General features: G+C 37.4%; 2 protein-coding genes across 6 annotated transcripts; one reads left to right on the plus strand and one right to left on the minus strand.

Moving 5' to 3' along the window:
- The first annotated feature begins 508 nt into the window (after positions 1-508).
- Positions 509-33,178, plus strand: MFN1 (mitofusin 1). 3 transcript variants are annotated; one of them, XM_033429477.2, is made up of 19 exons: positions 512-651; positions 1,158-1,291; positions 1,980-2,095; positions 4,953-5,088; positions 6,318-6,480; positions 9,181-9,305; positions 10,632-10,740; positions 12,347-12,454; positions 15,421-15,574; positions 15,688-15,755; positions 21,804-21,925; positions 23,566-23,692; positions 23,865-23,969; positions 24,266-24,368; positions 24,508-24,737; positions 26,657-26,809; positions 27,950-28,146; positions 30,518-30,652; positions 32,517-33,178. In XM_033429477.2, exons 3-19 carry the CDS (start codon positions 1,984-1,986, stop codon positions 32,596-32,598), a joined length of 2,229 nt encoding a protein of 742 aa, XP_033285368.1. In that variant the 5' UTR covers positions 512-651; positions 1,158-1,291; positions 1,980-1,983; the 3' UTR covers positions 32,599-33,178. The 3 variants fall into 3 exon arrangements, with proteins under 3 accessions (XP_004270567.1, XP_033285368.1, XP_033285369.1); XM_004270519.3 differs by lacking the exon at positions 1,158-1,291 and having other exon boundaries at positions 509-651; XM_033429478.2 differs by lacking the exon at positions 1,158-1,291 and having other exon boundaries at positions 591-614.
- A 1,885-nt stretch (positions 33,179-35,063) lies between these two features.
- GNB4 (G protein subunit beta 4) lies at positions 35,064-95,015 on the minus strand. Of its 3 annotated transcripts, none has more exons than XM_004270518.3 (10): positions 94,700-94,840; positions 65,708-65,805; positions 54,568-54,606; positions 53,746-53,852; positions 51,525-51,588; positions 49,712-49,874; positions 48,606-48,672; positions 48,302-48,503; positions 43,250-43,466; positions 35,064-39,477 (listed from the first exon to the last, which is right to left on the minus strand). In XM_004270518.3, the coding sequence occupies exons 2-10, from the start codon at positions 65,762-65,764 to the stop codon at positions 39,371-39,373; spliced, it is 1,023 nt and encodes a 340-aa protein (XP_004270566.1). In that variant the 5' UTR covers positions 65,765-65,805; positions 94,700-94,840; the 3' UTR covers positions 35,064-39,370. The 3 variants fall into 3 exon arrangements, with proteins under 3 accessions (XP_004270566.1, XP_033285371.1, XP_033285372.1); XM_033429480.2 differs by having other exon boundaries at positions 65,708-65,788; positions 94,700-94,831; XM_033429481.2 differs by lacking the exon at positions 65,708-65,805 and having other exon boundaries at positions 94,700-95,015.
- Between the last annotated feature and the right edge of the window lie 16,523 nt (positions 95,016-111,538).

Here is a 111,538-nt window from a genome sequence, read left to right on the forward strand (position 1 = left end):
AATCACAAATACTTTCCCAGTAATACCTAGATTAGTGTTTGGTTAATAACTGGGTAGTAGAGCCTACCCACAAAGTAGGTATTATTAGTACTCTGATTTTGTAGATGAGGCTCAGAAAAATGAAGCGGCCTCACACACCGCTATACTCCAAGCTCAGGAAGTGAATCACACAAGAACAGAGGGTAGTGGAGAGGTCAAAAGGTTTTTCTTTATTGCTGCTGGCGGAGTAAGCAGGAATCCTTGTCTGACACCCTAACTCCATCTCATCTCACCCCTCCTCCTTTTAGCTCTCCCTCACTAAACGAGCTACTGACAGCTAGCTACGCCTAGGCTGGGCAGAGTTTTGGAAACTTTGAAGGGAGAGGGAGGCGATGCACAAGTTGGGGGTGAAAGGAAAAGCATTCTTCTGGATGCATTGCCTGTTCACAACAATTCCTTGCCTTCTGCCCTTAAGAAAAATGGCGCTCGGAGTAGGTCACTTCCGGTTACGGAGCCAAACCAAATCGGGAAGGGCAAGAGACCGGAAGTGACCGCCCTCTCGCTTCTCCTCCCACCGCCTCCCAGTCTCCCAGCCTCTCTTGGAAGAATGAGGCGGCCAGAGGGCTGTGGCTGAGGTGCGGTTGCTGGGTGACAGGTCGGAGCCGGGACGGGGTGAGTGCCCGCAGCCTCGGCTGCGAGCCGGGTCACTTTGCTCGGGTGACCTTCGTTTTGCTGGGGGCAGGGGGCGAGGAGTCGTGCGTGGGGCGCTCTGTGACGAGGCGCCGCCGCGGTCCTGCGGAAAAGGAGGGAGCTGCTGCGGTTGCGAGTAGGGCTGGCGACCGGGTTAGGCCCGCGGAGCCCGCGAGCCCGGAGCCCGGGATACCGTGAGCCGGGGCCGGCGCAAGCGGGCCAGGGGTGGGGTCTGGCCCCGAGCCCTGCGGGCGGGGCTCCAGCGCCTGGTGTGGAGGACTGGGAAGGCCTTTCTTCAAGGTCGGCGTTCACCACCAGCTGAACCGAGTTGTTACCCCCACCGTGTTTTCCCGCTTGTCCCCTTTGGTCAGTCATTTCCTGACGCTTTGGAAGGCTCAGCCTTCTTTATGGCCGCTTTGCACCATTTGACACACATGCATACCAGGATTAGACTGGTGTGTGATCGTTTTTGTTTGGTGTTTTTTCAGGAGAAGCTGCCACCAAAACTTATTTTTCTTAACTTACACTCCTTGAAGTTCTTGGTACTTTGGCTGGAAACGTTAATACTCGCTTTAAGGCTTGCCTCCTTATTTGTTATGATGAGAACTACTTCTTTCTAAACGTTAGTATTGCATTATGATCTTGGAATTTTATTTCCTCATTCTGCATATCCACCTCCACTCACCTAGAGGTCCAGGTTGAAAAACGTAATAACTTAGTTACTGTTCGTGAACTTGGCTTCATGTCACTCGCTGCCGTGTTCCCTGATGTAGTTAAGAGTCACATGCAATCAGAATTTGGCCAGTTTCATCATCAGCAAAGGGAACTAAAGTAGAAATTGCAATCAAGATTTTGGCCAATTGAATTCACTTATTTTAGTGGAATATCACCCAAAAGTAGTCTTTAATTGTCTGACTAAAACACTTCTCCCCCAGGGACTTCCCTGGTGATCCAGTGGTTAGGAATCCATCCTGCAATGCCGGGGGACGTAGGTTCAATCTATCCCTGGTTGGGGAACTAAGATCCCACATGCCACGGGGTAACTAAGCCCACGCTCCACAACTAGAGAGCCTGCATGCCCCAACTACAGAGCACACGCACTCTGGAACCCCCCGCGCCGCACCCGAGGCAGCCAAAAAGTGAATATATAAATAAAACACTTCTTTCCCCCAGAAATAAATCTAAAAGTTTGGAAGTTTGGAAGTTTGGAAGTTTGTTTCATTGGGGAGTTAATGTTGCAGGAAGTGTTGTTAACTCACATGTCTTTATCATCCAGTTTAATTTGTACTTTTCTAACTTTTTATTTTCAGCATAATGGCAGAAACTGCTTCTCCACTGAAGCACTTTGTGCTGGCTAAGAAGACAATTACAGCAATCTTTGACCAGTTACTGGAGTTTGTTACTGAAGGATCACATTTTGTTGAAGGTTAGCTCCTCTAAGTTTTTTAAATAATTACTTTTGAAAATATATAAAGGTGCTTTATTCTTTCAACCTTGGTTACTGAACACATACAGGGGATTGTGCTCTATGAGAGATACCATAACAAATAAAACCCACTTCTGCCCTCCAAAAGAGGAAGATTGAATTATATTAATAGCAACTAAGAACGAAGTGCATATGTGAGGTCCTATTCTAAGCACTTTATTTTATTAATAACTCATTTAATCCTCAAATCAACACTGAGGCAGATTTTAATCACACTCATTTTAAAAATGAAGGCGGGCTTCCCTAGTGGCGCAGTGGTTGAGAGTCCACCTGCCAATGCAGGGGACACGGGTTCGTGCCCCGGTCCGGGAAGATCCCACATGCTGCGGAGCGGCTAGGCCCGTGAGCCATGGCTGCTGAGCCTGCGCGTCCGGAGCCTGTGCTCTGCAAAGGGAGAGGCCACAACAGTGAGAGGCCCGCGTACCGCAAACAAAAAAAAAAAAAAAAAAAAAAAAAATGAAGGAACTAAGGCACAGAAAAGGTAAGCAGCTTACCAAAGATCACGCAGCTAGTAAATGCCCAGACTGAAAGTCAGGCAGCCCACATTTAGCCATTATACTTACCACCCCCATCAACTCAGCAGTTAAGCCAAGATCTGAGACCTTTCTTATCTTCTCAAATGAGGCTGGGATGCAGTGGGGAAAGGGCAAAAGGAGTTTTCTTAAACAGAGTGTAACTGTTCAAACAAAGGTGGTGAGAATGTCATACTGGGAAATACTACTTTAGAGATAATTGTTGACCTTCAAGCATACAGTGAAAAGGGAGGGATTCTGTAAACTCCTGTGACAGTGGGAAAACATTTGGTAGGTTGGTAGAATCAAACTTTTTTCCTTGTCCTTCCTAATTCTCTTTCACCAGATTTTGAGTTTCTTGAGAGTAGGGATCCTGCCTTATTATTTTGTCCGTATTACCAGATCTGACACAAGTTTTGCTGTTGAATGAGGAAAAAAATACTGGTTCAGAATTTTAGTTTTCAATTTGGAAAGAATTTGAGCTGGCATGGTGACTTTTGAATAATATTTTATTCTACAGAAGTTGATGGGAAGTGAAAATGAAGTTAAATGTAACATCTTCTGTGTATTGAGCATGTAATAGATGCTAGGAGCTATTACTCTAGGAGCTAGTGAATTCAGCTTTAGAATCTGAATTCAATGTTACTGTTATTGGTGGGTATCGAGCCAGTAGACACAACCAAACCACAGATCGGGAGAAGGAAGGATTTATTACTTGCGGCAGGTAAGGAGAACACTGGGGATCTTTCCTAAAGCAGTGTGTCCCCAAACAGCAAAATTGGGGAAGTTTTAAGCTAAGGGTACATGTGTATTTATGAAGGGGCTTGAGCAGAGGAGAATTCAGCATAGAATTGGAGCAAAGATCAACAGAGTCCAGGTCTTGGTTGACTGAAGTCAGGAGGGTCAACATCATCATTCAGTTCTCCACCTGGGTGAGGACTTCAGTTCCTGCAGAACGCAAAGATAGATAGATAGATAGATAGATAGATAGATAGATAACACACACACACACACACACACACACATATGTATGTCTCTTAAGGAGGAACTAGGACTCTGCTTTATCACTCACTGTTGTTTGACTGCCCTTTCTCTTTTGCTGCATTCCTTTGTTCCCTTAAGATCATCAATTACTGAGACCTGTTCAAGGACAAGCATTGTGGCCAGGCTTAGATCACAAAATGGCTTAGGCCAGGATGGATTCTCTTAAGTCAAGAAAGCCATTTCTGGTTCTCTTTCTCCAGGGACCCCCTAACCTATCTGCTTACATTACTGGTTCTAAAACCTCAGAAAAAATTGTTGCAAAAAAGAGGCAAAGCGAGTAAATCAGGAAGCACGTAGAAGAGCAAGAATGAAATGAAAAACAAAGATGAATGTAATGGTATTTAAGCCAGTCTCGCCGGTATTCACCAAATTGCACATATTTTATCAATGTACTTGAAAAGTATGGTGAGATGTGAAGCTTAAGTTTAATTAGATGGTCACTCAGTAAGTTGTGTCAGTATTTGTCTCTAATTAGGACCATTCAGATAGCCAAATGAATCTTCATGTTTTCACCTTCAAAATGAGGTGAAAAAAATGTAAAATGTATATTCCTGAAATATAAACAAAACTGAGATACTTTCCTACTTTTCAAATCGTTGCTTTCCCAGCTACCCCCATCTCTGGAGGAAGAGAGATTGGGGCTGGTGTAGGCAGTTACTCCCAAACCTGACAGGAGTGGGTTACAGTCTGCAATTCTCTTTTCATTCATGTTCAAGGAGCTGTCTTGCTCCACCCCTGTGGGAAGCAGACAAGAAGTGGTAAGACAGCAAGGTCTTACCTAGCTTGACCTCCTTGAACCATATCTTTATTTTGGGGGGACTGCCCATTCAAACCTCACTCTTAGCATGTGAATCCCTCTTCTCAGTTCAAGATTTGAAGCTCCTATCAGGATGGAATAATAATAGGTGGATATTAGGTTCTAGTTTTGCTGTTCAGAAATGCTTTTTTGTCTTAGGTGGGTATTTTGTATCTTTGAGACCTAGATGAATAATAAATACCCTTTTGACTGGACCCCTGTAATTTTTAATAATTTTGAAATTCTTTTGGGCAGTATTCTTATGACCCATTACAACAAGGCATTCACCTTTTACCAAATATTCAGATACCATGTTATTTTTATTTTCAAATATCATGTTAATATAGAACAAAACCCAAATATATGTATATCTTAAGTATTCTGTTTTATAATTAACTTAATATTCATCTATATTACTTTCTCTAATACTGTTTCAATTTTACAGCAACATACAAGAATCCAGAACTTGACCAAGTAGCTACTGAGGATGATCTGATAGAAATACAGAGGTATAAAAATAAGCTTTCCATCATTGGTGAGGTGCTATCTCGGAGACATATGAAAGTGGCATTTTTTGGCAGGTAATCCTTTATTATTTCTTCTCAAGGGTAGTTTCCAGATATTAGCTTTTCTTGATCATATCCGCAGCTCTGTTTCTGATGTTGCAGCAAGTGATATTCTTCCCTCTTCTCTTCACAACAGTTTCTGCCTGTATTAAATGTTAAAGCTATTAGCATGTAAAAGAACTTGTTCATTTTAGCTCCTGGTATAAAATATAGCTTTATGAAGCTATATTTTTGCTTTTTAGGAATGCTTATCTCTAAGAATTGGCTTCTTAGCCAGCTGTAAGAATAGAAAAACAGATAAGTATAATTTGTGACTTACTCTTTTTAAGTTTCTATTGATTATCAGGTGTGCCTTCCAAAAGGATTTTCAGCTCCATGATTCCCAGAGGGAGAATAAGAAGTGCCATTCCTTAATGAAACTTCTGGAGTGGTAGAATGATTTCTGCCACAGCTCATACGTTAATTTAAGGACCATTTGTTAACTACCTATGTACCAGTCACTCTGTTAGGTACTAGAGATGCAAAGAGAAATGACGAGGCCCCCACTTGATTGTTCAGATATCATGTGCTGTTCACCAGTAGAAGCATTTATTTACTCACTAACCTCATAGGCCTTCTAAGCTATTTCCCATCTTAGGGCTTTAGCACTTGCAATTTCCTATGCCTAGAATTCTCTTTGCCTTGTTGTATGTCTGACTCCTTCTCACTCTTCAAATCTCATCCTAAATGTTACTACAGCAGAAACCTTTCCGGACCACTCTAAGGTATTCCTTCTCAGTTATTCTCTGCTAAAGCACCCTGTTTGTGTCCTTGAAAACTTTTCTCAAAGTTCTGTTTTTGTTTGTTTTTTGTTTTATGTTGTTATCTGCTTCTTCCACTTGACCATATTCTCAGGGCCTTAAACAGAGTCTAGTGTGAAGTAGGTCCATGAAAGAGGCCTACCCCAGGTTAGGGTGGTATAGGAGTGGGAGGGAAGAGGCCTCCTGGAGAAGTGACGACTCAGTTGTCCTGCTTGAGAAGAAGAAATAGGAATGAGCTTTGCGTGTGAAAAAGGTCCAGCCCAGATTTAAGATGGGATGTTAGACCACATCTTGTGATGGGAAGAGTGGGCTGTGATTTCAGATTGTAATCTGATGAAATTTTTTTACAAAATTTGCATTCTAAAAAAGTTGGCCTTTGACCCAGTGAAAGAACAAAGTTTTTACCATTATGTTTTGTCATGATTTTGTGTATTCATTCTTCAGGACAAGCAGTGGGAAGAGCTCTGTTATCAATGCCATGTTGTGGGATAAAGTCCTCCCTAGTGGAATTGGCCATACAACCAATTGCTTCCTGAGTGTTGAAGGAACGGATGGAGATAAAGCCTATCTCATGACAGAAGGGTCAGATGAAAAAAAGAATGTAAAGGTATACTGTTTGATCTTTAGCAACATAATGTACCTGACATAATGTCCTTAACTTGTTCTTTTAAAAAAATTTTTACAAGAAGATACTTTTAAGATACTTGTAAAAATTTTTTACAAGAAATACTAATGGAAGAACCATTAGTATTTCTATTCATAGCTTTTAAAACCATCACTAATATTTTGAATTTTTTAAAATTCTTTTGCTTCAGAGCTAAGTTACTGGAAGAATAAAACCTGTCCTCAACTAAATGAAAGTAAATTAGAATTAAAAGTTTATAAAATTTTTAAAATAGTGTTCCTGGTGAAAAGAACATTATTGAAGTGTGTTGTTGCTGTTTAATCTCAAATCTTGTCTTTCTAAAGAAAACTTTGTTTAAAAAATTGAGCTCTGGAATCTGTTTTTGACACATCTGTGCCTTTAGAAACTGTTTTTGCCTTTGGAATATTTGGTAAGCATATTCATTAGTAAATGTTATAGCTTTATCAGATAAAGGCCAGTGGTAGTTCCCTGGCTTTCATAAATTTCTTAAGGAATTCAGTGGCACTAGATTTTTTTTCAGCCAAACAAAAATAAAAAGCAATTAGGATGCAAGATATTTACTCTGCAATGAAAGCAATTGGTAAAAGGCACTGCTTCTCACTATACTCACTTTCTCTTAAGTCGTAAGATCTCTCCCACAAATGCAAAAGTTCAGTGTGTGAAGATCCATGCTATTTTAGTTTTGGCTAAACTGTAGGTGGATTCATAGGTCTAGTCCTCCTTCTGTGAGTTTGCTGTTTGATCAGAGAAAGTAACTCAATCTGTCTAATACCCTTCAGATTACTTACAAACAATAAATAAGATGATATTTATGAAAATATTTTTCAAGCTTTTAAGCCATACAAATGAAGGAATTGCTTATTTTCTAATCAAGATAAGTAGAAGACACTATTCTAAATACTTGTAATAACTCAAATCTCACCACAACTCTGTCAGATGGGTGCTTTTATTATTTTAATTTTATAGGTAAGGTATCAGGATTTTTTTTTTAATTAAACTAATTTATTTTTGACTGCATTGGGTCTTCGTTGCTACGCACGGGCTTCCTCTACTTGCGGCGAGTGGGGGTTACTCTTCGTTGCAGCGCGCTGGTTTCTCATTGCGGTAGCTTCTCGTTGTGGAGCACAACCTCTAGGCACACGGGCTTCAGTAGTTGTGGCTCGCGGGCTTCAGTAGTTGTGGCACGCAGACTCTAGAGCACAGGTTCAGTAGTTGTGGCATACAGGCCCAGCTGCTCCGTGGCATGTGGGATCCTCCCGGACCAGCGCTCGAACCCGCATCCCCTGCATTGGCAGGTGGATTCCTAACCACTGCGCCACCAGGGAAGCCCAGGTATCAGGATTTTAATACAAGTTTATAATTCTATCAAAAAGTTTATGAAAGCAAGCAGAAAAACCCCTACCTAACATTGTCACTGTGGAGGTTCACTTCAAGCCTGATCAGGACTATTGTGCCCATTTGAAAATAGATGTTTCCCTTTAAAATTTCATACAGATCACAGAAGAACCATCGAGGTATGTGTACTGATGCCCTTTCCTTGATTATTAATTTTGTCTTAAGCCCTTTGTACTTAATTGTATGTTTAACACATACAAGAAAGGTAATGAACTAATGTGTGTCAGAAGTCATCTTGAGAAATAGAAATATTTTAGGAAATTTAAATGGAAAGAGAAGGCGTAGTCATTGATATAAAGCAGGCTTGTGTGAATAAATAACTGCCTAGTGACGTTCCTTTATTTTTCCCCCTTATTACTAAGCAATAAACTCATTTTAGAAGAGTTAGAAAATACAATTAGGCAAAAGAAAAGAAACTCCAAAACTCTTTAACTTCTAAATTCAGTGGAAATTCTTTGCTATAGAGTTACATTGGTGTTTCTCTGTATTTTTAAAACAAAATGGTTTTATATCATATATGCTATTTTCTTTCTTTTTTTAAATAATTTTGTTTATTATTTATTTGGCTGCACTGGGTCTTCATTGCTACACGTGGCCTTTCTTTAGTTGCAATGAGCAGGGGCTACTCTTCGTTGCAGTGTGCGGGCTTCTCATTGCGATGGCTTCTCTTGTTGTGGAGCACGGGCTCTAGGTGCACAGGCGGGCCAACAGTTGTGGCATGCAGGCTCAGTAGTTGTGGCTCGTGGGCTCTAGAGCGCAGACTCAGTAGTTGTGGTGCACGGGCTTAGTTGCTCCGCAGCATGTGGGATCTTCCCGGACCAGGGATCGAACCCATGTACCCTGCATTGGCAGGTGGATTCTTAACCACTGCACCACCAGGGAAGTCCCATATATGCTATTTTCTGATTTGCTTTTTTTCTCTTAACATATTGTGAATTTCTTTTCATACATACAATATCAATTTCAGGGGTTGCATGGGATTCATTGCCAGAGTTCCATTTGTTGGACATTTAGAATGTTTCCAGCCCAGATTATCGTTGTTGAATGGTATGAGTAAACGGTTTCAAGGCCTTATTTTTTTTCCTACTTGGTAATTTTAAACCTCAGGTTTCTCAAGATTGCTCAGATGGTTTTACTTCAAAAGATTTAAAGTTCTGCTTTTTCTACATGTTTTGCAGAAATAAATGTACCAAATCATAATATTTTAAATTTTTATTGAATTTTGTTACAAGTAGAGTTTTATTTTTTCTTTCCTTCCCACTTTAGACAGTTAATCAGCTGGCCCATGCCCTTCATATGGACAAAGATTTGAAAGCTGGCTGTCTTGTACATGTGTTTTGGCCAAAGGCAAAATGTGCCCTCTTGAGAGATGACCTGGTTTTAGTGGATAGGTAAAATTACATATGAATTGTTTTCTACGTATGTATTTGTATTTTTTTTTTTTTTAGAAATGCTGCTTGCTTCTAGCATGTAGTACGTAAAATTTTTAAATGTTCAGTTGCTTAAAAAAAAATGTTCAATTGCTGCTTTGTTCTCATTTGCTAGATTGTAATGGAATTAGATAAGTTATTATTTTTTTGTTTTTTAATGGTTTCATAAAAGTGCCAATTTATCAGTTTAATTCTATTACAGGAAATTTCAAGAATTGTCACTTTTTCTCTAGACTGACTTTGTAGTTTGGATAATTGCTTGGGCCTTAGAGATTGTCTCATTCTAGATACCTAGATAGATAACTCTAAATAGGTATTATTTTTAATCAGTAATTATTCTTGAGACTTAGTTTCCCAAAATAACCGCTGGACAGTTCATACAGCTTTTCATTATTCAAGAATTAATCGCATGCTTTTGTAATTTATTCAGCCTCTTCTGATTAACCTGCATTTAATATGTTTTTTCAAAAATCATCCTGCTACACTGGTGCTTAATAAAATGGTAATGCATATCTCTTTAGCAGAGTCCTTAACCAAAAAAAGTAGTTAAATGATTTTTTAAAATTGTGGTGTGTTCTTTTGTTTTCTTCAGTTAAAATTTCAGTGTTCTATGGAAATCTTTATTTTTTTGGTTGAGGGTCTTCCCTTTTGATTGAAAGCGAGTTTCAAGTAATCAACAGAAATAGCTCAGATGAGAGAAGGTGCTTGGGAAATTAAAATATTTGGTTTAAATATAATATTAACTAATTAATTTTTCTTTATTTCATGGCCAGACTGTATCCATGACCCCAACCTGTTAACTTGCCAATTTGTCACAGGACATATCAAGTCAATGTATAGACAGTTGGTCTCTACTTTTTATAGTATAGGTTGTATATTAGCCTAGGTTTTATTTTCTTTTTTTCCATTGCTTATTTTCAATCTTCCAAAGCATAAAGATTTAAAAGATTAAAATAGTGAACATGTTACTTGCTTTGTCAAAAATCACGAAGTTTTCTCTCTTTAGTAAATAAACTTTTTTAGCATTTGTTAAGTTGTTGATTGGACAGGCTCTGGGGGTTGTCAGCAGAATAGAAGTATATAAAGCACAGATTCTCAGCTTTCCACAACTGCTGTCTTATAGCTGAGAAAGTAATTTAAATCTCCTAGGCTTCAGACTGATAACTGGTAGAAATCCTATCCTTTAGACTTCAACTAATTCTTAAAAGTTTAAAAAAATTATCTCTCTGTAATCTAAATTTTCTTTTTAAAGAATATATAACACAATTCTTATTTTATTCCCATTAGTCCAGGTACAGATGTCACTACAGAGCTGGATAGCTGGATTGATAAGTTTTGCTTAGATGCTGATGTCTTCGTTTTGGTTGCAAACTCTGAATCAACTCTAATGAATACGGTAGGGTCTAATCATTATTTTGTTTAAATGATAGGAAATGAAATGATGTCTGTTTTAATTCTGAAAAGTGAAGGAAATCCAAGTCATGGATTAGAAAGAAGCTTTAATATCAGAGGTGAACGAAGGGGTTTGTGTTTCTGTGGGATTGGAAGGGCTGATTCTGGTTTGATGGCTCTAGCTTCTAGTGAATATTTGAGTTCACGGTGTGATACATGTGTGTTGTTGACATTCACTGTGGTTATTTACAAGTTTCTGAAGGAATAGGCATCAGAATTGTTAGGCTGTTGGCTTAAGTCTTTTGAATAAAGTATAACACTCCCACCTCATCTCCCTATCTGGCAGGCAAGGCTTTTCATACTTTGAGTTTTGTCAGCCTTTTCCAGCTTTATCTGTGTGCACTGTAGGTTTCAGCTTACATGTGTACACTATAAGCTGCTGTCAAACATAGAAGATTATTTATCCAGAATGTCTAGAGCCAGACTTATTTCAAATAAACTTTCCAGAGTTTCAATATCTAATATCCAAAACTATTGTATAATCTTAAAAAAATTGTTATTCATCAAAAGCATATAAATGGCCAAACACCATTAAAACCTAGGTGTTACCAGCAAGACCTGTTTTGTCACCGTGTTATTAGTGTTTATATGGCCCGATCTATATCACATAAACCGTGTTGCTGTGACAACACTGACAGTTGTTTACAACCTGATGGTATAAAAAATAGGGAAATGTTTAAAACCTGTTTTAGAGTAACTGCATTATTTAGGTGTTGGATAAACAAACTTTGATACACATCCTGACTTTGGTACCTTTGTTTATGTTATTCTTTGTGCACAGTTCTTCCCCCTCCCAATTTTTCATCCTTCAAAAAGCCCTGTTGTCAGTACTTTTCAAGCCCATCTTTATCACCACTTCCTTCTTTATGGAGCATTTCCTAATTTCAATTGGATATTTATACTATTTATGGCATATACCTTTATTGTTTATTATGATGTGTTGTACATGTGTCTTACATTATTATTTACTTAGTCTAAATCTTCAAAAAGATGGGAGGTAGCTTTTTAAAAATATGGACTGTCGTATCTAGCAGTATCTTTTGTGTCATGCATATAGTAGAAACAGATAAATATTGGTTAAATTGAATTTCAAAAAAAGACTGATGGGAGGAGTAGGAAAATCTTAACTTTTGCTTTCTTATATCTTAGTTTTGTCATCTTTTTTTTTTTTTTTTTTTGTGGTACGCGGTCCTCTCACCGCTGCAGCCCCTCCCGTCGTGGAGCACAGGCTCCGGACGCACAGGCTCAGCGGCCATGGCTCACGGCGCCCAGCCGCTCCGCGGCATGTGGTACCCTCCCGGACCGGGGCACGAACCCACGTCCCCTGCATCGGCAGGCGGACTTCTGACCACTGCACCACCAGGGAAGCCCAGTTTTGTCATCTTTGAAAGTTTAATGCTCAGAGTGCTTTGGGATCCTTTATCAGTGGGTGTTATCACTGTTGTTAAATGGTTCAAACTTTGAGATTCAAGTAAAGTTTCAAGTATAAAGGTAAAAATAAAGTAGCTTTAAAAAAATAAACATACTGTTGGATATTTCATGTTTTTCAGGAAAAACAGTTTTTTCACAAGGTAAATGAGCGACTTTCCAAGCCTAATATTTTTATTCTGAATAATCGTTGGGATGCCTCTGCATCAGAGCCAGAATATATGGAAGATGTAAGTTATTTTTTTCTGTAAGTTTTGAAGTACAGTCATGTACATTGCTATCTGAAGAAACAATACATCTCATAGAATAGAACATCATAAGCAGCTATTCTCTTGAGAAGAATATAGTTACAGAAAACCTGAAGTGGATATGTGATAGAGACAGAGTATTAAGCTACTTTGAAGGAAAGTTATGTTATAAAAGTACTATCTAATCATTTTAGATCTTGAAATGTCCTTCTGTTTCTTTGTTGTTGTTTTAATATTTATTTATTTATTTGGTTTTGCTGGGTCTTAGTCGCAGGCAGGCAGGCTCCTTAGTTGCAGCTTGCCAATCTAGTTTCCTGACCAGGGATCGAACCCGGGCCCCCTGCATTGGGAGGGCGAAGTCTTAACCACTGTGCCGCCAGGGAAGTCCCCTGTTTTTTTTAATTCTCTATTTAAGTATAACATGACAGAAAAGTGTACAAATCATAAGTGTCCAGCTCAGTGAATTTACAAATTTGACACCTGTGTAAGGATCCAGATCAAGAAGGATCCAGATCAAGAAGCAGAACATTCCAGCACCCCAGTACCCCCTGTTTTTCTGGTTGTTCAACTTTATGTACTGGAATCACATAGTATCTACTTCTATGTCAGGTTTTTTGCTCAACATTACATTTGTGGTATGTATGCATACTGTTGTGCATAGCTGAAGTGCATTGCTGTGTGGTATTTCATCCTATGAATAACAGTTGATCTGTTCATTCTGATAGTTATGGGCATTTGGATAAATTTCCTGTTTTTAGCTATCATGAATAATGCTGCTGTGCATATTCTTTTTTTTTAATTTGCTTTTTGCCTGTGTCGGGTCTTGTTGCGGTGCGTGGGCTTCTCTCTAGTTGTGGCGTGTGAGGTCTGTAGTTGTGGCACGTGGGCTTAGTTGCCCTGTGGCATGTGGGATCCTAGTTCCCCGACCAGGGATTGAACCAGCATCCCCTGTGTTGCAAGACGGATTCTTAACCACTGGGCCACCAGAGAGGTCCCTGTGCATATTGTTGTATATGTCTCTTTGGTGCACATTGGTGTATATTTCTGCTGAGTATATACCAATGGTTCTCAGTGTAAGTGGCTGCGTGATTTTGTCCCCCAGGGAATATTTTGGTTGCCACAATTAAGGGTGTGTGCTACTGGCATCTAGTCAGTAGAGGCTAGTGATGCTGTTAAGCATCCTATAACACAGAACAGCTCCTGCCCCCAAACCAAAGATTTATCGGACTCAAAATGTCAATAACACAGGTATCAGTAATCCATGGGTATAATCTAGGAGTAGAATTGCTGGATTACAGATTAAGAATATACTGGGGGTTTATTGTTTGTTTTTTGGCCTCACCACATGGCTTACCAGGATCTTAGTTCCCTGACCAGGGATTGAACTCGCCCCCTTGGCAGTGAAAACAAAAGAGTCCTAACCACTGAACTACCAGCGAATTCCCAAGAATATGCTGTTTTAATAAATACAGCCCAAGTGTTTTCTGAAGTGCTCATACCAGTTTATATTCCCACCACCAGATTGAGAGTTCCACGTGATTTATATCCTTGCCAACACTTGGTATTTTTTGTTTTTCATTTTAGTCATGCTGGTGGTTTTAGAAACTTCATTTTAAAAAGAGTAGAGAATCTGGTATTTGGTCTACAAATAATATTTAATTTGCTTGATACTACTTTTTCTGATTTTAATAGTAGTATGTGTTTATTATTAAAAAAAACTTAGAAAATGCATTAAAAAATGAAATTTACACTATCCCATCACTATTCACATGTTAGATTATTTGCTTTCATTCTTCCCCTCACCCCCCAAATAGAAATTTTGCTTAATATGATGATTTATATCCTGTTGTTATTAACTCTTGCTTTATAATCATACTCTTTCAAATTGGGGTCTCATTTAATCATCAGAGAATTAGGAAATATCACCCACAGATTGTTCTTCTCCATTCCTATTTAGCTTAATTTTATTAAGTCTTAACGTGGAGATCTCTTATCATAGCCATAATGCTAAAGGCTGGTACTAAACCCTAACTAACTTCCAATCCTTCTTCCTAATTTAGGTACCCAAGTGCTATTGTTAAACCTAAAGTTAGAGCTCCAATCCCTAGCTAATGCATTCTCCCCAATTTTAATTCCGGGTAGTTTTTTTTTTAATATTTATTTTAATTTATTTATTTAGGCTGCGCTGGGTCTTATTTGCAGCTTGTGGGATCTTCGTTCCAGCATGTGGGACCTTTTAGTTGCAGCATGCAGGCTTCTTAGTTGTGGCCTGCTAACTCTTAGTTGCAGCATGCGTGTGGGATCTAGTTACCCAATCAGGGATTGAACCTGGGCCCTGTGCATAGGGAGCGTGAAGTCTTACCCAGTGGACCACCAGGGAAGTCCCCCCAGTGTTTTTTAGAAGAAAAATATACCATCTATGTTCTGATTTCAAATAAAGATAACTTCATTATAGCAAATTTATTGTAGCACTTAATTTCTGATTTTAAAGGTATTAATAGCTTTACTGTAGAAAATTTGGAAAATAAAAGCTTAAGGAAGAAATTAAAATGCCACCTAGTTTTGTGGGTATTGCCTGCATGCCACCTATTAATTTACATAAATATATGTACACATCATATACCCTTAATACAGAATTAGGAACCTTTCCCCATGCCATTAAACACTAATGTTTGTCTACAGTATGTTTCTTAATGGTTGTGTAGTATTTGATGGTCCATCAGAATTTTAAATTAAATGTTCAAGGAAGAATCATTAAGTTAAGAGGAAGATTTCCTGTCAGCAAGTATCAAACTTCATTTATTAGAACTTTTGGATTTGTTACATATAAGACAACTGTTACCATATCATATAGTAACAATATCACTATAAGTGGAGTTTAGTATAGGCCAGTAACTGTTATATTTGTTTAATTATTAGAATTGTTTTAATACCCTGTTTTTCTCTAGGTACGCAGACAGCACATGGAAAGATGCCTACATTTCTTGGTGGAGGAGCTCAAAGTTGTGGATCCTTTAGAAGCACGGAATCGTATCTTTTTTGTTTCTGCAAAGGAAGTTCTTAGTGCTAGAAAGCACAAAGCCCAGGGGATGCCAGAAGGTGGTATGTATTCATTATTTCATCCTTTTGAAATACAAATAGATTATAAAAATAGCATGCTAGAAATCTTATCTTGCTATATACTAGGTTTTAAAATCTTCACCTAAATATTACAGGTGGGGCACTTGCAGAAGGATTTCAGGCGAGATTGCAGGAGTTTCAGAATTTTGAACAAATCTTTGAGGTAGGAATTTTGTGAATGTACTGACTAATGTAAAACCGTAGCATTGGTTGGAGAGTGAGCATAATCTTCTGTTTTCACTACTTACCTTTGTCAGTAACCTTTGCTGTTATTTAGTGTAGTTTCTGACACAGCAAGTAAAACGAGGAAAGTTGGAAGAAAGAAAGTCCCCGCAAAGTGGATGATCTATAAGAATGGAAAATTAAAGATTGTAATTTCTTCCTATTCTTTTTCTTTAATGTATTTGTGTTTAAATGAGACACTAGTTTCTAATATTTTGTTGTTCAGTGGGTAAAATATTCTATATTCAATAGTCAGGCACAAGATTAAAGAAATGTAATTGCTGTTGGAATGGATAATAGAGCAAAATGAAGATTTTTTTTTTGATAGAACATAGTTAATGTCATTGGACAAAAGTTAATTACATTTCTAAACTGTATTGTCACCTGTTAATTCTCCATGTTTTATGCCAAATGTCCTGAATAAATGAATACAAAAATAATTAAGATATAGGTCCTGTATTTTAGGAATCTAAACTGCTGAGGTGCATGAATAGATAATGTGTGTGCAGCACTGGGGAGGGAAGATACTCTTATGTTTTGGTGTAGGTGTTTCATTCAGAGACATTAAAACTTTCTACATTGACTGAAAAATTCTCTAGCTGTTAATCTTCTTGACTCTAATTTAGCTCTTAGTTGTGCTTATTAGATTGCATATCTCCTTCTCATCCGCAGATGAACACAAATACTTCAGAAATGAAAAAAAACTTCCATCAGTAATTATTCTTCCTTATAAGTAGTAACTGTCCTAATAGTAAGGACATAAATGTTGAATGTACTTGGCAGAATTTTTAAAATTAACCATTTGCTCACCATCCCCTATTTTTAATTTGGTGAGAGGGAGAAAGACCATTAGGTAGATAAAGACAAGGTGTTTAAGAAAACCCATTCTCAGGCCCCTGGGATATCAGAGGTCCCTGGGATATCAGTAGGTGTCTTGTCAAACTAAGCTATAGGATATATGATATCCCAGTTACTCAAAGACCATTGTTTATCTTCTTTCCCTTTTGCTTTCACAAGAGATTCAGTGCTCTCCTCACTCTTACCAGTTATAGTCCTTTCATCCATGGAGAAAATAATTGGGGAGCATATCATTGTTTCCCTTGTCTTTTCTTATTTATTGAGCTTTTCTTTCTTCCTGTGTGTTTGTGTGCATGTGTGTTTGTCATTGATTTCTCCTACCAAATCATATATTGTTCAGTTATACATTTATACCTCTTTCATATTGGTTCCTGGTACAGCATTTGATTTCCCAGAATATCTCCTTGAAGAGGTGGGAATGAGAAGAATAAAAGATGTGCTGTAGAGCACTGGTTTTCAAACCCGGCTGATGATGAGAAACACATGAGGTACTTTAGAGACCTGCAGACTCCTGACTCATCTCAGAGACTAATCCAGTAGGGCTAGGATGGACCTAGGAATCTGTTATATATTTAAAGTTCCCTGAGTGATTGCAATAATCAGGCAGACTTAGGAACTATTCTTTTTAATGTTTTTAGAAGAAACTTGGCATTTCACTTTTTTATTGTAAAAGTTCATTTGAGCATCTAAAAATTATATACGGAAAAAACTGTTTATGAGCAAGAGCTTTTACATGAAGTTGTGGAGAATGTTAGGCTTTAGAGTTTGAAATTTTTGTTTAAAACTATGATATAAAATGAGAATAAGCTAGAAATTATTTGAATTTACCTAAAGAAATAATCAGGTGGCAAAAAATTTTGTCTGGATGGCCAGACCTTTTTTTGGTAACTGCACTGACAACTCTTTTCAACTTTTGTCAAAGCTGAAATTTGTTACTTTTAAAACTAATTTTGGTAATTTATGATTTCCTATAAATTGGTGCATTTCTGAGAATTTATGATTTAGTATAAAATTGTTCATTTAAAAAAATTTTGTATTCCTTTTCTATATCTATACTTATATGTATATATAGATAGAGAAAGGATACAAGAAATATCTGTGTATTTTAAACCTTAATTGGATTTACCAATGATCTGATTGCTTTGCTTTTCCTCCAAAGACTTTGGTTAATTTATCAGTTGATACATAGTATTTTTGGGGTTTTATTCATTAAATTCTATGTTAATCTTTACACAAAGTTTCTTTCTGCTTTCATTATATAAGTGGGATTGTTTTTTGCTTTTTGGTCTTTAAGAAAGAATTTAGGGCCATGAATTTGTCTGTGAGTGTAGCTTTGGATGTATTCTATAGGTTTCAGTATCCAGTTTCATTGTTGATTAATTTTTAATGATAGCTTTTGGCATTTCCTATTCAATACAGGAGTTACTAAAATTCAGATGTTTTGATTATTATCATCTAACTTTTCTTGATTTTTTTTGCATTGTGATCACAAATGTGGCCTTTATACACATTTTCTCTGTTTTTAGAATTCAATATTGTGTGTGTAGTCTTATAAGATGATTTTTGTATAAAGAAAAACTGTACCAAGTTAATCATTTTATCAAACAGTCTAATCTTTGCCATGGACCTCTTGAGATTCATTTGGTTTAAAAGAAGCTGAATATTATGAACTTTCAGGGTACCAAGTTAAATAAGGCTTGGAAATTAAATAAAATCAATCAAGAAAATCAATGTTAATTCTATTCATATGTTTTCTTGTTTTCAACCTATATTTGGACAGGTGTATATTCTGAACACAGTTTAGAAATCTAAAATTTTTTTGCCCAAATATTTGGCCATTAACTATTCTTAATAGTTTTGTGTCAGTGAATTTGTTGTGAAGGACATTCCTGGGACAACTGGTGAAATTTGGAAATGGACTGTATGTTAGGTTAATAGTATTGTCCTGGTGATAAAAGTTCTGAATACAGTAATTGTTTTGTGGTTGTATAGGAAAATGTCCCCATTCTTAGGAGACACATGTTAATATATTTAGTAGTAAGGCTGTGGTGGTTACAATGAACTGTCAGATTGTTCAGGAAGAAATATATACAGGTATGTATAAAGATGAATATCTATATAGACTTACCTATATAGATCTGCATGGAGAGAGAGAAGGAAAGGTAAACAAAGCTGAATGTTAACATTTGGTATATTTACTTGAAAGGTATATTGTATCTTGGTGGTCTTTCTTGCAATTTTCCTGTCAGTTTAAGATATTTCAAAATAATACATTGGGAGTGGTAAATAGCATGTTATTGGGTATTTAGGGTCTTTTATCAAGGGGACTTGACAAGCTGGTTTATGTTTTTGTTTTTGTTTTTGTTCTTTGCGGTACGCGGGCCTCTCACTGTTGTGGCCTCTCCCGTTGCGGAGCACAGGTTCTGGACGCGCAGGCTCAGCGGCCATGGCTCACGGGCCCAGCCGCTCCGCGGCATGTGGGATCCTCCCGGACCGGGGCACAAACCCCTGTCCCCTGCATCGGCAGGCGGACTCTCAACCACTGTGCCACCAGGGAAGCCCTGTGTGTCTTAATTACACATAAATATTAATATTTACAAATTTGTAACTACATATGACTAAATCATCAGCTGTTTTCTGTAGATGTTATTAGAAAATCAGAAGATGATCATAATTGAGATGTGATTATTGTTTTGGTTCTAAATCTTTAATAAGTTTTAAAACAGCCTACAGGATACTCTGACAAGATGGAATTTAAATTGTCTGGTGTAGTATTTTAAATTTCTCCTTGGAAAATTAGAGTTCCTGATAAAATAAGTCTGGGAACTGCTGCATGCTATATATGTCTCCCATGGAGATTCATAAGTATATTAGTATATAAAGGGCTCTGAGAAATTGTTCAGTAAAGAACCTTTATTTAAATTAGCATTCCCTGGGACTTCCCCAGTGGTCCAGTGGCTAAGACTCAGTGCGCCCAATGCAGGGGGCCCGGGGTCAATCCCTGGTCAGGGAACTAGATCCCACATGCTGCAACTAAGACCTGGTGCAGCCAAATAAATAAATATTTTAAAAAATAAATTAGCATTCCCTATACTTAGTTTGGAATAGAGTATTCCTTTTGCAGTTGACTTCTGATATTTTTCTGATCAGCGGGAACGTCAGTGTGGGATACTTTTTAATCAGAAAAAGATTGCCTGTTTTCTTCTTTATACTTATTCACCAATGTATATTTTTGAATTAAGGAATAACTTGTATATTGCCTAATAACTTTTGGAGGTCTTTTCTTTTTCTCTAGTCTAGCTCTAATACTGTGCTGTTATCTACAAATTTGGGGTCTTCATTGCTGATATCTAGATCTGCTTCATCGAGGAACAGAATTTCTTTTAACTTTTTTTTCTTTTAAAAATATTTTTATTCTTTTATTATAGTTTTTGTGATGGTTAATTTGGCAATTTATGAGATAGTTATTTAAAGTAAAATCATAACTTTGTTTTGGTCATTAAAAAATAAGCAGTTTGAAAAAAATAAGCAGTTTGTACTTTAAATGTTTAATATTTTGTAGTTATTGGTGGCTTCTGCTTTGGCATATACAGAACAGGAATACTGTAACTTCTTATTAGTAATCTCTTCAGGATTAGTGATAATTGAGTGACGTATAAATGAGCTTGACAATGAGCAAAAGTAAGACTATGCACTGAAAAAAAGTAATGGGCTCTGAGTTAAGACATAAACTGTTAACTAAATGAATTACCCTCATGTGCCCTATAGCTAAAGAAATGAATCTGCTTTGTTTTCTATACCTCAAAAAAATACCAAAGAGAGAATTTAAAAGTCTCTTCTGTCTTAGTGAAGTAATCATTTTAGAGATGTGACGGCTCAGCATAGATTATAAATAGAACACTGAATGAATATATAATATACTAATGATTTCACCATAACAAATATAGTGCTAGTGTATTAAGTGACTACCTTTTAAAGCTTAAAAGCTATTTATTTTGATAAAGGATAGTAATTACTTTCAGAAGTAATTACCACAATTTGTACTGGTTTTATATTAAGTTCAAGAAGATGAGTTCATGGAAATATTGGAGAGTTGGGGAGTATATCCCTAATTTGATGTCGTGACCCAGATGAGTGTTCTTGGTTGTTCAAAGACCAGATAGTATTTCTCTACACTTGCGGTTGTTTTCAAATGTTATGTCAGTACAGAATTTGACTTTTCTATGATGTAAAAGTGAAAGGCCAATTTTAATTTAATAATTTTGCTAGCACTTAAATGATGAATCACAGTAAATGTTTTAAATAACAAGTAATATGCACATATATTGAAACTGAAACAAAATTTCACAAAAGAAATATCCATCATCATACGTGGTGCATTCTGATGTATTCTCTGTGTAAAAAACACAGGTCATGAAACACTAATTGATTTGTACAACTGTTAGTAAGTTGTGAGCTACAGTTAGTGAAAGTGAAACATGAGATAAGGCATCATTCTGACCTATATGCACACACTATATAGTCCAATGACAATAATGGGATTATCTTAGAAATAGCTTTAGATATTTTTCTATAAACAATTTAAAATATTACTTAGGTTGTTTGCTGTTAAATAGTATTTTTCAATTTGTTCAAGCTTTAATCTGTAGAAGTCCTTTTTACTAACTTTATGTGAATCGTATCGTTCATTTGTTTCAATGTAGAATTCTATTTCATGGCTTAAGAACTTCATGAGGTTTTCATTGCAAATATGAGAAAAATCAAGATAGATGGACTAGAAGTAGATTAAAGGTGATCCAAATAAAATTAGTAATCCTAATAGGAAACCTTTTTTAACATTCAAAATCGCACCCTTTTTTATTTATTTAAAAAAATAATATAGTCAAAGAGCCATTGCACATTACTGTGTAAAATTACACAAAGCTATGAACTTGCTGTTAAAGCCTTTTAACTTTTAAGTTTTTGACATTTTTTTTTACCTTTATAATTTTAAGTTGTGTTTGTCATCCATTTATTTTCTATCCTTATGTCTGTTTTGGTTAACATTACAAACAGCAAGTTTTTGTGTTTAAATTCCTGAAAACGTTGGGATGGAATTACAGTAATGTGTTATGGCTTGGGCCCCTCGCAGGAGTGTATCTCGCAGTCAGCAGTGAAAACAAAGTTTGAACAGCACACTATCAGAGCTAAACAGATACTAGAAACGGTGAAAAACATAATGGATTCAATAAACGTGGCAGCAGCAGAGAAAAGGTATGAATTCATTTTATTGCAAAATTATTTTTGTGTCAATATGAATTCTTTAGACTAAGGTTTAAAATTTTTATATTATTAAATACCTTTCACACTAACATCAACCTTGCAGGTTTAGCTGATGCCTACTTGCATGTTTTTTAATGAATATTTGAAACTATAAATTTTTTTTTTACAACCTTGAACAAATACATCATTTACATCCCCTGGATCTCAGTATTCTCGTGTGTGAGCTGTGATTTTAAAATGTTCAGTGGCTTTAAATGTCTTTAAAGCAGTGAAAGAACCATTTCTTCCAGCAGAATTTCTCGAAGTCTCTTTTTACATTCAACCTATCACTCATCTTTCATGTATTCATACATTGAAACCTTGAAATCACTCCTTTATGCCAGTTGTGGTTTTATATCAGCTGGTAAACAAACAAGGTGATACTACCTGCCAGCCAGAAAGTGAATTTGGTAAGCATTACTCTATATGTCATACTATATTGCAGTATTTTTTTCCATTTATTACCTTGTAATGATGAAAATGAATACACGAAAGTGCCAACACTAGTCGAAGAAGAGGGTAGTTCTCACAAACTTGGTATACTTGAAACAGAGATTAAGATGTTATTAGATGTTATAAGCATAATGATGTTAAGCCTCAATTGGACCTTTAAGTGGGCTTAAGCCAGTCAATGGGAAGATATAAAGAATCTAAGATTAAATCCAAGATATAAAATTGGGGATTTTAAATGTATTTGATCTTGCTGAGAACAAAACTCCACTCATATCTAGGTCTGTTGCCTAATTTTGACACTTTAGCAGGAATGCATTATGTACAACATTAGAGAATTTGCAGCATATAAAACTCAAGGATCAGAACCCAGATTCTGATCTCTGGCCCTATGCACACTGTTTCTGTATAGTGAGCTCAGTTGCTTTATTATGGTAGCCAAAGTAAGTATTCGTCCACTGGATTGACCTTAATTTTTATAAAAATATAGGACATTGAAATAAACGTAGCACAAAAAAGATGTGATTTGAGGGTGGTTCGTATAATCATGCCTTGGGAACAGATGTCTTGGGAAAGATGATCTTAAAAGGATCTCAGGCTTTTATTTTCCTATATCATCCAGGGGTTGACAAATTTTAGCAGATAGTAAATATTCTAGGCTTTGTAGGCTATACTGTCTCTTTGGCAACTACTCAGTTCTGCGGTTTTAGAGCAAAAGCAGCCATATACACAATAGGTTCATGAGTGCTTGTGGCTGTGTTCCAAGAAAACTTTAACAGAAACTAGCGGATGGCTGGATTGGGCTTGCAGAGTGCTGTTTACTGGCCCCTGTTTATTAAGTAGACTTAATATTGAGTTAGTTCTGACTGTTCATATCTATGAAATGGGTGGAGATTTAGCATCCTTATTAATCCTTTGTGGGATTCAGGTACCACATGAGCAGAGAGACAGTTTATATCCAATCATCTGTAAAACATTTTATAAGTGAAATATTATTTGAATCCTTTTAGATGTTGAAATACAAGATTTTTTTTTCTTCTATCATGCTAACAGATGGTTCAATATATAAGTGAGTGTTTGTACTTAATTTCTTTGGGACTTTAATATACCCTGAATATTAATTACTTTTCATACTATAATAGGGTTTATTCAATAGAAGAGAGGGAAGACCAAATTGATAGACTGGACTTTATCCGAAACCAGATGAACCTTTTAACACTGGATGTTAAGAAAAAAATCAGGGAGGTTACAGAGGAGGTTGCAAATAAGGTGGGTAACATTAGCTTTGTGATTATAATATCTGGGAATGGAAATACTTTTGATAATGCTAGAAATGGTATCTGTTACCTTAAAGGAATATTTAAGTTTTTTCAATTTAATTTTTTTGAGTAGTTGGTAATCTTGTTTAAATATTATAATTCTGATTTTTTAATATTTTTAGGTTTCATGTGCAATGACAGATGAAATTTGTCGACTCTCTGTTTTGGTTGATGAATTTTGTTCTGAGTTTCATCCTACTCCAAGTGTATTGAAAGTATATAAAAATGTAAGTTAAATTGTAGTTAAATGTTATTCAGATACAGTTTCCTTATCTTATTCTGACTCTTATTCCACTCTTTAGTGGTTTGGCCATTTTAGTGTCTTCATGGCAATCAGTACATGATTAAACTATTACATCTCCTGTGCACTCTTGTAATAAATCTAAACTATAAAGTACACAGAAGAATTATCATCTTAGAAAAGAATAAGGTCATTTTAGTGTTTACTACTTTTTTGACATTTTAATAAAATCTGCATATATTCTAGAGAAAAAATAACGTGGACATTTACCATTGTTAACAGGAGTTAAATAAGCACATAGAAGATGGAATGGGAAGAAATTTGGCTGATCGGTGCACCAATGAAGTCAATGCTTCAATGCTTCAATCCCAGCAAGAAATTATTGGTAATATTTATGTCTGCAAGTTCATGTGTAGTTTTTTCTTTATGTCGTTGTTAAAAGATTTATTATAAAATCCTTTAGATATTTTATAAAATATTATTTACTGTTGTTAACTAAAATATCATAATTCGGTTCTTTCTAGAAAATTTGAAGCCATTACTTCCATCTGGTATACAGAATAAACTACATACACTGATTCCTTGCAAGAAATTTGATCTCAGCTATGACCTAAATTGCCACAAGTTATGTTCAGATTTTCAAGAGGATATTGTATTTCATTTTTCCTTGGGCTGGTCCTCCCTTGTCCATCGTTTCTTGGGTCCTACAAATGCTCAGCGGGTGCTTCTAGGATTATCAGAGCCTATCTTTCAGGTATATATATCTCTATATTTTTTTTTTGAGTAGGCTTTTTATTAGGTGGTTATTGCTGTACTATACAGGTATGTATCTGATTCTACCAGTTTAGAGTCTCTTTTTAAAAACTTTTTTGAATTTATCAATTCAATAATTTTTTTAATTTTTTTTTTCTTTTTGGCTGCGTTGGGTCTTCATTGCTGTGCGTGGGCTTTCTCTAGTTGCAGCGAGCGGGGGCTACTCTTCGTTGCGGTGCTTGGGCTTCTCATTGTGGTGGCTTCTCTTGCTGCGGAGCACAGGCCCTAGGCACATGGGCTCAGTAGTTGTGGCTCATGGGCTTTAGGGCACAGGCTCAGTAGTTGTGGCACATGAGCTTAGCTGCTCCGCGGCATGTGGGATCTTCCTGGACCAGGGCTCGAACCTGTGTACCCTGCATTGGCAGGCGGATTCTTAACCACTACGCCACCAGGGAAGTCCCTCAATTCAATAAGTTTTCAGAAAACTTACAGAGTTGTAAAACCATCGCCACAATCCAGTTTTAGAACATGTCTGTCACCCCAAAGGCTACCCTTGTGCCCATTTGCAGTCAGTTGTCATTTCCACTTCCAGCCCTACTGCTAGTCAGGTTTCTCTAGCTATCATTTTTACCCTTCAGGACATTTCATATCAATGGAATCACACAAAATGTGGCCTTTTGTGACTGGCTACTTTCACTTAGCGTGATGTTCTCAAGGTTTGTCATCATGGTATATGAATGTTGTAGCATGTATCAATACTCCATTTCTTTTTTTGGATGAATAATATCCCATTATGGATATCACACATTTTATTTATCCATTCACCAATTGATGGACATTTGAGTTGTTTGTACTTTTTGGCTATTATGAATAATGATGTTTTAAATACTCATAGACTGTTTTTATATGGACATCTGTTTTCATTCCTCTTGAGTATATATGTCTAGGAGTGAAATTGCTGGACCACATGGTAACTCCATGTTTAACTTTCTGAGGAACTGCTAAACTGTTTTCCAAAGCAGCTGCACCATTTTACATTCCCACCAGCAGTGTATTAAGGTTCTCTTTCTCCACATGCTCATCAAGACTTGTTATCATCTTTTTTATTATGGCAGATGTGAAGTTGTATCTCATTGTAGTTTTGATTTGTATTTCCTTAATGACTGATGATTTTGAACATCTTTTCATGTGCTTATTCGTGTATCTTATTTTGTAACATGTCTATTCAAATCATTTGTCCATTTTTAAATTAGGTTATTTGGCTTCTTATCGACTTGTGGGAGTTCTTTATATATATTCCAGATACATACAAGTCTTTATCAGATACATGATTTACAAATACATGTGTTTTTCTAGTCTGTAGCTTGCCTTTTAATTTTCTTACGGTGTATTTTGAAGTGTAAAAGATTTTAACTTTGCTTTTATTTTTTTTTTTAATTTTAATTTTTTTTTTTTGGCCACATAGCTTGTGGGATCTTAGTTCCCCAACCAGAGATTGAACCCAGGCCCTTGGCAGTGAAAGCGTATAGTCCTAACCACTGGACCGCCAGGGAATTCCCAAGGTTTTAAATTTGAAGTCCAGTTTTTTTTTAAGGATTGTTTTTTTGGTGTAAAAAAAATTTTTTTTATATACAGTTTTAATTTCACTTGAGAGTTGAAGGCTTATTGTTTTAGGTAGACTCATTGTATGTTATGAAAATTCATTCTTCATGATATCATTGGTCCATGTCACAGGAGATAACTTACAGACCATTTTTATTTTCTTCATGTATTTATGGTAAACTCATTAATTGGAGTCATTCTTTTTGTAGATTTACTACTGTAATTTTAAAAGAGAATACAATCGAATTTTGTAAATGTAACTTTTCCATTTGTAGTGGTTTAATTGAATTAATCCTTTCCCCCCCCCAACCTTATTAGCTTCCCAGATCTTTAGCTTCTACTCCCACTGCTCCTACCAATCCAGCAACACCAGATAATGCGTCACAGGAAGAACTCATGGTTACCTTAATAACAGCATTAGCCTCTCTTACGTCTAGAACTTCTATGGGCATCATTGTTGTTGGAGGAGTGGTAAGAAATAGTAACTTTTTTTTTGAAACAGTATTTTTTGGTGTAATTGAAATTGAAATTATTGCAAAGCTACCTGCTAGATCAGGAAAAGAAAGATATATTTACTTCAGTTTCCAGGATCCAAAAGATGACATGAAAAGTTGTAAGTTAAAATTAGTGAATTGGGTTTCACAAGTCTAATCTTAAAAATAAATATTTAAAAAAAATTTTAATTGAAATATAATTGACATATAAAATAGTATTAGTTTTAGGTGTATGACATGATTTAATGTATGTATATATTGTGAAATGATTACCACAACATAAACAATACTTCCTACTTTTACATCACGGCACACGAAGAAACAATATTTGTGCATTGGAGTAACAGGAATGATCCAGGTCCCTTATCTAGCCTTCTCCAAATACCAAAGGGATCTGCCTTAAAGTATTAAATATTATTTTTTGTAGTAGTTCTTATATGCTAAAAGTTTTTTTCATATCATTAACAGCATAGGTTTATTTTGGTTTGTTTTTATTGACGTATAGTTGATTTACAATGTTGTGTTTCAGGTGTACAGCGAATGATTTAGTTACACAAATATATATATCTCTATTCTTTTTCAGATTCTTTCCCCTTATAGGTTATTACAAAATATTGAGTATAGTTTTCTGTGCTATACAGTAGGTCCTTGTTGGTTATCTTTTTTTTCTTCTTTTTTCTCTTTTGGCCACACCACGCGGCATGTGGGATCTTAGTTCCCCAACCAGGGATCGAACCTGTGCCCCTTGCAGTGGAAGCATGCAGTCTTAACCACTGGAGTGCCAGGGAACTCCCAGTTAACTATTTTATATACAGTTCATTTTGGTTTTTCAAACCTTTGACCTAAATTAACATCCCTTTTTGAGATACATTTAATCAGCTTACCAAATGCCTGGCGGGTTATAAAAGTTCTTGCCTGGTATTTATGTGCTGCTCCTTTTTTCGGCTTGATTTCTGGTAATTTCATATTTTCTCATAGAGAAGGAATATACATTTTTAAAAAATGGATCTGACTCAAAGACCTGTAGGGAGCCAATGAGTTTTCTAAAATGCCTTTTAGTACAATCTCCCTAGTGGTATTTTTCTTTCTCAAAGTAAGCTGTGAATTTATCTTACAGATTTGGAAAACTGTAGGCTGGAAACTCATATCTGTTTCATTAAGTATGTATGGAGCTTTGTATCTTTATGAAAGGCTGACTTGGACCACCCGTGCCAAAGAGAGAGCCTTTAAACAGCAATTTGTGAATTATGCAACTGAAAAACTGCAGCTGATTGTTAGCTTCACAAGCGCCAACTGCAGCCACCAAGTACAACAGTAAGTTGCAAGATTCATCTATTTTTGTTTTAAAGCTTTACTGAAGTAGGACATACATGCAGAAATGCATAAATAAGAGTACAGCTCAAAGAATTATCACAACATGAACACATTTTATAATTGCCACCAAAGTGGAAAACACAGAATGATACCAAACAAGTGGGCTCAAAATGCATGGTGGTACGTAATTTATTTTTACTATTATAGCCCAGATTTGTAGGTTTAAAGGCATGATTTTCTAAAACTCAAGAGAATTTTATTATAATAATAAATACCTGGGTCCACCAAGTTTATGTATCTTAAATATTTGTTTCATTGATTTAGTAAAAACATAGAGAACTCCAGTCAAATCAATGCATAATATTCTGTATTAGAGTGCCCCTGAGAGCTGAATTAGAAAGTTTTCTGAGCTAAAGATGATTGCAATTTAATAGAAGAAACAACATGTACATAATTATAATAAAAGGTGAAAAGTGAAAAGTAATGAGAGCTTCATAATGTGAGGCTCTAGAATCTTTTTTTTTTAAATGGCATTGAGTATTTATGTATTTATTTATTTATTGGCTGCATTGGGTCTTCGTTGCTGTGTGTGGGCTTTCTCTAGTTGTGGCAAGTGGGGGGCTACCCTTTGTTGCGGTGCGTGGGCTTCTCACTGTGGTGGCTTCTCTTAGGCACGTAGGCTTCAGTAGCTGTGGCTCGCAGGCTCTAGAGCACAGGCTCAGTAGTTGCAACACATGGGCTTAGTTGCTTCACGACATGTGGGATCTTCCCGAACCAGGGCTCGAACCCGTGTCCCCTGCATTGGCAGGCGGATTCTTAACCACTCTGCTACCAGGGAAGTCCCTAGAATCTGAAATCATGAAGGATAGTGGATCAGCAAAGGTTTCCTAGAGGAGAGGTAGCCTGATGAGACTTGAACATCAGAATAGAAGGAGCAAGACAGAGAAAACAGCTCAAACCAAAGGCAAGAACGTTGGGGGAAAAGGAATGTGTTCAGAAACGTGAGATAATTTCAGTGTGGCAGATGTGTACATAAGAAGGGGTCCATTCAAGTATAAACCTAACACTAGGACTGAGGTTTGGATAATTAGGAACCCTGGGAGTGATATCATTAACATTTAGCTCTAGAACAGATAACTCTGCAGTGGTGTGGTGTGTAAAGTGGTTTAGACTCAGGAGACAAGAATTACAGGGAGATTAAACTGTTTCAGACACAAGATCAGAGTCTGTACTAACCTAGTTAAGTTAGAGCTATAGGGAATGGAAGCAATGGGGGCACAGAACTGAGACCACTGAATTAGTTCACTCATTTACCAAATATTTATTGAGCTCCTATTTTATATAACTGTTAATTTTGATTTATTTATATTAAGATCTTTTAATTCAATGAGGATAAACTGGACCTCCAAACAAAATCAGCTGAGGCTCACATTCATAAAAACAGAATTAATGAAGCTTACTATTCATTTCATCATCAAACATTTATTAATTGCCTACCGTGTGACAATAAATACTCTAGAACTTATGGGAAATTAAAAGTTAAAGATAACTTGTATTCTTCCTTAGAGGACTTTACACTCTAATGGAGGCAACCTCAAATAATTACTCCGGTTAAAATAATACTAGCTAAAAATAATAATAATACTAGCTAAAATAATAATAATACTAGCTAAATATTAATGTAATAAAATATTAAAATAAAAAGATGCTTCATTTGTCTGATATTGGTATTTGGTCAGATAGGGAGAGAATGGAGGGGGAAAGGACCCTGGGAAAGATGAAGATGCGCAGGAGAATAGTTGCAGAGAAAAACAAGTCAGTTCATCAAATTCCAGTGGTACACACCTACCAGGCATGCTCCAAGTTGCAAAAATATAAATATATTTTCCAAAGTTAACATATTAACCAGCACACAAATTAAATACAGCCCTTTTGTTCTAGAAATGTGGTTAAATGTTGCTATAGTTTAAAGTATTTTTGACTGTCACAGAAGTTCATGAAATTTTCTTTCCTGTTCTCAGTAATTTATTTCTATAGGCAGGGGACAAGAGTAAGGCTTATTATGCTCTGAAGAAATACACCCATCCTTCGCCTTTTTATAGCTTATTCATATTTACAGCAATATGGCAGAGTAATGTTATTACCCACTGAGCATTTGTCTTGAGGCCAGATGAAATTAAGCCCACAGTCATATTAAGCTTACAAGTGCCATACCCTCCCTCATACCATTCTTAGCCGTGTTCTTTGATACCTTATATTTTTGGGAATTTTTTAAACTTGTGATCTCTTTTTTTAATATAAGCTTTAAATGAAAGCTTATTCATTTTAAAAGACGTTCATGACTGCTGATAAAATTATTTTTTATTTGAAGGGAAATGGCAACCACTTTTGCTCGCCTGTGCCAACAAGTTGATATTACACAAAGACATCTAGAAGAGGAAATTGCCAGATTATCCAAAGAGATAGATCAACTGGAGAAAATACAGAACAATTCAAAGCGCTTAAGGTATTTGAGCCTTTTGTCCTTAATAATATGAACGTTTATTGGTTTCATTACCAAAATATAATTATGTAAAATCACTAGCAAATTTATGTTAAAATTTTTGGCTTTCTGCATTGGCTTAATTGTAATTTTGCAATTTCAATGAAAGCTAATTTGAACAACAAAAAAACAAATCTGAATTTAAAGGAATTTTTTAGATCTAAGCTTATAGCTCTATGTTAAGCTACACTAGTCCTTATTCAGAGCAGAAGTTTTGTAATTAAAAGTATGAGTATGAATTTTCAGTCCTACATATCCAAGACCCATAGCTTTTCTTCTCATTGGGGACTGTTAGGTATTCTTAAATTGGAAGCAACGGAAGTAAACAAGATATCCTAATATAATGTGGAATTCTGGTTTAATATGATTTGCCATGGATTTTTTGGAATCTAAATAAATTGTGCTTTGGGGGTCAAGACCAGAAGTGTCACCAAGAGATCTATACTTCTTGGCAGTTCTTTCAGCTTTATTACCCATTAGCTGGCTCACCTACAAGTCTGGTAGAATCATTAAGCATCATTTACTTCCTGCTGCTACTTACCAGGGCACATGCTACATACAGTTGCCTATATAAAAACAGTTTGCAACGCCTGCAAATTGGAGAGGCTGTCCTTATGACGTGGATTTTGGGACATTATACTTAAAACACCTGTGATAGTGTCCATCCCTGGTATCTTAATCTGAAAAGATTAAGATTTAGCAGTCACATTCTCATTGCATCTCCATTTCAGGGTCTCTGAAAAAGGTGACTGCCTATCACTTAAACCCCAGCATCACTTCTCACATACAAATACACCCAAGTTAATTTCACTTATTCCATTGCTCCTATTTTAAGTTAGGTCATCCCAAATACAGCTTTTCAAATTTGGTGAAACTATATCCAATAGAAATTTTTTTTTAACCTAGGTAGGTTTTTAAATATTTTTCATCTTGCTATAGTAAAAAGCCATAACTGATAAAATAGATTATTGGTACTTATGTAGCTTTCAGATTTTGGCAGGACTGACTTGAATAAGTATCAATATTTTTGATCTGCTAATTCTTCTAATAGGAAAGTTTAGAATAATATTAACATAATAAGTTTAGAATATTATTAACATAATATTTGGAATCTCCCTTGTTACTAAATTAGGCTTTTAGCCATTCAGATATAATTTAACTTAACTAATGCTTCAGGAGCATTACTTGAAGAAATATACAGTGGAGTTCACAAGAACATTTAACTTATGACCTTGACCATATGCACTCAGCAACAAACAAAACAGGACCAAGAAAAGAGAGAAACTCATTTAAGTATGTGTGTGTGCCCTGGCAGAGTATGAGAATGGGAGATACAAACCTGCATTCCCCTGTCAATTTACATTGTTTTCCCTCTTGTTATGGGCATTTGGCTGCATCAAGTACAATTTTAATATTTAAAAAAAATATTTTTGGTAACTATGGTCCTTTGACATCTACCAGCTACTTTGTGTATACATAAAACCACTTATTCTACGCTTTATTCTTAACGGGAATTCAAGAACAATTATGTCTTTATGTGACTTAGGATGTAACTCCCATGTAAGGTGATATGACTCCACTGTCTCTTAGGCTTTTCATTCTTATTAAAGATTTTATCTCAGTATACCTTTCTTCTGGCCATTGGATTCTGTGTTTATTGCAAAGTTACAGTAGCACATATAATAAATGCTTTAAAAAGAGTTGATGATGTGAGTTCAGACAAACGTAGCAACAGCTGGCTAGTGATTTTTTAAGATTTGCATGGGATGCATTTTTTCTCATTGACCTTTATGATTAGATTGGTGTTTTATTCATTTTTTTAAATTAGAAATAAAGCTGTTCAACTTGAAAACGAGCTGGAGAATTTTACTAAGCAGTTTCTACATTCAAGCGATGAAGAAGAATCTTAACAATAGAGATTGCTTTGGTGATCATGATAGAAGATGGAACTTGGAAGATGGGGACAGTTATTTTTATGAAGTGACTTTAAATATGAATTATACTAACTATACCTAAATAGCAAATCCTTGAGTAGATCCTGGTATTGATCTATCTCAGGGTGTGTGCATTTCTGAAAAGTGTTGTCTCTTTAGTTTTAATTTTGGGTAAAGAAAAATCCTTTGATATGTGAAAATGATGAATTAGTTTAAAGAACCAACTCTCTGACCCCTGCGGGGTGGGGCCTTGCTCTTAATTAGGGCTCTCTTTGTTTTTGATTCTGAAAAACTCTGCTTCCTGGCATCCAGGAGTTAGAGAATGCTCCTTTCATCTTCTTTCTCAAAACGAATTTTTGATGCCTATTTCAATGGGAATAGTCACATTTTTGTTTTATAAACTGCATTGCTCTAACCACAAAGGAGTGTGGAATGTTCTTGAGTGTATTATTTATGCAGGTTACAATCACTTTTGCATCCTGGCAGGTATGTAAACCACTAATAATGCTGTTTTTACTCCCTCTTTTATTCCTATTAAAATTGATGTAAAACAGTATATAGGTTTGTTATTATAGAGTCCTTATAAAGGTATTTGCGTCTAAATAGTTTTCTCATGTTTCTCAAGAAACACTTCCAGCCTCAGCTCTGATTCCAGTAAGGAAAGCTTTCTATCTGTTTTAAGAGTTAAGTTTGAAGTGATAAAAATAGCCAGAGATATGGGAGATCTGAATTTTGGGTGGCTACAGTCATGTACAAATGCTGTTCTTTAGAAAGTATTTGCCAAGGATACTGCTGGGTTGTCCCCCGGGGTGGCTTTTAAACATTGTATGAATTTGACAGGTCACGGTTAAAAATTATGTTTTTTACCTTAATGAAATGTCTATGAGTTCAAGTATTGTTTGTTTCTATGTTAAAAACTAATAGAAAAGTTATATGGAAACATTAAAAAAACTGACATTTCTAAGGCTTTGCTACACAAAACGTAGTTTTGAGGACCACCAAATCAGCATCACCTAGATGCTTGTTAGAAAGGCACAATCCCAGAAGACACAGCACATTTGGCAAGTATAGTTTATGCTGCTTTTCCACGGGAGGGATAACATTTCATGCTTTTTTCTTTTAATACTCAGTACTTCTTTTTCTGTGCCTTTAAGGCTCCTGGATGCTATTCAGTCTTTTCACAACAGGTGCAACACTGTTTTCCAGGATATTTTAAGGAGAAAATATTATTTAGGCCATAGAAGGCTTTCAAAAATATTTTTTATGCAAATCGGATATTAGAATGCAATATTCAAATCCAAATAAATACTCATTTATGGCTAATATTGTTGCTTTATAACCAAAAAATGATACAAGCCACCAAGAAGTGGGATTAGGTAACAATTGCAACATGAAAAACATGTCTAAGACTGGGTACTGCTAATTAAGTTTACAATTTCAAGGCCTTAATCTTTTTTGGGGGGGGGGGTCTTAATCTTTATATGCAAGTACTTGAACTTTTGAAATAGCATAGTGGTTTGGTATCACCTCATTAGTACAGTGGTTCTCACAATTTAGTCCCTCCCTCAGTCAACAGCAGCACTACACTAGGGAAGTTGTAAGAAAGAATTGCATTCTTGGGTCTCATCCTAGACCTACTGAATCAAATACTAGGTTTGGGGACCAGGAATCTCTGGTTTAACAAGCCCTCAAGGTGATCTGATGCATGCTGAAGTTTGGGAACTACAGAATAGTGTAGTGTAGTGTGATTCTCGTATAGTAAGTTTATACTAAGTTTTTCATCACTAGTTTGAATCCAGTTCCGCCTGATCAAGCTTGAAAATATGAGTGTTGGAAATGGGACACTAAAGTAATGAAGCCCAGCCTTTATGCTTAGGGATAATAAGTGCACCTATGACCAAGCCCATGAATTATAAAGAATTGTAGCTGTTGGCGTTCAAAGTTATTGCACATTTACTTGACTGTCTACTATGTATGTTTGCAGGATTATTTATAAACTTTGTGTAACCTTCAACTTTTTACAAAACTAGATTTTTTATAAGTATGCAAGGTGAAAATAAAATGTTTGCCTGATAGTTGATAAATGTAGCATTTATACTGGCATTTAGTGAGTTTTAATCTTTTAATGATTTTTATGGCTATCTTGGGGAGACCTGCTCATCTTTTTCCTAAGGGAACTTTAAGGGAAAAAAATGACAATTTTGCTTTTTGATGAAAATCTGTGGCCTTTTAACAGTAGGCTAACATTCACAGTACTACAGAATAGGTCAGTGGCACTCCAGTCTCTTCCTTGCTTCCAGCAGCCCAGTCATTTTTCATGAAGAAAATAATTACCAATGTTTAGATAAAGGAATTAGAACTGAACATGAACTATTGGGCTTGGAGTTTAGTTCTGGGACTTAAAAGTAATTCTACTAAAAATCAAAACATGCTACATGAAATCTGTTAAAAGCACTTTATTGATTACAGTATCAATTCACAGCAACATTATTTCACAGAGCTACTGTACAACTAAAGGAACAAATTACTGCAAGAAAGATTCAAGAATACCGTTAAATCATGATAGAAGTCCATAGTTTGGTTTAAAGCTTTTTTCTAAGAGCTTTAATCTAATACATTCACCTTTCCCACAAACTACTGACATTCAGATTCAGTTGGCCACAGCTGTTGTAGAAACCATTCTAGGTGAAGAAAAACATTTTAATCAACTTAAAAAACCCACTTAGACATGAATGCCTTTGGATAAGAATATGCAAAAGCAAGTGTTCAGATGCTTCTTTGAAAAGAGAAAACAATAGGATAGAGCACCATTGTGTAAGACACAGAAAAGGCTTGAAATATCTACCAAGTATATCACTGAAGTTCTATTAATTAAAAAATACTGTATGATGTAAGATTTTGTCAGGCACATTTAACACCAGTTGAAACATATAACCAGCTTTTTCATATGCTGCATTAATCAACTATTTTGTAGGATCAATTGGATTTAAGAAAAAAGACTTAGGAAATTTTATCAACATGCAAACAAATTTGCTAAACACAAGGTGTACCATCATTCTGATTAATAAATTACTTTTTAAAACAATGCTAGCTTAGACATTCAACTACAGACCACTTTACTGAGTACCTATTATAACCAATACTTTTAAATATATCACTGAATTTAAGGCAACTTACAATGAACAATGGGAGAAAAACTAGTAAATATGAAGGGTACTTCACATTCTACTTAACCTAATTTAAAATACCAATTTTATTCACTGTGATACCATTTCTCACAAGATAGTCTGACTGGTGGGTGTTTTAAAAATTCTAACAGGAGGTAAGAAACACTTTAAAATTTTGCTTTCCACAGTGGCAAAAGGGAAATTAGAAACTGAACATAGTACTTAATTTAAAAATGTTTTTAAGTCTGACTCACACTGTGAAGATTTTAGAAAGAACATGTTTATTACTAAAATCATAGGCCCATTTGGGAGATTGTTTAATCACTTTCCATTAACGTTTAAACACATCAACAGGTAAGCCACAAGTATTCAACTGTTGTACTTTAAACTGTGAGACATTCACCAATGATCAAGCATAAATTTCCATGAATGTCTTCATTTTTAAAAGTCTTAATAATATTACTAAATCTAAGACATCAAAAGTGTTGGAGAAGGTTAGTTATATAATATTGGCACAGTATTTTTTTTTTTTGCAACAATAAAAATTTCACTTTGTCACCTGGAGAAGCCAAGATCCATTTCTCTTTCAATATGTTAACTTTAAAATTACTTAACATATTCCAGAAGCAGCTACCTCCGTTATGTCTAGGAAACTAGTTTACTATCATCATGCAGTATTAATCAGTTCAGCTGAGTCTAAGATAAGGAGATGGTTTACTAGGCTCTCTTGAAGAATTAAGTATCTCTTGATACTTAAGTATCTCATGAAATATTAAGCCTAAATCTTTGCCTCTCTGAAGATGGAATTCAATATGCTGTTGTAACCACAGACTCAACTATAAAAATCCGAGCTAGGGAGGGATCTTGGATATTTAGTCTAAATCTCTGATAGCATAGCTGCCAAAACTGAGGCCTGTCCATCAAAGTGGAGGTGATGTTCTTGCTGAGAGCACAAAGTGCTTTCTTGAGCAGGTTTATGGGATGATTTGCTGAAGCACATGGCAATCACTCCACTTTGTTTTAGAAAAGCGTATGTGCCTTTAAAATATTCTTGCCACATCTTAAAAAAACCTGTTCTTTACGAAGTGATTAAAGACTCTACAAATAAACCTAACTGAGGCGCACGACGTTTAAATGTTTCTTAGGTAAATAGAAAAAAATCAGGCACCAGAACTGCAATATTGATAAAATTCCTTAAAACTACTTTTGGCCATATTTTTTTTAAGTTTTGAAAAACTGAGATTCAAACTGTACTGTGCTTCTACAAATTATACTGACTTTAGGAAGTTCTTATGCACAAAAGAATTAGATGAGCAGATGAACTCAAACTGCAAGGAAACAAATATTTAGCAACTGGAACCCATATCACTAAACAAAGGTTTAAGTAGTAAGTTAACGTGGTAATGAGGTCACCATTCGGTCATATGTATAATACGGTCATAACAGCCGTAGTAGTGGTTAATTTTCAGTTGCCTAATACATATTTAATTATGGGAATTGCTTTTTAACTATCTACAAAAACTTTAATAACATTAAATCACTTTTATTAACATTTTGAAGACCACAGACTTCTCACAAGTCTGTGTGCCTCTGACTAAAGTATCTTGTTACTAGAACCACTTTCAAAGTAGAGGAGATACTCTCTTTTTATATATATAAGGCTATTTTGCACATGGTAGAAGTGCTTTCTTGAAGAGGATTTTGGAATAAATTGCTGAACTACATGGTAAACCCTCACCCCTCTCTATTTTTGGATATGAATATGTCCCTTTGAAGTATTCTTGCCTTATCTCAAAGAGCTGCTCTTTATGAAGTGATATAAATAGTCCACAAACATTAACAGCTAAAGCTCATAGAAACCTTGAATGTGTATATAAATATACATTCATGCCTGCCATCTACAAGTCTGTTTTTTTGGTCCTATAAATCTTCCTTTTCCCATTTTATTCTTTTTAGTATCTTAAAACAGTTACTGATTTCAATATGGTTGATGCACTTATTAGCACATCCACAATACAAAAATGAAAATTTACAAGTAAAATTTGGGAGTATTTAGGTTAGGGTTACAGGTGATCAAAAGTTAACAGACCTATCTCAACAGTTACTGACAGTTTACTGTTACAAAACACAATGCACTTCTACATCAGAAAAACCCCACGACTTTACCATCAAAGAAGACTAACAATCTTCTACTGTCAATCATTTAGATTATTTTTAAGAGAGAAATCCAAGGGTCAAGGATCTCTGTTTAAGTTCAAGGGGGCCTGTTCTAGTAATACACACATTATTATATCACTGACAAGCAGAGGAATTGCTTAGTATTTTCCTCTGACCCCTTCAAGAACTGCTCTTAGAATCTTCTTTTGGCGTTAAAGTGGGGGTCACTTTGATCTTGGTATCCTTTGAAGCAAAACCACTTAGAAACCAATATTTTGTGCTAATGGGAGGAAATATTACAGAAGATCAAAAAGCTTGAATGTCTGCTTTTTAAATTTTTGAAGGCACGGAAAGTTAACATCAATTCAGATTTTATATTATGTGAACAAATTCATAAAGCAACTTTCTTAATGATTATAACTAGTCAGACCTGGTGACTGGTTAGATTTTATACTTCTTTGAAAAACGTAATGCCATCACATTATTTTTCCTACCTAGATACACACTGATGGAGAACACTGGGAAAAATCTTTCAGATGCAAGGACAGTCCAAATGTTCATCAATCTGCTGAAATGAGTGCACCTTACAAACTCAGTTCTAGAATATGAAATCAATAGGAAAGCCCAGCTATTTCGAATGCTACCTAAGTGTCATTTGATCATAACCAGCTTTTTAAAATAACAAGAAACCATTCTCATGTGATTACTGCTATCTACCAATTAATACGAGTTTCTTATGTATGTCTAAAATTTCAGAGTGAGATCTCTATTCCCTGGCCATCAGATTATGTCCCCTTCAAAAGACTAAACATGAGCACTAATTTAAATTGATAAGATGGCAGAGGATATTGCAGAAACTAATGATATTCACAAGGACTCCCCTCAGTGGTACCTAGGCCTGTCAGCATTCTTAAACAGTAAGCAACCAGGATCTCTTTTAGATCAAAATGGTCGGAATACAAGGAGACTTGCTTCAAATATCAGTACACACATCAATGGTATCACTTCCATCTATTACTGTGCCTGGTTCCTCCACTATAAAACTCAAAACTATGACACTTTTTAAGGTATACAAGGTTAAAAATGTAGTTCTTAAAAAATGCAAACACATACTCTCAAACATGATAGGCTGCTATAATGTGTACATTCTGTTCTACACAAAGAAAAAGAATTAGACAGTACAAGCAAAAATTCATCAAGGTTAAATTAGCTCAACTCCTCAAATTAATACACTGGTCCTGATCTCAGCAAGCACCTTTACCTTGTTTTCACCTTTTTTTGTTTTGTAGTTTACTGAAAGCTGCTTTTTGTATATAATAATAGAAAAATCTTCACCTGCAAATATAAGGTAAATTCTTTTGCACAGCTATAGGCTGTAGTACTGATTTCTCCAGGTATCAGTGGAGAACAGAAAATGTGTGCTGTTAATTCCAGATTCTAAGAAAACTGTCCCAAGACCCTGTTGCCACAGCCATGCCATCATCAGTTACACCTAAACAGCTGACACGGTTGTCATGACCAGCAAGAACACCTGAAAAACAAAAGTTCAGTAAAAAGTTAGCAATGGGCAAGTTTTAGAATTAAACAAGTGTATGCATAAAAGATCTGGGAGGGTACTTAAAAGCTAACAGGTTCCCCTGAGTTGAGAGACTGAGTGCCAGGGGTAAGGTGGGCATGTAGGTAAAATAAAATTCTTTGTATTCCGTGAACTTCTGACATGTGCATCAAATTGTGTTTTTCATTTTTGAAAAATTATTTTATAATTATGCTTATGTTCAAAATCATCTATTCAACAACATGTAGTCTTTTATTTTACATCTCTAATAAGTTCATGATACTTCTAAATTTTGCCAATAAGCTATGCTATTTTCAACAAAAACAAAATTTTAAATGTTCAATGAACTTTTACCACCAGAACAACAAAAACATGAGAATGAAGCTGACTTATATACTACCACTTCCAAAAATAACAACATAATTTATTTACTTTATTCTTTTAACCACCAAACCCTGGAACGTTTTGGTCATAACTTTCTGAAACCATCAAACTCATCTAGTCTTAGTTTTCTTTTGTATATTTAACCTATTTGATCTTCTGACCACTACACAGGATAAAATTAAATATTCCCAAATATTTGAGAGGAAAATGAGAAAAGTAAAGATTTAAAAGAAAAATTAGAATATATCAAATTCTCAAAAAGAATTTTTTCTTTAATATACTGTTTGAGTTTTCATTATCTCCATACGTAATTAAGCATATCATTTTCACCCAATCTTAGGAACAGAAGTTCATCTTGTCTAACAATATTTTTTGCAGTACCTTCAGTATGGCAATGTTTGGCAACAGGCAAATTTACCATTATGGGTTGAAATAACAAAAAATGACCATTGTGACTAAATACTCCAAGTCATATTGGAAAGAAGAATGAATTAGCAATTCATGAGTCACATTTCAATTTTAAGGTGAAAGTATCCAGTTGAGTCAACTTGAAACCAAACAGCTGTAAGCAAAGCAAAACTAAAACTCAAGCATATGTTTAAAAAAATACAGAAAACAAACATGTTTTTATTTTGTTATGGATATTAATTCATTCGATCCAAGCAAAACACCTAATACCTCAAAAAAGTAATTGGCTTTGAACAACAGAGTATCTCCAAAAATTTACTTGCAAAATGCTAACCCGTGAACTTTTCTGCAGTCTCAAGAGAGGCTGTAGAAAATTATTCCTGGTAATGTTGACATTGCCTCCACTCCCTCAGAAACCTCAACAACTGTATAGGTGTTTAAAAGGGCAAGGACATACACCCACAAGGACAGCAAGGATGAGAGCAAGCAGTGGCAATAAAATTTTGTGAGCTGTATGGTGGTAAGTGTGTTAGTGGACCCCAAAATGCTAAGTTCAAAGCAAATGGTCTGATAAGCCAAGAAACAAAAGCAAACTGCAGAACCTCCAAAAGGGTCAGATACTAGTGGAACCAGGTATCTGTGGAACCAGACATGGGCAAAGATGGGGTAAACTGAGGCTACATTAGAAAGTGTCCAGGAATCAGTTAGACTCCCCAGGTCTCTTCCTTCACTCTGCAGAGTCAGATGATTTATCATCCTGCACCAGAACATAAGACTAGAGACTTATTTGCTAGAGAGAGTAAAAGAGGGTCTCTTAACTAGAAGAAAATAGGTACAGTTGAGATTGGTGAAACTGCTGAAAATGGGGAATAAGTAAGTTTACTTGCTAATTGTCTTGCACCCCAGCTTCTTCCCGGAAATCAGCCCCCAAACTGTCAGTCAGCTTATATACTTCAGGTAGAAAAGTGGAACAATCCACCTCAGAGAAGACAGCTGTCCCAAGGGAAAAAAGGCCATAAGATATATCAGAGGTTCCCCAATCAAAGCCTGGCCAGATCACCTGTTCAGTGAGGCCTACAGTCAGTACACCCCAACCATGTGCAGAGGGCTTTCAAACAGTTATAGTGCCTGACTCTTAAGGATAAATAAGAGGCTAAGAATCAGAGTTTTAAGGAAATATAATAGATAGGACACTGAAAAAATAAGAAAGAAGGGGGAAAAAAGGCAACTTGGAAAACAAAAGATTATGCTTTCAGAAGAAAACTTCAAAAAAGGCTTTCATTAATGACCCCAGAAAAACAAAAGACTTTTATTCATGAAAAAAAGAATGGGGGCCCTAAAAAAAAAAAACTCTCAAAAAGATGGTAGCAAAAATAGAAAACCAAAGCTTAACAGAAGGTTCATGGAAAGAAAAGGCAAGAATTTCTCCCAGAACATGGAGCAAAAAAGACAGATGGAAAATATGAGAGAAACTAATAAGAAAGTCCAAGAAGTCCAACGTCAGAATAATGGGAATTCTGGGCTTCCCTGGTGGTGCAGTGGTTAAGAATCCGCCTGCCAGTGCAGGGGACAGAGGTTCAAGTCCTGGTCCGGGAAGATCCCACATGCCGCGGAGCAACTAAGCCCTTGCGCCACAACTACTGAGCCTGAACTCTAGAGCCCATGAGCCACAACTACTGAGCCTGCGTGCTGCAACTACTGAAGCCCGCATGCCTAGAGCCTGTGCTCCACAACAAGAGAAGACACCGCAATGAGAAGCCTGCGCACCGCAACGAAGAGTAGCCCCCGCTCACCACAACTAGAGAAAGCCTGTGCGCAGTAATGAAGACCCAGTGCAGCCAAAAAGAATGAATGAATGAATGAATGAATGATGGGAGTTCTACAAACAGAATGATAATGGAGAAAAAAGTGCAACCAATTAAATAAGCCTCCTAAATTTCCCAGTACTCCAGGGTATACGTTTCCAGGTTGAAAAGGTCCACTGAATGCCCAGAATGAGGGATGAAAATGGATCTACTCCCAAACATATCAAAACTTGCAAAAAGTTTGAAGATTAATTAGTGAGAAGTACATCAAAACTAAGAATGTAAGCCAAAAAATTAATTTGACCCTAGAGAATATTCAAAAGCAGCGCAGCAAAAGAAGTCACAGCATATACCTCACTGCTTGGCAGTAAGTACTGTTTAAAAATTCATAATTGTGTAATAAACACTGACTGATGTTCTAAACCAAATTCACTACATGGGAAAAACTGGAAGAGGGAAGCTGTGGTGGGAAGAGGGATGTTGAAACCAAACCCTCAACAGATAATGCCTAAAAGTTAAAAAAAAAAAATCAGGATGTTCTTTAAAGATATAAAAGTAAATACTTAAAAGTAGCTACCATTGGGAGCAGAGAACATGGGCTGGGGTCAGAGGACTGCTGTGTTTTGGTAACAAGCCATGTAGACCTATTTGATTCCTTGAGTATAATTTTGATTCTAAAAAAATTTTAAGTCACTCTGTGTAATTTGTTATTAATGACAGTCCCCAGTACAACTGGATGCTAATATTCTGGAAGCTGCAGGGGAGAACACAGAGTACGGGGTTAAGGGGAGACAGTGGTTCCATGTCCTGCCCCATACAAGATCTGAGCCAGAAAGAAGATCCATGTTTCCTGTCAGGTTATAAGAGAACTGTAATTGGGAAAAGACCATACTAAATTATATTCACTATTCATCTTTATGTCAAAACTTACCAAACAAGAAAATATAGAATCAGATATTACTCTTCAGAAAACAGAAACATAAATATGGTTTATGGACTGTAACTGCACTCAAAAGATCAACAATGACCATGAATGAGAACTGCCATGTTGCCATTCCCCAGGGTGTCCATGGGGGCCCCAGAAACAACCGATGGGAACCTTTTCACATTTCCTGACAAAATCAAAACCTAATGTGTACTTATTTACTAACCTGCACGATCTCCTTTTAGTGTGTCCCATACGTTACAATTGAAGTCATCATACCCAGCTAACAGGAGACGCCCACTTTTTGAGAAGGCTACGGAAGTGATCCCACAGATGATATTGTCATGAGAATACAATAATAACTCTTGGTCTGCACGAAGGTCAAAGAGCCGGCAAGTAGCATCATCAGAGCCAGTGGCAAAGGCATATCCATTTGGGAAAAACTAGAAAGAAAAGCAACAAACATTTATTCCATAGAAGTACACAAAAATTATGTGAGGCAGTGTAATAATAGACTCTGGGGTAAGACAGACCTAGATTCAAATTCCAACTTGGTTTCTTACCACGTGAATGATGTTAGGCACTAAAGATTCTTAAACACTTGAGTCTTAGTTTCAGAATTTAGTGTGTTGGTTAGGGCTGAATGAAATAACACATGCACAGTACCCATAACCCACTGTTCAGCACAAAGCAAGTACTCAAAACATCCTGGCTCTGGTCCTCCATATGTCTTACTAAAATGTTTAAATCAAATATTACTATTTATAGAATTTATATATGTATGTATACTCTTAAATGTTCCAATAATCTCATTATGAGAAATAAATAGGAAACATTTTATAAAAGAGAACAAAAATCATCCAGTTAGGCTAGGTTATAAAGTTAAGCTAGTAGTAAAGAAAACTATGCATTATTAGTTTGTGAATCCCCTTTCTCAGATACTGTGGCACTACTCAACACTTTTTACAAAGAGGAAATCACTTCATGTATCTATTGGTCATCTGTATTACTCTGTTAGTACCTGCTGATGTGTAGGAATAAAATGAATATAAATTTATCTTCTTTGTGGCAAATATTTTATAGTCTGTCATTTGCATTCTAATATTTTTTACTTTTTTAAAAATATAAAGCAATTTTTTGGAGGTATCACTCTCCCTGATTTCAAACTACTACAAAGCTATAGTAATCAAAACAGTATATTACTGACACTAAAACAGACACATAGATCAATGGAACAGAACAGAAAGCCCAGAAATAAACCCATGCACACACAGTCAACAACAAAGGAGGCAAGAATATAAAATGAGGAAAAGACAGCCTCTTCAATAAATGGTGTCAGGAAAACTGGTCAGCTAGATGCAAAAGCATCAAACTGGATGACTTTCTCACACCATATATAAAAATAAACTCAAAATGGATTAAATACTAAGACCTGAAATCATAAAACTCCTAGAAGAAAACACAGGCAGTATGCTTTTTTCTTTTTTTGGCCATGTTGCGCAGCTTGTGGGATCTTAGTTCCCTGACCAGGGATCAAACTCACGCCCCCCTCAGCAGTGAAAGTGCAAAGTCCTAACCACCAGACCACCAGGGAGTTCCCAGGCAGTATGCTCTTTGACAGTGGTCTTAGCAGTATTTTTCTTGGATGTCTCCTCAGGCAAGGAAAAGCAAAAATAAACAAATGGGACTACATCAAACTAGAAAAAGCTTTTGCACAGTGAAGAAAACTACTGACAAAAGGAAAAGGCAGCCTACTGAATAGGAGAAGATATTTGCAAACAATATATCCAAAATATACAAAGAATTCACAAAAGTCAATATCAAAAAAACAAACAACCCAATTAAAATACGAGCAGAGGAACTGAATAGACATTTTTCCAAAGAAGACATACAAATGGCAAATAGACACATGAAAAAATGCTCAACATTACTAATCATCAAGGAAATGCAAATAAAAACCACAATGAGACAGCACCTCACACCTGTCAAAATGGTTATTATCAAAAAGACAACAAATAAGTGTTGGCAAGGATGTGGAGAAAATATCCCTCATGTGGTGTTGGTGGGAATGTAAACTGGTGTAGCCACTATGGAAAACAGTATGTAGATTCCTCAAAAAATTAAAAATAGAACTACCATATGATCCAGCAATTTCACTTCTGTGTATTTACCTCAAGAAAACAAAAACACTAATTGGAGAAGATATACACGCATCCTGTTCAATGCAGCATTGTTTAGAATAGCCAAGATCTGGAGGCAACCTCAGTGTCCATCAATAGAAGAATGGATAAAGAAGATGTGAGATATACACGTACACACACACAGACACACACATATACATACACACAATGGAATATTACTCAGCCATAAAAAAGGAAATCTTATACCATGTTCTTGAATTGGAAGAATCAATATTGTCAAAGTGAGTATACTACCCAAGGCAATCTACAGATTCAATGCAATCTCTATCAAACTACCAATGGCATTTTTTCACAGAACTAGAACAAAAAATTTTTTAATTTGTATGGAAACACAAAAGACCCTGAATAGCCAAAGCAATCTTGAGAAAGAAAAACAAAGCTGGAGGAATCAGGCTCCCTGACTTCAGAGTATACTACAAAGCTACAGTAATCACAACAGTATGTTACTGGCACAAAAACAAACACACACTTGATTCCATTGATCCACAGATCAATGGAACAGGATAGAAAGCCCAGAAATAAACCCACACACTTATGGTCAATTAATCTACAACAAAGGAAGCAAGAATATACAATGGGGAAAAGACAGTCTCTTCAATAAGTGGTGCTGGGAAAACTGGACAGCTACATGGAAAAGAATGAAAGTAGAACATTCTCTAACACCACACACAAAAATAAACTCAAAATGGATTAAAGATCTAAGCATAAGACTGGATACTATAAAACTCTTAGAGGAAAACATAGGCAGAACACCCTTTGACATAAATTGCAGCAATATCTTTTTGGATCCTTTCCTAGAGTAATGGAAATAAAAACAAAAATAAACAAATTAGACCTAATCAAATTTAAAAGGTTTTGCATAGCAAAGGAAACCATAAACAAAACAAAAAGACAAGGACTTCCCTGGTGGTCCAGTGGTAAAGAATCCACCTTCCAATGCAGGGGACGTGGGTTCAATTCCTGGTCAGGGAAGTAAGATTCCACATGCCGCAGGGCAACTAAGCCCGCGCACAACTACTGAGCTTGTGCACCTCGATGAGAGAGCCCACGTACCGCAACTACAGAGCCCATGTGCCCTGGAGCTCACGTGCCACAACCAGAGAGAGAAAATCTGCATGCCACAACTAGATAGAAGCCCATGCACCACAACAAAGAGCCTGCGCCGCAATAAAAGATCCTTCATGCCTCATCTAAGACCCAACGCAGCCAAAAAAATAAAGAAAATAAATAAATCAAATAAATATTAACAAAACAAAAAGACAACCTACAGTATGGCATAAAATATCTACAAATGATGCGAGTGACAAGGGATTAATCTCCAAAACACACAAACAGCTCATGCAGCTCAATATCAAAAAAACAAACAATCCAATCAAAAAATGGGCAGAAGATCTAAATAAACATCTCTCCAAAGAAGACACACAGATGGCTCAACATCACTAATTATCAGCATCACTAAAATCACTAAAATCAAAACTACAATGAGGTATCATCTCACACTGGTCAGAATGGCCATAATCAAAAAATCTACAAACAAATGCTGAAGAGGATGTGGAAAAAAGGGAACCCTTTCAAAAATCTGAAAAAACATTTCAAGAAATGAAAAATCATATAATAACTTATCAATATGGATGCAAATTTTAAAATTTTAACAAATCAAATCCACTAGTAACTAAAAAGGATTATGCATTATAACCAAGTGAGGTTTGTCCTAGAAATGTAGGGTTGGGTTAATATTTGAAAACTAATCCACGTAAATTCACCATTTAACAGACTGAAAAAGAAAAACCACATGATCATCTCAATAGATGAAGAAAAGACATTTGATAAACTTCAACACTCATTCCTGATAAATCTGTAGCAAACTAGGAACAGAAGAGAAGCTCATCAACGTGATAAACGTGGTGGGATGAGAGATGGAGAGGATTGCATTTGCCTATTCCAAAATTCTACTCTTAAACCAGGTTGGCCTAATAGGGGGTGGGGGTAACAAAGCCTTTACTTTCTCTGATATTCTCTAAAGATTATATAAAATTGACTTTCAATATGCACATGATAAATAAAAACGAATTTTTCCCAAAAAATATCTTCTTGCAAAATTAGAGTGTATCTTACACCCATAAACACTTGCAATTACAGTGCTTTAGGAAATTCTAGTCATATCTATACATTTTGGCATCTGATCCACATAGGACAATTTACCTAAGTCAAGCAGTATCCCACCTCCTCTTAATATCCCTCTCCTCAATGCTGACTGTTTGCTAAATCATTTTGATTGTCATTCAAAATGCCATTTTAGTTTTAATTTATAAAGACATATGACTAGTTCATTCTCATTTTTGGAGTTATTTATTTATTTTCTTTCTTTTTCATTGATGTATAGTTGATGTACCATATTAAAAACAATACTTTTTTGAAATAAGAACTAAGTACTTATTGTCTGGCTTAATCTATTTGTGGATACCTTTTTGAGGGTTTTTTTTTTCCAATATGAAGGAGATTATAAATAATTTATACCATTTATTGAGCATCCAGTCTATAGTTTCATTTAGTCTTCACATTATTCTTTAATGTAGGTAGCATTATTCCTACTGAGGAATGTGTAGCTCACAGAGGTTAAGTAGCCCACCTGATCTCACACAGCTGGTTCCCAGCAGAACTGAGATCCAGAGTTTGCTGACTTCAAAAGCTATACTCTCTACACTAAACAGCTGCCTCTGTCTTCCTGACTGTCTCTCTTTGGGTTGTTCCCTTGACCCCAGAGATATGGGACTTTGTTCTCCTCTGAACACACTGTTGATACTCATGATCTGCTTGTTTGCTCAAGATGATCTATCCCTCTAAATCTGGGAGAAAAAAAAAAAACTTATTCCTGTTTACCTGCAAATAAGGACCTAGGCCTATGGATTAAAACCTTTCCATTAAAAAAAATCAAACCCTTGTTATTTGGGGGTTAAATGTTATAAAAGCATACTATTTATAAGAATCCTTGAAGGGAATCTGTTGTTAAAATCATACTGTAGAGTTCGACACTTTATATGCACAATCAATTTTCCTTAGAAATGCTCTTCACTTACACTGACAGCATTAATATCCGACACATGGCCAGTGAAAGACTGTCTACACATTCCATCTCGAATATCCCATAATTTTGAAGAGGCATCACAAGCACCAGAAACAAAAGTCCTCATGTCAGGACTCAGAGAAAGACTCATCACATCTCCAGAATGCCCAGTGAATGTAGTGGTCTGCTGGGCAGTTTCGATGTCCCATAAAGCACTATAATTAAAAACAGAAATAATTAATGACTGCTCTTTTCTTACATTAGTTCCTACTACCATCCTCAACCTCAAAATCAGTAATCTTCTGGAATAAACTTACCAAGTTGTATCTCCTGAACTTGTAACAATTTGGCTGTCATCTAAAAAACGACAGCAGGACAAGTAGCCTACAGCATAGAGAGTAACAAATGTTAGGTTATCACTGATTAATTCAATTACCGTATGAAACAGTAATATATATTTTTAAACATATAATACCTGGGCAAGTGTTTGTTAGTATAATCTATAGTTCTACTTTTAATTACTTCCAACTCTATGCTGCCTGCAACTGAATTTTATCAACAAACTCTCAGGTATTTACTGTGTTGATGACTCAGTTACAAACTTGTGTAAAAGACACAGTCCTTTCCACCTACTACAATTACCTAAGAGAAAGATACTCCTTAATACAAATATCTATTATAATCTATAGCAGACTTGGTTAAGTACCTTGGAGAAATATTTTAAAAACCTCAGGGAAGGAAAGGTGGCACTCAAATGCTCAGAATTCACCTGTGCTTCAAAATATGGAAATTTCAGGAACAATACCATTATTGAGATTGTGTAAAAAGCACAGCCAAATAGTACTTCCAAGAATCCAGAGAGGCTGAAACCTGGTGAGTGGTGATAAATTCCTAATTAACACTGCTAACCAAATACTATATTATTGAACTATGGTGTGCACATTGAATGCACTATCACATAGTGAAAAATACTTCATAAATGTATCTTGATACACACTTTCAATTACATAATTAAGCACCAAAATCCCATAATTGCTATAGGTTTGCAGAGAATACAGAAAATTATATTTGCTTTCTTTTTGTATTTTTCATTATTGTTTGAATTTTTCACGATAAATTTATAATTTTTACAAAAGCAATACTATTTTTTGGAGTTATTTATTTTCTTTCTTTTTCATTGATGTATAGTTGATGTACAATATTAAAAACAATACTTTTTTGAAAGAAAAATAGAAGTATGGTCATCATTTGTATAATTCTAAAAAGTCAGTGTTTCCCAGATTCATGGTAATTTCTACTCTCACTTGATTAATATGCATCCTTTGACCAGCTGATCTCACTTTGTCACTCCTTCTCCTTGATCAGCTCATTCTTCAGGAGGAAGCAGGTTTAGGAGAAAAGGACAATATGTAGTGATGCTCACCCGTGTGACCCGGTAACTCTCGGCTCACTCTCACATTTCCCTCTCTGGTTTTCAAGTTATATATAGAGCAGATGTTGTCCAGTCCTCCACAAGCAACATAATTACCAGAGGGAGCATAAGCACAGGTCATCACCCAGGAGGACCTCAAAGGAATAGCATGCATCTATAGGACAAATACAACACAAAAACTAAGTCAAGAGTACAAAAACAGTCATTAATTTTTCAAACCTACTTACAATGAAGCAAATATTACTACAATTTAAATGTACTTAAAAATAGGCCAAGTAAAATAAAAATGAAATGGTTTGAGAAAGTGAACAATAAAAAATAAAATACTAGGGCTTCCCTGGTGGCACAGTGGTTGAGAGTCCGCCTGCAGATGCAGGGGACACGGGTTCGTGCCCCGGTCCGGGAAGATCCCACATGCCGCGGAGCGACTGGGCCCGTGAGCCATGGCCGCTGAGCCTGCGCATCCGGAGCCTGTGCTCCGCAGCGGGAGAGGCCACAACAGAGAGAGGCCCACGTACCGCAAAAATAAATAAATAAATAAAATAAAATACTAATGCACACTGAAATGCCTGTTATATCTTCTGTATTATTATCAAATCATTTGGATTTAAGTGCTCTTTTCAGAAAGTATTCTTTTAAGAATAACAAGGACGTAGGACATTTCAACACTAACAGAGCCATTTGAAATATTAAGTGTAAATGTTAAAGAACTTAACAAAATTTTTTGTTTTTGCATTAGTGCTCAAAAGATGAATTTCCTCTAACATAACACTGAATAATACAAGTACTGGAGTTGAACAGAGTGGTTCTTCCACAAAGAACTATGACCTTCTAATAACACATATTCTGGGCTCAAATTCAAACAATGGTAATAGTTTGCACTGATCTACTCATACCACTGTATGATGCCTTATTACCCAACACCAAGCATTTGCAGGTCAGGTAGCAAAGTTTAATGTGAATGGGAACATAAAGGCTAAGTGGCCCATACACAGAATCAACATATTGTGGGATTACTATGCTCTCACTTAACCTAAAAGAATATTTTTCTGTTTTAGGAAAATATAGTTGAAAGTCACACTCAATTCTGATTGATACAGAAAAACTATTATATTACAAATGTGTCTTAGCTAGCTTTAAATTCTCAACCAGGCTGAAGTTACTGTTTATTTCACAAAATAGTACTTCTAAATCTTTACTAGAAACAGTGGTATAAGTGCACACAGAATCTAGAAGTATTTGACTTGTGAGCATTTTTCTGGAGGTTCTTCATGACCACTCAACACCTCTATGTCAGGGGTTCCTTCCAGTGGACATATTAAGAGGAACCACTGGCGTAAATACCACCAAGGGATCTAAACAAGTTGTAATTTGCCTCCAATCTACTGTATCTTCTGAGCAGTCCAGAAACACAAATCAATGCCTAGCGTGGACCAAAGAAAACATTCTAGCTTATCCACAACTAAAAATAAAAATTGCAGGGTCGCTGTCACATTAGGAAATGGGACCTTTTAAAAAAATCATTTATATGTAAAACTGATGCACACTGTCTTCTAATATTCAAGTATGAAATATGGGACTCAAATAAGACACACTGAACTATATTCCTGTAGTTGTCCTTGGGAATAAAAAGAAAAGGTTAAATATTAAAAGCAAACACTAGGTCTAAAGAAAGGATCTGAGTTAAAATTAACGGAGTAAATTTATCCTGGAAAGAAATTAAAGCTTGAAGTAATAAAGGAAAGAATTGGTGGACATCAAACCAAATAAAAGGTTATGTAAGAGGATGATTAAGAAACTCTACCTTATTTGTTGTATAGCTATCCCAAATAATTAATTTTCCATCTTGGGAAGCACTGACTAGTAGCCTAGAGGAACAAACACAAAAATAATGTGACATTTAGAGGAAAAAAGTAGTTTAAATTATGCACTGCATTAATGTAGAACAGTTCAGAAAAGACAAAAATAATTTTTCGAATTAAAAACTTGATACCAGAAAATATTCTCACAAGTTAAAAAAAATCTATTCTGCATGCCAAAAAATTTCAACATTAAATATTTTTAGACATTTTACTAGAAATGTCTCTGGTTATAACAACTTTTTCATGGTAACAACATTCTAGTTCTTATTCAAGATTCTGGTAGCTATTAGCTGACTGGTTTAGTATGTACTGACTTAAATATAATGACAGTAGAGTACACATAAGCCTAAGAACCACATTTCATTCAATCTAAAAATATCAGTTGAGAGCCTGTGAATGCAAGGCAGTGTTATGGGTACAAAACAGGCTATACTGCCTACCCTGGGGCCCTCCATCATCTGGTGGGGATAAGACATTTAATAAAATAAATTAGGTAAATGAAAATAGAGGAGTGGTATAAAATAAAGGCCATAGGAAAACAAATGAGGGACAAGTAAGTGCTAACTGGGTTACTCAAGTAGTCTTGCAAAAGAAAACAAGTCTTGAAAAAATGGAATTTCGAAAGCTAAAGATAGAAAAGTCTGTGTTCTATGAGGAGGATATGTTCCATGGCAAGAGGTGGAAAAATACAACAGGTATTTCAGGAATTGTGAATTTCCCAGTTACACAGAGTTTGTAAGAAATGGGAATAACAGTTTAGAAAAGGGGACTGGGCTTAAACTACAGAAAGCTCTGTTTGCCAGGCTAAATATGAACTCTTGACTAAGTTACCTGCCACTGAATTTTTTGTTTTGTTTCGGAATTTTATTTTTCACTATGGTATAAAATTCAAAAACTACAAAAGGACAGATATACAGTGAAAAGAATCACCTTCCTGTCCCCATCACCCTTCACTGTAGGTAAATAACATCAGGTTCTTACGCAGCAATTACTGTAAGTTTTATGAAAGGGAAGATCTAACCACAGGGTATGGGATGGAACCTAAAGTTCTTCAAAAATCAGTTGGCATCATCAGCATTGAGTTGAGAAGGACATTAAGTTACAAGTTGATAATCAGAATGGGTAGAAAGACAATGTGAGATAGGTTCTGTTGACACTTTGGGTTCTCTATTAAGATTAATTGTCTTGAGAAAACTATAAGAAAGTAAGAACCATTAACATTGTTTCAAGTGATTGTATTTTACACATTTGCTATCTCAATGGGCAGATTACTTCTTAAACTTCTTCAAGAAAAAGAATAAAACATTTGGCCTAGCTTTATGTCAGTTGCCAGTTATATAATTTTATTTATTCCCTCCTAAGAGGCACAAGTTCTATATTACTGTATTCAAGTATCTTATTTACATCAAGATGTGCCAGGCATTAGCAACAGGTAGCAACATTTTTAGGTTCTCCTGGAAGAAGAGAAAAAGTATGCAACTTCTATTAAAAAATAATTTTTTAGTTAAGACTTTTTCCCAATTAGATGAACCAAATCAAAGGAACAAGTCAACCACTATGGAAGCAGTGCCAGACACTCTGGAAAAAGCACAGGCCACACTGTGACCCTATGAACAAAGTAAATCATCAAGACCAACCATCCAACTGCACTCCAGATGGTGGCTGTGTGTGTGTGTGTATACACACACTTGTATGATGGGGTTAGGGGAATAAAAGATGTATTCAAAAATGTCATTGTTTTATGTAATTCCATCCTTTGTGAATTTAGGTAATAAATAATTACGGCAAGATCTGGTAACTTGTACATAGCAATATTCAACAAATATTTCCTTATTAACTGAAATTTCAATGTTAATACACAATAAAACTGCCTTGGCATGTTAAAAAAAAAAGTATAATACCCCACTGCAAAGAAAAGAAATCCTGAACACTTTGCCTAAATCATTTGATAAAGGATATTTCTGAGAGGTAAATCTGTTTTCCATATTAAAGGTTTCTAAACTTTTAAAGTATCAATGAATACTTTTATTAAAAGCAAAGCGTTCACATTAGATGCATTTTCTGCAAATACTTCATAGATATAGGTTGTTTCTAAAAAGAAAATGCAAATGATGACTCAACAAAAATAATTCTGCACACAGTCTGAAAATGGCAGGTACAAACCTCGAATCATATCCCCAGTGCATAGCATAGATTTTAGCTAGGTGACCCCTCAGTGTACGTCTTGTTCGCATTTGTATTCGACCCACGGAATCCATATTTGACGTGATCTACAGGAAGTGACGAGAATGTCATTCTTTACCTTAGACGTAGCTCAGAAAATAAAGTAGAAACAATTAATAGGCAAAAAAGCAGACATAAAACAAATTTATAGCTATTGAAGGTATTTTAATAATTCCTAGAGTCATTATAGGATTAATATGTTGTTCAAGAAAAAGTATGATTTATTTGCACACCTTCCAGCGAGAACATCTTCTGTAGACTATTTAGTAAAAAGAACAGACATACCTTCCAACCTTATTAAAAATCAGCTACAAATAAAAATCTAACAGATGATCAAATAGTAAAACATTTCTAATTTTAACTATCTAAAGAAAGACAATTTTATATTTAAACAACACATAAAATATCTCCTTAATAAAAATGATCAATAATAATTAAACTAATGAAACCTTCCTAATAGTTTATATAAGAAAAAAAGATCTTAACCAGGGCATATCAAAAGAATCAGAAGCTACCTAAAAAGAAACATATACTATATGAACGTACATATTTTTATTGTATTTTTTCGGACTTCCATTTTAACAGGTATGCTTTAAAAAGCACTTCTACCAGCATCTGACAAATTACAAAGTGTTTTTAAATAGAGATCTCATATTCCTTTCAATTAAACACTAATAAAGAGAATCTGAACATCATTTGCATCAGTATCAAGCAGTTTCATGTGAATTAATAAAATGAATTGAGGAAAAATAAAAATTTTACCTGAACAAGCGTGGCATCATTACATGCTTTTCTAGCATCCTGAAGTAAAGAAAGATAATTATACATTTAGATATGGAAATCCCTAGATATGATTTAAAATAATACTTTCATTGGAAATATAGATTTGAAATATACTTCTTACTGTACCACACAATCTTTATTTTTAAAAGGTTTAATGAGATGAAATTCACATAACATAAAATTAACCATTTTAATCATTTTTAAGGTGCGTAGTTGGGTTGGTTAGCATATTTACAATGCTGTGCAACCATCCCCATTACCTAATTCCAGAACGTTTCCATCACTCCAAAAAAGAATCCCTATACCTTCCAATTCCCTCTTCCCCCATCCCCAGGTGATCACTAATTTACTTTCCAATGGATCGCTCATTCTGGACATTGCATACAAACGGAATCATACAATATATGACCTTTTTTGTGTCTGGCTTCTTTCACTTAGTGTAATGTTTTCAAGGTTCATTCAGTTGTAGCATGTGTCAGTATTTCATTTCTTTTTATGGCTGAGTAATATTCCACGGTATAAAAATATGACATTTGGTTTACCCGTTAGTTAATATGATGGACATTTATGCTGTTTCTACTTTTTGGTTTTATGATTAATGATGCTTTGAACATACCTTTTCAATTATCCTGGGTATATACCTAAAAGTGGAATTGGTGGGTGATACGGCAACTATGTTTAACATTTTAAGAAACTGTCAAATGGTTTTTCACAGTAGCTGCTCCACTTTACATATCCACAAGGAATGTATGAGGGTTCCAATTTCTTCATGTCCTCACCAACACTGTTCTTGTCTTTTTATTCTTCTTCTTCTTAAAAAAAAATTATTACAGCCATCTTAGTGGATGTCAAATGGCATCTTAGTGTGGTTTTGATTTGCATTTCCCTAATGATTAGTGATGCTAAGCATCTTTTCATGTGGAGTGTCTTCACATGCGCTTATTAGCCATTTGGATATCTTCTTTGGAGAAATGTCTATCAACTTCTTTGCTCATTTTTAAATTGGGTTATGTGTTTATTGTTGAGTTATAGGAGTTCTTTATATATTCTGGATACTAGACCCTTATCAGATTATGATTTGCAAATATTTTCTCCCATTCTGTAGGTTGAGTTCTCACTTTCTTGATAGTTTCCTCTGACACACAAGTTTTTATAGTTTTGATGAAGACCAATTTGTATATTTATCTATTTTTTTCTTTCTTGCTTGTGCTTTAGTGTCATATTAAACTGTTGCCTAATTCAAGGTCACAAAGATTAACAACTAGGTTTACTTCTAAAAATTCTACACTTTCAGCTGTTACATTTAGGTGCCATTTTGAGTTAATTTTTATATATGGTATGAGGTATGAGTCCAAACTCATTCTTTTACATGTGGATATCTAGCTGTCCCAGCAATATTTGTTGAAAAGACTATTCTTTCCCTATTGAATTGTCTTGTTACCCTTGCTAAAAAATCAATTGGCCATAGATATATGGCTTTATATATAGACACACAATTCTATTCTATTGCACAAATATACTTTTGGTTTATGGTTAAAAGATTTTTAATTGCATCCCCCCAATAAACTGAACTAGACTGATTTAATAAGCCCATTGTATTCAGAGTAATATTTGTTAATAAGCATCACCAAAAAGCAAGAGTTCTGAGTTCCCTTCTATTTGTTCTGGCAACTAGAAATTGAGGTGATGGGAAGAGTATTTACAGTATAACCCAAGTCATTTCAGAAATATTTTAAAAAATACATAGTACTTGAAAACTTGACAGCTACATGTAAAAGAATGAAATTAGAACATTCTCTAATACCATATACAAAAATAAACTCAAAATGGATTGCAGACCTAAATGTAAGACCAGAAACCATAAAACTCCTAGATGAAAACATAGGCAGAACACCACCAAACCAGCTTTACAACAAATGTTAAAGGAACATCTCTAGACAGAAAAGAAAAGGCCACAACTAGAAACAAGAGAATTACAAAAAGGAATGCTCACCAGTAAAGGCAAACATAGAGTAAAGGTAGAAAATCATCCCCAAACAAATATGATATCAAAACCAGCAATCATGAGGAGAATGCAAATGCAGGATAATTGAAATATATTTGAAATTAAAAGACCAGCAAGTCAAAACAATCTTGTATATATATAGACTGCTATATCAAAACCTCATGATAACCGCAAAGTGAAAATCTACAATAGATACACACACAAAAAAGAAAAAGCAATCCAAACACAAGACTAAAGATAGTCATCAAATCACAGGAGAACAAAAGGGGAAGAAAAGAGACCTACCAAAACAAATCCTAAACAACTAACAAAACGGCAATAAGAACATATCGATAATTACCTTAAATGTAAATGGATTAAATGCTCCAACCAAAAGACACAGACTGGCTGAATGGATGCAAAAACAAGACCTGTACATATGCTGTCTACAAGAGACCCACTTCAGATCTAGGGACACATACAGCCTGAAAGCGAGGGGATGTAAAAAAGGTATTCCATGCAAACAGAAATCAAAAGAAAGCTGGAGTACCAATATTCATATCAAACAAAGTAGACTTTATTTTTTTAAATCAAAGTAGAGTTGATTTACAATGTTGTGCCAATCTCTGCTGTACAGCCAAGTTGACTCAGTTTTACACATATATACTTTTTTTTAAATATTCTTTTCCATTTTGGTTTATCCCAGGAGATTGGATATAGTTCCCTGTGCTATACAATAGGACCTTGTTGGTTAACCACTCTAAATGTAATAGTTTGCACCTACCAACTCCAAATTCCCAGTCCATCCCTCTCCCTCCCCCCTCCCCCTTGGCAACCACAAGTCTGATCTCTGTGTCACAAGTCTGATCTCTATCTTTGCAAATCTGGTTCTGTTTCACAGATAGGTTCATTTGTGCCATATTTTAGATTCCACATATAAGTGATATCATATGGTATGTCTTTCTCTTTCTGACTTACTTTGCCTGTGTGCCACAACTAGAGAGTCCACGCACTGCAACTACTGAGCCCATGCGCTCTGGAGCCTGTGCGCCACAACTAGAGAGAAGGCTGCACGCTGCAACGAAGAGCCTGTGGACCACAACAAAAGATCCTACATGCCGCAACTAAGACCCTGCAGTGGAAGGGCAGAGTCTTAACCACTGGACAACCAGGGAAGTCCTCCTTATATATTTTTTTCTTCTCTGATTGCCATGGCTAGGACTTCCAAAACCATGTTGAATAAAAGTGGTGAGAGTGGACATTCTTGTTCCTGATGTTAGAGGAAATGCTTTCAGCTCTCCACCATTAAGTATGATGTTTGCTGTGGGTTTATCATATATGGTCTTTATTATGTTGGTAAGTTCCCTCTATGCCCACCTTCTGGAGAGTTTTTTATCATAAATGGGTGTTGAATTGCGTCAAAAGCTTCTTCTTGCATCTACTGAGATGATCATATGGTGTTTATTCTTCAATTTCTTAATGTGGTGTATCACACTGATTGATTTGCAGATATTGAAAAATTCTTGCATCCTTGGAATAAATCCCACTTGATCATGGTGTATGATCCTTTTAATGTATATTGGATCTGGCTTGCTAGTATTTTGTTGAGGATTTTTGCATTTATGTTCATCAGTGATACTGGCCTGTAATTTTCTTTTTTGTGTGGTATCTTTGTCTGGTTTTGGTATCAGGGTGATGGTGGCCACATAGAATGAGATTGGGAGTGTTCCTTCCTCTGAAATTTTTTGGAATAGTTTCAGAAGGATAAGTGTTAACTCTTCTCTAAATGTTTGATAGAATTCGCCTGTGAAGCCATCTGGTCCTGGACTTTTGTTTGTTGGAGGCTTTTTAATCACAGTTTCAATTTCAGCACTTGTGATTCTGCTGTTCATATTTTCTATTTCTTCCTGGTTCAGTCTTGGAAGGTTGTACCTTTCTAAAAATTCGTCCATTTCTTCTAAGTTGTCCAGCTTATTGTCATATAGTTGCTTGTAGTAGTGTCTTAGGATCCTTTGTATTTCTGTGGTGTCCATTGTAACTTCTCCTTTTTCATTTCTAATTTTATTGATTTGAGCCCTCTCCCTTTTTTCTTGATGACTCTGGCTAAAGCTTTATCAATTTTGTTTATGTTTTCAAAGAAGCAGCTTTTAGTTGAGACAAATATTGTATGATATCACTTAGATGTGGAATCTAAAGAATAAAACAAACTAGTGAATACAACAAAAAAGAAAAAGACTTACAGATATAGAGAGCAAACTACTGGTTACCAGTGGGGAGAGGGAAGAGGGAGGGGCAAGATAGGCTTAGGAAATTAAGAGGTATAAACTACTATGTATAAAATAAATAAGCTACAAGGACATATTGCACAACACAGGGAATATAGCCAATATTTTATAATATAACCTTTAAAATAAGGAATATTTTAAAGGAATATAACCTTTAAAAATTATGAATCACTATGTTGTACATCTGAAACTTATATAATATTGCACAACTATACCTCAATTAAAATTTTTTAATTAAAAAATAACACTTCTTTAAAATACTTTGCAAATATACTGTATACAGGTGTTATTAGAAATAAAATACTTTTTTTTTTTTTTTGCGGTACACGGGCCTCTCACTGTTGTGGCCTCTCCCATTGTGGAGCACAGGCTCCGGACGTGCAGGCCCAGCGGCCATGGCTCACGGGCCCAGCCACTCAGCGGCATGTGGGATCTTCCTGGACTGGGGCACGAACCCGTTTCCCCTGCATCAGCAGGCGGACTCTCAACCACTGAGCCACCAGGGAAGCCCAGAAATAAAATACTTTTGATCTAACATGATAAAAAGATACAGTAGGTCAGGAAAATAATTTTTTATATAATGAGTTATATTTTTATATTAAAAGCAAATTCCCTACATGTAAGCAGGTGTTTTTGCCTAAGTATTATAGGATAGTCTTTCAAAAAGACCTTAAATTTTTACACAAACTGAAGAGAATTATTAAACAGAAGATAGTGAAACAAAATAAGTAACGGCAAACAAAGAACATGTTTAATAAGCAACAAAATGTTTTAAATCAAGTTTATCAGTTAATAATAAATTTAGAGGATTCATATACATGGGAAGCACAATTAATTCTTCCTACTAGATTTGTTCCAATTTTTTCCCCCAAAGGTTAGGGTAGTGTTGTCTTCAACTTTGTTCTTCCCCAGTGTGCTGTGCACGCTTCTGTGCAGAGAGGCACACACGATTTGTTGAATTACTGTCCCCAAAGGACAACCTGTTCCATTCAGCCAGGGGATGCCTGCCACCGTCTGCAACAAAGACTGGATAAGTATGCAATCTTTTTGGCGGCCTTTTCAACCTATTTATAAGCACTTAGAATATTTCTATGTAAGGGTGTTCATAAGTAGTTACACAAACATATGATTTGATTCTCTCATTCTCAGATTGTGGGTTTAGAAACCTCATTTGGCAAGGAATAATTTAGCCCACTTTCCTACAATGAAAAGAATTTCCAGAAACAACAGTGACAGCCTGAGCCATGTCCAAAAATGCTGGAGTAGAAGACAATTCTAAAAAGAGCTCTCTGATTTTAAGCTTTATGAAAATGAACTATCACTGTTTAGATCATCTTTCTTAATTCAGTCATTCAATAAAAAAATCTGTTGCACACTGTGTCAGGTACTATGCTAGGCACCATGGATAGAGCAGTAGACAAACCAGAAATCCCTGCCCTCATAGAGCTTACCTTAATATTAACAACACAATTAAAACACTGCAAGTTAAAATTACTGAACTTATGAACACTTTTATCCATTATAAAACGGAATATTAAGAGAATCATTCCCAATTAACAGCTGAATTCCTTAAAAAATAAAGCTCTGATATTAATATCTTTCTGCAAAATAAAAGTGGTGTTTCTCACTCCAAATCAAACAAGTAACAATTACAAAAGACAATCTACATTTTCTATATTTCTGTTTTTTTAACTTAAAATGAATTATAATCAATGCTACTCCAATATAAAATAAAATAAACTTTTTAAATGAATCATGTATTGCACCAAATAGCATACATTTCTATTATGTCATGTGTTTATACCATAGTTAAATATATAGTTAAAATATATTTCTGGAATTAAGGGGGAAAAAAAGGAAAGAAGGAAGAAATGGTCTTTAAATATAGCATGACATGATTAAACTGATAAGAAAAGTACATGGTATTTTACATACACATGGTTACTTGAAATCACGGAAGATGATTCAGTGAGCAACTATGCCCATGACATTCTGCTTGGATGCTGGTGAGATACAAAGATAATTAAAACACAGAATTTCCCAGCCAAGCACAGGTAGTAAAGACAAATGTGCACAAGGAACGATAATATCAGGTGGGCTGTAATCAGCCTTGTAACACAAATCCAAAGGGCTGTACAAGTAAGGAACTGCCACTTACTGGCATTGATCTAAATCCTTTACATGTCATTTTGTTTACTCCTCTCCGCAAACCTATATAGTGGGCAGAGACATTAAGCATCAAAAAAAGCTGTAAACACGTCCTGGCCACAAAATAATTAAAAGATGGAATCCATGTCCTTTCCACCAGGCAACGCTGCCTTCCAACAAAAGAATAAGAAATCCAAGTGCAGGACTCTGGTGAGGTTTTTTAGAGGAAGACTAGGATTCAATGAATACAAGTCCCAGGAACAAAATTAGAGCAGAGGTAGTATAATTCCAGGCAAAGGAAACCATTTGATAAAAGGCAACAAAGTGGAAAAGAGCAATGCATGTTCAGGGAATGACCACCAGATTCATAATGCTATAGCACAGGCTACAGAGCCAGATCTTAGCAGACATGATGGGGAGGCAGGGCCACAGGGGTACCTATGGCACGGGCTCTGGAACCAAAATACACCTGGCTTGAGTCCTGATCTACCACTTCATAGTTATGTTACCTTCGCCAGTTACTTAATCTCACTGAGGCTCAGTCTCCTCAGCTACGAAGTAACACCATCTACCTCATAGGGTTGCTACAAGCATTAAATGAGATCAGCACATGACCAAGTGACTGGCCAGTCACTCCAGACAAGAACACCACAAGAAATGAAAATTGTAGGCCAATATCCCTGACGAACATAGATTCAAAAATCCTCAAGGAAATATTAACAAACAGAATTCAACAACACATCAAAAGGATCATACACCATGATCAAGTGGGATTTATTCAAGGGATGCAAGTATGGTTCAACACCCACAAATCAATCAATGTGATACACCACATTAACAAAATGAAGGATAAATATCATAAAATCACCTCAACAGATGCATAAGAAGCTTTTGACAAAATTCAATATCCAATATCCATTTATGATAAAAATTCTCAACAAAGTGGATATAGAGGGAATGTACCTCAACATGATAAAGGCCATATATGACATATATAAGATACTCAATGGTGAAAAGCTGAAAGTTTTCCCTCTAAGATCAGGAGCAAGGCAAGGATGCCCATGCTTGCCACTTGGATTCAGCATAGCATTGGAAGTCCTAGCCAGAGTGATTAGGCAAAGAAAAGAAATAAAATCAATAAAGGGCATCCAAATTTGATAGGAAGAAGTAAAACTATTGCTACTTGCAGATGACATGATATTATATACAAAAAACATTAAAGACTCCATCAAAACTGAGAATAAATGAATTTGGTAAAGTTGCAGGATACAAAATAAATATACAGAAATCAACTGCATTTCTATACACTAATAAAGAACTATCACAAAGAGAAATTAAGAAAACAATTCCATTTACAATTGCATCAAAAAGGATAAATTACCTAGAAATAAATTTAACCAAGAAGGTGAAAGACCTGTACACTGAAAACTAAGACGCTGATGAAAGAAATTGAAGATGATACAAATAAATGAAAAGATATTCTGTGCTTACAGACTGGAAGTACTGTTAAAATGTCCCGACTACCCAAAACAATCTACAGGTTCGATGCAATCTCTATCAAAATCCCAATAACATTTTCCACAGAAATAGAACAAACAATCCTAAAATTTGTATGAAACCAGAAAAGACCTCAAATAGCCAAATCAAGCTTGAGAAAGAAGAACAAAGTTGGAGGCATCACATGCCCTGATTTCAAGCTATATTACAAAGCTATAGTAATTGAGACAGTATGATATTGGCACAAAAACAGATACAGAGATCAACGGAACAGAACAGACAGCAGAAAAATACATCCACACATATATGATCAATTAATTTACAACAAAGGAGCCAAGAATACAAAACGGGGAAAAGACAGTCTCTTCAGTAAGTGGTGCTGGGAAAACTGGACAGCTACGTGCAAAAGAATGAAACTGGACCACTATCTTACATAATACACAAAAATTAACTCAAAATGGATCAAAGATATGAATGCAAGATCTGAAATCATAAAACTCCTGGAAGAAAACATATGCAGTAAGCTCCCTGACATCAGTCTTCGTGATGATTTTTTGGATTTGACCACAAAAGCAAAGATAACAAAAGCAAAAATAAACAAGTGGGACTACATTAAACTAAAAAGCTTCTGACAGCAAAGAAAACCATCAATAAAATGAAAAGGCAACCTACTGAATGGGAGAAATATTTGCAAATCGTATATCTGATAAGGGATTAATATCCACAACATATAAAGAACTCATAGAGCTCAACAGAAAAATAAAACAAATAATCTGATTTTTAAAATGGGCAGAAGGGGACTTCCCTGGTGGCACAGTGGTTAAGAATCCGCCTGCCAATGCAGGGGACACGGGTTTGAGCCCTGGTCCGGGAAGATCCCACATGCCACGGAGCAACTAAGCCCGTGTGCCACAACTACTGAGCCTGTGCCCTAGAGTCCATGAGCCACAACTACTGCAGCCCACATGCCTAGAGCCTGTGCTCCGCAACAAAGAGAAGCCACTGCAGTGAGAGGCCCACACACCACAACAGAGCAGCCCCCACTTGCCACAACTAGAGAAAGCCTGCACACAGCAATGAAGACCCAACGTAGCCAAAAAATAAAATAATAAAAATAAATAAAATGGGCAGAGGGTCTGACTGGCATTTTTCCAAAGGAGACATACAGATGGCCAACAGGTACATGAAAATGTGTTCAACATCACTAATCATCAAGGAAATGCAAATAAAAACCACAATGAGATAGCAACTCACATCTGTCAGAATGGCCATCATCAAAACGAGAAGAAATAGCAAGTGTTGACGAGGGTGTGGAGAAAAGGGAACACTGAGCACTGATGGTGGGACTGCAAATTGGCGCAGCCATTATGGAAAACAGTATGTAGGTTCCTCAAAAATTAAAAAAAGAACCACCATATGATCCAACAGTTCCACTTCTGGGTATTTATCTAAAGAAAACAAAAACCCTAACTCAAAAAGATATATGCACCCCCATGTTCACTGCAGCATTATTTACAATAATCAAGATATGGAAACAACCTAAGTATCTGTTGACAGATGAAAGGATAAGAAAATGTGAGATACATACACACACACACACACATACATACACACAATGGAATATTATTCAGCCATAAAAAAAGACTACCTTGCCATTTGTGGTGATAACATGGATGGACCTTGAGGGCATTACACTAAGAGAAATATGTCAGACAGAGAAAGACAAATACCACATAATCTCACTTATATGTGCAAGTTAAAAAAAGACAAAAAACAAAAATCCAAGTTTACAGATACAGAGAAAAGATTTTAAAAAATGAGACGGCCATGTGACCAATGTGCTTGGCCAATCAGTCATTCCTGCTCAGCATCTGGAGCAAGTGACACAAAGTAGAGATGGTGGAGAATCCATTCTGGTGGTGGTAGCAACATCTTAACTCAGAGATTAGCCTATGAAGCCTTCTCTAATCATCCCAGAAAAAATAAATCCCTCCTTTGTTTTGACAGGTTTGTTCAGACACCTAAGGTATCCACTCAGAGTTCTCATTCACATCTAAATCATTAACTTCCTTGAATTCCTGGTGATTAGAATGATTATGATTTTAATCCGCTCAGAACCAACATTTTTCTGCTGAGTGTTCTTCCCCCATCCCTTGTTTTTCCTGCTCCTTTCATCTCTTTCCTGTAATATCTTTGCATAGATCCTATGATTGTTCCTTTTTTCTTATTCTTCACTTTTAAATTAGATAAGTAATTCTGAAATCGCTATTGCCAAAGATTCATACTGGACAGATCACAGCAGTGTTCCAAGTTACTAATAACTTGGATTCTCCATGCTTCGTTATGAAGTTTTTCATTTATATTTGTAAGTTGTGTAGCTCTTACTTTTTCCCTGTGAAAAGAAGTAGGCAGCAGCAGGCTACACACAATTCGGTCTCTCCTCTACCTTCTCACCAAGAGGGTTCCTAAAAGACAGCATGTCTATATCCTTTCATGTTTATCTCTGCCCTCCTTGATATTTCTCAGTCCAGGGAAGCATCTGTTTTCACTGTTCCAAAAGAAAGGAATGATGTTGTCCCTGAGGGAATATGAGATTTACAGCCGCAGAAACCCTCTCTCAGAGCCTTTCCACACCCTAACATTTGACAACTTTTCCCCACTCTATTAGGTTTTGAAGTTCTAAGTGTCTTTAATTTTGTTAAAGATGAAGCTTGTATTTGTTCATTATGCTCTTTACTGTTTTGAGTTGATTTCCAAGAGTAAAGATGACAGACATCTTCATTACGCCACTAATCATTTTTAATGTTTTTCTGCAATCTAATGGTTTAGAGATTAATTTTCTAATAGATTACATTATGTGATATTATGATATTGTGTAACATTATGATATTACATTATGCCTCAACATACCAAAAATCAAACTATGATTCCAGGTGTGTGAGTAGAAGAGAAATATTATCATGTCAGCAGAGATTACATGTGCACTATTAACTTCTTAGGGACACAGGGGCCGTTGGTCCACATAGGTATTTGTTAGGAATGATTTTTGGAGAGTTCTTTAGAGGCATGATAAAAATAAATTGACCATTTCTCACCTTATAAATTATTTAATATACGTAGACTGATAAACTACTACACAAATTTTGTTCATTGCTGGTATTACATAAAAATGTTAAAATTTCAAAATGAAAAAGTTTGCTCTTACCTGGATCTGATTCCGCAGCTGCTCGGCTTCCTGCCTCAACTGTTCCAGCTCACTCATCCTTGAATTTGTTTACCTCAGAAACTAACAAATGAAAGTCACTATTCAAAAAGAAAGAGAGACAAACTGACTCAGTTCTCCATTTACATATTAATCTGCTTTTTAAATATTGACATGTAACTTCCTTTTGGTCCCTCTGAAACTCAAGTGAGATAATTATTACTGGAACTTAAAACTGCTCAGTAAATATAGATCTAGATTATTTGCTAAAGGATTTTATGGAGGAATGGGATCAGAGGAAGGAAGAGACAGCTTGAGTTGCAGTATTCAAGACTTAATTATAGAGAATCAGTACTAGAATGGAGTCCAGGGAGAAATACTTTACAACAGTTTCAAGGGCACCAGTAGACATCCACACTTGGATGCCTAACAGACACCTCAACTTATTTCAAAATTGAACCCCACACCACCCTTAAGTCTTCCCCATCTCTGCAAATGGCAATTCCATCCTTCCAATTGTTTAAGCCAAAAACCTGGGAGTCATCCTTAACGGCTCTGTTCTGTTTCTTTCACACCCTACATCTAATCCATCAGCAAATTATGTCAGGCATTCCTTCAAAAAATATCCAGGATTTGACCAACTCTGATTACCTCCACTTTGACTACCTTGGTCCAAGACACCATCATCCACCTGGCCTCCTTTCTACTGCCCTTGCCCACTCTCCAGTCTATTCTAAATATAATAACCAAAGATGCTTTGAAAACAGGAGTCACTCTTCTGCTTTAAATCCTACAATGGCTTTTCACTCCACTCAGAGCAAAATCTAACTCTTTATCTTGACCCACAGAGTCCCCTACACAGTCTCTTACACACACACCCTCTGACCTCATATCTCTCCTCCCCCTCTCCCTCTCTGCTCCAGCCACTCGAAAGCTTTCTTGATGTTCCTTGAACACACTAAGCAGGCTCCAGCTTCAGTCTTTGCACTTGCTCTTACCTCTGCCTGGAACCCTCTTGCTTGCCCCGATATCTTCACTGCTTCCACCCTTACCTCGGTTCAGATGTTACCTTCTCAGAGCAACCTTCACTGATAGCACATAGGTACCCAACTAGGCCCCTTACCCTGTCTTGTTTTTCACTGTAATACTCAATGCCATCGAACATGTGTTCGCTTATTTGTTGTCTGCTTCCTCCTAGTAGAGTATAAGCTCCGTAAGGCAGGGACTTTGCTCGCTTTACTCTTTGCTACATCTCTAGCACCTGAGACACTTCATGCTCCAGTACATTAACCAACCTGAAAATAATCTAAGAACTAAAGGAAAATTCATTCTAAGCATTTAGCATGAATCCCAGAAGTAAAAGGCAAGGATGTTATGACCTCAGGAAGAAAACAGAGACTGGAAACTGGCAGTATTCTTTCTCTACCTGTCCTGCTTTTCTCTTCACACCTGCTTTGTTTTTCTCTTTCTACAGAATGACTTTCTGTAGGTATATCAAGGGGCTCAGAGAGGTCTCATATAACTTTTAAGGGCATTCAAAACCACCTCTTACCCAATTCTACTGCCCTTCTACCCCCCAAAGCCACACACACACAAGGGACCCTCTAAAGAGGAGCTATCTGCAGCTAACAAGAGTTATTCAGGAAAGACTATGAGTTGTTCCAAATAAATGAAATTTTCCAGCTTGGGTGCCAAAAGGATGGAGGTACTGCGAATAGAAATGACAAAGAGGAAGCAGTTCCCTCATCACCACCACTACTCTATGGAGGGGGAATACTAGGAGAGGCCATGGGGCCCCGAGCATCCCTGCACATTCTTGCTGTGTATGCCAAAATAACAAGGCCCTAGTCACTTTTACCTAAGCCATTTCTCAAGGCTGCATTTGGAGTGAGCAACCTTGAGGGATGAGACGACGTCTGCCCCAAGACAAAGAGAGACCTTGCTGCTTCTTACTGTAAAAGTGGTAAATTCCCTAAGCTCAGTGTTTCTAGACTGCGATGCAAACCCAATGCATATGTGGCATCCATCTAGGCACACCTGGGTCACCTCCATGGGACTGAGGAGCATGGGGAATGGGCAAAAACCAACAGCACACCATGCTACTTGGGGTGCTGCGAGTAATAAAGTCCTTGGTCTCTGACCCAACAGTCTTATGTCTTCTGCCAGCATCCACAAAACACTAACAGGCTAATTTATTAGCTTATAAGTAGGTAAAATCCCAGACCCTTTAGAGTCCATGACAGGGAGGAGGTTCATATGAAAGATGAGGGGTCCAATGTGAAATATAGTGAGTTTGTGGCAATTCCCCCTTTTTTAAAATTGAGGTATGTGTAATTGGCATATAATATTGTGTAAGTTTAAGACATACATGTTGATTTGATATTTATATATCTATATGATTACCACCAAAGCGTTAACTAACCCCTCTATCACATCACATAATTACAATTTCTTTTTTGTGGACAGAACATTTAAGATCTAGTCTCTTAGCAGCTTTGAAGTATAAAACACAGCGCGGCTGACTACACTCGCTATGCTGTGCATTAGATCTCCAGAACTTATTCATCTTCTAGTTGCAAGCTGCACTCCCTTCTCACACAGGCTGAATTTCAGGTCCAGCACTTCATCAACAACTCTGCCAGTACCCTAGTTTCCCCTGCCCTTCTATTTGGTCACATTCAACTGACAAAAATCACAACTCCGATGAATCCAACTCCGTACTTTCTTTCAGCCAGCACTCAATCTATCAAACACTGATTGAAAAGTCAAACAGTGGGGCAAGTTAGTTCTACTACAAGTTCATATAAGCAATCTAGCTGGGCCCTCAAAGCCACCTGGCTACCATATGCAGCTTTTTACCCGTCACGTCCACTCAATATCAATGATTTCAGCTCCTTTGCATCCTTCGCCAGCTTCTGATCTTCTCACAACCCCTCTTGCAGCAAGTGAGCTTACCTTCTATATCACAGAGAAAAGAGAAGCCACCAGACATGAACTCTTTCAATTTCCCACTATTAGTTTTACAAAATGATACATAGAGGACTGACTCATCATATGCTCCTCCTTCCCTTCTGTTATAATAGAGAAGCTGACTTTTCTGTCATTTGGGTCAATTCCTCCTCCTGAGATTTAAATCCTATCTCTCCCTACCTTTTCAGTAATCTTACATTTCTGATTATTCCTTTTCACCTAGTACACTCAACCTCTCGCTCTTTCTCGATTGTTTTAGTCTTTTTTTTTTTTTGCGGTACGCGGGCCTCTCACTGTTGTGGCCTCTCCCGTTGCGGAGCACAGGCTCCGGACGCTCAGGCTCAGCGGCCATGGCTCACGGGCCCAGCCGCTCCGCGGCATGTGGGATCTTCCCGAACCCGTGTCCCCTGCATCGGCAGGCGGACTCTCAACCACTGCGCCACCAGGGAAGCCCTGTTTTAGTCTTTTTATTAAGATAAATTTCAAACACAGAGAAAGGCAGAGAAATTAATATAACAGACATCCATAATGTCCACCGTGAAGGTTTACAAATTGTTAATACTGTTACTGTATTTGCTCCATCTTTTGTTTTTGCTGAAGTATTTTAAAGTCAATCACAGACATCAATGGATAAAGATACACACACACACACACACAATGGAATTATTTCTCAGCCATACAAAATAATTAAATAATGCCATCTGCAGCAACATGGATGGACCTAGAGATTATCATACTAAGTGAAGTCAGACAGAGAAAGACCAATATTATATGATATCGCTTATATGTGGAATCTAAAATATGACACAAATGGACTTATCTACAAAACAGAAACAGAATTACAGACACAGAGAACAGACTTGTGGTTGCCAAGGAGAGAGGGGTGGAGTTGGGATTAGCAGACGCAAACTATTATATATAGAATGGATAAACAACAAGGTCCTACTGTGTGGCATAGGAAACTATATTCAATATCCTGTGACAAACTATAATGGAAAAGAATATGAAAAACAATGTGTATATATATATGTGTATAACAATCATTGTGCTGTACAGAAATTAACACATTATAAATCAACTATATTTCAATAAAACAAATTTTTTAAAAATCACAGACATCAAGATACTTTACCCCTACGGCTTCCCTGGTGGCACAGGGGTTAAGAATCCGCCTGCCAATGCAGGGGACACGGGTTCGAGCCCTAGTCTGGGAAGATCCCACATGCCGCGGAGCAACTACTGAGCCTGTGCTCTAGAGCCTGCAAGCCACAACTACTGAGCCCGTGCACCGCAACTACTGAAGTCCGCACGCCTAGAGCCTGTGCTCCACAACAAGAGAAGCCACCGCAATGAGAAGCCCACGCACCGCAACCAACAGTAGCCCCCGCTCACCGCAACTAGAGAAAGCCCGCGAGCAGCAACGAAGACTCCAACACAGCCAATAAATGAATAAATTTATAAAAGAAAAAAGATACTTTACCCCTAAACACTTCAGGTACACATCTCCAAAAATATCAAGACATTTTCCTACTAAACCATAATACCATTAACAAACCTCCCAAATTAACACCAACTATTTAGTAGCGAATACCCAGTCCATTTTCAAATTTCCCCAATTATTCCACCAATGTCTTCTACATCAGATTTGTTCAAATTAGGATCCAATTAAAGGACTATATATTTGGTTTTATCTCTTAAATCTCTCCATCCAGAAGAATCCATGTCCTGCTTTCTTTTTTTCTCTATGCTAATTGACTTATTGGAGACAGCTGTCCTGTAAAATGTCCCACATTCTGTTTACTTCCCATGGTATTGTTTAACTTGTTTCTCTATACTCTATACTGCCTATGAACTGGAAGGAAGTTAGATCTACAGGCTACATGATATTCAAGTTCAATGTATTTGGCAAGAATACTTCTAGGTGAGACTAGACTTCATATTACAATACATCAGAATGAACTTAATGTTTATGCCGCTATTAGTGAAGCTAAGATTGATCAGTGTATTCACGTCTACTGTAAAGTTATAATTCCTCATTTTCATTCAGCAAACAGCTTCTGGGGAGCATTTCACTTTCGACTGCATCCTTTCCATTAGGGGTTACACACTCAAGTCTCTCCCTTTAAGAAAAAAAAAAACTCCTTGATTCTATATTTCACCATCACTTACAGTCCTTTTTCTATGTTTAAGAACTTTCAAAGACAGTTGCCTTTACATGACCCTATTTCCTCATATGGAATTCTGAATTCTCAAGTCTCATGCCCAATGACTTCAGCTAAGTTTAAGCAGGCATAATGGAAAAGAAGGGGGTAATTATAAGGCAACGGATTGTCTGAGAAACGTTTCCAAGCAGCAAAATCAGAACCCTTGTGATGCCTGTGCCCAATGAAGGGTAGGAAAATATGCCTACCCAAAATATGCCTCTTAGGCAGGAGGATTATCTTGAGAAACAACAGACACAAGAGAAACTCTGAAAACAAGAGTAGAAATTACCCCTTTGCAATGGAGAGTGACATTTACAAAGCAAATCTCCATTTGTAAGGGTGTCTCCCTCTGGGTACCAGAAGTGAGGGATGACTATAAATGACTAGAGTCTTGGGATTTAAATCTGCATATCAAACCCTACCCTTGCTTTTCTTAGGATTCTCCCAAGCCTAGTCTCCACCCCTAACCTCCCAACCTTTCTTTTGTCTTTAGCTGAAGATGGTATTGGGTTGGCCAAAAAGTTCATTCGGACTTTTCCTTAAGCTGTTACGGGAAAACCTGAACAAAGTTATTGGCCAACCCAATATTTAAGCTGGTGGCTTGGGCTACCCTCAGGGAGTTACTCATTTTTCCCTGGGTATTTCACATGTATACTGGAGGTATACATATTAATAAACTTCTGTGTGTTTTTCTCTTGTTAATCTTTTATTACATGGGGTCTCACCCAAGAACTCAGAAGGGTAGAGTGAAAATTACTTTTCTTCCGCTACTGAACACGGCAAACTCTCTCTGGATGCCTGAAAAATGTCATAGCAGCCTTCCCCGCCTATCATATCTGTTGCTAAAAACAGGAACTAACTTTTCACTCTTTATTTGAAAACTTATTAGTGTTACCCGAAAACTGGGTTCACCTCTTGGTGGGTGTCAAGCCAAAAAACACAACCAAGCTAAAGGTTGGGAGAAGCAAGGATTTATTACTTGCACCAAGTAAGGAGAACACTGGGGATCTTTCCCAAAGCAGTGTCTCCCAGCAGCAAAACTTAGGAATTTTTAAGCTAAAGATACATGCAGCCTCAAGAAGGGGCTTGGCCGGTCTACAGAGGCTAAACTGCAGTTGACTGAAGTCACCAGGGTCAGAAAAGGTCAACAAACATCATCATCCCTTAGGTTCCAGTTGATCTGGTGGTTGAGCCCTTCAGGCTAATGTTTTACCACAGAAATAAAACTGGGAGTCTTTATGACTGATATATTATCTTTGCTGTTGTTACTTCTCTTGCCTGTCGTTCTTTCGTTCCCTTAAGATCATTCATTACTAAGACCCGTTCAAGGGCAAGCGTTGCCGCCAGGTTTAGAGCACAAAATGGCTTAGGCCAAAATGGATTCTCTTTTGTCAAGAAAGCCATTCTTGGGCTTCCCTGGTGGCGCAGTGGTTGAGAGTCTGCCTGCCGATGCAGGGGACACGGGTTCGTGCCCCGGTCCGGGAAGATCCCACATGCCGCGGAGCGGCTGGACCCGCGAGCCATGGCCGCTGAGCCTGCGCATCCAGAGCCTGTGCTCCGCAACGGGAGAGGCCACAACAGTGAGAGGCCCGCGTACCGAAGGAAAAAAAAAAAAGAAAGCCATTCTTGATGCTCTTTCTTGGGGACCAGCTACCTGATCTGCGTACATTAGTCCTGTCACTATGGAGGAGGAACATTTTGATTGCACAGACTTTCTGTTGATGTTTTCTTCTCACCTGACAATTGCTGTATTCCCAAGAATACCAAAAAAATTTTAAAAAGTGCATCCAGCACAGACTAGTAGATTATAAACTACTTCCAGACAAACCCAGAGGCTGATTAGGGTCAAGAGAAGCAACAGGATACCCCCAGATGAAACCTAATACGATAAATCCTAATAAAGTATGCTTTGAAGGGGAGGATTTAAAGAAGTAGCCAATCTGTGTATTTGACATGGTCTGTGTGTATATATAATACAGCTAGAAAAGTTTTGAATTCCTGAGAAAAATATTGTTGCACGAGGTATAGTTTATTAAAGTAGCTCCCTCAAACGATACACCTAAGAGCATGCTCCGAATCAGAGGAGTGAAGTTTCTCTGCGCATTTCTTTCGACTTGTAGAAAACAAAGTCATCTGACTACTTGCTCTCCTGCAGTTCCTTTGCATCCACAGTTAATAAAGGACAGAAATCAGGGAAGTGGCAAAATATTTTATAAAGCATTGTAAATTCTATGTGGGGAAAAGAAAAATATGGAAAATAATGACAGGAGAAAACCAGTAAGACAGTCATCAACGAATGAAAAAACCCTCAGTGGGTGTAGCCAGGCAGACTAAGTGCAGTATAAATTCTTAGATAAGGAAGAGTCTTATCTAAATTTTAAAATAATCAAGATCCCAACCTAAGAAGGGAGTAAACCAAAAAACAGTCTCTGATCAGACTTTCCCTGAGTTATTGACCAAAAAAGGAAGTGATTATAGACAGAAATAAACGTACACCATGTACACTGGTTATATGCGTGACAGAAAATTGAGTACAACTTCTCCTAAGGACTCAGACCTGGTAACTGGCCCAAAACTGAGAACAAAGAGGCATCAAACACACTACTTTTTTAAAAAGCTTCCAACATATGGGAGCAGAATCACTCTCCAGGCTTACTAAACAGCCCAATAGTCTGCTGCACACCACCACACACACACACACACACACACACACACACAGTTGATGATGATTTTCACAATTATCCCTATACACAAGAAGATGGAGAGGAGGAAAGGTCAGCTATAAGAGCTAGCTATCTTCAGCTGTGGAAGTACAGTATATGCATGATGAGAAGAGAGTTTCTCCTCTACCCCAAAGAGAAAGAAAGAAAAAACCAAAAAACCGAAGACACAGATCGGAAAAAGACAGCTGCAAGCTAAAATTCAAAGCAAGGATTAGCCTTATAAAAAATTAATAAACAGAAAATTAAATAGAGTTGAGAGGTCAGAAGAGGGAGCTCTCACACCCTGTGACATAACACGGCCCAAAAGAAAGACGCCTCTTCTTTCCTGGCAAGGACTCAGCCAATGAAAAGCCATGGACTCTGCTTACTACAGCCCTCCCAACTTCATTTTCACCTCTATAAAAGAGTTCTCATTCCCTTGCCCTGCGAGACTTGCAGCTGGTTTGCCATGGCTGCAGACCTTGAATTGCACTTCTCTGCAATAAACCCAAATAAACCCATCTTTGCTGGAGAAATATCTGGCAGTCTATCTGTTTTAGTCTACAGAATCTAGAATTTAAAATTCCTACAAGCTAATAATAAAAAAGGCTGATGACCCCAAAGAAAAACGTGCAAATTGTAGCACGAATAGCAGGTCACAGCAGGAAAACCAGTAGAGGACAATACACAAATGAGAAGATACTCAACCTCAGTAATCAGGGAAATGCAAATAAACGATTTCATACCTATCAGATTCACAGAATTTTTTTTCTCATCCAGGAGCTGGCAAAGCTCTGAGGAAATGGTAACATATTCTGGTAGGACAGCTCTTTGGGAAGCAATTTGGCAATATCTAACAAGGGTGATGATATGTGTATCTTCAATCTGACAATTTAATTCCACTTCTGGGTAGATGAGCCCTAAAAGAAACTTAAGTACCTGTGGCTCAAGGGCCGGATTCATACAGCACCACCTGTAATAGCAATAAAATAACACCCGCTAATAGGAAAATGGATAATTACAGTGTTTTCACAGCAAATTATTACATCGCAGTGAAAATGAATGAGCTACAGAGGTATACAACATAGATGAATCTGAAAAATACTGCTAAGAGGAAAAAGGCAAGTTCCAGAAGACACATACCAGCATAATACTCTTTACAAAACTCAAAACCAACTAAAACTAAATAATATATTGTTTAGGAATGCATACATATGCAATAAGACTTTTTTGAAGCAAGAGAATGATAAAAGAGAAGGAAGGAACACACAAGGAGTTGCAAGTAATTGTTAATTTCCAAATTCCTGAGTTGGATATTTGCTTTACAGGTGTTTATACATTCTCAATAAGCAAGCAAATATAAATATATAACGACAAGTCATACATGGATCCATGAATACTATATTTACAATTAATCCAACTCTTGCACATGTTCAGTTAAACAAGGAGGCCATTAGACTGAGGTGATTCTAATACCTTAGCAGCCTGTGTCAGCAAATCAAAATCTAAGCCTGTAAATGCCTCAAGGTTAAGAAATCAAAACCTAAGGACAACCAATGGGGACTTCCCTGGCGGTCCAGTGGTTATGACTCTGCGCTTCCACTGCAGGGGGCTAGGGATGGGGGAACTAAGATCCCACATGCCTCACAGCATGGCCAAAACAAAACCAACAAAACCAGTAAGGCGATCACATAAACTACAGCCAATCAAATAATTCCCTTGCTTCACTTCCTCCTCTTCTCTATAAAAGTCCTACCCCTACCTCCAGAGGTGGCTGGTGGAACACTCCTAACCACTCTGGTTTGGCAGTGCCCAATCCAAAGCGATTTTTGCTCAGAAAACTTAAGCTTTTTAATATTGGGTTGGCCAAAAGGTTCATTCGTTTTTTTCCATAAGATGGCTCTAGTAGCGCTTAGTTGTCTTTAACTTCATTCAAAATAATTTTGTTACACTGTATTGTGACAGCTGTCATATTAGCATGCATTTAAAAAAAAACTTATCAAAACTGGTGAATTTTTGTGTAGCCATTTAATACTGAGGATGTGAGAAAAAAGCAACATTTTCTGCATATTATGCTTTATTATTTCAAGAAAGGTAAAAACCAAGTGAAACGCAAAAAAAAGATTCGTGCAGTGTATGGAGAAGGTGCTGTGACTGATCGAACGTGAAAAGTGGTTTGTGAAGTTTCGTGCTGGAGATTTCTTGCTGGAAATCGATGTTGCACGGTCGGGTAGACCAGCTGAAGTTGACAGCGATCAAATCGAGACACTAATTGAGAACGATCAATGTTATACCACGTGGCATATAGCTGACATACTCAACATATCCAAATCAAGAGCTGAAAATCACTTGCACCAGCTTGGTTATGTTTATCACTTTGATGTTTAGGTTCCACATAAGTTAAGGGAAAAAAACCGTCTTGACCGTATTTCTGCGTGAGATTCTCTACTGAAATGTAACAAAAACGTTCTGTTTTTAAAACAAATTGTGACAGGAGATGAAAAGTGGATACTCTACAATAACAGGCAACAGAAGAGATTGTGGGGCAAGAGAAATGAACCACCAACAACCACACCAAAGGCCGGTCTTCATCCAAAGAAGGTGATGTTGTGTATATGGTGGGATTGGAAGGAAGTCCTCTACTATGAGTTCCTTCAGGAAAACCAAATGATTAATTCCAACAAGTTCTGCTCCCAATTAGACAACTGAAAGCAGCACTCGACGAAAAGCATCCAGAATTAGTCAAAAGAAAACTCATACTCTTCCATCAGGATAACTCAAAACCGCATGTTTCTTTGATGACCAGGCAAAAACTGTTACAGCTTGTCTGGGAAGTTCTGATTCATCCACATTACCAGACACTGAACCTTCAGATTTCCATTTATTTTGGTCTTTACAAAATTCTCTTAATGGAAAAAATTTCAATTCCCTGGAAGACTGTAAAAGGCACCTGGAACAGTTCTTTGCTCAAAAAGTTTTGGGAAGATGGAATTATGAAGTTGCCTAAAAAATGATAGAAGGTAGTGGAACTGTGAATACGTTGTTCAATGAAGTTCTTGGTGAAAATGAAAAATGTGTCTTTTATGTTTACTTTAAAACCGAAGGAACTTTTTGGCTAACCCAATACGTCTCAGTTTACCTTTGTTTTTATTTTATTTTTGGCTGCGTTGGGTCTTTGTTGCTGTGCTCGGGCTCTCTCTAGTTGTGGCGAGCAGGGGCTACTCTTTGTTGTGGTGTGTGGGCTTCTCATTGCGGTGGCTTCTCTTGCTGTGGAGCACAGGCTCTAGGCACGTGGGCTTCAGTAGTTGCAGCACACGGGCTCAGTAGTTGCGACATGCAGGCCCTAGAGAGCACGGGCTTCAGTAGTTGTGGCACGTGGGCTTAGTAGTTGCAGCATGTGGGCTCTAGGGCATGCAGGCTTCAGTGGTTGTGGTGTGTGGGCTCAGTAGTTGTGGCTCGCAGCCTCAGTAGTTGTGGTGCAAGGCTTAGTTGGTCCGTGGCATGTGAGATCGAACACTGGCAGGCAGATTCTCAACCACTGCGCCACCAGGTAAGTCCCTCAGCTTACCTTTTAACATACCTTAAGTCCACTGGGAACCATAAAATAAATGTAATGGAATGAAATTTAAAAATAAACTGAGGTTAGGTTAAACAACTTGCCTAAGATTAGAAGCAGAGTTCGGAATTGAAGCAAAGCATGTATGACTCTGGAACCCAGTCTCTCAACCACTCCACTTCGCCTCCTTGGAAGGGCATTTCGTTAGATCTCTCCGCTGAATCTAATGATCCTCCCTCTTATTCAAGCTTTACTCCAATAGCTTTCCAGACCCCTTACTTCCTCCTTGTACTTCACTGACTATTCCTTATCCGTACCATTGTGGGCTCCTCCCCCCGCCCCTTCCCACCCCCAATTCATTTCTTAAATATTTATGTTTTTCCAGATCTATCTTCAGTCAGCTAGTTAAGAAACTTCCCTCCTGGGAGGAAGGAAGGATACAGACGTGTATGAGATATGAGCCATCTCTACCTTCCTTTACAAAAAACACAAAAAAATCATCAGAAGGATACAGTCAAGAAATTTCACCAACAGTGATTTTTACTCAAGATCCAATTGGAGCTGTTTCTCACAATCTCTGCAGTTGTACTGAAATTACTAACTAAGGCAATTTTAAACTAATAATTTAACAGAAATTAGTCTGGTATAAGAGTAGTGCTCTCTTAATTACTATAACTTCTTGACTAGGTTCTTTCTCAACATGAATATTTGATTCATTTAACACATTTTAAATAACTTGATCATATAGTGAAAGCACTGTTAGTTGAGCAGAAGGCAGCATATCAATTATCCTTTAAAAAGTTCAGCTGTACCAGTTACAAATATCAAAAAATATCAATGGGTCATTGTATCCAAGCCAACTTATTAAATAAAATGGAAAAAAAATACAATTGCATAATTCAAATAGACTTCTCTCTACACTTCTTAAAATGTCCACAGAATTTTTACTAAAACAAGACATTATGTAGCCTGTACAATTATATTGCTGTGTTAATGAACAGTTATTTTAATCCATGTAAGACAAAGACATACAAGTATTTCTTAACTATTAATAATTTTCATATGGATCATGAAAGCTCACGTAAGGCATGAAAAAATATTTTAAACTGTACTTTAAAAATTTAAATGTAAACTACTTTTACCTACTAGTAGTCTATCAGAAAAGTTTGCTATTATTATAATTAAATTCTCTAATGTTCTGCTTTCCTCTTTGCAATCCTGATTCATAATTCCTATACTTTATTTATAAAAAAAACCCTAAATCCTTAATGAATTAGTTAAGGTATTTAAAGCTTTTATGATCATTCTCAGAAGAATGTAAAAACACACTTGCTTACCCACCCCAAGTAGTCTTCCAATTACAGATGTTCCCATGTGGCTTTCTTTCTCAAGAAGTTGGCCCAAAATCTAAAGCTGTATGGAGTGAGTGGATAAGAGAGGAAAATAGAAGAGATGCCGACATTGTAGTACAGGCACTAAGTTTTGCTTTTTTATTTTGCTAGCAAATTTCTCATTACACGGAACATTTTTAAGTGCCCCAAAACTAACATGATTCAGCCTCTTGTAAACTGAAGGCAGTCTGTTTTGTCTGTGTTCCAGGAAAAAATAAGGTGCTGCTCTCAAGTCTGTTTCCCTTCACCTAACTGGTTTGTTCTGGCACAGTTCATTCTCTCACCAAACATTTACCGAACGCCTATTATGTGCCAAGAACCGGGGCTACACATGAATTAGATACAGGCCCAGCTCTCCAGGAGTTTACAGTCTAAGAAGGAAAACAGAGGTTTAAGGGCATATTCACAGAAGTCCATAATCCATTACCCTAAGCCCTAAGGGCCAAATGCATTTCAGAATTTGGGAGTCTACAGATTTTAAGAAGATTTTTTTAAAGCTTTTCAGATTTTTTTTTTTGGTCGCACCGCATGGTTTGTGGGATCTTAGTTCCCCAACCAGGCATCAAACCCGCGCCCTTGGCAATGAAAGCGTAGAGTCTTAACCACTGGACCACTGGGGAATTCCCAGGTTTTCAGATTTTAAAAGGTGTATTCATCACATATTTCATTCCACACCAACTGGACTCCTGGGCAGCAGCCACATAATCCAGAAGGAGTATTTCTGCAGCAAAATGTAAGTGTCGTCACAACTAGGTGGGGAAAAAGTAGACTAGCAACAGTTTCACGTTAGTTCAAGTTAGGTTGTGCCACCAAACGAGTTCAAATCACGTAAGGTTTTGCCACTAAATGATATATGAAAAAAACTGCAGTTTCAAAGCATTCTGGATCTCCAAATTATGGATAAGAGATTCTTTTTTTTTTTTAAAGCAAATAACAGTTTATCTAAAAGATGTTTGAGGCATTCCCAAGAAATGAATACTTTTCCAGTAAACACAATCTATTACGTAGTGATTAATCACTGTCTCATTATACAGTTAAAGCAAATCTCGGTATAACAAATGATTTCCTACAAAATTGATGGCTACAAGAGATGTGGCTGGCAACACAAATCAACTTCTCAAGTATAAGCGGCCAGTCCTGATTCTGAGCCTCCACCTTCTCATTGCAAAAGCCAAACAAACTTAGCTTGATCCGTGATTCTCAACCCTTGTGGCACACGGAACCACGTAAGCTGGTAAGAGATTCTTGACCTATAATATATAAGAGGAGGATTACCTGGATGACCCCTGATGTTAAAAGATACTTAGTATTTAGCCAATCAAGAGATGACATTTATTAAGCACTTACTATGTGTCATGCACTGTTCACAACTCTTCACAGTAACTCATTTAACGACCTCAAATTAACCTCAAAAGGTAAGTACTAATATCATCCTCATTTTACAGATGAGGAAACTACATGTTTTGGAGGTTATGAACCTCACCCAAGTTCACACAACCTAATGAGAGTCTGAGTTATGACTATACTTACTGTGTGATCCCAGAAACTGTTTAACTTCTGAGTCTCAATTCCCTCATCTGTACAGTGGAGACACTAATGTCTACACCCAAGTGATTGTTTTAGGGATTAAATAACACACATTAACAAAACGTCCTTGGAACTTTAAGTCAGAGCTAATTTGGCCTAACAAGGGAAATATATGAAGAGGGTATAATCATAAACATGACTCAGGCCAATATTCGTATCTGTTGATGGATCAATAGATATAACACAATAATACGTTAAACAAAAAAGGAAAATAGAATTATTACCAGAAAGAATTCTGTTCATGGCCTCAGCATCCCAATTCTCCTGCAGTGTAACCTCTTCTTTCTCTCCTCAGCTCCTTGAGAAGCACTGAAGCTTCCTCACTGACTCTAGAAGGTATAAGTTTGCTAGGAGAGGACCTAAACTACCTATACCCCGTTTGCACCCTTACTTATAGACCAGGACTCTCTAACGAGCGTGGAGGAGGAAGATTCAGAGGGGGAGAGAAGAGAAAACATCCAATCATTTAAAGGGCTATCTCAGGGACTTCCTGGGTGGCTCAGTGGTTAAGAATCTGCCCGCCAATGCAGGGGACATGGGTTCGAGCCCTGGTCCAGGAAGAGCCCACATGCCACGGGGCAACTAGCCCATGCACCACAACTACTTAGCCTGTGCTCTAGAGCCCAGGAGCCACAACTACTGAGCCCACACTCCACAACTACTGAAGCCCATATGCTATAGGGCCCACGTGCCGCAACTACTGAGCCCACGTGCTGCAACTACTGAAGCCCGTGCACCTAGAGCCCATGCTCCGCAACAAGAGAAGCCACCACAATGAGAAGCCCGTGCACCGCAAAGAAGAGTAGCTCCTGCTCGCCGCAACTAGAGAAAGCCTGTGTGCAGCTATGAAGACCCAACGCGGCCAAAAATAAATAAATTAATAAATTAATTTTTAGAAAAGGGGGCTATCTCAAACTACACCCACCTCCTGAAGATCTCAATACCTGACTCTCTAACAGCACCTTGCCCATCCCATTCCAATGCCGTGACTCCTGGATTGGGGCATTATTAATGTTATATCAATCAGATGTGTAAGGGAAGAAACATGGTTGATGACCACTAATTTAACCAAATAGCCTAATCATTAGTTCTCAGAAGGTGGGGACCAGTAGCATCAGCATCACTGTGGACCTTGCTGGAAATGCAAACTTTTAGGCCCTTTGCCAGGCCTAAAGAACCAGAGACTCTGAGATGGAGCCCAGCAATCTGTGGTTAACAAGCACTCCAGGTGATTCTGATGCCTCCTGGAGTTTGAGAACCACAGGCCTAAACTCTTGTCTAAAACCACTGGATTGGAGGAAACCTCAAGGGTGTGTGTTCATTTATTAAGAAGTTCCTAAAAAACTAAATGGCATTTATATTATCTTCCTGGTCAAACACAACACCTAGATACTTAAAAAAAAATAAAGATAATAGATGGAATACATAATTACAGAAAGAAATCATTCCCATTCCAATTGGTTTTAATTTAGAGCAAAACTGGGACTTCTCTGGTGGCGCAGTGGTTAAGAATCCACCTGCCAATGTAGTGGACATGGGTCGGAGCCTTGGTCCGGGAAGATCCCACATGCCGCGGAGCAACTAAGCCCGTGCGCCACAGCTGCTTAGCCTGCGAGCCACGGCTGCTGAGCCTGCGAGCCACGGCTGCTGAGCCCACGTGCCACAGCCCCTGAGCCTGTATGCCTAGAGCCTGTGCTCCGCAACGGGAGAAGCCACCACAATGAGAAGCCCACGCACCACAACGAAGACCCAACAGAGCCAAACATAAATAAATAAATAATAGAGCAAAACTATTTCCCAGATCTGAATTATGAAATTTTTTAGTTTTATTTTTCTGAAGGATAGCTTGGGAATGAGAAAAGAAGCAACAGGAAAAAAGAAGTTTCCATATACATTCCCCATTTCAACACTCACACCTTAACGTATTTTTTTTTACAAAGAAATCATTAACAATTCCTTGACGTATTTCAGGTGTTATCTTCCCTTTCCTCAAGGGAAACAATGCATCTGGTAAAATCTTTATTTTCTTTCTTTTTTTTTTTTGGCAGCCATTGCCTTCTTTAAAATAATCTACTTGTATTTGGTCTTGCTTTACTCTTTAAGAAATATAAGAATGAAATAAACACCAGGATTGAAAAGGACAACTTAAGAACCAAGCTATCTTCTATGTTGAAATACCCATGTCACCTGAAAAGACAGATACTTGAAAACAATGTTTTAAATTCAAGTCTTAAATGTATTAATCTTTGTTAAAGTAGCAAAGTATATGAGAAAATACCCCGAAGAAAACAGTGTTTCGTGTATCCTTGGAATTAACTAAAAAAGGAACTTGGATTATGAAATGCCAAAACTGACTTTTATATATTTTTCTTTAAAACAAAAAAACCCACTTGTGATTAAGTTTTCTTAACAAGGCACAACAGGATCAGGCTACACATAGTCATAAATCAATCAACAAGGAACCAAGTTCTTTATCTAAGTGTCATAAACAGATCCACTTAGGGTGAACACTTTGACTCTTTTTTTTTTTTCTGGTGGTACGTGGGCCTCTCACTGTTGTGGCCTCTCCCGTTGCGGAGCACAGGCTCCGGACGCGCAGGCTCAGCGGCCATGGCTCATGTGCCTAGCTGCTTCGCGGCATGTGGGATCTTCCCGTACTGGGGCGCGAACCCGTGTCCCCTGCATCGACAGGCAGACTCTCAACCACTGCGCCACCAGGGAAGCACGGGGTGAACACTTTGGATAATAATTTGAGGCTCTATCGTTGAACAGGCTATGTCATCGTTGCAGAAATCTAAACTAAGATGGTAAATTCCATGACCCCAAAAAATATCATGCATAAAATGTTTTTTAAAGAATAGGGCTTCCCTGGTAGCGCAGTGGTTGAGAGTCTGCCTGCTGATGCAGGGGACATGGGTTTGTGCCCCGGTCCGGGAGGATCCCACATGCTGTGGAGCGGCTGGGCCCGTGGGCCATGGCCGCTGAGCCTGCGCGTCCGGAGCCTGTGCTCCGCAACGGGAGAGGCCACAGCAGTGAGAGGCCCGCGTACTGCAAAAAAAAAAAAAAAAAAAAAAAAAAAAGAATAGGAATTCATGAAATTAAAAGCAAATGGATTTTGTTGTTTCATTCCTACACATTTTTTACATTTGTGTTATAAATTAAATGTGAGTCATCTGCAATGTCTTAAGACTATTTGCCATTTATAAAAGCTGTGTTTAACCCTAAGTTCTTTGAGTTTGATTTTTAAATTAAAATTAAATTAAATTTTTAATGAAAAAATTATCCTTAATCAAGGAAAGGGAAAAGAAGGGGAAGAAGTCTTGAGGTAAAGCTAACAAAAACTAAAACTACTGTAATATCAAGTACTACATGAAAACCTGATGCAGAGTACATGTTTTAAATATAAAGTGGATATGCTTCTGTTCTTTTTAGTGTATCCCTTTTAAATTCCCACGTACATATATAGAGAGAGATACAATGGAAAATTTAAGTGATTAGGTTTAGCTTTTTTCCATTTAACATTTTGGGAAGGCTTTCAAAAAAAGAGTTTTCTTCCTGCATTTCCTATTATTTTTATCTCTAGTCCCAAGTGCATAATAAATGAGCACTATTCCAACTGCTGTCAATTCATATCATCATGTGATTTATTCTTCCACTCAACAAACATGTATTTAACACCTACCCTGCACCAGGCACAAGAACTGACCCATCCCAATCAGAAAAATTCATCTTCTCACAAGAAAGATAATAATTACATTAAGCTGTAAGTGCCACAATACTGAACATATTTAGAGTGTTATGTCACCAAAACCAAATGTTTCATGAGAATGTGACTGAACTCAACATACTAAGGATTTCCCTTAAACTAAATGCAATACATTCCAAAAACACTGTCTGTGAATCCACTGAAACCACTTTCAGTATGCTTGTATTTTTAGCTGTACAACCTCTTAAAGTAACCAGTTCTATAAATTCGCTGTCAGAGATGTAAAATAGGAGGGTATTTCCTTTTACTTAGTCCTCAAACTACTTTCTCTAAGTTGCAACGCCTCTAGTTTTAGTATTTCCAAGGCTTCGTGAACCAAACATTAGGAAAATGAATTACGATTATGTACATTACAGATCATAACCTTGTCAGCCTGTCTTTTCTCACATGACTTCACTCAAATATTATCACCTCTTGGATTTTTTTGATAGGACCATGCATGGTTCATCTTTGTACCACTAAGTCACAAAGTCTTATACCCTTTAAAGTCACATAATTTGCTTTTGTTTTACCAGAAACAACACAAACTCACCAGACCTGATTACATATTACTCTTGGTTATATCTAAAATTTTTTTTAAATTAATCCCACTGCTAAAGGATGAAAATATGACAGCTGGATACATCAGAATTTCATCCAACAAATTTTTATGAGTGCCTAGCAGGCATCAATCATGATCTAACTCATTTGCTGAGTTGGCTTGATAGCACAAAATGTGACTTTTGTAATTAACATATTCATAGAAAGGTAGCTACAATTCCGTATGTTCAGTTTTAATAAAAGTAAAATATCTTAAAATTACCAATAATAAGTCGAAATAGAGTATAGCACTCAGTGCCTTTCTCCCAGGGCAGATTTCATTCTTTCTAACATAAAGCTATAATGCCTATGCACGAGGTAAAACTTTGGAAGTTTTACTAATTAAGAAGCAAGTGTACTTATATGATGTTGGTCTGAGATGAACAGATATCCACCACCGCTACTTCAGTATCACACTTTCTTTACCAAAATGTCATCTGATTGCTCTCTTGGGTTTAGACTAACAGCTAATTAATAACCCACACCAGCTATTTGCAACTCCACTCCATCCCCAGCTCCCTACTCCTACAATTAATATCCTCAAAATCCATCAATCAACAGAGAGTTTATCTCCACCAGGTGGCTTGAACAGTGTACTCACTTTTAGTTACATTTACATTGTAGTCGCATACAGTTTTAGTCTACTGCTCAGACTGTCCTATTGATGTTTTCATCCTGCCACACTCACTATCACATACACCAATACTGCCCTTCAGCAGCCTTAAGGAAACACACATTGCTCCTGATGCTTCACAATCCCTTCATAACCTGTCTCTCTATCATCTCTAGAAACTATACACAGATGTTCCCTCATGGAAAGATTAGTTATAACCATGGGGGAAATTTACATACAAACAGTTCCCTCCTTTTTTATATCTTAAGGCATGGAGGAGTCTTTGTGTGTGTTTTTAAATTCATTTTCCCCCAAAATCTTCCTTAGTGGCGCATTAATAATTAATAAACATAATAAAATTCCTTGTTGATAAAGTTTAATTCCCAAAAGTAAAGGTTAACATAACCATGAAAACTAGTATCTATTAAAACTTTTAAAATACCAACTGCTTTTGCTTTTTTACACCAAATGACAAGGAGACCACATTTTTCAAAAAGTTTATTCTCTCCCAACAACTTCCCTAGGGGCACATTTAGTAAGCAATGCACATAATGACATCCCTTGTTGACGAATTTCAATTTCCTTAAGTAATTAGCTGTCTACCATTTTTCCATTTAAATACATAATTTAATTTACAGAAGCCTAGAAAGTAAAAACTGTTTCAAATTATTTCCTTACAAAACTAGTCATTATAAGCCTTGTTAATTATCCTAAATACCATGTATCAATATAATCTATGTCCCATGCCAGTTGTACAACAGAGCCTCATTCAGCTTAAGTTGCATTACTGGGGTTTTAATTTCACAAACCAAAGAGTTAACGTCCAATTTTCGTATTTTAAACAATTCCTGAGTAAAGGTGTTTAGGTGGGGAACTCATAAAAATTGAAGGGGAAAAAAACAGAGTCAAGCCATTGGTAAATGTCATCATAACAAAAATACCAAAACTTCCTACGTAAGAGCCCAGAGGTTATTAGCACTTTGAGCACAGGAGCCACTGTCCTCATCTTTGTCCCTACCAAAGTAGTGTTCTCACTTTATGATACAGATTCTATCAATTTCTCTATAGCTAAAAATGTATTACAAATTACATGATGAAGAAGAAAAAGTAAGGCTTCTAAAAACATGGTAGGACTCCCCTGGTGACACAGTGGTTAAGAATCCACCTGCCAATGCAGGGGACACGGGTTCGAGCCCTGGTCCGGGAAGATCTCACATGCCACGGAGCAACTAAGCCCATACGCCACAACTACTGAGCCTGAGCTCTAGAGCCCGCAAACCACAACTACTGAGCCCACCTGCCACAACTACTGAAGCCCGCGTGCCTAGAGCCTGTGCTCCACAACAAGAGAAGCCACCACAATGAGAAGCACGCGCACCACAACGAAGAGTAGCCCCCGCTTGATGCAGCTAGAGAAAGCCCGCGTGCAGCAACGAAGACCCAACACAGCCAAAAATAAATTTCAAAATAAATAAATAAAAAATAAAAACATGGTATTTTTGAAGAGGTAAGAATGAATGTTTAAAGACAGTCATTACCCAATTGTTTATATAACCAAAAATTATAAAAATAAATCAATTGGAGAGCTAACGGCGAAACTGGGGAAAAAAATTTTAAGCTGTATATTGCCTTAAATGTTAAATATGGACATTAAGAGAAACTTTATATTATTTTAGCAAGTCAATAGTACACAAGTGTTGAAATCATTTAATGTGATTTCTACTTCAAAACAGATTAAATAAGATATAGTTCTCAAATTCTGTAAGAAAAAGCTCTCCATAATACATACTAGGAAAGTGGTATTGAGGAACACAGGCTGTAAACTTATCAAGCTTTTTTTTTTTTTGGCTGTGCTGCCCGACCAGGGATTGAACCCGTGCCCCTTACAGTGGAAGCACAGGAGTCCTAACCACTGGACTGCCAGAGAATTCCCCTTATCAAGCATTTTTGTTGTTGTTATTCATAACTATTACACCAAAGGAAATTCTTTGGTGCCCGTACCATTCATAGGACATTAGTAGGAAGGCTGTAGTGAAGCACAGTAGTTAAGAGTGCTGCCTCTAGTACCCAACTGTTGGGGTTTGAATACTGGCTTTTCCCCTGGCATATGTTAACTGACAACTGGAAAAGTCAACAAAGGTTAGCTGACATTATTAGTACAGTTGAGAAAAAGATGTCTTTGAACTAAAGATGGAAAAATGTTAAAAATATTTTGAGAAGAAATATATTTAAGCAGAAATTATTTTAAGTAATCAAAACATTTTGGAGCTAGTTTTATTTTTCATCCTAAGCCAGATAGTTCTTTAAATCTAACTACTGCCAGTTTTCTTTTCATTCTTTCCAACCTTATTATGGTTAATTTTGAGGCTTACCTAAAATTTAAATTTTCAAATCTTTGTAACTTAAAAGTTAATTATCCAGTTTGTGATCAAGACTCGTCCACTTTTATTTCTTCCTACTGACCTACTCTACTATCTCCTGCTTATTAGTACTCCCTCCACCAGAGGGCAGACAAAAGAAAGATGAAGTCGTGAAACACAAAGCTGATAACTTGTTAGCTTCCAGAAAACCTGGAGCAGTGTCACCAAAAAACAGCACCGATGTTATGGGATTCTCTGAGACAGTCTTCTCCAATTGCAACAGTGTAAAATAAAATACAGCCAGAAAGCTGGCAAATATTGATTCATGCATTTATTCGTTCATTCAACAAATATCTGAATTCCAACCACATTCCTGGCACATTCCAGGCTCCAGGGATTCAGCAGTAAACAAAACAAAGTTTCCCGTGGTCATGGAGCTTTATTCTATATTTGTCTAGGAGAAGATTATAAAGCTCGTGAATAAATAACAATTTCAAATACAGATAAGTACTACGCAGTGGGGGAAAAAACCTGCAAGAAGTTAGAGGGTGACCAGGAAGGCTATTTTTAAATAAATTAATCTAAGTAAAGACCTGAATGAAACGAGGGAATGAGCCATGCCTTAAATGGAGAAGAGCATTCCAGGTACAAGAAATAATATTGATAAATGCAAAGGCCCTGAGGCAGAAACTAACCTGGCAAACTGAATCAACGGGAGAGAGTAGAGTAAGGCTGGAGGGGAGTAAGCAAAGCAGAAGATATAACAGAGGTGGGTAAGAGCCCAACCATGTGATCATGTAGGCCTCCTGACCATAATAAAAACTTCAGTTTTCATCTAACAGTAATGTGTTCTGATGACTGGGAGATATAATCTGATTTGATTGATACCTCTTAAAGTTCATGCTGGCTGCTAGGCGACACAGACGCCGAAAGCTGAAAGACCAGTTAGGCACTACTACAGTAGTCTGGACCAGGAAAGATGGTGGTTTGACACAAGGGTAGTGGCAGTGGAGGTGATGAAAAACAGACAAATTTGGAATAATTCTTAAGTTAGAGGCCATAATACTTGCCAATGGAGGAACAGATATAGGATGAGTCAATCAGGATAACTCTTAGGAGTCTTAGACTGAACAACTGGGTGGACAGCGATACCATTTACTGAGTTGGAAAAGAATAAGAAGCCACAGCCAGTGAGGCAGGATGAAAATCAGAGTTAGTGTCCCATAAGTCAAGGGAAGAAACGCTTCAGTAAGGAAGGAGTTATCTATCACTTGTGTCAAACGTGGCTGAGAGATCTAACTTGGCAAGACTGACATCCCTGGTGACCTTGAATGGTTTTGTGGCATAGGAAGGATAAAGTCTCTGGAGTAGGTTCAGAAGAAGAGGGAGAGGAGGAGTTGAGAAGCAGATACAGCCTACATGGACTCTTTCCAAGATTTTTGGACACTAAGTAGCTTTATTACTTTTTGAAGTTTTAACTTTCCATGTTTTTGGAATTTCAAACTTAAAGTTGAAAATTTTAATATAGTGAATACCCTTATTCCCTTCACCTAGATTCACCGGTTGTTAACATTTGCCACATTTGCTTTATTGCTCTCTCTATATGTAATAATTATTATTGCTTATCCATTTGAGAGTAAACTGAAGATATTTTGACCCTTTACTCCTAAATAATTCACTGTGTATCTTCTAAGAACAAGGGCATTTTCCTACATAACTACAGTACAATTATCAAATTCAGAAAATTTAACATATGTTAAATTTGATACAATATTATTTAATATTCAGTACATATTCAAGTTTAATATTTAATATTCAGTACATATTCAAGTTTTGCCAACATCTCCATAATGTTCTTAGAGTAACCGGATTTCCCAAAACCCAAGATCCAATCCAGGATTATGCATTGCGTTTAACTGACAGGTCTCCTGAACTTCCTTTAATCTGGAACAGTTCCTTTGCCTTTCTTTGTCTTTCATGACATTAACATGTTGGAAGAGTACAAGCCAGTTACTTGGTAGAACAATCCTCAGTTAAGGTCCCTCAACTGTTTCCCTGTGATTAGATTTTGGTTACACATTTCAGAAATACCACAGAAAAGTAATGACATCCCTATTTCAAGCATGTCAAAAGGAACATTTTTTTTCTAACATCTTTATTGGAGTATAATTGCTTTACAATGGTGTGTTAGTTTCTGCTTTATAACAGAGTGAATCAGCTATACATACACATATATCCTCATATCTCCTCCCTCTTGTGTCTCCCTCCCACCCTCCCTATCCCACCCCTCTAGGTGGTCATAAAGCACCGACCTGATCTCCCTGTGCCATGCGACTGCTTCCCACTAGCTATCTATTTTACATTTGGTAGTGTATATATATCCATGCCACTCTCTCACTTCGTCCCAGCTCACCCTTCCCCCTCCCCGTGTCCTCAAGTCCATTCTCTACGTCTGAGTCTTTATTCCTGTCCTGCCCCTAGGTTCTTCAGAACCATTTTTTTTTCTTTTTTAGAATCCATATATATGTGTTAGCATACGGCATTTGTTTTTCTCTTTCTGACTTACTTCACTCTGTATGACAGACTCTAGGTCCACCTACCTCACTACAAATAACTCAGTTTTGTTTCTTTTTATGGCTGAGTAATATTCCATCGTATACATGTGCCACATCTTCTTTATCCATTCATCTGTTGATGGACACTTAGGTTGCTTCCATGTCCTGGCTATTGTAAATAGAGCTGCAGTGAACATTGTGGTACATGACTCTTTTTGAATTATGGTTTTCTCAGGGTATATACCCAGGAGTGGAATTGCTGGGTCGTATGGTAGTTCTATTTTTAGTTTTTTAAGGACCCTCCATACTGTTCTCCATAGTAGCTGTATCAATGTACATTCCCACCAACAGGGCAAGAGGATTAAAAGGAACATGTTTATCCCACTACTGGTGATGTTAATTTTGATCACTTGACTGAAGTGGTATCTGCCAGATTTCTCCACTGTGAAGTTACTGTCTTCCCCTTGGTTGTTAATCTCCAGAGAGATCACTGGAAACGGTAGTAATACCCTTTTCCTCATCGACCTTTCTCTATTAGTAACACTTGCCTGAATCAGTATTATCATGATGGTTGCAAACTAGTGACTTTTCTAACTCTATTGTTCCTTCTACAGTTTTTATTGGTGGTCTACCAGGAACAGTTTTTCCCTTTTTCTTATTTTATTTATTTATTATGGACTTGTGGATTCTGTTTTCATTCAGTGGGTTATATTACTATCCATTTTGATTCTCAAATTTTCCCAGATTTGTCTGTTCAAGCTAGTTCCTACATCCCTTTGACATGCCCCCATTATTTTTTTGAACCCTTCCTTATTTTGTGTTCTAGGCTCATCTTATACTTTCCCTTCCCCAGCTCTCGAACCAGCCATTTAGGTCTGTGCACTGGTTGTGCTCACTGCTACTAGGGTGTCATTACTTCTAGCCCTTTCATCAGACAGAGCTAGGAATTATATGCATGTCTGTATGAATGTAGGTATATATATATTTTTATTATTATTATTTTTTTGCAGTACGCGGACCTCTCACCATTGTGGCCTCTCCCGCTGCGGAGCACAGGCTCCGGACACGCAGGCTCAGCAGCCATGGCTCACGGGCCCAGCCGCTCCGCGGCATGTGGGATCCTCCCGGACCGCGGCACAAACCCGCGTCCCCTGCATCGGCAGGAGGACCCCCAACCACTGTGCCACCAGGGAAGCCCAATGTAGGTATATTTTAATCATGAGTTCATATGTATAACTCTAATTCCAATCCAACACCATAGAGGTCTTCATTGCCTTCTTCTGTTTCGTATTTTTTATTTCCCTTCTCCCACAGTGATAACCCTAGCTCTCAAAATAGCAATGAATTTACTCATTTGCTCAATCCTACAAAACACACAAAATAGTTTCAGAACTGCTATATCTCTACACTATAGATAACAGCCTACTACACATGGTTCAAGGTTTTTTGTTTTTGTTGTTGGCAGTCCTTTCACCTTTAGGTTAAAGGTATATAATCAAAGTCCTGTGTTAAAAACTCACTTGGATTCATTTTCTTTTCTTCTGAGAGTTTACGTTATTCACTAAAATACAGTTGGTTCATCTGTTGCTGTTTGTATTCAATTTTGGAGGCTTTTTTCTCCCAACCCTGTTAATTTCATTCTTGAACATATAAAACATTACCAAGTTTCCAAAGCTCATAACTACACAAAAAGGTATAATCAGAGCAATGCCATTCCCTCCACCATCCCTTTTACTCAGTTCCTACCCACCCCCTACAGGTAGCTAATTAGTTTCTGGTTACCTCTTCTCTATTTTTGTTCTATCAAAAGATTATGCTTTCTCAGTGTGGAACAGAGAGATGGGACAGCATACTGGATCAAGAAAGAATTTTAAGATGGGAGACATAACAGAATGTTTGTATTATAATGTAAATGATTCCACAGAAACTGAAATTGAAGGTGGAGAAGGGATGGGATAACTGCAGAAAGAAATATCTATCAAAATAACTTCTGGTTTAAATTTGAGGGATATCAAAAGGTTCCCATATTCCAAAATAGATGGCATCTTGTTTGTAACCTTCCAAATTAGTTATACCTATGGCTCTAGAGAACCCACATAAAATGGGGTTATTATTTTGGAAGGATAATTAAGCTATCACTACCTATTAATGTCAGCAGGAGAAATTCTGCCCTGGCAAGAGGGAGGTTTTGAACTTTGAGCTAGACATTTAAGCAGGAATAGAGAGGTGAGAAGAGAATGGGTGACATGAGGATCTGTGTAGTAACACAGATGGACAGTAATGATCGTGCTAGAAAATCAAACCCACATCTCTGGCACGTCTTGGAAAATTTACAAATATGCTATTGAGTAACTGAGGGTTATTCCTCATGTCCTGGCACTAAGTCAGTGTGGCACAGAGGGAAGAACATGAACTTTAGAGACAGAGCGGTCTGGCCTTAAATCCCAACTGAGTTACCTAACAGCTACATAACCACTGGCAAGTTACTTAACATCTCAGAGTCACAATTTTCTTACCTGTAGAACTGGATAATATCTCTTTTGCCAAGTTAATGTAGAATATAAACAGAATAATGTATAGAATTGCCCCTGGCCCAGAACATATGCTTAATAAGTAGTTCCTATAATAAATGCAGATTAACAAGGTAAAGAAATTACACAGTGTGTTTCAATAACATGCCTAAAAGAAATCAGTGAAATCACACCATCTCAGGCAGTATTTGGTAAGGGCAAAAAAAATGTCCAACACGTAGTTCCAATTCTCAATTTTCAAAATGTCCCAGAGTCTATTTTTAAAGTGTAAAAATATGTGCTGACATACTAAAGTGCCAATGGTTTAAAAGAAACAATTCTGAGGAGATGTTGATCAAATGTTAAAAACTTCCAGTTAGGGACTCCCCTGGTGGCGCAGTGGTTAAGAATCCTCCTGCCAATGCAGGGGACATGGGTTCAAGCCCTGGTCTGGGAAGATTCCACATGCTGCAGAGCAACTAAGCCTGTGCGTCACAACTACTGAGCCCGCGTGCTACAACTACTGAAGCCCGCACGCCTAGAGCCCATGCTCTGAAACAAGAGAAGCCACCACAACGAAGACCCAAAGCAGCCAAAAATTAATTAATTAATTAATTTTAAAAAACAACTTCCAGTTATAAGATGAATAAGTTCTGGGGGTTTAAGGTACAACATGGTGACTACAGTTAACAATACTGTATTGCATACTTGAAAGTTGCTAAAAGAATAATCTTAAATGTCACACATACACAAACGTGATGGATGTATTAACTAACTTTAACTATGGTAATCATTTTGCAATTTATATATCTATCAAATCATCACTTACACAATGTTATATGCCAATTATATCTCAATAAAACTGGAGAAAATAATAAAAGAAGCAATACCAATGACTCTGAATAATCTAAGTAATGCCTATGGCTCACAAAGAGATGAACATAAATGTATCAAAAGGCATATTAACCAATTTTATTTTATAAATGTGTATACACAAGAGAATTAAGGACATTCAATAAAGCAATGTTTTAAACGTTTCTATTTCACTTTCAAATTGATCTACAAACCAAAATGCAACATGGAAAGTCTTAAAGTGATCTTTAACTAAATACTGAAATATACAATAAACTTTCAGAGCCTAGAATCAGTAATAACCCCAAAGCCCCACACTGAAGAGCCTTAAAATGCGCAATGGCAATGAGACACGAAGCATACAATTTTACCCGTCGTTTTCCTCGCCGACTAGAAATGACTTCTCTTTCATCTTAAATAAGCAGTGTGTGCTCTACCTCTGTTCTAGAAGACGCACTTAGAGGTCACAATCTCAGTATGCAATACCAAGACGATTAGAATTCATCAACAATTCAATGCCGAACGTCTTAAGAAAACTTTCCAGTAGGGTGCTAATCCACAGACCGAGCTACTTTGCTTGTGGAAGGAGAAAGATGCATCCACACCCTTTACTAAAAGAGAAAAGGAAGGAGTGGGAGAAAAGGGAAGAGAGAGAGATGCAAAATAACAAGACACTGCTTCTATAACCAAATGAAAGTCTGTTTTTAAACTTTGGGAAATTCTTCCTCTGCCGAAGAGCAATAAATATCAAAGTACAATACAAGGCAATCATTTGTGTTTTGAAAGCAGAAAAGAATGCGGAGAGAAAAGGAAAACATTTTATCACGTACTGAACTTACAAGTATTCAAAATCCTTAATTCCTTCCCCCCGCCAAATATTGGGCATCATCATATCCTTTACAAAATAAATTTAACACGAAACCACTGGACTCATTTTTAGCACTCGGTGGAGAACTTTTATCTCTCCCAGCGCTCACCACCCAATAACCCTTCTGGGAAGCCCTGAATAACCGCTATTCTCGGAACAAACGCACGCTCGCGTTCCAGTGCCCCGGAGGCGCCTCGGGGCGCGGAGAGAAACCTGGGGGTCTGGAGGCCAAGGACCATAGACCGCCCCTTCGCTGCCCAGGAAGTGCCCGAAGCGGCGGCCGAGCGGCTGGTCCCCGTACCGGAGCGGAGCACCACCGAGGCGCGCCCGCCCCGTCCCTCCCGGGCAGGGTCCGCCTCCTGGAGTCCCCCGTCCCCGAGTCAGGAGGACCCCGCCGGCCGCGCCTCACGCCCCCTGCGGGAAGCCCAGGATGCCCCCGCGGGGCGCACCGACAAGCCGCAGCTAGCGCGGCCGCCGCCTACCTGAAGGGAGCTTGGGCCCGTGTGGACTGGACGTGCGGAGGTCAGCTGGGCGCTCAGCAGCCCCTGGCGCGCGGAGCCGGCTTGCAGAGCGCAGAGTACCGCCGAGACCAGCGCCGCCGAGATCCGCCGACCACACCCAGGCCCGCGCCTCCCAGCAGCCAACTCCGCTGCGCGCGGGGCCGGGGCGGGGACGTGGCTCGAGGCGCGAGGCGCGAGGCGCGAGGCACGAGGCGCGCGAGCCCGCGGGGACGCGCCGTGGACGCGCGCAGACCCTGGAGCGTGCGCGGCCCGGGCGGGGGGCGAAAGCAGCTGGCGCGGCGCGGAGCGTCTGCTTCCTATTTTCTCTCTCGTTTCCTGCTAGAAGAAGAAAAACATTTATTCCCGGGCAGTTTCGTTTTCTTGGTTCGGCGCCTGGACGCTGGAGCACACTTCTGAGTAGCGCCCAAGTGGTGTGGCCGGTTTCCTTCCTGCCACCGCACAGGCCTCAGCTTGCTCGTGGGCAGGATAGAGGGGCTGATTTAGAAGACCTCAAGGTCCCGTTTAGGTTTAACATTCTGGAATTCTAAATGTAAGAGAGTAAACTGAAGCCCAGAGTCTTACAAAATTGCATTGCAATCCCAGCTCTACCGTCCCTAGTTGTATGACCGTGTACCATCTCAGGGCCTCAGTTTCATCATGGGCAAAATAGGGATACTGTACATGCCTCAAAAAGGTGCGAAAATTTTAACTGCGTTAACAGTTGCACAGAACCTGCCTCTAAATAAATGATCAATGCTTGGAAGTTATCGTTACTGTTGTCACTGATGAAACCGGGCCTTCCAGATAACCCTGTCAAGTTGCTCATCTCTGCATGAGTTAAACATCACATGCAACCGACTTTTTCTAGATTTCTAGGGGTGTTTCATGTTTAAAATGTCATAAAATGAATGCATCTACCCAATTTGCTTCCTCTGAAGTCAGTACCGCCCGGGAGCAATTTTCCTCTCCCCACCCCCATCTTTCTTCTGAGTTAATTCCAGTTTGACAGACTGTTGCTATAGCATTCCTGCTCTGACGTCAAACAATTTAAAGAAACAGCCCTGGGTAACGACAACTGCAGAGGAGTTCTTTGTGGAGTTTTTGTGCTGGAGAAACGTTTGAACAATATCTTAAGAGAACTTTAACACCTCCGCAGCCCTTCCATTTCTTCTTCAGCAGCGTCCCACCATCACCTGGAATAAATCTTTTAGTACCTTCATGATGAGCACACCCTGACTGCAGCTGTGGAGAAAATGTGACCGTTTTGTTTAAAAGCCAGACCATGACAAAAATGGAAACAGCTGTGGTGCTAGGGTGATGAAATTATAGGTGGTTTTTTCCCCAAAATTTTCATTTTCCTTAATGTGGGGTGCTTGTTTCCATTAAGAAGAAAGAGGAGAAATGCCAAATCTTCTACATATCAGTGTAGGAAAAGTTGATTGGGACCTGAATAGTTTGCAGCTGTAACTATTTATATGTTTTAATGATTAAATCCTGAGCTTTATCATTGTCATTTTTAGGAGGAAGCAAAGGGGAATTATTATTTAAGGAACTCCTATTACGTACCAGGCTCCCTGCTTTCTTATATTGTACTTAATTCTCATACTAACTTTACAGTGTGCATTCTATCTCCATTTTACAGATAAAGAAACTGAGGCTCAGTGAGATTAAGTAATTTACATAGAATACACAGTAAGTGTCACAGCCTTACATGGAATCTAGATTGGATTGACTCCAAAGCCCACTTTCTTTTAGATTCTTTTCTGTCTTGTTCTTGTGCACTGGCACTTGTACAGGTCTTTGAGAGGTGGTTGGGTTAAGATTATTAGCTGAAAAACAAGTTGCTGGTATTTAGGAAAACCCAGTGGAAAGTACTGTATTATTCTATTCCACAAAGGATTAGGGGAAATATAAATCAACAGCTCCTAAACACAAAAACCTGAAAATAGTTTACAAGAATTTTACTGACCATTATTTGAAGACTTGAGAATAAATTACACAAAATGATCACTTCAACCTTCCTGAAAATTTGATGTGGACTAGAAGAATAAAGTCTAAGTACAAGAAAGGAAAGTTCATTATCCAAACTAGTTCACTTCCAAGAATATTATATTTCTGTTTTACCACATCTGCTGCACATTTTTCTGGAAGGAACACTTACTTGTTAAAGGACAAGCCTGTGTTGTAAATCTGAAAGTAGAGCTAATGAAAAGAATTTCATTAGCAGGAATAATTTCCTAAAAGCACATTGATGCATCTAAGTGACCCAGCAATTAGTAATTTTTCAAATGATAGCATAATCCATGTAGAAAGAAAAAGAAAGAGAGGAAGGAAGGAAGGAAGGAGGGAGGGAAGGAAGAAAGGAAGAAAAAGAAAAGAAAGAGAAAGAAAGAAAGAAAGAAAGAAAGTGTTATTAATATCCTCGAAGCCCGTAGATTTGTGTAGACAATTGTAATGATGTATCTATCCTGCCTGCTTCTAATGTTTAAATCCAGTGTTCATGTGTTTGGATGCCACTGGCTGATATTTAGATTTCTGACTCATTATGCCCATGTTGTCAAATCCTATTCTATTAAAAGAGGATGGTGGGGTCCCTGCTAGAGAACCTTTGAAGACAAAATCCCTGTCTGTTTCATCCTTGTGTTCTTTGTGGTGTTTAACAGAATACCTTGTACCTACTAATTACTCAGTGAGCAGATGAATGAATAAAGGTATCTGGCTACTTGTTTTACTCAAATAAGCTTCATACCAACCACCCTCAGGCCCTACTCAGAATCATAGAAAGAAGAAGAGTGATCATTATTTTTCTGGGAGCTCAGTTGTAGTTGCTTCTGCAAGGTGTTTTGCTCTCTTATGACCAAGTTCAGAGAAGCTCTGCTCTCGGTCCTCTATTGGATGAATCTGAATCCTGTTCTCAGCAAGCTACCCTAAAATCCACAGTGCCATAGGTTCATAACCTCTGCTTTTAAATCATACCCCAGGGCTTCCCTGGTGGTGCGGTGATTAAGAACCGCCCGCTAATGCGGGGGACACAGGTTCGAGCCCTGGTCTGGGAAGATCCCACATGCCGCGGAGCAACTAAGCCGGTGCGCCACAACTACGGAGCCTGTGCTCTAGAGCCCGCAAGCCACAACTACTGAAGCCCGCGTGCCTGGAGCCCGTGCTCCGCAACAAGAGAAGCCACCGCAATGAGAAGCCCGCGCACCACAACGAAGAGAAGCCCCCACTCGCCACAACTAGAGAGAGCCCACGCGCAGCAACAAAGACCCAAAGCAGCCAAAAATAAATTAAAAAATAAAAAACTCATATCCTAGAAATAGTCTATCTTTTTTCTGAGCCTGCTTTGCTGTTAGACAACGCCAAGTGCGTTATGAAGAACAGAACCGTCAAAGTGTACAGTATTCCAGTACTACCCTGTTGTATGTGTTGTATACATTCCAATTCTATTGTATTCAGGATGAGACCAAATTACATACATGGAATATACTTTATAGAACTAAAGTAACAGGTTTTCTTCCAACTACAACAAAATAGTTCAAAAATATTAAACGGAAATTGTCTAATCGGATATGCAGCAGAGTTCCTCAAGGATGTGGGAAATGATTCCTTAGTAGACTCCAAGAAGTGAGTTTATGTGTTTCAGACATCCTTAATCCCAGGAAGTCATGTCCAAACACTTCCCTCTTGCTCATGCACATTGCATTTAGATACAAGCTCTTTCTACAGCTTATATTTTGAAACCGCCTTTGCTGTGTTCTTCTGACACTCCTAATACATATCAGTTATAGCTCTTGCGCCTTTCTGCTCAGGTTCTCTAATGGCAATTTGGGTCTGTCGTCTACATGCACATCAATGAGCTTAGGAGAGCACTGTACTTAACTAATGATGTCTTTCTCAGGCATAGGAGGGGAATATATATTTGCTGCTCTAGGTCCTGTGGTTCATTTCTCTGGAATCTGTTATTGGGAAGGGACAGGCAAAGTGGAAAGAATACTAAACTGCACATCAGAAGACGTGATTTAGAGCTTTGGCTCTGGTACTAAATATCTGTGTGAGCAGATCACAACCTGCCTGCATTCTGTCTTGTTCAATATATACAATTGGAGTGCTGGATCTTAACAAGATTGGCAAATAGCACTGATGCCATCCCTCAGTACTATGCCCAATGTATAACTTCACTAATCAGAAGTGCACTCTTTCCCTCTAAGCCTCATTACCATCCCCCCAATTCTTCTGAATACAGGTATCCTCCCCCCCCCCCCCCGCTTCAGCAGTTCACTTTACACCACTTCACGTTTATGAAGGACCTACATTAGAACCTGTTTTTATTAACTGAAAGAAATCTAAAGAGGATTTTTCTTTTATGGAAAAGCAAAAAGACCAAAAGCGAGAATAGCATTCAGCATTTGTTTTTTAACAGCCCTTATAGAGCCATCGCACACCCAGAGCAGCAAGGAGGGCAGCACTACCCAGCCCCTTCCCTGGGAAATGCACTCAGCATCTCAGCATCCAGCCGCCATATCTTTGAACTATGTCTGTGAGCATCTGGGCTTTATCTCGATTTATTTTGTGCTTCCATTAGGAAGATGGGTCCTAAGGTAATTACTTCTTCACGTTAGGCCATTTCAGCTTACAAATGGTTTCCTAGGAAGGTTCTACTTTTGGATAGCAGGGGAAACCTATACCACACACCAGGAAGGCATTCTGATCTATTGGTTTGATAAGTGAGTAAAAACATTGTTATTGGTTATCTATTGCTGTGTGCCAAGCCTCCCCCAAACTTAATGGATTAGCACAACAGCAATCGTTTATGTTGTTCATAATAACCTGCTTAGGCAGGGCTTGGCTAACACACTCTGCTCTGCTCTGGGCCGTGTCAGCTAGTTTGATTCTACTTTTAAGATGTCATATGGCTGGCAGGGTGGTGCTGGCTATTTGTTGGAAGACCAGCCAGGGCTGTGGACAGAGACCTCTGTTCCTCTTCACTTGACCTTTCCACGGGCTACTTGGAATTCCTCACACTACGGTGGCTGGGTTCTGAGAGCAAGTGTTTGAAGAGAACAGGGAGGAGGTACATAGCATTTTCATCACTTAACTTGGGGAAGCACATACTGTAGCTTCCAGCATCCTCTCTTGGTCTAGACAGTCAAAATTCAAGTCATAGGGACATAAACCTCTTGATGGAGGAGTAGCAAGGTTCTAGAAGAGCATGTAGGCTGACACCTATTTCTGCAGCCATTTTTGGAAATACAATCTGCCACAAGCATATTTGCTGACCCTGGGTTAATCTATGAGTCCGATGATCTAAGATTCTGTTTTTCCATTCCTTTTTCCCATTTAGCATTGTTTTATTTATTTATGCTAATGTGCTCTAACAGATATTTCAAACAATGGAAAATATCTTGCTTTCCTTGCTAATTTGGTTTTTTGGCTTTTTTTAATTTTTAAAATTATCATACTGTGAAATTGGTCTTTTTCTTTTGGTGTATGGTTCTATGACTTTAAACACATGTACAGATTCATGTAACCATCACTACAATCAGGATACAGGACAGTCCTATCATCCCCCCAAAATTTCTCATGCTATCCTATTATTATTATTATCTCACCTCCCTCCCTATGCCCTAGCAATCATTGATCTGTCCTCCATCCCTACAGCTTTGTCTTTTCAAGAATATTATACAAATGGAGTCATACTATATGAAACATTTTGAGACTGGCTTCTTTCACTCAACATTGTACCTTGTTCCTTCTTATCACCGAGTAGTATTCCATGTATGGAGGTACCACAATTTGTTTACCCATTCTCCCACTCAATGACATTTGGGATGTTGTCCAATTTGGGGCAATTATGAACATAGTTTCTATAAACACTCACGTACAGGTTTTTATGTTAACGTATGTTTTCATTTTTCTAGGGCAGGTAACCGTGAGTGGGATTGTAGTGTTATATGGTTAGTGTATGTTTAACCTTATGAGAAACTGACAAATCATTTTCTGGAGTGGCTACTCCAGTTTTCATTCTCACCAGCAATGTATGGGAGTTCCAGTTGCTCTGAGTCCTTGTCAGCACTTGATACTGTCAGTATTTGTTTGTTAATTTTTGCCTTTCAAATAGATGTGTAGTGGTATCTCATAATGGTTTATTATTGTATCTTCTTCAGCATCACATATACATGTTATCTCCTGCCTTCCCCTACCCTGATCCAGTCTATGCATTTCTGTCAAATTAATTTTCCTAAAATACAATAGTGATTAGATTCACTTTTGGCTCAGAGAACCTGCAACAATTTCCAATTACTTACTGAATTGAATATATCTGCCTTGCACTGGCTTTCAAGGCCTTACATAATCTGACTCCAACCTACATTTCCAGGTTCATCTTTTACTCCTTTATTTTTCTCTCCACCTAGCCTTTTTGCTCTTCTGAGAGTAGGTTCTTTGCCTTCTCATCTTTGTCATTGTTCCCCAAACTGTCTCCTCTGTCCTTCTCTCTGTATCTCTCAAGAACCAAGAACTTGAGGGGACTGTCCTTGCCCCTCTGTGCCTGGAATACCACCATGTAATACCATGCAGTCTAACCCAGACACTCTTCCCAGGCTCTTCGAGCACCCTCCTGGGCAGGTCAGAAAATTCAGGACTGGGCAGGTATCCAGCTGGGGAATGAGTCTCCTTTGCTGATACAGACCAACTACTTTCCAAGTGATTCTACTTGGAAATAATGATATTATCTCATGCCTATCTTACCAGTTCTCTGAGAGGTTTTTGAACCATTTTTGAGATTTGAGATTAATGATATGGTAATTTTTCAACTGACTTTGCTATAAAGCATGAAGAGCTCTGATAGCTGTCAACAATATATCACTTCCCTTCAGCAATGAAAGCTGAGAAAGAATAATTTAATAACATTAATTGTTTCCTGATAGAAACAATTGCTTTGGTCTGATACCAAGCCACTCAGCATGGACTTCAAACTCTACCTAGGAAGTTAAAAAAAAAGGTGAAAAGATGATATATAAATAAACTATTACGCTAAACATTTTTATTTGAATGTTGAAGAGACACCATTCTCAGTAACAACAAATATTAATGAACCTGCTCTTTAGAACAAACCTCTAAGATTAAAGGAATGATTTTGAAAGCCTCTGCTTGCTCCAAGGATTATTTAAGAGAAAAAGAGTTATGTGTTGAGACTCCCTTAGCCATATTCTCTAAGTGGACCAGGATATCTAAATCATATTTTCAAAAGCCCATATAAATTCTAAGAAAGTTAAGTGAAATTGTTAATGATAGCAAATTCAGTTCAGGTCAAGAGTATGATGTATTCAAGTTACATTCTACATAACTTCCCTCTTCTATAATTATGCCCATAATTATAGTGTCTAGAATACATTATTTTGCATGAGCTAGAAGTTTACAATTATATGACTATTCCATGCCACAATCTCACTCCTGGGACTCACATCTTATCACTGTATCCTTAGTCTTAGCACAGTACCTGCATATAGCAGGGACCTCTCATGTTTGTTCAATGAATGAAACAATACAGAGCTCTAAGGACAGGTTGCTGGGAGTTTCATTCATTCATTCATACATACATCCACTCATTTATTCATTCGTGAGCATTTAATAAGTTCTCACACGAAAATGTATCTTCATAGCTATTTAAGAATGAATAGAATCAGACCAACAAAATGCTTGATTCGACATTAATGCTTCTAGGAGTGGAGTCTTCTCCTGGCAGATGGGTGGTCAAACTGAGGTGGAAGCAGAGCACAAGGTCTAAGGCTTGGGACAGTTTTACACTTTTCCTTCACTCAGCCCTCTTATTGTCATTTTAAGTTCTTAATGTGATGTGGGGAGGGGCAGGGGACTGCTCTCACACTTTTGTCATCCAAAGGACAGCAGCTAATAAGGGTTTCTGGAGCAATTCACTCTCCTCAGGGACCAAGGATGGGAGAAAACTACTGGGCAGAAGCCAGCTTCTGTTCTCATAGGGTGTGCTGAGTGCACTAATGGGTGTGATATCATCACCTGTTTTTAAGTGCTCTATGGGAAAGCCCAGCTCCTTTGCATTTGAGACAGACTATTAGTGGGGGTAATAATGGTTTACACAGGACTGCTTTTCTCTTCTTTAAAGTACCTTTGGAGGAAAAAAAATCAACAAATAGGACTAAATATCTGAAAATAAATATTTAAAATGCTCTAGAAACACGGCAGAGTTAAGGTTTTTTCAAAACAGAAACAATTTTCTTTGGAACAGATATCCTAAGTTAGTATTTCCCCTTTGGTATCTTTTAGGTTTATATACATTTATTGAATATTTAGGAATCAGCACTTCACATTATTTACCTCATTTACTATCTACAACAGACTTAAAAGGAGATATTATTATTCCTATTGTGCAAAGGAGGAGATTTAGTCTCAGAGAGAGTAAACTCTTGCTCAATGTCCTGAGGTAGTGCCAGGGGATGAGTATGAAGGGCTCAGGCTCCCATCCTTCTTATCTCTCTCTAACCGCCATCTCCAACAGCCCTCCTGGCTACCCCAATAACTATACCACCTAAGGAAAGGGTTATGCAAATTTTATGTAAATACAGCTTTAAAACCTGCCCCTCCCTCAGCAGTTTCCTACCCCTTGAGCCTCTCCTGTATCGAATGAAACACCTAATACATGATAGAGCTTTCAAATGGAGCCAGAACTTTCTGACCCGATGCTTGGGTGTGTTCCCGTCCCTGCTCTTTGAAGCCTACTCGCCAGCAGTAACACAACTGCCCTCACTTAGGTTTCGTTTTGGATATTGTATTTTCTTCTAAATAAATTAGGTCAAAACCTCTGGTTAATGAATGCCTCAGAAGTTTTTCTATCTCTTCAGTTGTATTACATAAATAAAAATCAGGCAGGCAGAGAATTTAACCACTCCACCCTCATCCAGTTTGACTTGCCCCAACACTTACCCAAATCCAAGAGACTTCACAAATTCTTTCAATCAGAGAACATCAACTTCTTTGCTCTTGCTTGCCCCCTACCCCTGCCCCTTTATCAGGATAGCTACTTACTGCTCTTCCCGTTTTGCTTTAACTGAAATGAATTTGAGCTCTTATCCCTTCTGCTGTTTGGATTTCCTGCTTAAAAGCTCTGAATCAGAATGACATTAATCCTACTTTTCCTGCAATGTGGCGTTATTGTTCATTACAGATACTTGTACTGCTCCTTCTTACTTTCTGAGAATTTCATGGACTTTCTCATTGGAAATGAGTCAGTGACTTGGAATTTGCATCTTCCCAAGTAACAAGTAGGCTGCCTCATTTTTTAAATCTCATTTTTAAAAGAAAATTCTAGTCCAATTTATCAATTTTTTTCAAAATCTGATTTAGTTACACCCAAACCCAGAATTTAATTAGTGTTTACATTAGCAATGTCCAAATTTAAGTATATTTTCTGTAGAGATCAACCCTAGGGGAGCTGCACAAGTCTCTGCAAGAAGGTTCCTCTTCTTTGGTGACAATGAGTCAGATTTGTATTAACTCAAAAATGAACTTAAGGAGAAAAAAAAAGAAACTTTGTCATCTAATGAGTAACTGTTTCATCTTGGTTTAGTTGATAAAGCAGCAGCTCTAAAAATAAAACTTACTGTACATTTGTTCTTTTTTCTCTCTTTTAAAAACTAAACTCTTAACTTTGCCCTTTGTCATACCTAATGAATATATAATTTAACAAAATGACTCCAAGAATTAGTAGTTGGAAGGAATTTCTTGGTTTGGAGATGGCGTGCTAATTGTTTGGGTCCACATGTGAGCTGAAATACAAATTTCAAGAAAGTTTAAATGTCCCCAATTTAATTATTTTCCATGAAATCAGACCTAGTTTTTTTTTTTTCCACATGGACAATGATTATCTAATAAGTCTAACCTAGGCCAACTAAAACATGACAACTTTCCAGATCTATTTCTTCCTCAACCTACAACTATGATGGTATTTTACACATTTCAGTGACATTTATTAAACTCTGCCTTTTATTGAAGTTATTTGTATAACTGTGTAAAAAGTGATTGTGTAATAAGAATCTTAGAGCTATAAATCAAGCCTGAACCACCTTTGTATCCCTTATGGCACCAAACAGAGTTTTCTGACTTTCTGGGCCCCAATCCATCCAATATACTACTGTTAAATTCATTTTCCTGAAGTTGAGCTTTGCTTAAGTAACTTTTTGGATAAGAATCTACAACATTTTCGTGTTGTTTACGGAATTAAATTCCCCTGTCACATTTGTCACTCATAGCCTGCCATTACCTAGCCCTAACCTGTCCTTTCCAGCTTTTTCTCTATGGTATTTTCCATTGAAACTTGGCTCTTCCTACTTCTGAGAAGAGGTCCTGGGATTTCCCACATGTCTTGTGCTATTCTCACTAACTAGAGGGCTTCATATAGGAGCCTATCCACAAAGCCACATCCAATCCTCCCAACTGAACACATCTCTCCTTGTTTCTGATCTCAGCAGCACTTGGTTTATACTACTCTTGTGTACTTCTGTCACTTCTGCCCACTTTGGCTTAAATTATAATCATCTGTGTGCTTGTTTTATCTCCCAGATTTGAGATTAGGCATGGCATGCTGCAGAGAACACGAGCTATGATGTTGGAAAAAATCTAAATTCATATAGTGCCTCTATCATTTCTGAGCTTTTTTTTTTCACTTATAGAAAAGTCATTGATTCACTTGCCCTCTCATGCTCTGAGTTATCACAAAATTATTGTGAGTAAAAAGAAGATTCTTTCCACCCAACACCATTTGTAAGTACCAAAAAAAAAAGTGATAAAGATAAAAGGGAGTAAACAGGCTAATGAATAAAAAGAGACAGAAAGCTTGTACAGAAAGTCTAAGGAGGTTTGAAAAAAATAATTAAGGGTGTTTAGCTGAGAAAAGAAAGAACAGAAGGACAGATTGTATTTTTCAATTTCTTTAAGAAATTTTATTAGCGGTCTTTACATTCACTGAGTCAGGGAGCAATACCTGCAGTCACTCAAAGCAAAGAAGCCCCTGGAAATCAAAAAGAAGTCAAACTCATTTCTCTCTGAATCTGTCATTCCTCTACTATGTCTTTCAGAAATAAGACATTGAAAAGAAACAGTGCCATCTGGCATATATTGGGAGATTAGATACTTTGTCTCACAAAACAGAAGAAATTTATCATATTATAAAGGACAATTTCCTGAAATAAATTTGCCATTGCTTCTGCAGGAGAGGAAAAGAATTAATGTACACATTAATAATAATAGTAAAAATAATAACCCTAAACACTTGTCAGGTGTTTATTATAAGCCCGTTAAGTAATTGGTATCCAAAACTGTTGTCTTGCTTAATAGTCCAATAATTTTGCTACTCAAAGACTGGTCCATGGAGCTTGTAACAAATTCAGAATTACAGGTCCTGCTCCTCATATTCAATCTATAGAATAGAATCTACGTTTTAAAAATATTCCCAGGAAACCACCAACAGAATAAAAAGACAACCTACTGAGTGGGAGAAAATATTTGCAAATCATATACTGATAAGGGGTTAATAACAAAAATACATAAAGAACTCATACAACTCAACAGCAAAAAAAAAAAAATGGGCATTTTTCCAAAGAAGACATGCAGATGGCCAACAAGCACATAAAAAGATGCTAAACATCACGAATCACAATGAGATATTACTTCACACCTGTCAGAACGACTGTCATCAAAAAGACAAGAATTAACAAGTGTTGGCAAGGATGTGGAGAAAAGGAACACTTGTGCACTGTTACTGGGAATGTAAATTGGTATAGCCACTTTGGAACACAGTGTGGAGGTTCCTCAAAAAATTAAAAATAGAGCTACAATGTGATCCAACAAGTCCACTTCTGGATATTTATTCAAAGAAAATTAAAACACTAACTGGAAAAGATATATGCACCACCATGTTTATTGCAGCACTATCTACAATAGCCAAGATATGGAAACAACCTAAGAGTCCATTAGTGGATGAACAGATAAAGAAGTTGTGGTATATGTATACATATAGTTGTGGTATGTATATATAATAAAATATTATTCAGCCATAAAAAAGAATGAAATCTTGCTATTTACTACAACATAGATGGAACTCGAGGGCATTATGCTAAAGTGAAATAAGTCATACAGAGAAAGACAAATACTGTATGATCTCACTCATATGTGGAATCTTAAAAAACAAAACCCAGGGCTTCCCTGGTGGCGCAGTGGTTGAGAGTCCGCCTGCCGATGCAGGGGACGCGGGTTCATGCCCCGTTCCGGGAGGATCCCACATACCGTGGAACGGCTGGGCCCGTGAGCCATGGCCGCTGAGCCTGCGCATCCAGAGCCTGTGCTCTGCAACGAGGGAGGCCACAACAGTGAGAAGCCCGCGTACCGCAAAAAAAAAAAAAAAAAAACCAACCTCATAGATACAGAGAACAGATTAGCGGTTGCCAGAGGTGTGGTGGTGGTGGTGAAATGGGTAAAGGGAGTCAAAAGGAACAAGCTCCCAGTTCTAAGATGAATAAGTCATGGGGAGGTATGTACAGCATGACAACTGTAGTTAATACTGTCTTGCATATTTGAAAGTTGCTAAGAGAGTAGATCTTAAAAGCTCTCATCACAAGAAAAAATTTCTCTAGCTACGTATGGTGATGGTCATTAACTAGACTTATTGTGGCGATCATTTTGTAATATACACAAATATTGAATCATTATGTTGTACATCTGAAACTAATGTAATGTTGAATGTCAATTATACCTTAAAATATCCCCAGGTAACTCATAAGTACACTACAGTTTGTGAAGCACGGATAAAGTCCTTTCCACGAGGATTCTAAGATCCTTAACATTAAGAAATAGTTTTTTCCTCTCTCTTTCCACCTCAGTCTTAGTCACTTGAGGTTCTTTAGTGTCCAATAATGATTTGGACTAATATGGGCTTGAAAAATGCAAAAACATACTAATGTTAATATGGTTGCAAGAAGGTTCTGAAAGTGATGGCATCTTTTCCACCTTGACTATACTGAGGCCAGGGAAATGCAGTCAATAATCAGAAATTCTTTTCTAGTCATCTATACCTGATCTTTTCGGGTGAGTTAGTATTAGTCTCACATAAAAGTGCTGTGGGTTGAACAGGTGAAAATAGACTTTGAGGAAATCAAATGGAGAGACCACTTGTAGCAGAATTTCAGATTCAGGTGGATAATTGTCAGTATACCCTATCTGTAGGACAATTTGCCAATATGTATTAAGAAAACTAAATCTCTTTGACCCAGTGATACCACTTCTAAGAATTTAGCTAAAATACATAATCAAAGATGCACACAAAGATTAATGATTGAAAATTTTGTATGTGCCATTATTTATGTTAGTGAAAGTTATGTCACTTAGATATTCAACCCAATAATGGAATGATTAATTAGATGATGAATTAATATGCAGCTAATAAAACTTTATTTTTGATTTGGGAAAAGCTCACAATATTGTAAATGTAAAGGTAAGTTCACCAAATAAAAGTGGAGTATGATCCAAATTTTATACAAAGTACTTACACATAGAAAAGAAATATATCAAAATATCAACAGTAGTTATTGCTCAGTTATTTTAAATTGTGGGAATATTTTATTTATTTATTTATTATTTTTTAATATTTACCAAAGTTTTTACAGTGTGTTATTTCTATCATTAGGAAAAAAATTAAATAACAACAAAATGTATAATCGGTACTCCTTGATTACTGCTTCTGATTTCAAGTCTTGAGTTGGAAAAGAAAGTGTATATTTGAAGGAATATTCTATCACTTTTTCTACTTACTGCCCCTATGTTTGGAAAATGACCCTCCACGGAAAATAAATATACCCTTTGAAAATGACAAAGGTCTGACTACAGACATCCCTTCCTTTATTCTTCTACTAAATTCAAGAACATAGCAGTAATTTTATCCAAGGTTAAAAGTCCATTACCCATAGTGAAGGAACTTTAAAAAAAAAGTTTTACTTTGGAATAAATATAGATGCACAGGAAGTAGTAAAGATAATATAGAGAGGTGTGTTGTGCCCTTCACCCAATTCCCTCTTGAAGCAACGTTTAAACATGAATTATTTGCTGGATTTCATTTCTTTATCCTTATAGCAGGAGACTAATGCTGAGCAGCTGTGTGATCAGTTCTAAAGGCAAGTCCAGTCCTTTCAGTTTCTCTATTCTGAAAACAGGGAAATAACTTTTTTCTTAACTTCCCACGGTGACTCTGAGTCATAGATGTTTACAAAGAAATCTCAGCCTGTTATATTGTATCATTTCTTCTGCCAAATCCATGTGTAAATGTAACCTCTTAGTTGCAGTTTCAGTTCAAGAGTGCATTTGCTCTGAGCTTCTCTCTTTATAGGGAATTATCAGGTACTGCTGGTACTCTGTTCAGCCAAGTTGATGTAATGGATGCAGAGAAAGAGAATGGAAAAAATAGTCTTGACTGATATAAACTTCTCTATTGTTTTTAATGTGTTGAGGCTTCAACATAACTGAAACTTAAAACATTGAGGATTGGGCTTCCCTGGTGGTACAGTGGTTAAGAATCTGCCTACCAACACAGGGGACACCGGTTCGAGCCCTGGTCTGGTAAGATCCCACATGCCACAGAACAACTAAGCCCGTGCGCCACAACTACTGAGCCTGCGCTCTAAAACTCGCGACCCACAACTACTGAAGCCTGTGAGGCACAACTACTGAAGCCCGCATGCCACAACTACTGAAACCCATGTGCCTAGAGCCCGTGCTCCACAAGAGAAGCCATCGCAATGAGAAGCCCTCGCACCGCAAAGAAGAGTAGCCCCCATTTGCCACAACTAGAGAAAGCATGCGTGCAGCAACGAAGACCCAACGCAGCCAAAAAAATTAATTAATTAATTAAATTTTTAAAAATTGAGGATTGAAAAAGATAGTACCCTATTAAAAGACATCTGCTTGATGATGAGATTTAAACCAAAGCAAACCAAACAAAGTGACAAAACCTGACTACTTTTCTTAACCATTGTTAATGGTAAAATCACGGAGGCTCAGAGATGGCAGGAGTCAGTGGTTAAGTGGGCACTCTGGAGTCACTTTGCCCAGATTTAAATCGTGGCTCTGCTGCTTATGAGCTGTGTGGCCCTGGGCAATTTCTTATTCCTCAATTTCTTTACCTTCCTGGCCCATAGTAGGCACTCAAGAAGTATTAGCTATCATTCCTGTTGTAGAAATTATAAATATTGAATTCACATTCTTTGAGATTACCAACCCCACTTTACTCACATTAGTCAAGAAATCTTTTTTTTTTTTTTTAGAGTGTGAGTAGGATTGGTATTAATTCTTCTTTAAAAGTTTGATAAATTTCACCAGTGAAACCATCTGGTCCTGGACTTTTGTTTGTTGGGAGGTTTCTGATTACTGACTCAATCTCCTTACTAAGAATCAGTCTGTTCAGATATTCTATTTCTTCATGATTCAGTCTTAGTAGGTTGTATGTTTCTAGGAATCAAGAGATCTTTAAAACCAGTATAAAGTTGCATATGTACTGCGATAATGTTGATTTACAGGACACTAAGATACACTTCAATTTTAGCCTTTAACAAGTGGTTCTATATAATCTCACGTGTCTACTTGTTTTTAATTTAATTTAATTTTTAATTTTTTGGCCACATCGTGTGGCATGTGGGATACTGGTTCCCCGACCAGGGATCGAACCTGCATCCCCCCCTCATTGGAAATACAGAGTCTTAACCACTGGACAGCCAGGGAAGTTCCCACTTGTTTTATCTATTTATTTATCTATCTATTTATTTATTTATTTATATTATTATTGTTATTTTGCCTGCATTGGGTCTTCCTTGCTGTGCGCGGGCTTTCTCTAGTTGCAGTGAGTGGGGGCTACTCTTTGTTGTGGTGCGCGGACTCCTCATTGCAGTGGCTTCTCTTGTTGCGGAGCACGGGCTCTAGAGCGCAGGCTCAGTAGTTGTGGAGTGCGGGCTCAGTAGTTGTGGCTCGCGGGCTCTAGAGCGCAGGCTCAGTAGCTGTGGCGCGTGGGCTTAGTTGCTCCACGGCATGTGAGATCTTCCCAGACCAGGGCTCAAACCCGTGTCCCCTGCATTGGCAGGCGGATTCTTAACCACTGCGCCACCAGGGAAGCTCCCCACCCACTTATTTTTAAATGGCTGGAATTCTTTTCTCTCAACACACATCTCCAGGTGCCCAGTTGAACAAATTTCCTGTCTACGCTTGTGTTTGTGTCCCATAAACATTCAGGCATCCTAACATTTTTATGTTCCTTTTATGTAGAAATTGAAAAATTATTTGACAGAAAATCAAATGAGATTATTAACCAAAAAGCCACCACTTTTCAGGCCAAGAGACCAGGACAGGGATAATTTGGCTTTATCTATCCAGTGAAGGAGTACCAAAATTGAAAAACAAATAAAAAATCCCTGTCATTTTGCCAAGCTAATGGAGGAGTATTTCCCTAATCCACATAAAGGCATCCTATGAGCTAATTAATTAGTTCAATTAAAAGTAGAAGAAACATTGAAGTGCACAATGTATAAGAGCGCATGTTAGAAAAAATACTCAAATAGCTACAAACTCTTCTTAAGTAGCAAGTATCAGATTATTACAGTCTTCAAGTCTTCTTAAGTGTTCCAGCATCCCTTAGAAATATTGTTCTCAGGTCATAGAATAACAGAATTTTAGAAACATGAGAAATCTTGAGGATGGTGCAGCCCAACCCTTCATTTTACAAAGGATAAAAAGTGCCCCAGTGGAATTGACTTG

The sequence above is a fragment of the Orcinus orca genome, chromosome 5, assembly GCF_937001465.1.
Source record: "Orcinus orca chromosome 5, mOrcOrc1.1, whole genome shotgun sequence".
Taxonomy (NCBI): domain Eukaryota; kingdom Metazoa; phylum Chordata; class Mammalia; order Artiodactyla; family Delphinidae; genus Orcinus; species Orcinus orca.

Bases quoted from the DNA above. Each gene is read 5' to 3' on its own strand.
- MFN1 (XM_004270519.3), top strand. From the start codon at position 1,984: ATGGCAGAAACTGCTTCTCCACTGAAGCACTTTGTGCTGGCTAAGAAG. The intron at 2,096-4,952 runs GTTAGCTCCTCT...TCAATTTTACAG, and splicing joins AGGATCACATTTTGTTGAAG to CAACATACAAGAATCCAGAA. The intron at 24,738-26,656 runs GTATATATATCT...CAACCTTATTAG, and splicing joins TATCAGAGCCTATCTTTCAG to CTTCCCAGATCTTTAGCTTC.
- GNB4 (XM_004270518.3), bottom strand. From the start codon at position 65,764: ATGAGTGAGCTGGAACAGTTGAGGCAGGAAGCCGAGCAGCTGCGGAAT. The intron at 49,875-51,524 runs GTAGAGTTTCTT...TTTGTCCTATAG, and splicing joins ATAGCTATACAACAAATAAG to ATGCATGCTATTCCTTTGAG. The intron at 48,504-48,605 runs GTAAGTTTATTC...TTTTAATTATAG, and splicing joins AGTTCAGGAGATACAACTTG to TGCTTTATGGGACATCGAAA.